Below are 144179 nucleotides of genomic sequence, written 5' to 3' on the forward strand. Positions count from 1 at the left end.
GTTTACTTTGCTCCTTGGTCCCGAGCTGTTAGTGATTAACTCAACACTCGTCCACGACGATTAGATGGCTAAGCAATTAATCTGGATTGGCCACACACAGTTTCAACATTTCTGCTACTGCTGACTATTTGAGTGGGTGTTAGCAGTCACAGAATCCACCGGGCCGCGGTCACTGATCACGTTCAAAAGTTCCTATTTGATACTGAAAAACAGTTTACGTCGTGAGTTTCATTTTCTCCTCTTTCATTTCGACTGTGATACGCCGGTTATTTTAGATTTCTTCTGTTTATACATCACTTGCTGTCGCTGTTCCAGTTAGTCCTCATGTTAATTTCCTGTTTAGCCGCATTTGTTAAAATAGATTTATGCAATGTCTGTACATCTAAGTGGCAATTCATGACCGGCCGGAGTAGCCGAGCGTTTCTAGACGCGTCAGTCTGGACCCGCGCGACCGCTGCGGTCGCAGGTTCGAATCTTGCCTCGGGCATGGATGTGTGTGATGGACTTAGGTTAGTTAGGTTTAAGTAGTTCAAAGTTCTAGGGAACTGATGACCTCAGAAAATAAGTTCCATAGTGCTCAGAGCCATTTGAACCATTTGAACGACGGTTAAAAACCGAAATCGGCTGCTAATAAAGGTTGTTACAGACAGCACAAAGATATGCATCTTTTGAAACTCATATACGCTGTTGTTTCTTCCTCGTCATTCTCCATTCGTCCACTTCATTCTTCAACATTCAGCAAGTGTTTCAGAATAATGGAAGTGTCTGCGACAACCAACATAGTGTCATGTGATAGTGCTTTCTTACCATAAACGTTCAACAACACACCATGGACTTGTGTGTCTTTGTTCCCCTTCATATGCAGAAAACTAATTTCCGCACAATGATACACTTCATTATAGTCTGGCACCATCTTCTTTTAGCTCGTTTAGCGGCGTGCTGCGATACTGCGACGCGGGAATTTAGATGTGTACGAAGCCTAGAGAAATCTCCCTTTTAACTAAGTAAAAATTAATTGTGTACCATTATTTTTCGAGGTGACAAAGAAAACTTTATGACCTCCCCTGATAGGGTACAGGCTCCCAGCAGTCTTTGGTAATATAAATACGAGGGGTTTTCCACAGATAATGCAACAATTTTTTTTCTGAAAGCAGTTTGGTTTTATTCAGTACTCCAACACAACATATTATTTACGACACTTTTGGCTACAAAAGCCTACTTTTCAACATCACTTTAACTCAATGAGGAGGCCTTTACTGGTCGACCTCGGAGCCAACGTCGTGCTGCATCAATATACTTCACATCATCCACGTACTGCTTCCCGGGGAGTGCATTCAACCGAATAGATAGAAATCGGAAGGTAAGGGCTGTAGGGTGGATGACAAAGAAAGTGCTGTACGCTCCTCTCTGGTGAGCAAACTTGTATGAGGCCGTGAGTTTCTATGGAGAAGGAGAAATGTCACTGAGCACTATGGGACTTAACATCAGAGGTCATCAGTCCCCTAGACCTTAGAACCACTTAAACCTAACTAACCTGAGCACATCACACACCTACATGCCCAAGGCAGAATTCGAACCTGCGACCGTAGCGGTCTCGCGGTTCCAGACTGTAGCGCCTAGAACCGCTCGGCCACTGCGGCCGGCTGGAGAAGGAGAAGTTCGTTTGCATTTTTGTGGCGACGAATACGATGAAGTTGTGTCTTCAATTTAGCACACCACACTTCAGAGATGATCACTGTACCATGAGGGAAGACATAAAACAGAGTCCTTCACAATGTCAGAAGACGGTCGCTATGGCTTTTCCGGCTGAGACTATAGCTTTGAATTTTTTCTTCGAAGGATAGTTGGTGTGGCGTCTCTCCATGAATTATCGTTTTGTTTTCGATTCGAAGGTGATGAACACACGCCATCGCCTGTGGTGATGTTCGACAAAGAATTGTCACCATCAGCCGCGGAAGAAGTTCCACATGAATGGTGCTTCGTTGCTCCTTATGGTCTTCTGTTAGGCAGCGAGGAACCCAGCAGGCGCATACTTTCTGCACTGAACTGCCAAAGAAACTGGAATACGCATGCGGATTCACATACAGAGATATGTAAACAGGCAGAATACGGTGCTGCGGTCGGCAATGCCTGTATAGGATGACAAATGCCTGCCGCAGTTGTTAGATCGGTTACTGTTGCTACGATGGCAGACTATCAATATTTAATTGATTTTGAACGTGGTACTATAGTCGGTGCACGAGCGACGGGACATAGCACCTCCAAGGTAGCAATGAAGTGGGGATTTTCCCGTACCACCATTTCACGCGTGTACCGTGAATATCAGGAACCCAGTAAAACATCAAATCTCCGACATCTACGCGGCCGTATAAAGATCCCGCAAGAACGGGACCAATGACGACTGAAGAGAATCGTTTGACGTGACAGAAGGGCTACCTTTCGGCAGATTGCTGCAGATTTCAATGCTGGGCCCTCAACAAGTGCAGCTTGCGAACCATTCAATGAATCATCATCAATATGGGCTTTCGGAGCGCAAAGCAGTATCCTTTGTGGCTGCACGACACAAAGCATTACGCTACGCCTGGACCCGTCAACACCGGCATTGGACTGTTGATGACTGGAAACATGTTGCCTGGTGGGAGGAGTCTCGGTTCAAATTGTATCGACTGGATGGAAGTGTACGGGTATCGAGACAAACTCATGAATCCATGGTCCCTGCATGTCAGCAGTGGAGGCTGTGTAATGGTTCGGGGCGTGTGCAGTAGGAGTGATGTGGGGCCCCTGATACATCTAGATACGACTCGGACAGGTGACACGCACGGAAGCATCTTGTCTGATCACCTGCATGCATTCATGTCCATTGTGCATTCCGACGAACTTGGGAGACTCCAGCCGAACAATTCGACGCTCCACACTTCCATAATTGCTAGAGTGGCTCTGGGAAGACTCTTCTGAGTTCAAACACTTCCGCTACCCACCAAACTCCCCAGGCTTGAACATTATGGAGCGTATCTTGGATGCCTTACATCGTGTTGTTCAGAAGAGATCTATACTCCCTCGTACTCTTACGAATTTTCGATAGCTCTGCAGGATTCTTGGAGTCAGTCCCCTGCAGTACTACTTCAGACATTAGTCGACTCCATCCCATGTCTCCCATGTCGTGTAGTGGCATTTCTGTCTGAACGCGGGGGCCCGTGCCCTATGTTAGGCAGATAGATTCTTTGGCTCTTTAGTGTACTACCCCAGCTGGTCGACGAGTGTGTCACCACTACCAACAGAGACAACCTACTGAAAAGCGTATCATTTGACTGTGATCCGTCCATCATCTGGACTGAAAGTGTCTGCACGTTCCAACATTACAGGAGTCACAGCTGTGTGCGGCCATCTGGCATGAGGGAGATGGGATAGGTTTGTGCGTCCTTGTTGCGCTGATGAAAGATCCCTCGATCGATGAATCACCGTGCTTTTGTTCAGTGCCAGATCTCTGTAGACTTTCCGCAAGTGCTTACGAGTATCTGCGATACCCTGGTTTTCTGGCAAAACAAATTTAATGACACCTCTCTTTTCGGAATTCTACCCCGGTGCAGGCTCCATTTTTAAAGCTACATATGCACTGTGTGATCAAAAGTATGCGGACACTTGGCTGACAGAGACTTACAAGTTCATCGCACCCTCCATCGGTAATGCTGGAATTCAATATGGTGTTGGCCTACCCTTAGCCTTGAAGACACTTCCACTCTCGCAGCCATACGTTCAATCAGGTGCTGGAAGGCTTCTTGGGGAATGGCAGCCCATTCTTCGCGGAGTGCTGCACTGAGGAGAGGTATCGATGTCGGTCGGTGAGGCCTGGCACGAAGTAGGCGTTCCAAAACAAATCAAATGTGCTCTATAGGATTCAGGTCCACACTCTGTGCAGGCTTGTCCACTACAGACATATTATTGTTCGTCTAAACACTCCCCCACAGGCCGTGCATTATGAACGGATGCTCGATCGGGTTGAAAGATGCAATCTGCATCCCCGATTTGTTTTTCAACAGTGGAAGCAAGAAGGTGCCTAAAACGTCAATGTAGACCTATGCTGTGATAGTGCCACGCGAAACAACAAGGGATGCAAACAAACCCCTCCATGAAAAACACGACCACACCATAACACCACAGTCTCCGAATTTTACTTTTGGCACTACACACGCAGGCAGATGACGTTCACCGGGCATTCCCCATACGCAAACTCTGCAATCAGATCGCCACATTGTGTACGGTGATTCGTCACTCCACACAAATTTTTTTCCACTGTTCAATCGTCCAATGTTTACTCTCCTTAGACCAAGCGAGTCGTCGTGTGGCATGTGGCCTATGAGGTGTCGCTCGAGCATGAAATCCAAGTTTTCTCACTTCCCCCCTAACTGTCATAATACTTCCAGTGGATCCTGATGCAGTTTCGAATTCCTGTGTAATGGTCAGGATATATATCTGCCTATTACACATTACGACCCTCTTCAACTTTCAGCGGTCACTGTCAGTCAACAGACGAGGTCGGCCTGTGCGCTTTCGTACTGTACGTGTCCCTTCACGTTTCCGCCTCACTATCACAACGGAAACAGTGAACCTAGGGATGTTTGGGAGTGTGGAAATCTCGCGTACAGACGTATGACGCAAGTAACACCCAATCACCGGACCACGTTCGAAGTCCATGAGTTCCGTGGAGCGCCCCATTCTGCTCTTTCACGATGTCTAATGACAGCTGTGGTCGCTGATATGGAGTACCTGGCAGTAGGTGGCAGCACAATGCACCTAATATGAAAAACGTATGGTTCTGGGTGTGTCCGAATACTTTTGATGACAAAAAATACACTGTGATGTCCCACAAAGAATTCCGCAATTTTTACAACCGAAAATGACCAAGAGAAAATAGTGTTGCATTATTTTTTGAACGTCTCTCGTAATAGTAGTGCTGATTTACCCTTGGATTATATCGTTGAACTGTATTAGACACATGACTCGGTACAGATATATGTAAACATGCTAGAGACCTATTATCATGTATGAAAATGAACACATATTTGAATTTCTCACCGTTTCACTTACGTCTCTACATTTATATCTCTATTTACATAAATACTCTACGAAAGCGCTCTGAAACGCAATGCTTCCGAACTTTTTATTTGAAAACTCTTAAATCTATATTTGTCATGTCTATTTATTTACAGCCGTCTGCCGCTAGTGCACTCCGAACTGTAGCATGCAACATGGCTGCGTGTAACCCAACTATATCGGTACTTGAGAAACATCATGCTGTAATAGAGTTTCGAATTCGAAGATTTCGTCAGCACATGGAGTACTCTGTCGTTTAGCGTGAGAATGCCAGACCACACATGAGCGGTACGACATTTATACAATCGAAAGTCTTTGGTTCACTTTCATCCATCATCCTCCATACTTTCCAGACTTGGTCCCATCCGATTATCATCTGTTTCCAAAACTTGAATAATATCTTCAAGAGCTTCATATTGACAGTGATGAAGCGATGGAAGCAGAGGTGGTGTTTAGCTTCGTTCGCAAAGGTAAACATTCTAAATTGGCGGTGTCAACAAACTGGTTTTTTCGTTGGGAGAAATGTGCTTGTCCCAACATGACTACGTTGAGAAATTTAAAGAACGACATTTTTCCACCAGAATGTCTACAGAATTTTTATTTTTCACACCACCGGTTTCGCGCATTGCCCATTCTGAAGTGTCTCTCTAGTATCGTATGTGGCTACATCGTCGTCAGCAATATAGAAACCGCGTGGCATGCATAATTGTGCAGAGTACAGTCGTCAGGCGTCCTCATGTTGCAATATTTCCTACGAAACACGCTGTACACACTCACTCAACGAATTGTCACATGTGCAGTTTGCGTGGGACATGATACGTTGAGAAATACATATGCAGGCACGGAGAATATAGATGTAGAATGTTAGTAACGTTTGTTTTATTTAAAAATCTTTAAGAGTTTTCGTATAAAGAAATCGGAGCCATTAATTTCCAGCACGCCGTCGTACAGTCCTCTGAACAGTACATGGTGGACAGTACATTGTACCAACATTACTGACTTCCTTCCCTGTTTCATTCGCGTACTGAGCGTGAGAAAGGTGACTTGTCTATATGCCTCCGTACTCTACTTAATCTCTCTTATACTCACTACCTCTCTGCAAGAAATTTATTGGTGGTAGCATAGAAGTCACACAGTTTTCTTCGAAATCATGTTGTCTGAATTCACTCAGTAAGGTTTCACATTCTGCCACGGATTGCCGTTTAAATTCTGCACATTTTACTGTAGAAAATTTTAATGGAGCCAAACTGTTCTTTTTCCATCCTACCTGCACGTTTCTGTATCACTTCAATGTCTGTTACCGTACTTACTTGATAAATTAACTCTGAAAAAAAAAAAAACAGTTGAATAGGCCACACTTGCATCTGGTCTGTGATTTTGTTATAGATGCATTACGTTTTGCGAGGATATTTTCAACAAATCTAACCATCTCCTTTTATCAACTGTCACTCAATCCATTTAAATCAATGCCATCCCATTTACCGTTCTACACTCAAGCTCATAAATTAAGGATCATGCTGATACATGGTGAAACAACGTTCTGGTGGGCGGTTTGCGGGTTTAAATCACCTCAGGGTATGACCATGCGGTGCATTTGACCTTCGGTCGTCGCACGGTGTAGCTGGCAGCAGTCCACATACGCAGAGGTGTGTTGGTGCATGTCAGAGTACGGTGCAGCGAGTAAGTTGGCAGACATTTTCAGACGTGCTGATGGCGACTGTGTGTTGAAAATGGCTCATCGAACATTAACTGATGACGTTATGAGCGGTAGAATACTAGGGGGCTGGAGGCTGGTCGAACACAGCAGTTCGTATCACGGCCTCTCCGTGTGTCACAAAGTGCGATCTCTAGTTATGGCTACGATTCCAGCAGACAGGAAACATGTCCAGACGCTACAGTACGGGACGTCTACAGTGTACAAAACCACAAGAAAACCGATATCTCACCATCAGCGCCTGCAGACTTCCACGGAGTACTGCAGGTAGCCTTGCTCGGGACCTTACCGCAGTCACTGGAACAGTTGTCTCCAGACACACAGTCTACAAACAACTGGAAAGACATGGTTTATTCGCCCGGAGACATGCAAGATGCGTTCCACTGACCACTGGTCACAGGAGAGCCCGTAAAGCCTGGTGTTAAGAACACAGTACATGGTCATTGAAACAGTGGTCCCAGGTTATGTTCACGGACGAGTCCAGGTGCAGTCTGAACAGTGATTCTCGCCGTGTTTTCCTCTGGCGTGAACCAGGAACCAGATACCAACCCCTTAATGTCCTTCAAAGGGACTGTTGGAGGTCGTGATTTGATGGTGTAGGGTATTTGCCACACCCCTGCATGTCTTTGACAGAGGAACTATAACAGGTCAGGTATATCGGGATGTCATTTTGCACCGGTATGTCTGCCTTTTCAGGGGTGCAGTGGGTCCCACCTTCATCCTGATGGATGATAACGCACGGCCTCACCGAGCTGCCATCGTGGCGGAGTACCTTTGAAACAGAAGATATCATGCGAATGGAGTGGCCTGCCTGTTCTCCCGACCTAAACCCCATCGAGCACGTCTGGGATGCTCTCGGTCGACGTATCGCTACACGTCTTCAAACCCCTAGGACGCTTCGGGAGCTCCGACAGGCACTGATGCAAGAATGGGAGGCTATACCCTGACAGCTGTTCGACCACCTGATCCAGAGTATGCCAACCCGTTCTGTGGCCTTTGTACGTGTGCATGGTGATCATATCCCATATTGATGTAGGGGTACATGCGCAGGAAACAGTAGCGGTTTGTGTTTCGGGCCGGTTTTCTCAACTTATCACCAATACCGTGGACTTACAGATCTGTGTCGTGTGCGTTCCCTAAGTGCCTATGCTATTAGCTCCAGTTTTGTGTAGTGCCACGTTGTGTGGCACCACATTCTGCCAATACCCTTAATTTACGAGCATGAGTGTATGAGCCTAAAGGTAATCGAAACAAGGAGAAAGAAAAAATACCCGAAGTGTTCTTATGCGAAACTGAAAAGTCACATACATTTTTTTCTATTTTTCAGTTTCTGATAGTTAGGATATATTCAGGTAACAAAGATGTGAATCGTGGCCCACGTGACGGACTGAGCATGCTTCACAGCTGCGGAGGACAGGTCGGTGTGTTTGTACCGCTCGAAGCAGTGCAGAGAACTCTGGGCAAAGCACTTTGGTCGGCGCGATCAAACTAATCGAAGAGAAAGAGCTGTGTGTTTGCTCGCGTGCCCTTCAATTACCGGACAGGTGCTTCTTTTGCGGCCCTCCCGCCTTGAATAAACATGCCGCCGGCGGAGTGCGGCTGACGTGATAAATTGTTCTCACAAGGCGTGGCCCGCCGGAAAAAGGCGCGCTAAATTAACGCCGAGACGGCGGCAGGTAACTGCCAAAGACAACACCGCGGCTGGTTCGGCCCTGCGCTTCTTGTCTGATGGCGGTCGTAATGATGGCGATAATTACCTCTCTGATGCACTACAGGCGCAGAAGGAAGCCAAACACCGCAGAAAGTTTGCTTTACAACACCACAGTTGTGGTCCGACATGAAACGTCTGTATTAATTAGGCCCTTAACACTCGTACTACATCTGTGTTGCGCAAGTCACCTCACTCTTATGGCGGAAGGTATTTTGTGAATAGACCAGTCTTCGAAGTCCACAAAATGAAATCTGCCGACACAAATTTTTGTACATTCGTTGGCGGGAGAACCATGAACAACATACTGCAAATCATGATTTGCGACTATGAGTATGAGAGTGGGGCTAGCTTCAAAATCAAATGTCCTACTCATTTTTCTCTAGGATTAACTGTTTCCGCATTCCGGAGAATGGAAAAATCGCAGGTAATTCAAAATAATTGAACCGTGAATTTAATTTCAGAATCTTTTCTTAAAGAATTTACCTTACTTCCTAGCGATTCATCAAGAACATTAACACATTGAATCACACTAGGTGAGCGTGGAAGTAGTTTCCAGGGAGTAACTGATGAAAATGAAATTACCTTTAACAAATGGGAATTTTATTCATAAAAGCCTTTTCAAAAACAGATTTAAAATTTATAAGCGGAAAAGCAATATCGAAATATCAAGTTACAATTTTATTTAGAGGCAGAAAGAACAATTTCGACAGTATGAGCTTTCGGGCTAAGAAGCTTGCCACTCCCTTTCAACACTGTAGTCACGACCGCTCACAACAACATATGAAAGACTACACTGGAGCAAATCTGCAACACACCAGATTACTTTAAACTAAAATTTTTAACAATTCAGACAAATACATTAACTATGCACCCCGTAAGAGGAATGGAAATGGTACAAACACTCACACTAATAAATTATTTGCTACTGAACGTGCAATTTGTTTTTAAAACGACTCTTACGGTGGAAGGATGGTAACTTTATAAAAATGACTAAATAATCCGTGAAATTCAGACATACACAAAATGTGCAACATGCTCTACATTACACATATACCGCCTTGAAAGGTGATAGGCTAGATAAAAACATATTTCAGGAATTCGGCCTTAACCTTATTTCCATAAATACGTTAATACCGAATCCGACAAACATGACAGAGGCAGCTATTAACGTACGGCAGACCGACAGACAGACAGACACTAACTGCCTAACAAATGCGGACGAAAGACAACCGAACAGGCTGGGGACGAGACACTGACCAAGAAAACAAGTAGAATTTAACAAGTAAATGAAACAACATATCAGCAATCACTTAACTTCTAATAAACGGCTATGTCTGGCGAAGGCCTGGCGTAGCAACCCCTAACGCTCTCCCGAACCATCCACTGCCAGCTGCTTCAACGGACGCAGCAAGGCGCGCCGATCTCCCATCTCAAGGCGTCGCAGCTCGCGCCGGCCAGACCGATGTCGTGGGTTGACTCGTGTTGCTCTCGTGTCGGCCGCGAAGCCACTACTCCTCGCTATACGGCGCGGCCCACTGGGTATGCTGACCAACTGACCGACTCGCCGAGACTGACAGACTGCCCCCAGACTCACTCCGACTAACCGACTCTGACTCACAGATTGACCCTTCTCAGACTGACTTCCCCTAGCAAGTTGTATTTTTTTCCTTTTTTGTGATTTCATTCCCCTGCCTCTTATGGGCATGGGAGGGCTGTCAGCGGCACAATCCACCACTCTTCAGCCGAGTGACAGGACAACTTCAAATGAGAATAAAATGTTACATATATAAGGCCATAAAGGAGCACTTAAAACAGAATAATGGGGGAAAGTGGAGGTAAAAAATATAGACTAACACAGAGATGTTCATGGAGGACAGTTAAATAAAAGTCACCAGAAAGTTAAAAAACACAGTTGGCGATTCTTCATAAGTCAGAGAAGATATTGAATGGACATGCACACGTTAAAAGTCGGCCACAGTAGTAAAAACACTCCCGAACAACACACTTAAAACTCACTTGGAGCACACATGACGAAGAAGAAAACTGCCAGGCGGGACCTGCCGAGGGAAAGGGCAAAGAGGATGGAAACAGAGGGGAGAGCAAGGGGCAGCAGGGGAAGCAGTGGGATGGAGAGAGGAGGGGCATCAGTGGGTACACGAAGAGGCAGGATACACAAGGGGCGGGGAGATGAAGAGGGAAAGACAGGGCAGGAGGGAGTGCAGAGACACTGAAAGGAGGCACAAGAGATGGAGGGAATAGGAGGGGGAAGCCGCTCAGGAGGGGGAAGGGGGAGGAGAGGGAGCCCTGAGGAGGAGGCAGGAAGATGGGGTTACTGTTGGTAGGAAGGATAGATGTCAGGGCGAAGCTCACCATCCAGGAGGGGTAGACGGTGGGACTTGTGTTGGGGAAGGAGATGAAGGGTGTGGAGATGGAGAGAGGGTGGGACACAATGATAAAGGTGCGGCAACTGGTTGGGGGCGGAGAGGAAGGGAGACACCAGGGGGATAGTGTGCAGATGTGTTCAAGGAGAAGGAGAAGGAGAAGGTGGGGGAAGGGGATGAGGTCATAGAGGATGTGCGTGGGGGACGGAAGGCGGATGAGGAAGGCGAGGCGGAGCGCATGGCGTTAGAGGATTTGGAGGGCTTTATAGAGCCAGGGACGGGCGGAAATCCAAGCTACGCTGGCAAAACAGAGGATGGGGCGGATCAAGGATTTGTAGGTGTGAAGGATGATGGAAGGATGCATACCCCACATCCAGCCGGACAGGAGTTTTAGGAGGCGGAGGCGGTTGTGAGCTTTATTTTGGATGGTAAGGAGATGGGGAGTCCAGGTGAGGTGGTGGTCGAGTGTGAGGCCAAGGTATTTGAGGGTAGGAGTGAAGTGGATAGGAATGCCATAAATGGTTAGGTAGAAATGATGGAGGCGGAAGGAGTGGGTGGTGCGGCCTATGATGATCGTCTGGGTCTTGGAGGGATTAACACGGACGAACCACTGGTTGCACCAAGCGGTGTATTGGTCAAGGTGGGTTTGGAGGGTACGATGGGACCGTTGAAGGGTAGGATAAAGGGCTAGGAAGGCGGTGTCATCAGCGAACTGAAGAAGATGAACAGGAGGGGGAGGTTTGGGCATATCAGCAGTGTACAGGAGATAGAGAAGAGGAGAAAGCACAGAACCTTGGGGCACGCCAGCAGAGGGATAGAAAGTACGGGAGTTGGAATTGTGGATAGTCACATAGGAGGGACGATGGGAGAGGAAGGAAGCAACGAGACAGATGAAGTTGATGGGGAGAGCATAGGTCTGGAGTTTGAAGAGGAGCCCGGGATGCCAGACAGGGTCGTAGGCATTCTGGAGATCAAGGGAAACAAAGATAGTGGAGTGACGGGAGTTAAGTTGGAGGGAAAGAAAATTGGTAAGGTTAATGAGCTGGTCGTCGCCGGAGAAGGAAGACTGGAAGCAACATTGGGTAACAGGAAGGAGGCGGTGCTGGTTAAGGTGGCGGTGAATACGGGGAGAGAGGATGGCCTCAAAGACCTTACTGAACACAAAGGTGAGGCAGATTGGACGATAGGAAGAGGTATCAGAGGGGGGTTTCTTAGGTTTAGGGAACACCAGGACATGGGAAGTCTTCCACAGGTCGGGGTAAAATCCAGTGGAGAGGAGGACATTGTACAGGGTAGCAAGGACAGACAGGAAGGTTGGAGGGGATTCCTTGAGGTGATGGTAGGTGACGCCATCATGACCAGGGGCAGTGTTGTGTTTGGAGCAGAGGACGAGTGTGATGTCACGGTGATGGGAGGTTTGATGTCTGAGGGGGGTAACCGATCCAAGTACTGGAAGCTAGGGGTGAGCGGGGGGATGGAGGTGTCAGTGCGGTGAAGGACAGTGGGGAAGAGGCACAATGGGGATTGTCAGGAATGGAGATGACCTCAGATAGGTGGTAAGCAAAATGGTTAGCCTTACTGAGGTTGTCAGGAAAGGGTCGATCGTCATGGATGATGGGGTAATGCAGGGTGGGATGGCTACCAGTAAGGCAGTGGCTGACCAGTACTTGGAGGAGTTGACAGGGAGGGTGGAGTTGAAGCATGTGCATGTCTGGCGCCATTCTCGGAGTTTCTTGGCTGTAAGGAGGTTCCAGATATGTCGCTGTAATTGCTGGTGGCGGGTGGGAGTATCCCGGTCACGAGTGCAGAGGAAGTAGCAGTAGAGCCTGTGGGATTCACACAGAAGAAGGACGGCCTGTGGAGGAAGCGTAGGGCAGTGAGGGTGGATGAGTTTGGTATGGACATGAGCCTCCACAGCGTCACTGTTGATCTTCTGAAGGAAGGAAGAAGCATGTGTGATGTCATCAGGGTGGTGAAAGGTGAGGGGGTGGCTTTCGACCTGTATGGCAATGGATTCCCGGTAGGCATCCCAATTGGCATGGTGCTAGTCATGGACAGACTTTGGAGGGGCAGCTAGGCGGATGGCTGCAGTGGCAGGATGGGTAGAGATGGTGAGAAGGACAGGGAGATGGTCACTACCGACGGGATCAAGGACATCAATGGCGATGCGACCAAGGAGGTTGGGGGAAGCGAGGATAACATCAGGGGGTGGAGTTACTTTCAGGACAGGTGTGCTGTGGGAGAGGAACAAGGTCACCATGGAGGGTGGCTAGGAACTGATGCCACCGCCAAAGGGGGGCTGGGTCACAGCTGTGGATGTTGACGTCAGCAGCTGTCACATAGATGGAGAAGGTATGGTCAACATCGGAAATGAAATCAAAGGGGAGAGGAGCTGCAGGGCGGATATAGATAGTAGCATAGGTGCTGGTGAGGGAGGGAAAAAAGAAGCTGAGGAGAAGGTGTTCGGTCGGGTCATTAAGGAGGGGTTGTGGCCAGACAGGGAGATGCCTGAGGTGGCCTATAGCGACCCCACCTCGGGCTAGGGGAAGGGGATTGTCAGTGCGGTGAAGGAGATAGAGGTAGGTGTGGACAACATGGTGGGGTTGGAGGAAGGTTTCATTAAGGATGAAGGAGTCAACCTGGTGCTGGGAGAGGGTATGCATGAAGAGGTATTTGTTTGCAGGGAGGGAGCGGATGTTGAGGTAGAGGAGATGATACTCTTGACACGCCAGGAGGGTGAGGTGGGAAGGGGAGAGACGGGCTTAAACAAGGTTGTCGAGGCGGGTGAAGGTAAAGTGGGCCTGGTTGTGGGAGTAGGTGGCGTAGGTGTTTAAGTGGAAAACAGAGCGGGAAGCAAGGGAAATCTGCTGGAGTGTGTGGGGGCGCTCGAAGGGGTGGATGTTCTGCAGGATGATGGTGAGGAACCGGATGATGTCTTCTGCTGTAGGGGGAGGGCCCCTAGCGAGCTTATCGCGCCCCTTAAATGCACCTGAAGAGGCAACCTTTCCCCTTTTCCACCAGAGGGAGACACCAATGCTGCGATTCGCACAGAGGCGCCACCACCAGAAACTGGGAGCGACTGCTTTACACTACCTGCTGCGACGCGCTCTTCAAAACAGCAATTTTTACCATGGCTCAATAATGTTTCATTGGTACAAAATTAATATTTACTATTAAATAATGTTGATGAAGAACACGTATTAAATGAACGTACCATGTTTAAGTGAAGTAGCACAGTATTAAGGGATTAGTGGTGTTCTTCAGGTGTGACGGCGAGAGTTTAGTTAAGGGGAGCAGGGGGAGGGGGAAAGTAGATGGCCGGATTGTGGCCATGCACTTTTTTTTCCTTCGTTGATCTGGAAAATGAAGAGCGAGCTCTCCCTGTTCAATCACTTCTCAAGAAGCAACTACGGGGTGTCTCACAAAGTTATATCGGCCACACCACATCTTGGTCATAAATCCTTGGTGATGCAGAGCGCAGACACGCATATGTGTGTATTTACTTTCTCCAAAGTACGTTTAAACTACATGGAAGAGAGATATGAGTTACTAATACTGTTAATGCTAGAAGTGCATACGAAGAGATTTTAAGTAAATCTCTTTGAACCACACTGTATCTGCTTCTTGTGAAGTAGTGGAGCAGAGAGAAACTGGCTCACTCTTAATTTTGCAGACCTATGAGAGAGAGGAAAGTGCGTGACCATGGTGCGTCGACCTACCTTTCCTCATGCGTTTACTCTCCACCCACCCACCAATCCCACATACCCGTACCGCCCATCAGACCCTTACAGCACAATTTATCCCTTAATAAGGTTCTACAGCATTAGCATTTCTTCTTCAGCCACTTAATATAAGAAAACGCATTTGATTTATAACATTGAAGCACTGTTTTTAATAACATGCCATTTTTAAATTTCATTCAACGTGCAAACTATTGGTTCTACAGAAAAAAATGAATAGCACATCATTTGCACAAAATTTAATGTATGGTTTTCTAGTTTTATATTGGACAACACTATCGCTAGATGTAGCTATTTTCGAGTTTTTGAATGAAAACCTAAATAAGTGGTATTACCCATTCGATCAGGATTTTTAGTACGTTTTTCTTGGCACTTCTGCCTACTACTGCGTAAAAGTTTGCGTTCACGCTATTTTTTCCCTATTTTTATTATTTTTTTTCGCTGAGTAAGACCACTCTCACTCTCTCCTTCTTTCTCCCAGTCGGGAACAGTACGCTCGAAAATCGGTTTTTGGTAAGCTTGAGGGCGAGATCAAATCTCTCTAATCATGCCTTCATGGACGTTACGTAAAATATACGTAGTAGGAAACTCCATATTGTTCGTTGTAGGCTTGTTAACTCTCGGAATGTATTATCGAATCTTCGTCAGTTTTAACACTTTCTTCCATATATTTGCACCTGGCATTCCTATATCCTGCTTGATGAATTTCCGTGAGAATCGCGTTATGTAGATACTGTTATTTCAATATGGATAGCAAACAACACGGGCGTTGCAGCAATAAGGGGTGGTGTTCCTAAATCATAATTTCCTAAGACTAGCAATTTTTTGCGTTTTTATTGTACCTTTTACATATACCAAACATTCTTAGTGATTATATTAGCATGTAACCCTATTGTGAGCACTTAACATTAATTACACATAATGAAAGTAATAATAAATAATAAGTATTAATAATAATTACAATAATAGTACTAACAATAATAATAAAAACACAGTGGACAAGAAATTAGTCACCTTCCACAAGACATCAAGCTAATACCCTGTAATTTCGCCCTTAGCCTTGATGATGGTGTCAGTTCGAGGGAGCGCACAAGTTTAGTTGGCTATACAGTATCCAGCTAATGTCAAGTACTGATGGCAGGGTCCCGCAGATAGATCAAATTGTGCGAATTTTGATGGCGCATTACCCACTGTTCCACATATTCATTTCCTATGAGTAAACATCTGGGTTGATTCTGAAAAAAGAGATATGTTTTGGATATTAAGCCTCTTCGATATGAAACTCTAAAGCAATTGAATTGCCCACGTTTTAGTCGACTTTGTACCCGTCCTCTTCAGAGGGGTTAAATCTTGTCTCTAGGTAGGTGACAAAGATGGTCACACACTGCTGCTGATAGCCGTGACCTTGAACGTGATTTTCAATGTTATTTGGAGTTTAAAATGATTTTTTTTTAAAATGGGAACCTCAGTGTTTGATTCAAGATTTAAAAAGGGCGGCATATTTTATATACAAATGGTACATTATTCAATGGCGTGGCAACGTTCAATGAAGGTCAAATAAGCAAATGTGTTTCTAGTTCTAGTAGGTATTAACTTGTAATCAAGGAGCAATACAGCAAAAATCAATGTTAGACCCAGATTGGAAAGGGCATAAGGGTTCACATACCATTACAAATAACTGTGACTTGAAAGGTAATTGTCAAGGATCATCCAAAGACTGAGTTTTGTTTCATGGAAATCCGTACTTGTGAGGCCGGGTTTGGAAACATCAAACATAAATTTGAACTTCAAGTTTCAGCAACATGTTTATCGGCTTATAAATGTTATTGTGGCATTTGCGAGACAGAACAAACATAGACATTGTATTTTTTTTACCCTTCTCCATTCTATCCCTACTACAACTAAAATATTTGCTCATTTTACCATCGCTGAGCTAGCCATCACCTCAAACAATGTATCGTGTTATATGTAAAAAAGTGTTTATTCAAAACATCTCCATCCAGAGTTATTACATATTGTGGATTAAAATGTGTGTGTGTGTGTGTGTGTGTGTGTGTGTGTGTGTGTGTCTGAGATCCCCCCAAATTGCTTCCCAAGAGGAGAACATAGATTGGAAAAATGTTGCAGTGAACACATGGTGTGTTGTGGGGTGATCACTTTGTTTTTAAAATGATTGAAAATAGTTTTATAAATGTTAATCTACGTTTCAGATCCGATGATGGCCCCTTTAGAGTGCTGAACTAGTCTTCTAGTAAACTATATTGAAGCAATTGTGGCTTTTCAGTTATTTTGGAAAAAATGTGTTTCTTCATTTCCTGCCTACCCTGCAAGGTAGATCTGTGTTGTGGTAATTTTATAGGCCCATCTTCTAGGCCTGCTTTGTAGGGAAGCCTACATGTCAGTAGCAAGAAACAGTCCCGCCCCCCCCCCCCCCACACACACACACACATTTAGATCGCCCAGTAGTATTGGCTGCTTGATCTACCTGCTTTGCGAGGCAGTCTGCACGCCAGGAGGTGAGAGAGATTCTCAGTCCCCTGATGTGTAGGTTGCCCTGCCTCACAGGTGTCATACACCATAACATAGCACCATAACTTTCATAGTCAGTCAACTGGAAAGTTTCACACCCATCTGTCTCAAGTGTCCGTTGCTAGCTCTGGTTATCTGGAGTTTTCGTTGCGCTGAAGTACATCACAGTGGAATAGATTCGCCAAGGCTACTGGCTACTTTCTCTTCTGCTTCAGTTGACAATGGTTTTCCAAATCATTCATATGCACATGAAACTTCCTACATGTTCTGACAATGTGTTCATCCCACTTTAGATAGTTATTCGGAGTTATGTGGACATTTAATACCTTTCTTTGGGCTGTCAAGCTGACAGAGCCATAGTGGTCACTTTAACCTGCTCTTGCCAGCATTAGGATTGTATGAACCGTATTTATCTGTAAGTTTCTGTTTCCACTTCCTCCAGAGTTATTTGAAACACCACCATAATCTTTGCCGTATTACTTATTTCACTGAAAGTCTACCAAAGACTGTCAAACTCCCACTAACACTGAGTCCTTTATTTTCTCCTATTCATAATCTTTTCATCTTGAATGTCTAGAGTATAAGGCAGCCTTAGATATAAATTTATTTCCATTCATTTTGTGACTGGTTTAGATCTCTATAATTATTTTGCGTCAGTCCTTCTAAGCACTATATAAAACATAGGCCTAATCACAATCATTTCATCTTGAATATGTAGAATAGAAAAAGAGATTTAGATAGCAATTTATCTCCTCTCATATTTTGATGGGGTCCGATCTGTGTGTTACTTGAATGTATGTCTTCCTAAACTATTATATAAAACATAGCAAACTTGCAGCCAAGAAAGACACCGTCAAAAACGGTAAAAGACGTAATAAAACCACGATAAATAAACGCAGATTGCTTGTTGTTTTAATTTGTGTGATTTAATTGAACATCAATAACATTTCATCGATTATTTCATGAATAACGACATCGACTGATTCTGATGTAAGCCCTTACTCTTTGAATAATATTGTATTCATTTTCCATTACACAGTTCTTACAGCTAATGTTGTATCCTACTGTCACTCCACCTCAGCCTTCATCTTATATACATGATATGTTATGGAGTACAGTTTCTATAACGATATGTTAAACAGTGTGGAACTACCTTCAACTCAATCTAAAATTATATAAAATTAGATGATTACCTGGCGTATGCGTCCTTGTATGCGTTTATTTCAATCTTCTTTAAGCACATGTCCTGCATCACCCACGCTCTGCCCATCTCCTCCAGCCCTCCATCTTTATTCGTCTCCTCCTAAACCCTCTCTCTGCATACCTCCTCTCTCCCCATCCACCCCCTCCAACCACCACTCTCAATCCATTTCTTTCTGCTCCTCCCTCTGCCCATTTCTTATTGCTCCTCCCTCTGTCTAACTGTTCCTTACGCTTCTCATCTCCTCCTCCCCTCTCAGTCCATTTTTCCATCCTCCCCTACGTCCAACTCCTCCTCCCCTATCTCTAATTCCTCCACACACACACACACACACACACAGTCACTGTCTATTTACTCCTGTCCATTTCCCTGCCTAACTCTTCTTAACCCCTCCTCTGCTGTATCTCACCCCTTTCTGCCCATCTGCTCCTCCCCCTTTTGTCCCTCTCTCTTCCGAACTCTCAGGCAATTCACTGCTCTACTCTCTCTTTGACCGTCTTCTGTCCCCTTCTCCTGTCCATTTCCTCATCCCTTCTCTCTGTTCATTCCTCTTCCTTTCCATGTCCTCCTCTCCCCTCTTTCTACCCATTTGTTCTTTAATTTAGTTTTCATTTCCCTCTCTCCTCTCTGTCCCTCTCCTCCTCCCCCCTCACTCTGCAAGTTGTCACCCCCCTCCCAGAAATCCTCCCCAGATGGTAAATGGTGTCTATAATATATGTACAAAGTTTAGCTGAAATCGATCAGGAGAAGCTTTTTAACGGTTGCTGCCCACACACGCACAAGTCATATATATCATTCACATTCAATATATTTTACACATGTTTGTACACACGTATCATCGTCGACTGTATTGAAATTCGCCCTGCAGTTTTCCTTCCATGCAGCTCTAAATTAAAATTTCTGAAGTATATTTTTGTAGGTACATTCAGTGACGTAAGTAGATACTGTCTGCGATGCGTGTCGCATGTTGAGTCTATAGTAAAGAAGTAATAAAGTAAAATGTCATGCATGTTGTGCAACTTTTTCGGTCATCTCAATATCTAGCGCCATATCTCTTTAACTGTGTGTCGTAGAATGATAATTCGTTGTTACATTCATCTGTGTATGAAAATGCTGTCGGCAAAATGTGTCTCGAATACATAATGGTGAGGAAGCAATAAATTAAAACGGCAAACGGGATGCAGTAGTTTCACTGATGGAACAGCGAAAATGCAGCCAGTGATGAACTTTGTTCCTTCCTTCATTTTGTGGAGGGTGTGAGTAAGAGAGAGTTTCGTAATGTACATTTAAATTTATTTTCTGTATTATTCATTGTCATTGTTTACAGCATATCACAGTAATATAGAAGAAGTTGAGATGATAGAGGACGCTTGTGGTTTATCAAGTCGGAAAACTACCCCAAATAGGCCTACAAAAAGCACTTAAGCTAGAGCGCACGCGCGTCGCGCGAGATTTTCAAACTGTTAGTCCTAGACAAAAAATAAACAGGACCTTTTTTTGTAGCAAATTTAATTTAGTTTAATTGTGTACTGAGACACGTTTTCGTTAGAGTGTGCGGTTTTCGAGTTATTAAATAAAAAGGTACAAAAGTGATGTTAATAGTGTTCTATCTCAGAAACCATTCGCAATATGGTATCTGTCCACAGGAAGTTTTTTGTTCAGAATCACTAATACTACCGCATCTCAAAGCTTGTGCTTTACCTCCGGACTCATCCTTTGTATACGTTCATCCATTTTTATAATACGTGTGGATATAAAATGAACTACAAGATACATCGTCATTAAAATGTATGGGTTGGTTGACATTGTACCGAGAATGTAAGTGAAGCGGAGAAGGGGAAAACTTTTGGGATTTTGTGGCGCTTTTGTGAATCTAGGATTCTAGTTTGAAATAATATTTTTCAGTGGCATCTCTGAAGTCAGCTATCTTGGAATTCTTACGAAAAGCGTGTATCGTTCACAGACTTTATTTGATGCCCTAGTGAAAAGTTAACAAATGCCACACACAGTTTCTTTCGTAATTCATTGTTAATGCATTAGGTTTACAAGAAACTGTGGATCAGCACTTCTTGACAAAATGATATCAGCAGGAGATTATATTTGGCAATCTACGAAGTGTATAAGGACTTGTACGTTTATGGATTCGCTTTCACAAGTGACATATTGGCTGTGAAATCTTCGGACAAATTATGAAATGTTGGCACCTACAGCACTTGGAAATGGCTTGCAAGCCCGAACTATTCACAAGCCCGAACTAGTCATGTTGTTCGAGTTTCAGTTGAGTCAGTATCAACCTAACTGGAAACCTTGCGATATCCTAACGTGAAAGTTCAAGGTCGGAAAAAAACAGTTACGCGCTAATACGCTAGCACAAAGAGTTCCTTAATAATGAAAGTAGTGTCGTTCCTCTTTAGTCAAATGTTATGCTTAATTAAGTTTCTCACTAGTTCCAGCGCTAAAGGAAAATCTGTGAAACAGTTGTTAAGAGAGTGTTACTTACGTTTAATTCAAGTAATTTATAAAACTAATTGTCTGGACGTTCACAGCTGGATAGGACATATCAGTAAAAAGTGGTAAACTGAGTTTAATTGAAACACATATATTGACGGCTCTTTCAATCATTTCTTCAACTTACGGATAGTGTTACATGTGCTCTGTGTTTAGAAGTGATTAGCTCCTAATAAAATATGTCCCATGCGTTTCTGAAATGTATAACAAGAGAAGGAAGTTACCGCATGTAGTAGTAGTATTTTATCCTACGTCCATCTCTCCAGGAATATTCCGCTTTTCAGTTTATGACTCACAGAAGCAAGCGCATGAGAGCCAAGTGCTCGTTTGCCATTCACGGCTCAGATTCTGGACTTCAGCCTGCAACGGTCAAAATGAAAGGGTACGCAAGGCCGCTGGTACCAAGTCGTCTTTCATCGCGCACAGGAAAAATCTCGCAGTACGCTCGTAATTTTTTTAATAATTAGTTTACACCTCAGTTCTTTGTAGAACTTCGGCCATCCGCAAAACGGTAGTTTTCTCGTTCTTAGACCTTCATTACCTATTGTAATGAGTTCCTTATGTAAAGTATACTTTTCTGGAACACTGAGTAAAAATTATTAACTGAGCAAGCACTGTGTCAGCACTGCCAAATAGGGCTGTGAGAAAGAGTAGAGCACGCCTGTTAGTCCGTATTAGGAAATGTAGTACGTGATATCTGAACCGTGCTCGGTTCGTGTTCATGCCTTTTATTGTTTGTCGTTTTCTATTACGGTACTGCCGCCTCGTTTCTTATACCATTTACTGGCGTCACTAACGTCCTGCCCTACTTGCCCGTGAGTGGCAGCAGCAGCGCGTATCGATAGTGCATTGGCGTACCATCTCTGGAGCGACCGATAGTATTTCCGGGTCCTCGTGTGTCTGGTAGTCAGTTGGAGACGTACCAGGAGGGCAGTCGGGAAGTAGGAGCAGTACAGTCGGGTACGGAGCCCCAGTGAGGTCCGCACAGCCAGTACCAGCGGGGACGACCGTTGGTTGGTCGTTCGGTCGGTCCTCTCATCGACGACGAGTATTTGGGTCGGTTCCTACCTGTGCAAGGATATCGATTGTGTTCCCTCTGCATGGTTGGGTCTGAGCCAGTGTCTCCGGGACGTCGTCCGTCCGGAGGAAATCAGTTCAGTTGGAGATGGACCAGGAGTGCAGTCGGGGGCGGAGCATTGAGTCGGCAGAGTCAGTCGGAAGGTAGACAGTGCCAACGCGCCGGGACTGTGGTCGAAGCGGATGGAATGCCATTGGTCGGTCGATCGACTGGTCGTCGCATGGCGACATGGGGTCTGCTGAGCACTGACACCAGTATCAGTCGGGGAAGAGTTGGCACCCAGCAACAGTCGGGTCCGTATGGTGTTAGTATTCGCCCGGCCCGTTGTCGGCGAAGGTGGGCTGCCGTTGGTCGTTTGCTCGGCCGGTCGTCTCAGTCGACGACGTCTTGGATCCTCAGGACGAACACCATTTTCCGAGTTGGGATGTGGCTGGACCTTGTAGGTTCGTTTGAACTGAGCGGCAACGCAGTCTCCACAGCGCGAAGCCAGGCCGAGGATTTTGGCGGCTGGCACGCGCCGTTCCATACGGAGGTGCTAGCTGTACGAGCGACTTTTTGCTTTCTTCCGAAGCAGGATGTTCACGTTGAGTATTTAGTTACCTGTTCTTAAAACTCGAATGTTCGTTATTTGTGGGTTGTTGTCTTCTCAGCCCATGACGCGTGTGATTACAATTTGTGTGTTTTCTGGCCTAGAATCTGTAGCCTCCGGTAGCGACTTGACAGTTGTGACTTGTGTTTTCGGATTCTTTTAAAGGCGACTTGAGTCATGTTTGATGCCTTGATCTTGGTGAGACCCAGTTTGATATTATTGGTATCTCGGTTTACTCTTCATCGGCAGATATTTTCCATTACCTGTACAGTTGGGTTTGACGTTGGAAATCGGTCAGATTGTCGGTCGATCGTGAACCGTCCCTTGGTTGTGTTGCCTTCCGATTAAGAGCTTGTCGCTCGGGCTGCTTGTCTCACCTAAGCGTGCGTTAGCGTTACTTCCGAGGCCGACCCGTGGAACCTTCCGAGCGCCGCTCCTTCTGTTTTACATAGTGATTTCCTTTTATTTTTTTAGTACTGTGTGTGCCGTTTCAGCCGAGCTTTAGCTTATTTAAATTGCAAGGCGGTTATTTTAGGCCTTGAGCCGTAAAATTGTTTTCTGCATGGTGTGTGTGGCTATCAGCCGACTTTTAATCTCTCTTAGATTAGAAATTCCAAATCTTGGTCTTGCCCTCATGTCATAATATTGTTATTCCTTGGTATGAAGCTTTCAGCCGAGTCTGCAGTAAATGTTTAAGCTAAGGCCCTCAGACTGTTAAATTGAAAGCTCTTCTTCCTAGGCTTTAAGCCGTTAAATTTTTGGTCGATATGCGGCATTCAGCCGAGTTTTAGCCTATTTATAATTAACATTGAAAATCTTAGTTTTGGCCTTAAGCCGAAACACTATTCTTGCTTAATTTGTGGCCTTCAACCGAGTTCTGTGGGAGAGATTTAGGCTAAGGCCTTCAGCCTATTTTTATTAAAGTAAACAAAAAAATTTTTTTTAAGAACTGAATCTTCCAGAAGAACTCCTGTACCTCAATTCCTTACATAGGCCTTGCACCCTGGGTTTTCGTATGTGGCCTTCAGCCGATTTAAATCAAATCAAAGGAGGTCTTTCGTTTAAACCTTAAGAGTTTTTAATTCTTGATTATGTTATTGTGTGTTTTAACAAATAAAATTTATATGTTGAGTGCAACTGACAACTTATTTTGGCCCCTTTCCACAAATATAACCTCATCCACTCTGTCTTGCTAGTCCAGGGACTTCAATATCTATTCTACAATCTTCAAGTCAAGCCGATAACGTTACTAATGTTTTATAGGTACCACACGCCCAAATGGAAACTGGTAAAACTATAGTGAGAGAGGGTATAAGATCCCAGTCTACCGTTAACTGATTTAGGCTTAGTGTCGATTCCCTAAATTACTTAATGCAAATAAAGGGACGGTTGCTTTGAGAAGCACACACCCGATTTCTTTCACCATTTTCTATTAGTGCGAGCATGTACTTCACCTGTGAAGATCTTGCCGTCGACAGAGCGTTAAATCCCTATTTTCCTCTTCCTTTAAAAAGGAAACACTAATCTGCCATGCGCCAGTATAACTATATACAGGGTGACTGGAAAAGGGCTTTACACTACCGGAAATTGAAACGAACGAAACGGCACAATTTACTCTCCTTCACACCCTTACCTGTAATAGAGTAACTCTAGAGGTTTTTTTAGCGTTCCGTATCTCAGTCGGTAAAAACGGAATCGTTGTAGGATCACTTTGTCGTCATTCTCTCTGCCCGACTGTTAAAAACATATCAATATGCAGTTTGTGTCAGACACTAAGAACTACAGTCCTTTGGCGGTGTACCAAACTGAAGCTTCTAAGTCAACGTACTCAAATGATACGGCCATTTACGTCACATACATTGATATTCACAAAGTCATTCATCAAAATCTATAAGACACTTCTGCTCTCCCAGATTCATTAAAGTTGGCAAGAAGCCATGTTTTGCCGTATAAATAAAGAGAAAAAACGCAGAAACTGTGAATTTGTAATTCTATCACACGGTTTTCTTTCTCTCATTTGTTATCCGGTTGTGTCACTGTCCATCCGCCCGTCTGCTAAGACCTTTTTCTCTCGGGAACTGGAACAAGTATCAAGATTAAATTTATGTCACAGAGTAATGTTTACAGTCACTTGGATGCCTAATAAATATAAGCTTGTAGATCAATGCAGTCAGAAGATGCTGCCATTTATTTCTAATATTCTGATGCAAACTCACTTACCGAAACCTATAGGGCACTTCCCGTTCACCTGGCATTATAAAATTTGAGAAAAAAACAAGGTTTCGCGGTAAAAGGAAGGGAAAAGGTCTGAATTATATCGCACAAAAACTACTATTTTTGCCATCTGTTGCCTGACTATCGATGCTTCTATTATCATCCCATTTTCTTAGGAACTTGTAGACGTCTCAAGCTGCCATTTATGATACATGTAATGTTCACGTTCCCTTGGCGGTGTACAAAATTGAAGCTTCTAAGTTAATGCAATAAAAAGATATATGGCTACGTGTGTCATATATTTTCATACCAACAACTCACACATTGAAACCTAAAGGGTACATCTCATTGAATTGAATCATGAAATCGGACAAGAAGCAAGAGGTTACAGTCAAAATAAAGGAAAAATCGGAAAATTATTAATTTGTAATTACACCGTGCGGGAAAGTATTTCTTTTGTCAGTTGCTATCCGACTTCAAGCAACAACAGATATTATAGAGTTACGGTTAAAACGGGAAAGGTCTTTCTGAGATTTTATGTCATGTATTTACAATTATTTCTATTACTGTTACCTTATGAATAAGTAATTTCAAATTTTGCTGTGAGTATGTTCTATAACACCTAATCTAACTTCAATGACGTACTCTTTCGTATCTATTGTTCAATCTATACGTCAAAGAAGTAATGGCGGAAACAAAGGAAAGATTCAAGAGTAGGATTAAAATTCAAGGTGACGGGATATCGGTGAAAACATTCGCTGAGGACATTTCTGTCCTCTGTGAAACTGAAAAAGAATTACAGGATCTGTTGAAAGGAACAGTCCAATCAGTAAAGAATATGGATTGACAGTAAGTCGAAGAAGACGAAAGTAATGAGAAGTGGCAGAAATGAAAAGAGCGAGAAACTTAATATCAGAAGTGATAATGACGAAGTAGATGAAGCTACGGATTTCTGCTACCTAGGAGCAAAATAACACTTGATCGGCGGAGCAAGGAGGACATAAAAGTCACAGTAGCACTGGCAAAAAGAGCATTCCTGGCCTAGAGAAGTCTGAGAATGTGAGTTCATGAGATCGGTGTTGTATGGTAGTGAAACTTGGACTGTGAGAAAACGGGGAGAGAAGAGGATCGAAGTATTTGTGATGGGATGCTACCGAGGAATTTTGAAAATGGATTCGACTGGTTAGGTAAGTAATGAGGAGTTTTGTCCTCAGTATAGGCGAGAAAAGGAATATATGGAAAACACTGACAAGAAGAAGGGACAGTATGACAGGAATTTGTTAAGACGACACGAAATGAAGTTTTACAAATTTGTGGTAAGTTCCTGTGGGACCAAACTAATGAGGTCTTCGGTCCCTAGGGTTAAACACTACTTAATCTACCTTAAACTAACTTACGCTAACACACACACCCATACCCGAGGGAAGACTCCAACCTCCGACGGGGGAAGCCTCGCGAACCGTGTCAAGGAGCCTCAAACCGCACGACTACCCCACGAGATAAATAACAACTTAGGAGGTAGGTTAAATTGCAAATCTGAGATGAAAATTTTGGCAAAGGGAGGAACTCTTGGCGGTACGCATCGAACCATAGACAGTAGGTACTGCAGACTCAAACAGAAAAACCTCAGTGAATGGATCGAACAGTCTCTGGGCTAAGGTGAAGCTGCCAGGTCTGTATTATGTAAAAGTATGTTTAATGACCAGATACGTTTGTTTCAGATCCTTCAATTATCATCAATATTAGTATATTTCTCATTTTTTAAATGTTGTTAATATTGATTTCATACTGTTCATCGTTTCTATAAGCCGTATAAACGAATTTTAAAATTTTCTTTTAGTCTCATATCATTTACATTGTGGGGATCAGTAACGATTTTGTGTTGTTAATCATAACGACTGTTTTGCATTGTTTATTTTTTTAGCGTTGTAATACCGCGGAAGAGAATAAATTTTGTTGAAACTGCTTATTTTTATCAACACCTGCACACTCTCAGATCCATGCTCCTTATCATTTCTGTGTTAGTGTTTTTGGTCATCTCGACAGAATGAAATAAAAAAAAATATGTATATTAAATTTATTGTGGCCTTCGTTTTTAGTTATTTTTGTATGACTGGGCATCATTATCTATTGGTAAAGAAAGTCTTATTCCAGACTAAATAGTTGCTTTGAAATTTTTACTAACATTTTTAATTAGCACTAATCAGCCAAGCTGTAAGTGGACGACGTGAACTCGTCCTGCGTAGTTTCGTGAAGACCACTATCTCTCTAACGAACCGGAGCCTGCTGCTATCTATATTACTCACCACTGAGCATAAATTATCATCATATTTCATATCCTCATGAATTTTTGTGGTGATAGAAATCATCCATACACTGACTTTTTTTTCTTTTTTTGCCAACTCGCTTGAAGGACCATAAGTGATTCAGTTTGGGCCGGCCGTGGTGGCTGAGCCGTTCTAGGCGCTACAGTCTGGTACCGCGCGACCGCTACGGTCGCAGGTTCGAATCCTGCCTCGGGGATGGATGTGTGCGATGTCCTTAGGTTAGTTAGGTTTAAGTTGTTCTAAGTTCTAGGGGACTGATGACTTCAGAAGTTAAGTCCCATAGTGCTCAGAGCCATTTGAACAATTTTTTTTATTCAGTTTGTGAGGACATCGAACTTAACAGTTTCCTGCACATTTCATTCGCACTCTCTCTCTGAGGGTTACCCCCGTAAGAATTCATTTACCAAAATACAATTGAGGGTGCAATATCTTTCTTTTGAAAGTTATTGAACCCTCGTAAAACTTCACCAATTTAGATCATGGTGACGTCCACATTTACTAGACACGCTTATCGTTGGGCAGGAAACGGACATGAACTGGGTACGACACGGGACAGGAAACCAATGGCACACATATAACAATGGGAGACAGGCGCAGCGGTGCTGGGACAGAAGAAAAGCAAAGAAAGAAACGAGTCGCTGGTGAACGAACGTCACACTGCCGGATGGGGATTCCCCCCCTATCCCAGCCTTCTTCTTGTGTCTCTTCTTTACGGGTTGCCCACTGAAGCGAGCCGACACTCATCTGTCTCTCCAAACAAAACCGGGCACTCGGATAGGTATTGTTCCGGCGTCTCCCTGCAACGCTAGTCTCACGTGATGACCTGATGTTGAGATTCAGCTTTCCGTTCGCGTCCTTCTAGGGACAATACAATGCAGCGAAATTCGCGTTAACTCTTGGTTGACAATAACTGCTTGACTGGTCTGATAAATCATTCAACGCCTGGTTTAGTAGCCCAGACGCCACAGCATCAGCTTAGATATGTTAAATTATGCCATTAAACTTGCAACGTGGACGGGTCAGAACATTGCTTGTCTATTAACAAATGATGCAGTTAGGGAATCGTCAGGTAAGCAGATGTGTGAGTCCACGGTTACTTGATTCGCTAATTGATCATTTATTCATAGACAAGGATCCCGTCCATGTTTCAGGTTTAATGCCAGATATCTAACGTGATGATGTGGCATCTAGACGACGAAATTGGTCGTTAAATAAATTTTTTTATAAGAGCAGCGTAGCGTTTATTATTCAATATGTTTACTTATGACTGTGATTGTCACTCATACAAGATAGCATGCTGAAATCTTTAACAATAACGCACAGTTTATTTTAGACCATATTCTTCATTTAGAAGTTTCCGGTTAGGTTTTCAGTTTGTGATAATTTTGGCAACACCCCAGTCTTTCTGGTGGCGATAAAGAACTAATAATAAAAAGTTAACACTTACAAAGTGAGTATAGAAATATATTTTTGCTCAGAACTTTCTCTGCGCTTATTTTTAAACAAAAATGTATTAATTTTCACATGTTACCGTTGGCGAAAAATAGCTTTCTATGCATAACTTTCTATACAAGGAAATGTGGAGATGTTCGAACTGGAATCTCAGGTACTGTAGTGAGAAACGACTGCTGAAAATCGAATCTGAAAGAATTGATCGAACATAAAGCTGGAAAAATAATTGGGGGTGCCCTGCAACGTGAGAAGAAGCCCCAGAAAGGATCTTCTTTAGTAAAAGCTAGGATACTATTTACAGTTTCAACTTTTGCAGTCCTGTCTTCCTCAGTTGCGTGTAATATCCATTTCATTCAGTGTCTTTCGAGATAATAAGCTTATGAGTGTCTTGGAGTGGAAATGTCTAATTAAGAGATATAGGACAAACGAGACTGAAGATGGATTTAAAGTTACATTGAAAGCATAAAACCAAATGGAATGTGGAGACTAATTTGGAGGCCACGAACATCCATAATACGTTCCCAAAATGATTGGAAAGAGAGTAGCCAGATTTGTTCAACTACCTTTGTAAGGAAAAGACAACTGCTCCGTAGAACAGAAGAGAAATGATTCAGATAATCATAGAAAAACAAGTAATTCACAATAAGGAGATGTAAGAAATATCTTAGTAGATATTTTAAGTTTCATTGCAGACGTAGCAAACACATACCTCGTGGAAAGAAACACGTGACTCCGAACTGTCATTAACGTAATTTTTATCGTTTTCGAAACAGTTTTAAATAGGTTAAATTTAAGGGCTAAACTTTACAAAAAATCTCGTACCTAATATCTCATCAATTCAGTCTCTTATATAGAACTTACCTTGGTAAGTTTTATGGTTAGGTTATATTCTCCTAACCGAACGCCACAATATGAAATTACACCACTGTTATTAGCGAAGCTGCTAAAATTCTACTGAAAGGAAATTAGCATAATTTCGTTACATTGCGCATTCTTTTTTAGGATTTAAGTAATTTCAAGAATAAATAGCTACGGAAATTGCACAGTAGCAAGTCGATTCTTCGACAATAACGCGCCTGGGAATAAAAGATGTCAGAAAAATACGAAAGTATAAATCTGAATAGCCACGTTAACGAGCAGTATACACCGTGGGCTATAGATAGCAGTGCTGTCGTTCTACATGCCAAATGTCCCCACATAGACTGCATCACGTCTGTGTGGTTGCCTCACATTCGCTGACTAAAACTAATACACCTCCTGACAACAGTTAATTGACCGCGCATTTGCTCAAATTACTTCTAAATGCTACCAGAGCGAAAAACAGTTTGGAGGAGCTAATGGAACTTCACTAGGCACGTAATTACTACCGTCCAGCATTTATAAAGTAATTAGCAAAGCAACTGCGGCGACGTATGGTGCTTATCGACTCTCCACGAAAGTCCAATTGAAATTTCAAATAAGAGTATTAAGCGAGTTATTACCCAGGTAAAAATGTAAAGAGAATACATCAGCATCTGATCTGCACAAATCAGAATTCAGAATTGATAATGACACAACATTAAACTTCTGCGCTTACTAACTTACGCCACGACTCCAAGCTCGTAAAGTACATCCCGTTCTGTAGGCATGAATTCAGTAACGTGACAGTATTATCAGCATCAATATTCATTCAAGTTGTTATCGAATAAATGTAATGACTAGAAGTAAGTAAAAGAAAGATGTGAACGTATTACAACGATCAGCAAGAACAGAATTGAAGAGCATGTTAAGGCTTAACGTCTCTGTGACATAGGTGCTAGAGATAAGTCGCTAGCTGAGTTGCACAGTGAACAGAACTAGTTGTTAGCTAGGTAATGTCATCACAGCATTCAATTAAAGTAATTTGCTATAACAGAGGAAGTCCTAAATCACGAAATCTTGCAAGAAATTGTGTTTCGATCTTCTAGTATAAACAGTCGTATCTTAACCGCTCAGTCGTATCGCATTACGCTAAACGATACACCTCCTTTGTAGCTGTAGTGAGGGAATATCAGTGCACATACATACGTTATACTGATATTTTCAGTCTTGTAACACACAGGCCGGTATTGTAGACGTATATGAAAATAACTCGTACATAACTGTAGAAGAGACTAGCTGAGATAATCGACATTGCATGGGTCTTTATTTATTCCATACTTCAATCAGCCCATTTCCTCCTACGCCGGCCGGTGTGGCCGTGCGGTTCTAGGCGCTTCAGTCTGGAACCGCGTAACCGCTACGGTCGCAGGTTCGAATCCTGCCTCGGGCATGGATATGTGTGATATCCTTAGGTTAGTTAGGTTTAAGTAGTTCTATGTTCTACAGGACTGATGACCACAGATGTTAAGTTCCATAGTGCTCAGAGCCATTTGAACCATTTTTCTCCTCCTACCTGCTATCTGTCCTCCCCTTCTCTGTTAATCACCCGTTGTCATCCACACCCCCACACTTATGGGAAGTTGATATTCTAACCCCAACATAAGTAACACATGTACCAGCTTTGGATGAAATTGATCCAGGTGCTTAGAAGAAGAAGTATAAGACACACACATCAAAAAAGCCTTACATCGCCTCGGTTCCGAGAATTCCGGAACCTGTACATAAAACTGGAATAGACATCAACATAAACATTATTTTCGCCCTTTTCTTTGCTCCTGAAAACCACACATTGCATATTGTACCACCATACAGGGAGACCTTCAGAGGTAGTGGTCCAGATTTCTGTACACACCGGTACCCCTAATACCCAGTAGCACGTCCTCTTGCATTGTTGCATGCCTGTATACGTCGTGGCATACTGTCCACAATTTCATCAAGGCAGTGTTGGTCCAGATTGTCCCACTCCTCAACGGCGATTCGGCGTAGATCCCATAGAGTGGTTGGTGGTTCACATCGTCCATAAACAGTCATTTCCAATCTATCCCAGGAAAATACGATAGGGTTATGCCTGGAGAACATGCTGGCCTTTCTAGTCGAGCGATTTCGTTATCCTGAAGGAAGTCATTCACAAGATGTGCAAGATGGGTGCGCGAATTGTTGTCCATGAAGACGAATGCCTCGCCAATATGCTACCGATATGGTTGCACTATCGGTCGGAGGATGGCATTCACATATCGTACAGCCGTTGTGACACCTTCTATGACCACCAGCAGCCTACGTCGCCCCCCCCCCCTTAATGCCACCCCAAAATAACAGGGAACCTCCAACTTGCGGCACTCCCTGGGCAGTGTGTCAAAGTCGTTCAGACTCCAAACACGTCTCTGACGTTTGGTTGAAGGCGTATGCGACACTCATCGGTGAAGAGAACGTGATGCTATCTTGAGCCGTCCATTGGGCTTATATTTGGGCCCATCTGACCGCGATGCATGGTGTCGTGGTTGCAATGATGGACCTCGCCATGGACGACGGGACTGAAGTTGCGCATCATGCAGCCTATTGCGCACAGTTTGAGTCGTAACACGACGTCCCGTAGCTACACGAAAAGCGTTATTCAACACGATGGCGTTGCTGTCAGGTTTCCTCCAAGCCATAGTCGTAGGTAGCAGTCATCCACTGCCTTTGGGTGGCCTGAGCGAGGCATGTCACGACAGTTCCTGTTTCTCTGTATCTCCTCCATGTCCGAACAACATCGGTTTGGTTCACTCCGAGACGCCTGGACACTTCCCTCGTTGAGAGCCCTTCCTGGCACAAAGTAACAATGTGGACGCGATCGAACCGCGGCATTGACCATGTAGGCATGGTTGAACTACAAACAACACGAGACGTGTACTTCCTTCCTGGTGGAATGGGTGGAATGACTGGAACTTGTCGGCGGTCGGACCCCCTCCGTCTAATAGGCACTGCTCTTGCATGGTTGATTACACCTTTGGGCTGGTTTAGTGACATCTCTGAAAGTCTATGGGACCTTGTCTGTGATACAATCTCCACAGTCAACGTATATCTTCAGGAGTTTTATGAACTGGGGTGATGAATTTTTTTTTTTTAAATGTGTGTATGTGTGAGACACATACTGCACACACACATGGCTGATACTTTTCTGTTTTGCACCATACGACGCCAGTGGAGATGTTAAATTTATCTGTGGTATTCAGCGGTGTGGTTTGATCTAAGGTACTGAAACACTTCGATAAAATTAGCGGTTCTATGCAGTGCTCACTCTTGCGATCTGGTCGACACACTGAAGAGCATTTCACGCTTTTGAAAGTATTTCAAGTGAATAAAATACAGAAGTAAATACCAGCAGGTCGTTTTCGGACATTTTTACTTCACCCCTTTCATCCACAGAGTTACCCATACTGGTAGTGGGGAATCCTACTATGTCACTTCCACAGTATGTTTATAGAAATAATAAGTCACGTACTTCACAAATTTGGTGGAGACTGCCCCCCATGTTCCTTTCCTGAGGTATGCTTGAATGTCTCCCCCACCTCCCCCTTTTCATTCTCAACACTACGGGAGGAAGTGTGATTCTGAACTTCACTGCCCTTCCTTCAAGACGGTAACTAGACAGGAAATCACAGATTCTTTAATTACTTGAACTCCCCTGTATAAAACAGATTCAAACTTCCTATTACTTTACAAATGGTTCGATGTTTTAAATATTTGACTTTGAGCACACAGGCAAGAAAAAGGTTTGAAATTGCTTAAAGAGTGTCGTAAGTCGCTAAGTGCTCTCAAAATGCTTTCATTATCAAAATGTGGATGAGTGTAGTCTCGGTAATTATTCTCTGGATAGCTTGCACACCATTCTAATATGCCCTTGTTTCCATGGATTAGTTTTTATTCCGTCGTATCTCCTAAACTATGTGCCTTGCAGTGATATAAAACTGCAGGTACATCGAGCTTTATATGTGGATACTATGTGCGAAATACGCTGCAAGTCGCCATCATTCTGAAATACTGGAAGGAGATAACTAGCTATTTGCTCGTGGTGCTTTCACTCCCACCCGACCCCTTTGAGAGGCACGTGATGCTTACATAGGAGTACATAGTGCTCTTTGGCACATACCAAGCGATATGTGTACCAAGTGTGGCTGAAATCGATCAGGTACTTTAGAGGATGTCCAACATGCATACATACACATTGTCTGATAATACAACCATACAGAGTTTCTAATGCGTCAATGTGCAGAATCTACTCTACATTCAAAAAGCCTGTTGACTTACTGTTGTCATATTCAGACAGCCCTACGAAAAATAAATCTAAATGAAACTTTCAGCCAGACTCTCTAGGCATATCATTTATTAAAGACATGAACAAAAATTCTTACCGAGTGATATCTCTTTGCTCGAGTTGCTCCATCACTTGGTATGTTAGCTAGCCTTACATTTTCGATGCTTCACAGCAGCTGAGAGGAATTCCCAACCCTAACCCTTATGTGAGCTTCTATTTTTATTTGTGCTCCCGTGTGTCCAACATTACAAAAGATCCACTTTACAATAATACAGAAAAACACAAAGGCAACATTTCAAAAAAGAAAATGGCTCTGAGCACTATGGGACTTAACTTCTGAGGTCATGAGTCCCCTAGAACTTAGAACTACTTAAACCTAACTAACCTAAGGACAGCACACACATCCATGCCCGAGGCAGGACTCGAACCTGCGACCGTAGCGGTCGCGCGGTTCCAGACTGTAGCGCCTAGAACCTCTCGGCCACTCCGACCGGCGCAATATTTCAAGTTCAATAATAAAGGATCGTAGCTTGTACAGGTATGTAGCGTTATACGATTTATAAACGCAACCATCGAAAAGTGGATGTTATGGTGTGAGACCACATAGTCTCCTCTTTTGAAAACCGTGCAAACCAGTGATTCCTGTCCCTATTCAACAATTAGTCCTAACTCAGTTATCATAGGTCTTCAGTCCACCCTCCGAAAACACAGTCACAGAATGCTCCACTGATAACTGTCTGTCCTCGTCATTCAGCGTGGTTTCCATCCCTACCTTTTAGCATTTAGTCCTAATCCACCTCACATACGGAAACCACAGAAATGACCTACCCTTGCTCGTCCTATACCCAGACCTTGAAGAACTCTGCAACCAAGTAAGACATTTCTCCCTCCTGTTCGCACCTCTCTATTATATTTTTAGAAATGAATTTCAGCCATTGGACTGTAAATTACTTTTCATTCATTTCACACAATCGTGATTTCAGCCTTAAAGTCATTCTCGCGTTGAAGTTGAAAGGTCAGTAAATGTCCAACATGCCCAAATGATATGACATCGTCAAAATAATACGAACATTAGTTTGAAAGGCTGGATATGTGTTAATTAGTCTATAAGATGCCTTTTAGGCTTGTCAGGCATTTTGCGACATTTCATATTGCACTTGAGAATGGGTATAAAGTCGAAATAACGACTGTTTGAAATGAATCAATATTAATTTACATTCAAATGGCGGAAATTTCTTTAAAAGGTTCGAAGTTACTTTGTTCCCCCGCGAATGAAAATCAGCTACTATATATTTCCACACAGCTACATCCCTCGTGTTCCATAATTTCTAACTGTCCTTCTTACGTAGCAAAATACAGTTTTCAGCCGACTAGACGCTGCCCCAAAGACAATTCCTATCCCCTTTGTTGCGCCAGCTGCAGTTCTCTGAGACGGCCAGGGTGGCCGAGCGGTTCTAGGCGCTAAAGTCTGGAGCCGCGTGACCGCTACGGTCGCAGGTTCGAATCCTGCCTCGGGCATGGATGTGTGTGATGTCCTTAGGTTAGTTAGATTTAAGTAGTTATAAGTTCTAGGGGACTGATGACCTCAGAATTCAAGTCCCATAGTGCTCAGAGCCATTTAAACCATTTGCAGTTCTCTGACGGAACTACTTTCCTTCCCGTTCTGTCTGTTCATTCCACAGATCTCTCCACATCCACATCAACGATTTACTCTTTTGTTTGATTATCTTATCACAAATACAACAACCGTACAAAAATTATTAATAAGAACACCTCCTCCCAACGAAATGACATAGTAAAATTACAGTCCCCTTAAACTACCTATGAGCAATACTATAAAGAAAATCGCTTAGGGTCCCCACCTAATAAATTTTTAAACGAAAGCATGCTGCGGACCATATTTATTAATAGGCAACACATGATGAGTAAATGTCATTTTATCATGTGCACGTATAAGACCCCATCAAAACTTAACCATATATGGCGTTGATAACCGCTCCTTCAAAGCATTAACATTCGATCACGCCTCTCTTCCTGCGTCTTTTTTTTTTTTTCGTTTAGGCACTTCCTATGCCTCCTTAAACGCACTCGACTGTGCTATCAGCCCAGAATATCGATTCCTAAGAGTTCGTTATAACAGAACACTCTCCCCCATTCTCAGAGTTCTTTAAGATATTTGACGCAACATCCTTTTCAACACTATACTCCTCCTAAAGCCCCAATCACAGTTCAAGATGGCTCCATCATAATTATTCCCATACAACACAGAGAATAGACATTAGGTGACACTTCACTTCCTTTTCATACATCTGTCTGTAAACTGTTTCCCCTCCTTGTCTGAAGCGCAGTGTCCACGGTGAAGCCAAGTCACTACAAATAGTGCAGATGTAAAGAGGAAATTAAAAAAATTAAAAAAAGAGGTATTTGAGGAAGTAGTTTTTGACAATTTAATTTTGTGACGTATACGACTGTGGAACGTTGGTTTGATACTACTTCTCTTGCTGTCAACACTAACGATAGCCTATGCAAGGCACTGAAGTGAGAACTCTTTACATTTTTTGCTGTCTAATTTTTACCTTTTTATTAACATTGCCACTTCCTTGACAAAGATGACATTTAATCTGTGTTTGTATCTCAATCTAGGTGCGTAACATCTTTGTCACGTTGTTCACGAGTATTGTTCCCTCTTTGACTACTGATGATAGCATTGCCAGCCAAAAACCAGTAAACCAAAATATTAATAGTTTGGAACGTGCATAATATTGTGCTTACATTTGCAGTTATGGGGCTGGTCCATGAAGAAGCGATGGACGAGTCAGTTAACAAGGACAAATCTCTTTCGTGGCATCGTTTACATCCGCTGATGAAGTTACAAAACGTTGCTAGAACCAGTAACTGTGGTACCAACGATCAAAGTTATTCCCGTGTCGTTCTCTCATCTCGAAGGTGAAATATGTTTCCGACTAATACCCGAAAGGATGTGAAGACCAGAAACAGTGCCACTTGTTTTCAAGCACGATTTTCGGCGATGTGACGGGATTGTAGGGTGCACTCATAGATGTATATACAATTTCAGAAAGTCTTTGTAAGTTCGAAAAACAAATAAAGCAAGCATGGTATCTCTGAGACGATAAATGATCAGTACTAGTATTTATAACAACTAAAGGTATACAACATTCTCATTAAAATTACTCCTTTCTCCCATATATCGTATGACCTTCATAGAGAAATTAATTACACTTTTCTAAGACATACCCACATCATAATTTCAACCTGGTTCCTAGTTTGCCACATAGTATTAACATGCAAACTACAGTCTTCTTCAGGTGCCTGAGTGCCTAAACTCTGGTGTTGATCGTCAAAGAAGTTACGTAGTTCAACAGACTGTTCATTTCTGCAAGTTGCTAGAGTGAAGAAGCAGTTTCCAGGGCTACCACATGTCTTAGGTGAGTTCCGTCGCAGGTTACGCTTCAAACATTTTACGCAGGAATGAGTCCCATTTTGAAATGAAAGACACGTAATGAAGAGTGAATTTCTAAAATCAACCTAACACACAGATCTCTCATACTTTCGGGACATTAACTGTGGCTCTTAGTTTCAGCATGTCTGGATGATGATGATGATGCTGATTTCGCGTTATATACCAATGGTGACTTAAGCCATTTATCCGCTGTGGACGATGTGTGTATGTTAATGATCGTGCCAGGAACCTGCAGTATCCTGAAAAGGTAATATCACGTTATGCTTTTAAGGGAGAAATATTGTCTAGTAGGTTTCCAGGGACAGTGAACCACTAGTAACGTTTTATGGACAATTTGTTTTCGTTTTGTCGTAATATAAGGTTCGTCTGAACAACTATATCGGAAACATAAAAAATAATGCTGTTTAAGCCTTCAATAATAAAACTGTGGTGTTCAAAAGTATACGCGAAGCAGCCAAACAACGGCGGTCGTTTACAGGTCAATGAACGTAACGTAGTCACTGATTATCGGAAAATAGGCTAAAAATCAAATTAGTCCCAGGCAATATTACAGCGACCGACCGGACGTAACACGTAACCGTAACCGCCTGCTTGGTAATGGCCACTGGAATCAAAACAGTGCACAGAGGGAATACTGATGCAGTTAAAATTACAAGGGGTTGCAAACGTGAGGACCGTTAAATCTGTATCCAACAATTTTATCATATATTGACTTTGCAGTCAACGAGTGAAACAGAGAAGTTAACTGTTTTGGAGGCACATATCACTGTCGCTTCAGCATAGAATAGTTTTTGTTTTGTCTGGAAGCTACAGGTTGTATTACTCGAATTGAGAATCTAGGTTCTGAAACTCGGTGCACTATCTACGTCAGGCAGTCACCTGATTTGTATACAGTACGATTCAGTTTTCTCTTACAGTTACGCTTCTTCAGCATGGCTTGCCTCCGACCAGACAGCAGTAACCTCGGACGATAGAGCGAGATACGTTGATCTTTTGAACAACAGAGGCAGAAGAAATATAGGGAATATGATACTCTCTTTTCCGAGACTTTTTAACACGATCTGGCAAGTCCATCTGAGGCACGAAACCACGGAGAATTATCTCCAACGAAGATATAACAATGGTACACACCAAATATATTCGGAACAGATGCTTCAAAAACATTCGTCATGCAACATGCCAGGGGGAACACAGCTCCCCGAGAGAAATTATTTCTACCATCAACTCCAAAAATAGAAACATGTGGACACTTTTAAATACAGCTACGAACCAGCATTCAATAAACAAATAAGGAATACAGGAATAGGTTAATTTATGGGTAAAATAGAAGTAGCCAGTATGCAGTTCTAAAATTCTGTCCACTCGCAACAAGAACTATGAGATCATGGATAATCTGGTGGATGATAGGGAAACCGCCTTAATCCGGAGGGCGTGATCATCACTCTAGGGATTTAAGAAACACCTAGTGTTGGAGATACTGGTTGAGTATTCGCATGCAGTGAGACCATAGCATGAAATTAAAGCTTCACGTTCCCTGTAGTTGCTCATAATTTAACAACAGAGAAGAAAGGAAAATTGATATTGAGCAGCATTTTTTTCTCGGAGTGTGTTGAGGTGCAGTCTTCTGCTGAAACGTTAACGGTGGTTCAAGAACGTAGTCCACATCTCTCAGCAATACTGAGATGACACAAAAAAGATACATAGTGAAATCTAACACTACTGGCTCATGTCGATTTCTCACTTTATCTCTCAAAGGGATATCGTTACGGAACGACAAATTATCGAAGGCGATTGAGTCACCTCATTACAAGCTATACGCTATAATTCTGAATACTATTAAGTGGGGAATCTTTACGCTTCCCAGACAGCACACTGTTTGACTAAGAACGATTTGACGCTATATGACTACATTTATGAAATCCTCAGGAAACTGGAGAGTAAGCTGCGAGGGCAATTCGGAAAATAACGTCGAATAGGTAGCGAAATGAAGCTTTCCACTGGTATGTTGTGCAGTGTCTCTAAATAGGCCTACCTATCGAACTATGTAGCTCTTTTGAGTACTGAGCACGCAGTGAGCATGTAAAGAAGCCTAGAACAGTAGTGTCTCCCGCCAAGTATGGGTGCCATTTGCGAGGTTTCGCCTGATTTCGTGCAACCTGACATAACGTACCTGTCATGCGTTTCTTTCTTCATGCCAACTCTCGGCCATACACGGCAGGGGCAATGAGGATGGGCCTGCAGTGCTTTCGATAGGAAGTGTTTGATCACCCTCGATACAGACCGCCCTTGGCTCCCTCTGGTGTTCGTCTCTGCTCACATTAACCGCTGGCTATGAAAATATCATTTTGGCACAGACAGACCAGCTTAGAGAAGTGGTGGAAAGCACAGGTGGCTGCATTCTATAACGAGGGAAAGTTGATACAATGTTATGACAAATGTCTAAGTCGGAACGGTGACTATGTAGAGAAGTAGCAGGAAGGTGTAGGAAACTACTGAAAATGTAACATTTTCGAATTTCACTGTGGTTTCCATTTCGAGACCGATAGAACCTTCGTTTCTGAATAGTACTCGTACTTTACAATATGTGAATTGAAGCTACAGCCGTTAGTATTTAACTTTTTCCATTATACACTGGAGCGCCAAAGAAACTGATATAGTCATGCGTATTCAAATACAGAGATTTGCTAACAGGCAGAATACGCCTATATAAGATAAAGTGTCTGGCGCAGTTGTTAGATCGGTTACTGCTGCTACAATGGCAGGTTATCAAGATTTCAATGAGTTTGAACGTGGTGTTATAGCCGCCGCACGAGCGCTGGGACACAGCATGTCTGAGGTATCGATGAAGAGAGGATTTTCCCGTACGACCATTTCACGAATGTACGGTACCATGAATATTAGGAATCCGGTAAAACCTCAAATCTCCGACATCGCTGAGGCCAGAGAAAGATCCTGCAAGGACGGGGCCAATGACGACTGATGAAAATCGTTCAATGTGACAGAAGCGCAAACCCTTCCACACACTGTTGCAGATTTCAATGCTGAGCCATCAACAAGTGTCAGCGAGCGAACAGTTCAACGAAACATCATCTACATGGTCTTTCAAAGCCGAAGGCCCACTTGTGTACCCGTGATGACTGTACGACAAATAGCTTTACGCCTCACCTGGACTCGTCAACACCGACACTGGACTGTTGATGACTGAAAACGTGTTGCTTGTCAGACGAGTGTCGTTTCAAATTCCGTCGAGCGGATGGACGTGTACGGGTATGAAGAAAACCTCACGAATCAATAGGGCCTGCATGTCAGCAGCGAACATCAAGCTGGTGGAGGGTCTGTAGTGGTGTGGAGCGTGTGCAGTTGGAGTGACATGGGACCGTAGATACGTGTAGATATGACTCTGACATTTGACACGTACATAAACTTTCTGTCTGATCGTCTGCATCCATTTATGTCCATTAACCACTCCGAAGGACTTGGGCAATATCCGCAGACAATGCGGCACCCCACACGTCCAAGATTGCTAGAGATGGCTCCAGGAAAATTCTTTTGAGTTAAAACCCTTCCGCTGGCCACCAAATTCCCCAGACATGAAGATTATTGATCATATTTGGGATGCCTTGCAACGTGCTGTTCAGAAGAGATCTCCACCCCTCGTACTCTTATGGATCTATGGACAGCCCTGCAGGATTCATGGTGTCAGTTCCCTCCAGCACTACTTCAGACACTAGTCGAGTCCATGCCACGTCGTGTTGCTGCCCTTCTGCGTGCTCACGGGGCCCTACACAACATTAGACAGGTGTACCAGTTTCTTTGGCTCTACAGTGTGTAGTCACAGCATCCGAAAATCGTGAAGCTGGTGTCGGCATGACAGGTTTACACCTGAGGTATGTAGGAAATCGTGGTGACATACTGCAGTGTAAATCGAATGTTGTAAAGTGTCATTTTTTTTCCTTCGAACATCACTTCTGGGACCGCATACGTCAAATGGAAGAAATGCGATAGAGCACTTGCCCGCGAAAGGCAAAGGTCCGGAGTTCGAGTCTCGGTCCGGCACATAGTTTTAATCTGCCACGAAGTTTCATATCAGCGCACACTCCGCTGCAGAGTGCAAATTTCGTTCTAGGAACATTCTTTTTTAGATGTTGGCTTTCATGCAGAAGAGAGTACCTGGGCTAGCTGTTACAAGTTGTTCAATAATTTTTGAACAAGATGGCTTTACAACTACTTAAATGAGAAATACCTTACAGTGTAGTATCATTATTACATGAGGGCTGATTAACTGACTAACAAAGATAGTGATTTTTTCCAAAGATGTTTTTAGTCGTTTTTATTGTTTACATGATCTTTTTAAAGTACTTCCCTCCTACTTGAATGCACTTTTTATAGCGTCTCTCCCAGTTCTAGAACGCTTGGTGCAGGCAATTCTTTGTCAGGTGCTTGAGAATCGTCTCACCTTCCTTGAACATCGCTTCAGAGTTCACAAATCGGAAGCCCCAAACATTTGCCTTTAGTGGTGGTAATACAAACATATCACACGGTGCAAGATCGGGGCTGTGAGGTGTCTACGGTAGTCAGGTAATGCTGAAATGAGCGTGAAACTGCATGACGTGAAGCCGCGCATTGTCATGATGAAGGCTCGTCCCAGTCCAAGAAAGTTCTGGTTGTTTCCTTGCAACGTCCTTCCTCGGTTTAGCCAATAATGACGTGCTGCAAGCTGCTGTAACACTAGTGTGAGCGAATCGCATGCCACGAAGTCAGGAGAAAATGATCATAATCACTTTTCCAGCACATGGAAAATACTTTGCCTTTTTGCGTGTTGGAGAACCTGGTGATTTCCACACTGTGCTGGCTCGCTCTCCTTCGGGATCGTAGTACTGCTGCCATGTCTCCTCATCGGTGATAACCGATTCCAGAAACCTATCCCCTCAATCAACAAAGAGATGCGGGGCCTCCCGGCTTGTCTCCATTCACACAGCCTTTTGTTCGGGAATCAAGAGACGTGGCAGCCAACGGGCACAAAGACGGATCACATGAAGACACAAGTCATTTGGAGATGATCATGTACGATCTTGAAGATACAGGAGTGTGACATTCTCAACTGTTACTAGGTTAGGATATATTTTTCACCGATCCTCACGAATAATCGCAATATCATTGTTGATTTCAGTCACAGCAAAGGCCGAAACACCAGGCCAAACTTGCTTAACACAGACAAGTTGGCCTTCTTTGAAGTAGTTGAACCACCTAAACACCGTTGCAAAATTAGGTAGCGCATTTCCACGGTACACTTGCTGCACTTTTTACAAGTTTCCAGTGGCTGAATAGATTAAGCGAAGACAGAATTTTATTGTGTCTCACTTCTGCTCTCGCGTCACCTCCTTTGTCTGAGCGTCTACAAAATAGAGCATTACTATCAACCTACCCTGCTGTCGCCGAGGTAAAATATATATAAAAAAGAGCTTCTTACAAGTTTTCAAACGTAGGAATTATGCAGCCATTCGGTTTCAAATAACTGTTTGGTACAATTGACCTAGGATTCAACATCTGCTAAGGATGTCTTCATCAGAATAAATTTTGAGAAATCGAAAAATTACTTTCCGAGAATGCAAAGGTCAGAATTTAGTGCAGCTATCCTCAAGTCAAAACTAGGATAAAATACGTCCCATCCTTGTTACGTATGCCGGAACGTGTTTTACTTTATTTCCGACTTGAGCACAGCTGCTCTAAATTCTGACCACCGCTTTCTCGCAATGTAAGTTTACGATTTCTCAAAATTAATTCTTATGAAGACACCCAAGTAGGTGTCGAAACCCAGGTAAATTGTACCAAACAGTTATTTGCAACCGGTTGGGTGCATAATTCCTGTGTTTGATAATTGTATATGGCTGCTGAGAAACCACAATGTTTGAAAATGCTTCTTTCAAATATTCGTGGTACGGATAAGTAATTATCATGGAAGTTACAGGGAAAACTCAGACTCATTCATTGTTGACCAACCCTCGTATGTTCACCACATGCTATTTTCCTTACGCTCAACTATAAGCAATGTCACAGACCTGCATTAATTTATGGACATACATGTTACAACTGTGTAACCCACAGTGGGGCATACAATTTCAGGAAGTCAGGTAAGTTGTTACACGTACTGTAACCTCCACAATGAGATTTTCACTGTGCAGTGGAATGTGCGCTGATGTGAAACCTCCTGGCAAATTAAGACTGTGTGCCGGACGGTGATTTTAAGTCTGGACCTTTGCCGACAGGCTACTGTTTCGCATTCTTTATGGTTGCTTTTCTGTCAAGTCTGTTTTGTTTTTACAAATTACTGGTAATCTCACATTACTTCCTTTGCTGCTTTGCTATAATACGTTTTCTTTGGCACTGTGCACTTGATTCTGTTCTTTTCGCCGTTTTTCATGTTGAATTTGCAACGAATATACATAATAAAAAATTACACGTGATACTCGGCAGGTTGTTACGCCATAACAACAAACCCCAACGAAATTGCATGAAATCGTCTTACACATTGCTATTTCACACTAGGTTACAATATGGTTTTCAAAAATGGTTCAAATGGCTCTGAGCCCTATGGGACTTAACATCTGTGGTCATCAGTCCCCTAGAAATTTGTTTCAAATGGCTCTGAGCACTATGCGACTTAACTTCTGAGGTCATCAGTCGCCTAGAACTTAGAACTAATTAAACCTAACTAACCTAAGGACATCACACACATCCATGCCCGAGGCAGGATTCGAACCTGCGACCGTAGCGGTCGCTCAGTACCAGACTGTAGCGCCTAGAACCGCACGGCATCTCCGGCCGGCTAGTCACCTAGAACTTAGAACTACTTAAGCCTAACTAACCTAAGGACATCACACACATCCATGCCCGAGGCAAGATTCTAACCTGCGACCTTAGCAGTCGCGCGGTTCCGGAGTGAGCGCCTAGAACCGCTCGGCCACCGCGGCTGGCAATAAGGTTTTCAATCGTAGAGAAATTTTTACATTTTATCACTTACCTTGAGATTTCCAGCTTTAACACTGATACACAGAGAGTCTGAGTTGTTGCTAGAGAAAGATTCCGGAAAGAAACAAATAGCCGGAGAAACAACGTTTTCACTCCCAGTCTCGCCAAAACTGACAGCCCGCCCTCCAGGAACCGACAGGAGGACAGTACTACGAGGAGCTGCCGTCTACTGGAACGGAAATGCGTTGCTGCCAAGCGTTAATTCAAAATTCTAATGTGTCAAGTTGCACCTTGTAGTAACGAACGCCGGACTCCGCTGCTTGGACGGTAGCGACTCTCAAGCCGATGGTGCCCAGTAGACAACCAGCGCGGGGCAGCGGTGCCTTGCGACGGACACCTTGGTTTTGCAGGACGCCACGTGAGACCGAGAACACTTGGCCCATTTCACTCAGTAATGGCGAGGTTTGCACCCCTGGCGGCGGTGAGGAACGCACGTGGTGCGGACGGGACGTGCGCAATATTCACACTGAATTGGCGTTATCAGAGAGAGTCGGGGCGGTCGTGCTACGATTGTATCAGGATACGTCGCCTTCATCAGACGGAGATATAGATGCTGTTGATTCCTTGTAAGTCGTAAATGTTGAGCAGCGAAGAAGATATTAGGTACATCCGTGCCGGTTGCAAAAAAAAAAAAGGAACTACGGTACATTCGACTTTATGAAAGAACTAAACATATATCCCGAACATTTTCCTCACTTTTTACAGAATGCCTCAGAAGTTCTTCTGTGTTGTGATAGACATAACGAAGAACATCAACCAGAGAAAAACAACGAAAACGGAATGTCTTGATCATAATTTTTATTTTACGCTATAAGCTGACATATTTGGTTCCAGTGACAACAATCGTAGCTGATCCCTCTCTCTGCGACGTATAAGGCAAGGCCAAGAGCAACGATATTTTACATGATTTTCTTTCTGTGTGTAACGATGGAGTCTGGATTAAGAGTACGTGATATAAAATCTATACTATATAATAAATAACAGATCAGAAACTACTCAAACCAGTATTTTAAGAAAAGAGCAATGTGGATATAAGAAAGGGAGCTTGTGCTATGATAATGTCTTCATCATTAGACGAATAACAGAACAAAGAAGGCAAAAGAATTTAGAAACACATCTTTTGTTATAGGTTTTGTAAGGATAAATCGAATAAAATCATGCCAGGTACTAGTAAATGTTCAAATGTGCGTGAATTTCTAAGGGACGAGACTGCTGAGGTCATCGGTCCCTAGACTTACACACTACTTAAACTAACATACCTTAAGAACAACACACACACATGCCGGAGGGAGGAATCGAAGCTCCGGCGATAGGGGCCGCTCAATCCGTTACATGGCGCCTTAAGCCGTGCGGCTACTAGTAAATGAGGACCTTAATGTTATTAAGGAGACTGTAAAGAAACCTTAATTTTATCATAGACGTGGAAACCAAAAGAAATGAACGGATTTTAGCAAATATAGGATATAGAGAAGGGTGTAGCCTGTCACCCAATCTTCGTCATGTTCGTATTGACGAAATTTTAAAGAAACAGTAACTACTAGCAGTTCCAGGAACTAAATTCTCAGACATTGTGTTCAAACAGTCTTTTATTCAAAGACCATCAAATAATGATTCATTTAAATGAGACACGGTTAGAGAAATCCAACGCATGAACATTTGTTCAGGAAATGCCGTCATAGCACTATAAGATGGCGTATGTAGGCCGAAAACAGTTCTTATTGTATCATAAAAATATAATTGAGTCAAAAATAAAAAAAAAATCCTTAGAATAAGTCAATCACCATCTCCGCAAACGGAACGTTGTTTTCCCCACAGTGATGTATGTGGGACAATTCAAAGAACTTTATTTTTCAAATTTAGGAGAAACGAAAATAAAATTTTGTAAGGGAATGGCTTTACCAACATTATAATTGAGGAATGTAAAAGCCGAGTCTAAACAAACTCTGCAAGGTACAGTAGGAGAAATGTCAATTTTAGGGAGTGTTAAAGGACGTACAAGATAATAAGATAGCAAACGAAGATATGAGCCATGTATCGGTACATAATAAAATATATAATAACAGGTAGAATTGGATCGAAAACTTACAAGGAACGGAAAATACCGGACTTCCAAAGGCGGCGTTGGACTACATGCAGAGGAGAAGAAGCGGCAAGGTACGCTGGATACGAATATTGAGCTTTAATGGAGAAGAATGACCAATCCATGAAGTGAAGAAGGAACGGAAAATAAAGCATACTTGCTTCAGTATCTCAGCCTATGGGTGAGTTAAGAATATCAGGTATGCTACAAAATTAAGAGCCTATAAGCCCACTATAATTTTTTTAAAAACGTCGTTCCAGTATTTAAAACCGTTCATTAAATAAACTGGATGTTAAAGTGTAAGGATTTAACCTGTCTAGACTCTCCTCTTGCCATAATTTTTCAACGGGGATAAAAACATATGGAATGCGATCAGGAATGTGAAACTCCTCAGAACTAGAGAAATTAAATTTCCTTTCAAGCCAAGCCGTTGGTACTACCTTCATGACCTGCATTTCTCCATGTGGAAAGTCCGGTACAGTCTCCGAACGGACGAAGTCGAGATGCAGCTAGAGAGACGTTAAATACAATAGCGGAGAATATGTGTTCCCATTCAGAATCACGGAGGCTCTAAATAAAGGGCAACCTTTCACGAAGAAAGATTTAGTGACTGGAAATGAAAGGACCGAACACGGAAAATTAGAAAATTTATCTGGATTCAAGTACGTAATGCTGTCGGAGCATCGAAGTAATCCCATGACGTCGAAAAACTTCCGAACTTATATAATAGTACAGGAATTCTATCAGGTTCACAAAGAAGACTGTTGTGGTGCGTTCATACTCTCTTGTAAGCAGTAGTGAGCCTGGAGTCATGTAACTGAATACTTCGTTGTGAAAGAAGTTCGAGATTTAGAGTAATTTCAAAAGGTGAATAGTAACTGCAATGGTCCACAACGTTTTGTGCTGTGATGGTTGCCGTGTTTCTGTGTGAATGTTCCAACTCCTGGAAAATTCTCTCTCTCCCACAATATAGCGTGAATAAAAGATGCGCGGTGTATCGATCGACTTGGATGGCCTGTCCAACGTAAGTGACGTGTAACGTTTTATGCTTGTGTGCAAAATGTGTCACGTTAAGCGCGGTTGTTATGGAAGAGCGGGTGAAACGGATGTTTTTTTTTCCCTTTTTCTTCCTTTTCTCCTCGCTCGCCGCCTGTTGAAGGCCCCATGTTCAGGCGGCGTTTCTTGATAAAGAGACGGACCTTCCGGCGACACGCCCGGGCGCTAAGCCGCCATCCATTACACCGGCGTCGTCGTCGTCGTCGTCGGTGGTGGTGTCGTGAGCGCAGCCGTCGGTGTCGAAACGCCTGTCAGGGCGACGCGCGGTCTGCGCTAATGAGCTGCCTCGAGCGGGCGAGTCGCCTTGCGTCCACCCCCTCAGCCCCGACCCCTTACCCCTGCGTACCGACGCCGCCTGCTTGTTACGTATCCAGTGGCAGCCGGGCGGCGTTAAAGTGGACGCCTTAATGCCGGCGACCCGCAGTACGCCGCGTCATTAGGGGTGGCCTCCGTGCCGGGCGCACGCAGCGCCGGCGAATTAAAACGTAATAACCGCTGCTGCGGGACCGGGCAGTTGCAACGCGACGCATATCCGATTGCGGCCCGGGCGGTAGCTGTAAAGCGTAGCGAGAGCGCACGACACGACTACCCTTTCGACCAGCCGGCATATGAGGTAACGACCGGCGACTCATAACGCGCAAAACGTTACTGCTGCCACACTGGCTTCTGCTGCAACGACGGCACGCTGTAAACTCTTTCCATTACTGACAGAGCTGTAGTTCTCCCTTAAAAGTATCTTTCTGCCAGTAAAGTCAACGAAAAAATGTTTTTAATCTGCAACGTTGTAACGTACCCCGGGTTCCTTCAGGTGTGAATTTCGTCACCCTTTATTTCGCACTGTTGTAAAATTTAGAGAAAAGAATTATTTCACTGCATTTTTCGAATAAATAGGCCGTCCAGAAAGTACAGAAGTATTTGTTCATATTTATTTTGACCTACTGAAGAAATATCGGAGACTGCTTGCAAGCAATAAAGTTCTTCCAATGAATAAAATTTTAATTAATTTTTATAATAAATCGATACAAAATTACGGATGTAATTTAGCTCATCGCGTAGATAAACAAAGTTATGTCTTTTCATATATGACAAGATTAAAAAAAATGAAAATGAGTGATAAGTCATAAACATATATTTGCAAATAGATAATTAAAATGTTCGCCCAGGCAACACTGCAGATGTGGTATTGTCCAGAGGTCTCGGCGCCGCACCAAAATCGGCAAATAACATTGATGCCACAGACGTTAGCAGTGTCTGGTGCATGATAGGCTCCCTTGATGACCTCGCCTCACGTCTCAGCATTGTAGCTCTCTCGTACTAAGGTCAAAATACAGCGGAGCTCTTAAGAGCCCCGCCCCGTTTTTTGACCTCTGCTTCAGCATTCATTATCATCTATTAGGAAAGTGTCAGTCGAAGTCTTAGTGGAACAACGAATTCTGTTAATGTTGACTCCAGTACTTCAAGCGAACAGTTGTGTTCGTATCCTTCAAGTGATGCTTTCATAGTCAAACAACAGTTGCAAATATTCTACGCTCTCCTGTGGCAAAAGAACTGTCCCAAGTTAAGTAAATCTTTTTATTCATTCATGTAATAAAACGAACTAACATTTCATCTGTTGTAGTTAAAAATGAACCATCTCCCAGAGCACTCAAAGAAGCCATAATTATGGCGGGATGATTGCAGTTTGGTATGGTCACAACAAGACATCTCCTAACAAAAGTATATAGCTAAATAATTTTCTTGACATTGTAGGACACTAATGACGCCTACTATAAAGAGATGAAACACGTTTGGTTAAAAAGTACCTAAATATTCAATTGCAGAAAATGGAAATGTTGTTATCTACATGATAAACATAATACAAGTGTATGTTTTGTAAACGTGATATTGCAAAGCCAGTGTGATCGTTAAACTTTTTTGTAACCGACTGCTAGCGGCGATTACATGTTTAGGACGTTCTTAACATGTAGCTGTATATATTTATTATATTGTTACACGGTTTCGGTTTTCAGTCATCCCTATCATATAAAAATCGCACCTTGTTTACGCGTCATATCCAATTTTGACATTGCAACATTAGTAATACAGCTTTGTATCTTATCAGAACCGATAAATGAAGTATCTAACAGTAAACCCATGACGAAGAAATAGTGGGATTTTGCTGCATCTGACGAGAAAGAAGAGTTAAGAAGTGATTGTCTTCACGATGATTACTTCCCGTGTGCTGACAATGTAGTACGTCACTTCCTGGCAGACTAATGCCGTGTGTCGGACCGAGACTCGAACTCCGGACCTTTGCCTTTCACGGGCAAGTGCCCTACCAACTGACCTACCCGCCTCACAGATTTACTTCTGCCAGTATCTCGTCTCCTACCTTCCAAACTTTACAGAAGCTCTCCTGCAAAACTTGCAGAACTAGCACTCCTGAAAGAAAGGATGTTGCGGAGACATGGCTTCCCCACAGCCTAGGGGATGTTTCCAGAATGAGATTTTCACTCTGCAGCGGAGTGTGCGCTGATATGAAACTTCCTGGCAGATTAAAACGACTCACGCCCCGTCCTCACAGATTTACTTCTGCCAGTATCTCGAGCTTCTGTAAAGTTTGGAAGGAAGGAGACGAGAGTTTGAGTCTCGGTCCGGCACACAGTTTTAATCTGCCAGGAAGTTTCATATCAGTGCACACTCCGCTGCAGAGTGAAAATCTCATTCTGGAATGTAGTTCGTCTTCAATAAAGGTGGTCAATTGGTCACTGTGCAGCGTGACTATCAATACGTAACGATACATTCGGCCACAAGAAACAGTTAACTTGTTAGAAACTGTCTCAGGACGTAGGATCCCCACGTAGTGGTGCTGTAATTGGTAGACATTAAAGACTGGGGCAGTTGCCAAGAAGACATCACTAAATTATGATCCAAATGAACTGTAATAAATGTAACTCATGGTGTAAACAAGCAGCTCATGTCTTAGGACTGTTATGCTGAACATAAAGTCTTGGCATAGTAAAAGCAAAAGAAGGACTTTATATTCACATTTAGTGAATACTGGTGCCTTTGAGGATACGTGAGGCCAAATGTATTCCAATCCGTTGTAGTGCGGTGGCTCACCGTCCTTCTATTGAGATTTAATATTGAAACACAGTTCTAGGTTGCTGAAAGCACTTTATTGGCACAAAGACAGCTTGATTCACCTGGGTATGTACATCAAGTTATCTCCAGCAATGAGGGTCATCAGTCATAGCAGCGCAGACTAAGGCCATTCTCAGATGTATAAACCTGGCATCGGACTTCACATAGTGTAAACACGACCTTGATATTCACAATTTTTGAGCGTGTCCTTACTCTGTGCTGCTATGACTGATGACCTTCATTGCACGGTATAGCCTGATGGTGACCTGCCCGGATGAAACGCGTCGTTTTTGAACCTATCAAATTAATTATTGTCTATGGCGATAGAGTTCGATACCAGCAGTAATTGGTCAAAATGAAAATTCATAAATTATCTGTTAGTATCTGGATGACGAGCAGCTCAGAGAAGATCAATTACTGGGTTTTATAACACCTCTTTAGTCGGTAACTATTGAAATGGGTTTATATTTGTGTAGAGAATGGTTTACGTCTTCGTAAATACAGTAGCTGGCGAAAGTAAGTAATTACTTACTCTGTCTCACAAGATAACTTTATGCGATTGGTCAGGTAAACTTCGCCTTTCTCGTGTCTGTCTTAAGTCGTTCGTCCTTTCCAGACAGTATAAGCCAGTGCAGTAGCACCGTACCGCTGACGAGTACAGCTTCAGTTTTTGCTCTGAACGTAAATACTGTCACATACATTCATAAATATTTGTGGAATTACTATAAATGTATTACGTATATTCGTTGGTAATCAGTAATAAAAATATGAAAGATAAAACACTTAATCGTTACAAAGAAGTTCTGAAGTTTTGGTGAGTAAAAGCTGGATCACTTGAAGATTAGGATAGGGCAGAGTGGAGTCAGGAAAGGAATGTAAGATTTCGATAGCAGGGTGACCTTCGATTGAAGTTGTTTTTGATTGAGGCAAAATATGTAATTTGATGTCGTGGTTTTCAGCTTGAGGAGCCATTTGACTTAAGTTCTCGTCTGAAATCGTTTCGTCTTCGTGAGGACATTAACAATGACAAGTGGATTCTACACTTTTTATTGCCCATGGTTGGTTTGGTATTGTTCATTAGCGGGCCTCAAATCGTTGCCATCCAAGTTTGCTACCACATCAACGCAGCAGACACCGTAAGATTCTTACTTCAGTTTCTACAAGTCGGACGACTGCATAAATCCGAATTTTCCAAATGATTCGTTACAATTTGAAAAATATAAATGTATTTTAAATACGTTGATGCAGCAATCAGCATCTCTCTGCTGCTTCTATTTTTTTGGCTTTTGCAATTGAACTTTCTCACTATAGTCGAGCAATGACCTTCTTACACACTTCCTTCCATTACCAATTGAACGATTCATTGATCCTTCAGGAATGCTGTATCAACTGAACCCTTCTTTTAGCTAGGTTGTAATTAAACTACGTTTCCTCATAATTCGATACATTATTGGCTTATTAATTATACGAACTACCCATTTAAGGTTCAATAACACAACATTTCAAAACATTATGTTTCTTTCTCTTCACCACTATTTATTGTCCACGTTTCACTTCCATACAAGAGTCTCCTCGATGGAATCCTATACTTTATCGCAGGTTCTCAGGGAATGATATCATATGGTGTCGTTGGCGTTTTGTGTATCAGACTGGGTCTTTCAGTCCTGTGATTCTATTAGTGTCATTCGAGAAGAGTTGACTGTGTGCTCCCACCAGGTTTGAAACAACGTCTTCTCTGCCATCAATACATGGAGAAACAAGACACTTTGTTACAAAAAGATCCAAAGTAAATAATAATCTAAATGAGAACAATATGCTAGACTGGCTGTAGTCGGATGGATTACAATGTCTTTTACATTAATATACAACTCCGGATCTACGACATTTCCGAATCGGGGCAAAAACTTGATCGTGGTGCTCCCCCTCCCCCTAGAGCGTTTGAATTAAGACGTCAAAAATTAAAAAAAAGAAGTAGAGTTTTCAAAAATATGATCATTTTGTAGCTCACATCTTTCTAAAGATATATGAAACTTATAAGTTCTAGGAAATACAAGACACATTATTTGGTATTAAGTGTGCCAAATTGCAATGCCGCGCCTCTTCACACAGCATTCTTCTGTCGCATGTCACTGTATTCCGCTCTGTGGATTTCAAACGTGTATATTCTGAAATGAAAGCCATCAAACTTGTATACAGGACAGGGGTATTAACATCCCGTTGGTGCCTCTCCTGCTCCCATTCAGCTGGTTTGATATCTTAGCCCCCTTGAAGAAAGTCACGATTAATACTGGGTGGGATTATTTGTGACCGGGAGAATAAGAACGCTTCAGAAAATCTGCACTCTTTATTGCCTGTAATGTAATAATTTTCTCTTTTGTGTGACATACTCGTAAAATTAAATATAGGAAACACAAAACCGGTAAAGATAAGAGACAAGCGAGACAGTACACATTTCTTCAATCCTTGTTACCCAGCATTTTTTTCTCTCTAATCTTAGTATAGCTTTACAGGTCATGCTTTACTTTCTGCAAAAGAATCTTTATCTCATTAAAATTCGTCAAACGTTTCGCTGCATCAAAAATCAAAATGTCCTTCTCTAATACTAAAAAAAGCTGTTATATGAACAGTACCGCGGACTGGTGTGGCTTCTCGACTTGATTACGTCTCTTTGGTCACTGTCTGCTAGGAAAAACGAAATAGGCCTTCCTAATATTGCAGAAATTGTAACACACGCCAAACAAGTGATACTGTTTTGGCACAAATGGCCATTTCCAGCTACCTCATTTACATATATAGCACGACAGAAAATAATTCACGAAGTACTAATATCAAACACCTATTAGGCCTATTACAAGCAAAAAGAAAATTCTTCCAAGTTTCACTCATGTGCTCTAGTTTCTCGAACATGAGATCGAAATGTAATAGTTGCAGTACGAAATTTTTATATAAATTTGGAATCATCATATTATTCCACGTAATTTTTGTGATATCCCCGTTTCTTCTCCTTCCTCGTTCTAACAAACAATCTTGTCATCACTAATTCCGTAACTATTCCTGCCATTGTCAAAACTTATTCTCCGGTTAACTTCACTAACCCAGCCAGAACCACCGGTTTTGCTATCCCGCGTTTATTCCCCAATTAGGCGTTATTACGTACTCGTACAATGCGTTTTCCGCACTAATTCGAGAACAGAACTTAAGCGGTTGCTATCCTACGAGTGTACAACTGGCCCTTAGTAGTGTAGCTATCTGGTAAAAGTTTTCTGTCAAAATTTCATTTTCTTGAATACACCGAGAAGATAATATGGAATCTTTCTTACCTGTTATTCCTGTTAGTCGTTTATTTTAACACTGATAGTCTAAATCTATCGATAATGGTGAGGTCCCACACTCCGAGGAGCGTAGGGGACGATGTGGGACACCCGCACCGCCGACTAGGCAAGGTCCTAGCGGAGGTGGTTTACCATTGCATTCCTCCTACCGTAATGGGGATTAATGATGATGAAGAAGACGACACAGCAAAACCCAGTCATCTCGAAGCAGTGAAAATCCCTGTCCTCGCCTGGAATCGAACCCGGGACCCCGTGCAAGAGAAGCGAGAACGCTACCGCAAGACCACCAGCTGCGGTCCTGCATCTATGGATTTCGTTTATAATTATGGTAATACTTATCATTCGCACAGACAATCAATCAAATAACACAAACAGCGATTGGCCGGCCGGAGTGGCCTTGAGGTTCTAAGCGCTAGTCTGGAGCCGAGCGACCGCTACGGTCGCAGGTTCGAATCCTGCCTCGCGCATGGGTGTGTGTGATTACTTTAGGTTAGTTAGGTTTAAGTAGTTCTAAGTTCTAGGGGGCTGATGACCTCAGAAGTAAAGTCCTATAGTGCTCAGAGCCATTTGAACCAAACAGCGATTGCATTCACCCCTTCGGGTTTGTTCGGCTCAACTCGTGTAGCCCCCCCCCCCCCCTCTCTTGTGGACGCGAACCTTTTATTTATAGTTGTGACGGGGATTCCCTGGCAGGGACATCACATACACTATGCCCGCATTCAAAAATCAACTTATGATTTGTTCAGAAATCAACTTAGAATTTGTTCAAGGATGTTCAAACACCAACAGCAATGCGTTTCAAAATCATATGATTAATCGATAGACCAATATGCGCTGGATGCTAGGCGCTTGTGAAACAAGTTTCTCTTCTTCAAGAATATGAATTTGGCGCTCCCTGTGATTGCGCCCGGGCCAGGTATCCCGTTCCCCCCACCCCTCACCAAGATCCTGTCTTGAGAATATAGAAACAACCAAAGCTGCAAGATTATATTTTTATTCAATTAATGACCAATATCGTGTTACCAGAACCCATTATCAAATCATCCAGACAGATTTTCCGAAGTAGGATATAAACCAAGTCATGGTAGTACCTATACAAACAACAGAGTAAATTATAACCATTATATGTGTAGATACATATATATATAACATGCTGTAAACCAGCACATGTACAGTGGAAATACTTGGATTACAGCGTTTCTTGGTCTCCAGTTCCACACAATACAATAAAACTTACAGCCACATACGAAAATCAGAGGAATCCCAGATGAACGTGAGCCACAGTATATGGTCTACAAGCTGTGAAACATGGCGTTGCCGAGATTTCGTACACGTACAATTTATTTTTTATTTATAAGGCCTCATTGTCTACAACGTTTGAAGCAGTATGATTGGGGACTTGACTGAAGAGCTTGTTTAGTTCATGAACATGGAAGAGAGCGGTGTAGAGTTGGCCATAACCAGGGTATGGCCTTGACATTTGTTTACGGTCATGGGGTAACATAGGATCACCAGTAACTCTACGCTTTCTAAGCGAGGGAGTAAATTTTTAGGAATAACTGGCATTCGGGGTATACAAACCTGCTCACCTGCACCACTTCGCGTGAGAATCTCCGGTTTTAAGCGGTTACTTTAGAAAGAAGAATCTTAAGGCTCTGCGAATAGTGGACTCAGGAACAAGATGATGCATGACGCTCTCCATCAGAATTCTGTCCAGTCACAATTTTGGATGAAGTTTCAAAGAGGAAGTTATAGCTTGATGTTCTTATGGCGCACCAAGTCTCGTCCCATTGGATTCTTGAATCCGCATGGTCCTTAGTCTTTTAACAGTTGTGGTGTATTCAGGAACACTTGTCCCTTTTCTAGGCATTTTTATTCATAAACATAACAAAACCCATGTGGGCAGAGGGGAGGGGGTGCTGACTGTGGTAAAAATGACCCACTCTCCATCCAGTACAAATTAACGCAAACTTCTTTACTAAATCAAGAAAACAAGGAGATATATGTACTATAAATTTACGATTATTTGAAAATGTGACACGAATGGGAGAAATATAAATGATATAATGCTGTCTGCATGAGTTGTTTAAAAAAAAAGTGGCCAAAATTTGGAAACACATACAGAACGCTAAACATGTAAAAAGGCAATGGATCCCTGAACACAACAGAAGATTAAAAACTGAGCACTCTGCACTTGACTGAAACTGGAAAAGGACCTGCCCTGGGACGGTAGATTGTAGATTAAATAATGGGTGTGTATCGAGGTAGATAGGAGAGGAGGTGGTGCTGAAGGCTGAGGACTGATAAGAGGTGGCTCTGGGAGCAAGGAGAGAGGGATGAGTGATATTGGGATCTATAGACTGGAAAAGAAAAGGAGTGAGGGTAGCAGGGAAGAGGAAAAAAAGAAAAAAGAGAAGGTGTAGTAGGGGGAGAGAAGGAGGGAGCCCTTTGAGTGTGGACAGGGTACGGTGGATTCAGATTTGATAGGATCGGTATATATCGGGGCAGAGTTCATGGTCCACGAGAGGAGGTTGAGATATCTTTGGGAGAGGGTATGAAGCAAGCGCAGGAGAAGGGTTGGTGGGATGTGAAGATAGATACAGTGTAGATTGGAAAGGATAGGGGAAACAACAGAATTTACGGATTTGCAATTGTTTTGCTATAGGGAGAGAAGATGGGTGTGGTCCAGGGGTTGATCATCAGCGGAGGAGAGACGAAGCCACACTAGATAACAGTAAGCAGACACTTTTAGTGCAGATGGCAGACGATGTGTCGGGAGATGATGGACTCAAAGACCTTGCTAAATACTGAGGTAAGGCAGATGGGTCGGTGTGAGGAAGCGTCAGTGGGAAAAATGAGTTGAGGAAAAATGGGATTTTGGAGACTTTCTACGAGTAGGAATAGTAGCTTGTGGAGAGGCAGCGGTATACACGGTTGCAAGGTTGATGAGAAAGGAATCGGGCATCCGTTAAGGTGGCAGTAGGTAATATAGTCATGACCTTGTAACGTATTGCGTTTTCTGTGATGTACTTGTTTCAAGTTATGTGCTTTGATTGGGATGATTAATCCCCTTTATAGTGTATTGTTGTAGTACTGGAAGCTGGGAAACATGGAGAGTAGGGAATAGGGAGGAGCAAAATTGATAATCCACAGGGAGAGCGAATATGCCTGAGAGATAGCATGCAACGTGATTTGCTTTGTTGAGGTCATTAAATAATGGGAGGTTGTCGTGGAGCATTGGTTAGTCAGGGAGAGGATGGGTGCTAGTAAGTCAGTGGAATTCTTCCCACTACTTGGAAGAATTAAAGGGGAATGTTGTTTGGGATGATTTAGGACGCCAACGTCGCTTCAAACGCGAACGTCTGACATCACTGCCTTCTCTAGTTCCGCCTATTGAGGAAGAATTCCTCCGCAAACATTCGGACACCTGATTGAAAGTTCCCCAGCAGAGTCCAGGCCGTCATAAAGGAAAAGGGTTGGAACATCCGTGTTAATGTCTACTGATGAGTACAAAGAAAAATTAAGGTCAAAGGATACCAATGATAAGATTTGCTGATGACATTGCAATCCTCGGTGAACGTGAAAATGATATACAGCAAATGTTGAACAGGATGAACTATCTATTGCGTACATTACGTTCACTGAGAATTAATCGAATAAAGAAGATAATAATGAGAAGTAACAGAAATGAAAATACTCAGAAACTTAACACGAAAAGTGATGATCACGTAGTAGTCGAAGGACAGGAATTCTGCTACCTTGGGAGCAAAATAACTCATGCCGGACGAAGCCAGGAAGACACACAAAGCAGTCTAGCACTGGCAAAAAGGACATTTATAGGCAAGGGAAGTTTACTACTATCAAGAAGTCGGCTTAGTTAGAGGGAAAACGTTTTGAGAATGTACATTTGGAGCAGAGCATTGAATGGCAGTGAATCATAGACTGTAGGAAAACCGGAATGGAAGGTAATCGAAGCATCTGTGATGTGGTGCTACGGAAGAATTTTGAAAACTAGGTGAACAGATTAGAGAAGGGATGAGGAGGTTCTCAAAACCGGTGGAGAAAGAAACATACGGAAAATCCTTACAAGAGGATGATACGACATGTGTGAAGACGTCAGAAAATAACTCCCATTGTACCAGAAGGAACTGTAGAAGCTAAAAATTGTAGACGAAGACCGAGGTTGGGATGCATAGAAAAAATAATTCAGGACGTAGTTAGCAAGTGCAAGGGGATGACGCAGGGAGGAAATCATGGAGGGGCCGCATTCGGCAAGTCACAAGACTGATGATTCAGAAATTAATATTAATAATAAGTGTCCGTAGGCTCCGTAGCTGACTGTCAGACTGTTGCCAGAAGGAGGACCGAGGTTCGATTCCTGGCATTGCCAAAGATTTGTCCATGGAGGGAGGACTGGTAGGAGGTATTCTCTTTCTCTGCCTCTTGATACCAAATAATGAACTACTTCAACGAAAAGTTGCAAGACGACCGGAAGAGCTGTGTGCTGAGTACATGCCCCTCCACCCATCCCCTTCCCCGTCTACATGACGCCGCACGACAGAAGATGACAACTGTGGTCGGTCGACATATCTTGGGCCATCGAGATCTGAACGAGAATCTCGGTAATACGTATCGGTAACTTCAGACTATGTATTTATGCCCCCCCCCCCCCCCCCCGGTCAACCCACCTCCTCACTGAGCGCAAGATTACTGTAGAGACGACAATTTCAATACAGTTAAACGTTCACAAGGATGTAGATAATGGAGAGATGAACAGTGGAGCACATGGTAGACAACTGTGGAGAAATCACTGAGACAGGTCATTCGGCTGAGGATAGCAATAGCTATGTTGCAGAAGAACCAGTGTGGGAAATGACAGCTGCTAACTTGTGAATGGAAATACTTGGATATCGTTGCGTGAAACATCTGTTGATACGTGATGTTTAACTCCCATAGAGTGACCTGTTACAATGGAGATGTTTACTTCATATTGTCTCTGCAATGCTTTTCTGTACTTCGAAAGTAGTATTACAGAGACATCTTATCAAAATCAAATCTTTAGAGTCTTCGTGGTTCTGTTGTAGCTATGCAACCGCTTTTTTAAAAAGCAACTCTCAACATTGGTGGAAGGAAACCATTCCTCACAACATTCTCTCGGGCTTCCAGCCGAGTGAAGTGGACAAAAACCCACAAGTTTCCGTACAAATACTCCACTGTCATTGTCTAGTGGTGACTATTGTGTGGTTTGCTGCTCTTATGCTCCTACAGCCGTGCTGCCGCCTTTGACGTCATTGATGACCGGCGCCATCTACGTCAACATCGCTACTCTGCAAATCACACTTAAGTGATTGCCACAGGGTTCATCGAACAAAGGTCAGACTATTTCTTACGAGTAGACGTTGGATAAACGAACAAATAAATCTCTCTGTGCGAGCTCTGATATGTCTCGTTCTATTCCGTGGTCCTTTCCCGTACGTAGGTGGCAGTCAACAAATTTTTTTCACATTCAGAGGAAAGAATTGGTTGTGAAATTTCGTGAAAAGGTCTCTCCGGAACGAAAAACGACGTCGTTTTAATGTTCGCCACCCCATCTCACGGATCTTATCCGTGACAGCTTTTTCCCTTTCCGCAGTAATGCAAAATGTGGTGCTCACCTCTGAACTTTCTCGATAACATCCATCGCTCATCTCTGGTAACGATACCATATAGCGCAGTTACACTCCATAAGAGGGCCGACAAGCATGGCGTACGCAGTTTCCTTAGTAGATTTGTTGGATCTTCTAAGTGTTAAACAGAAAAAACTCAGTCATGGTTTGCCTTACCGACACCATCATCTGTGTGATAAGTCCAGTTTAAGATCTTCGCAGTTGTAATCACTAGGTATTTAGTTCAACTGTCAGGATTTAGATATATGTGATTTACCTTGTAGCCGAAATTTAATGGTTTCTCTCTAATACTCGTATGGATGACCTCACATTCTGGATTGTTTTGCTTGAACAGCCACTTTTCGCAACATTCAGATCTATTGCCTATTCTCAATTGGTTTGTGTCTTGCAATGGTTTCAGTAGACGGTATACAACAGTCTGATCTGCAAGCAATCTAAGAGGGTTGCTCAGATTGTGTCCTAAACCGTTCATAAAGTTTAGGAATATCATTGGGATAGTAGTAACGATTCCTTGGCTATTGCCAGGTTAATTGCTTGATGACTTTCCGTCAGTTACTACAAACTGAGTCCTTTCTGACAGGAAATCACGAATCTAGTAGCACGAGTGCGACGATATTCCGGAGGTACGTTATTTGCTTAGAAACCACTTTTGAGGAACATTGTCAAAAGTCTTCTGGAAAATTATAAACATAAAATCAAATTCCGATGTCTTAATGACAGCACTCATTACTTACTGTGAATAAAGAGCCCGTTGTGTTATATAAGAATGATATTTTCTAGTTCCTTGCTGACTATGTGTTAGTAGAGTGTACGCTTTGATATTATACGTAATGTTCGAACACGGTATATGTTCCAAAACCCTCCTGCAACTAGACGGCACGGATATGCGTGCATAAGTCAGGGGATTACTTCTGTTTATTTTCTTTTGTGTTGGTGTGACTTGTGCAACGTTCTAGTCTTTAGATACAAATATTTCGTCGAGCGAGTGGTTGTATGTGACTGCTAAGTGTACGGAAATGTTTTTGTTGCGCCCCTGCCGCGGCCGCTTCATCCTTGAGATGGCCACATCCCAAGCAGGCCCGCGTCTTTATTGAGGGTGATGTCAGAAATTTTTATTTCAGTCTTTTGCTTTATTAAGTTATCCTAGAAGCACTTGGTCCGTTTGCTGACAGGTATGTTTTCGAACACAAACCGGTGTCTACTTTCCACATCGTTTCCTGCTACCGCGTATTTCTCGTAATATTATTGGCAGATACACCACTGTAACCTATCCGTTTTCCGCCTAAAGTGACGGTACGGTGGTCGCAGATAGCGTGAGAGACATTACTACTGGACAGATCAAGCGTTGCTGCACTGACACAGGCAGGTAGGTCCGGCCACTTGTCTGCGGTAGAGGATTCATTAGCGCCAGGAGGGGGCGCTGTTTGTTCGCCGCTCATCAGAAGCCTGGATAAACCCACTGCCGCGCCGCGGCGCCCAGGGATCGATGGCAGGCGAGCGGCGCCTCTGTACACACCAGTCCGGCATCACCTGTGCCCCTACATCACAGGGGTCGCGCCCCGTCGCTTCGCAGGGAGCTGCTGGTTACAGTGGGCAAGAAGGGGCGACTGCTAACGTGCGGATCTGTTATTAGCTAGCTGGCGGTTTAGTGAAGAGGGTAGTTACGTCCTGTATCTACCTCTTTGTCCAACGTAAACCCTTCATGAAATGGTCATTAAGGTTCCAAGTGATGCTGAAACTAAAGACACGATTTGAAACATGTTTGTACAGGTGAAAAGTATCGAGGTGACGTAAGTAACTATCTTTGGCCTCCAAGCCGCAAAGGGTGGTTAAATTCCCCCGAGCTTTTAGGCAAGTCCATTGTCAAGCAAAATTCCTCGAGCTTTCGCCCAGGTACTCAACGCCCTTTGTCAAGTGTTTCCGATGACATCGTCATGGTATATCCCTTCTGGCGATCATGATTTCACTGATGTTTGATATGGTCCCAGGTAGCTGTTCCTGAGTGGCTGTAGCCAAAAAGTTGTCTTTCATGCTTCAGTGAACTAGGGAAAGTAACTGTGTGTGTGCAAGTCTATGAGCGAGCACACAGTCTTACCCAGTTCGTTACTCAGGGAGTCACTTCGTACTGTATCCAGATTCTTTCCCTTTATAACCCCTCATAGAGAATTGACCACACCATTCATGCCCGTGTAAAAACAGGCTTCTAGCAATTCTTCTAGTCAGCATTAGCGATCAGTCGTTAAATTCCGATGAGCTTCTGGCCAACTTCTCCTCGGTCATTGTGAAGTGCTGACGACGACATCGATCATATAGTACAGGTCTCAAGTTTGTTCTGGTGAATGGATTGAGCCAAACCAAAACATATACACTATGTGATCAAAAGTATCCGTACACCCCCAAAATATACGTTTTGCATATTAGGTGAACTGTACTATCACCTACTGCCAGGTACTCCATATCAGCGACCTCAGTAGTCATTAGACATCTTGAGAGAGCAGAATGGGGCGCTCCACGGAACTCCCGGACTTCGAACATGGTCAAGTGATCCGGTGTCAGATGTGTCATACGTCTATACACCAGATTTCCACACTCCTAAACATCCCTAGTCTGGTACCGAGCGCTGCGGCTTTCGAATCCGCTCCAGACAGCATGGACCTTGATTACCACTAATGGTCTCTGCAGCAGAAGCGCGCTCTCCTGGTCCTAGTATAATGTGGAGCACGTGGTCCCAGCGGCCAGTATCGACGTACCCTATCGTGTATTTTTGCGCCTACCTCTCACTCACAGAGGCAGTCTGATATTCGAGTATCTCTATATCTCGCTTTTAGACATCGTGTTTACTTTTCTTATTTCCGTGTACGAGTAGACGTTGTTGTTTTAGTGAGGTTTTCGCTTGTGACCCCGTTGCTTCTTGCTCGTTGTTGTTCTTCGTGTTTTGCACGGTCGTCTGTCATCGTGTGTGTCCATCCTTTCCTGTTGGTCCGTCTTGTTTGTTCGCGGGCCACTCCCGTTCGGTCCCGCCACGCTTTCGTTCGCGGCAAACCCGCGACCGGAACGTTTGCGGTTACAACACCTAGGTCCACTGTTTCCGATGTCATAGTGAAGTGGAAACGTAAAGGCACATGCACAGCACAGAAGCGTACAAACATCGTCTGTTGACTGACAGAGACCGACGACAGTTGAAGACGGTCGTAATGTGTAACAGGCAGACATCGATCCACACCATCAGACAGGAATTCCAAACTGCAAGTACTATGACAGTTAGGTGCGGGGGGGGGGGGGGGGCGCGGTGAGAAAACTTGGATTTCATGGTCGAGCGGCTGCTCATAAGCCACCCATCACGCCAGTAAATGCCAAACGACGCACCGCTTGATGTAAGGAGTGTAAACATTGGACCATTGAACAGTGGAAAACGTTGTGTCAAGTGACGAATCACAGTATAGAATGTGGCGATTCGATCGCAGGGTGTAGGTGTGGCCAATGACCGGTGAACGTCATCTGCCAGCGCCTGCAGTGCCAACAGTAAAATTCGGAGGCGGTGGTGTTATGGTGTGGTCGTGCTTTTTATGGAGGGGGCTTGCACCCCTTTTCGTTTTGCTTTGCACTAAAACAGCACAGGCCTATATTGACGTTTTAAGCACCTTCTTCCTTCCCACTGTTGAGGAGAAATTCGGGGATGGCGACTTCATCTTTCAAAACGATCGAGCACCTGTTCATAATCCACGGCCTGTGGCGGAGTGGTTACACGACAGTAACATGCTTTTAATGGACTGGCCTGCACAGAGTCCTGACCTGAATCCTGTAGAACACCTTTGGGATATTTTGGAACGCTGTCTTCGTGTCAGGCCTCACCGACCGACATCGATACCTCTCCTCAGTGCAGCACTCTGTGATGAATGGGTTGCCATTCCCCAAGAAAGCTTCCAGCTCCTGAACGTGGTTTTCTCTCTGCAGCGAAGTGTGCGCAGACATGAAACTCCCTGGCAAATTAAAACTGTGTGCCGGACCAAGACTTGAAATCGGAACATTTGCATTTCGCGGGCAACTGCTCCACCAACTGAGCTAACGAAGCACAACTCATGCCCCGTCCTCACAGCTATACTTTTGCCAGTATCTCATCTGCTACCTTGCAAACTTCACAGAAGCTCTCCTGCGACTTTGCAGAATTAGCACTCCTGGAAGAAAGGATATTGCCGAGACATGGCTCAGCCACAGCCTGTGGGATGTTGCCAGAAAGAGATTTTCACTCTCCAGCGGGGTGTGCGCAGATATGAGACTTCCTGGCAGATTAAAACTGTGTGCCTGACCGTGACTCGGTACCTTTGCTTTCACGGGCGAGTGATCCATCAACTAAGCTACCCAAGAATGTCTCACGCCCGTTCTCACAGCTTTACTTCTGCCAGTATCTCGTCTCCTACCTCCCAAAATTCTCAGAACCACTCCTGCGAACCTTGCAGAACTAGCAGTCCTGAATGAAACGATAATGCGGAGACAGGGCTTAGCCACAGCCTGAGGGATGTTGCCAGAATGAGTTGTTCACTCTGCAGGCAAAAGTCCCGAGTTCGAGTCTCGGTGCGGCACACAGTTTTAATTTGCCAGTAAGTTTCATAATGGTGCACACTCCGCTGCAGAGTGAAAACCTAATTCTGGAAACATCCCCCAGGCTGTGGCTAAGCCATGTCTCCGTAATAACCTTTATTCCAGCAGCGCTAGTTCTGCAAGGTTCGCAGGAGAGCTTCTGTGAAGTTTGGAAGGTAGGAGACGAGATGCAGAAGTAAAGCTGTGAGGACGGGCGTGAGTCGTACTTGGGTATCTCAGTTCTTGGAGCACTTACCGCGAAAAGGAAAGATGCAGAGATCGGGTCTCGGTCCGGCACACAATTTTAAATTTGCATGGTACTTTCTTCTAGCTCAATTTCTGAGACTCGCAGTATCACGACGTTTAAGCGACAATGGAGGACGTGGAGTGTAAATACTGAATTTGATACTGACTTTGAAACCACGTGAGAGTATAGCTATACAAGGACGACACGCTGTTCGCCGGGATAATCAGCTACAAGCTACATTGGCCGAGGGCAACTCGACGACAAAGTTGTGGAAATGTAACAATTTGACCCCCTCAGAAAACGAGAAACTATATTAAAGCTCGTCCACACGTCCGGAGCTCGTGGTCGTGCGGTAGCGTTCTCGCTTCCCGCGCCCGGGTTCCCGGGTTCGATTCCCGGCGGGGTCAGGGATTTTCTCTGCCTCGTGATGACTGGGTGTTGCGTGATGTCCTTAGGTTAGTTAGGTTTAAGTAGTTCTAGGTTCTAGGGGACTGATGAAAATAGATGTTAAGTCCCATAGTGCTCAGAGCCGTTTGAACCGTCCACACTACATCACCCATCATCCGTGAATCTTGTTAGTTAGGTTCCTGCTCAAAGAATTTATTGCTGCAAGCACGAGAAAATTTATAAATCACAATTGAGCAGCAAGTAGTATAAAAAATCAGTTTGATTCAATGACGATGGGTGAAGTATGAAGTTGGCAAATTATAATTAAGTGACTTTCCCTAATAGTGGAATTTGTGTGCATCATGTTATTCTTTGTAGCTGACTAGTGAAACTCTTTTATTCAGGTGCCGAAGATTGTTTTCAGGCTCAATTCTATATCGACACTGTGCTATGTGTCCAGAGCCACCCGGATTTCTGTTTCTGGAGGTTTCCGTAAGTCTCAAAAGGAAAATGCCGGGAACGGTCATTTGAAAAGGATGCAGTCGATTTCCTTGCCTATACTTGCCGATTTAGAACTCGAGTTCCATATTTAACTATCTCCTCGTCTACTAGATATTCTTCTTTTGTTACCTTCGTCAGGGAATATTGGTCCCGTAAAAGTAGACTTTCATTGTTGGTCTTTCGAAATGGACTGATGTATGTGGCGTATCGGCTGAACCTCGAGGAATGTGTGCCGCACTATTTGTTCAACGTAATCGAGGAAATGATGGCCCCTATGAAGAGACTGTATTTCAGTTTGTAGAATTTCTGGTATCAATTAAAATTGACTAGCCAGTATTTGCTACAAAGGCAATTTTTGAGTAAAGAATAAAATAATTACGTATCACGTTTAGCACTGACAGTAGAAAACACACACTACGAAGTTCGCTTCCGAAGGAAAGGGATACAAAAGTGAAGGACGCATACGATCGAGAAATGGTGGGTATCGTTGAAGTTGCTTCCAGTACACTTCCCCAATAAACATTGTTTTAATTAGAACTGCTAAATATTTGAAAAGACTTTTTGTTTGAAAACTATAGTGTTTACAGCAATACGATGTTCCCACTTCTGAAATTCTGTGTGCTAAACGGTGAACAGCACTATTTAAATCTGCAGATTCTGTGTGCTAAACGGTGAACAGCACTATTTAAATCTGCAGATTCTGTGTGCTAAACGGTGAACAGCACTATTTAAATCTGCAGATTCTGTGGTGCCCGGCTGCTGATCTCATGTGTCAGTCATGAGGCTGAAATGTCTTAATTTCTGTTGGGAATGCAGGGGCGGCGTAGATTGTCTTCAATCAGAAAGATTCCCAATAATTAATAATGAAATGATATTTATTAAATATAAATAAATACTCAATTTAAACAATGCCTCTTATTGTGCAATGTCTAGCAGAGTTAGACGTTTTACATTATTACAAGCCCTCTAAAATATTAAAATCCTGCCTCCGAGTAATTCCAGAACTGGCTTACGATACCTTCGGAGTCTTACGGAGCCGAAGTCTCGGAGACGACGACAAGCACTGCAGCTTGTAGACTCGGCGGTAACTGGAGACTGTACACGACTGGGCGCACTGAAGAGAACTGACAGCCGTGGTTCAGTGCTCCGCTATTTGAGGAATCGACCTGTGGCTATCCACACACATGATGCCCGTGGCTGTCAGCTGCTGTCCCTGGAGGACCTCACTGTTGTTCGTACTGCCAACCCATACATCTGCTGCGTTACCAGTGTTTCGAGAGCGGCGTATAGATTGAGGTGTGGTACTCTCTGGAGTCGCGAGTGCCGTCGCAACAATTTCTCTTTCTATTTTCATTTGGACTCGGGTTATATGGTAGCAGAATGCGATGTGTATAGGGGGAATGAAACTACGCAATGAATGTCCCCTTCTGAACGCCTTTCCAGTGGCCGAACGTGAACCTTGTGAAACTGCAAATACAAAATATCCAGGATGTCATTTACGATGTACAGAGGAGGGAAAACTTTGCACAGGGTATACATCGATAGGGGTAGCGTCTTTGATTCATAATCAAAACGTCTTCGATCGCGGGTTCAATCCCCGCCACTGCCTAAATTTTGATAAATAATCAGCATTGGCGGCCGAAGACTTCCGGCATAAGAAGTCAGCCTCATTCTGCCAACGGCCTTGTCAAAAAGGGCGGAGGAGCGGATAGAGGTACAGGGTACTCTCTTGTCCTAGGGATGGGAAATTGCCCCTAAAGGCGGAAGAATCAGCAATGATCAACGACATGACGATGCAGAAGGCAATGGAAACCACTGCATTAAAGACACGTAACGTGTATCCACAGGACATGTGGCCTGTATTTGAAGAAGTGTCATGATGATCTCTCCATTGGCAAAAGATTCCGGAATAGTCCCCCATTCGGATCTCCGGAAGGGGACTGCCAAGGGGGAGGTTACCATGAGAAAAAGATTGCATAATCAACGGAAGGATAACGTTCTACGAGTCGGGGCGTGGAATGTCAGAAGTTTGAACGTGGTTGGGAAACTAGAAAATCTGAAAAGGGAAATGCAAAGGCTCAATCTAGATATAGTACGGGTCAGTGAAATGAAGTGGAAGGAAGACAAGGATTTCTGGTCAGATGAGTATCGGGTAATATCAACAGTAGCAGAAAATGGTATAACAGGTGTAGGATTCGTTATGAATAGGAAGGTAAGACAGAGGGTGTGTTACTGTGAACAGTTCAGTGACCGGGTTGTTCTAATCAGAATCGACAGCAGACCAACACCGACAACGATAGTTCAGGTATACATGCCGATGTCGCAGGATGAAGATGAACAGATAGAGAAAGTGTACGAGGATATTGAAAGGGTAATGCAGTATGTAAAGGGGGACGAAAATCTAATAGTCATGGGCGACTGGAATGCAGTTGTAAGGGAAGGAGTAGAAGAAAACGTTACAGGAGAATATGGGCTTGGGACAAGGAATGAATGAGGAGAAAGACTAATTGAGTTCTGTAACAAGTTTCAGCTAGTAATAGCGAATACCCTGTTCAAGAATCACAAGAGGAGGAGGTATACTTGGAAAAGGCCGGGAGATAAGGGAAGATTTCAATTAGAGTATATCATGGTCAGACAGAGATTCCGAAATCAGATACTGGATTGTAAGGCGTACCCAGGAGCAGATATAGACTCAAATCACAATATAGTAGTGATGAAGAGTAGGCTCAAGTTCAAGACATTAGTCAGGAAGAATCAATACGCAAAGAAGTGGGATACGGAAGTACTAAGGAATGATGAGATACGTTTGAAGTTCTCTAACGCTATAGATACGGCAATAAGGAATAGCGCAGTAGGCAGTACAGTTGAAGAGGAATGGACATCTCTAAAAAGGGCCATCACAGAAGTTGGGAAGGAAAACATAGGTACAAAGAAGGTAGCTGCGAAGAAACCATGGGTAACAGAAGAAATACTTCAGTTGATTGATGAAAGGAGGAAGTACAAACATGTTTCGGGAAAATCAGGAATACAGAAATACAAGTCGCTGAGGAATGAAATAAATAGGAAGTGCAGGGAAGCTAAGATGAAATGGCTGCAGGAAAAATGTGACGACATCGAAAAATAAATGATTGTCGGAAGGACAGACTCAGCATGCAGGAAAGTCAAAACAACCTTTGGTGACATTAAAAGCAACGGTGGTAACATTAAGAGTGCAACGGGAATTCCACTGTTAAATGAAGACGAGACAGCAGATAGGTGGAAAGAATACATTGAAAGCCTCTATGAAGGTGAAGATTTGTCTGATTTGATAGAAGAAGAAACAGGAGTCGATTTTGAAGAGATAGGGAATCCAGTATTAGAATCGGAATTTAAAAGAGCTTTGGAGGACTTACGGTCAAATAAGGCAGAAGGGATGGATAACATTCCATCAGAATTTCTAAAATCATTGGGGGAAGTGGCAACAAAACGGCTATTCACGTTGGTGTGTAGAATATATGAGTCTGGCGATATACCATCTGACTTTCGGAAAAGCATCATCCACACAATTCCGAAGACGACAAGAGCTGACAAGTGCGGGAATTATCGCACAATCAGCTTAACAGCTCATGCATCGAAGCTGCTTACAAGAATTATATTCAGAAGAATGGAAAAGAAAATTGAGAATGCGCTAGGTGACGATCAGTTTGGCTTTAGCAAAAGTAAAGGGACGAGAGAGGCAATTTTGATGTTACGGCTAATGATGGAAGCAAGGCTAAAGAAAAATCAAGACACTTTCATAGGATTTGTCGACCTGGAAAAAGCGTTCGACAATATAAAATGGTGCAAGCTGTTCGAGATTCTGAAAAAAGTAGGGGTAAGCTATAGGGAGAGACGTATCATATACAATATGTACAACAGCCAAGAGGGAATAATAAGAGTGGACGATCAAGAACGAAGTGCTCGTATTAAGAAGGGTGTAAGACAAGGCTGCAGCCTTTCGCCCCTACTCTTCAATCTGTACATCGAGGAAGCAATGATGGAAAAAAAAGGAAGGTTCAGGAGTGGAATTAAAATACAAGGTGAAAGGATATCAATGATACGATTCGCTGATGACATTGCTATCCTGAGTGAAAGTGAAGAAGAATTAAATGATCTGCTGAGCGGAATGAACAGTGTAATGTGTACACAGTATGGTTTGAGAGTAAATCGGAGAAAGACGAAGGTAATGAGAAGTAGTAGAAATGAGAACAGCGAGAAACTTAACATCACGATTGATGGTCACGAAGTCAATGAAGTTAAGGAATTCTGCTACCTAGGCAGTAAAATAACCAATGACGGACGGAGCAAGGAGGACATCAAAAGCAGACTCGCTATGGCAAAAAAGGCATTTCTGGCCAAGAGAAGTCTACTAATATCAAATACCGGCCTTAATTTGAGGAAGAAATTTCTGAGGATGTACGTGTGGAGTACAGCATTGTATGGTAGTGAAACATGGACTGTGGGAAAACCAGAACAGAAGATAATCGAAGCATTTGAGATGTGGTGCTATAGAGGAATGTTGAAAATTAGGTGCACTGATAAAGTAAGGAATGAGGAGGTTCTACGCAGAATCGGAGAGGAAAGGAATATGTGGAAAACACTGAAAAGGAGAAGGGACAGGATGATAGGACATCTGCTAAGACATGAGGGAATGACTTCCATGGTACTAGAGGAGCTGTAGAGGGCAAAAACTATAGGGGAATACAGAGATTGGAATACGTCAAGCAAATAATTGAGGACGTAGGTTCCAAGTGCTACTCTGAGATGAAGAGGTTAGCACAGGAAAGGAATTCTTGGCGGGCCGCATCAAACCAGTCAGTAGACTGATGACAAAGAAAAAAAATACATCGATTGCATCGAATTAACTTGCGAGTGCTGTTGCTATAAAGTTTTTTTTAATGATCTTATCGTGGGATGATGCGACCCTCAGCAATAGTCAAGCAACAGTGGAAGTCAGAGTGAATGGTAGTTCAGGGCAATAACTGCGGTCGGTCCAATGCATGTCCTTCCAGCAGGTCTATACGGGTGAATCTACCCGAAGCCGAGAACGAATTAGCCATTGTCAGATGATACAAGGGTTGTTGCTCTAGAGTATGATTCTACCAGTACGAGGTGCCTGAGGCGTTAACATTTCATTATGTAATGTTTTTAAAAATTGTCTGACGTTCTTGCAAAGGAGAAGGTTTTTCACGGCCCCTTACCACTCATCATAGGCAGAATGATCAACTTCCAGTGTCTGTGATTTTTGCTTTTGTGAATGTCACTTACTTTCTACCTCGTGAAACATTTGAACGTAGAGTAAATGCTTAGAATATAAAACATGTAATCATACAACAAACACATCGTAAGAGTTTATCGGTACTTCTATTTGTTACAGTGGTTGTTATGGTTGTTCAGTTGCAAGAAGAACTTAGTATGTTGTATCTGTTTGTTACCATGATATCCTATTCTGTTTGTGATTGCTTTATTTGCGCCACTAGGTCTCATTGGCTGCCCGACGTACAAAATTTTATTGGATCGTTTCCACCCGTAGGTTAAAGATACTATTTCCTTAGTTTCGTGTTTTTTCGTTTTCTCGTAACTTCCATCCTGGTGGCTTTTAGAGGCTCAAATGGCTCTGAGCACTATGGGACTTAACATCTGAGGTCATCAGTCCCCTAGAACTTAGAACTACTTAAACCTAACTAACCTAAGGATATCACACACATCCATGTCCGAGGCAGGATTCGAACCTGCGCACCATAGCGGTCACGTGGTTCCCGACTGAAGAGCCTAGAACCGCTCGGTCACACCGGCCGGCTGGCTTATAGTCCCTACCTGCGGTTCCATAGGGCCCATAGTCACCCTCATCATTCGACCTCCACCGTGACCATTATCGTTTCCATGTAAGACCAGCATCATTATTAAACAATGGCATCACTCACATTATCATCAGTACCTATATTTTAACTGTAATATAAAGTCGACAATAAAGATTTAAAAATCATCAGTCTTTACCACCAATGTGTGTTTATCAAGGAAAATATACATTTGTTTTCATCCGGTCTTATGTAAAAGCTGAATATTCTCCACCAATGTGTTTTTAAAATAATCACAACTGATTGTCATTTATCTTCACGTATTTTAAAAATTATTTTTCAAATATTGTAACTTTTGGCTGAAAATAGGTTTTTTATCCGATCACAAACCGCCCTATTTCTGGGAACTGAGATAACAATAAAGGGGAACAATGAGGAATTATAACGTAAGCTACTGCTTTTAGCTGAAGCACTTTCCGCTGCGGTAATTTTTATGATGTAGTGGCCAGCACCGAATTTTGCACTTCACAGTACCAGCAGACCTCATGTAGGGTCGTCTGAGGTATCACAAAGAGTGTATTAAAATAAAAGCAGCAGATGCCAAACTCGTACACAACCGTTTTCCTCATTTTTTTAAAAAAATTATTCAGCCAGTTTTATTGTTTATTAATCGATATTACGTTATGAAATCTTAAGGCAATTCCGATAGAAAAAGGCTTGAACACTAAATACTGGATGTATGATAAAATTCATTAAATAAAAGCGTAGTCGTGAAAGCAAACAAGTGAACTATTTCTGTTCCGCAGGTATGTAGCACCAGATGTCTACACCCTGATCACGGAATTCCCGAAAATTACTGGACGGTGGAAACTGCGCCTAACAGCTTCCCAGATGTGTTGCATTTGGTTCGGGTCAGGTGAATTTCATGGCCATCAAGGAGAGTTCACTATCATACTCTTCAGACCACAGCAGCACGGTTCTGGTCTTCTGACGAAGCCAGGTAACCTGATGGAAGAAGTCAAGTAAAACTATAAGCACAATGGGATGCTTTTAGTCCGTTGTAATGTTTACGTAGTCCGCAGTTGTTTCGTGCCTCCGACTGCTACCAGAAGTCCATTCGAAGCGGAGGTAAATTTCCCCTATACCATAATACTGTCCCTGCCGGCCTGCGTGTGTGGCACGATGCATGATTTCGAGCAGCCGCTCGCCTACACGACGGCGTAAAGAGACGCGACCATCGGTATAGTCTATCAGTAAACACGATGTTTCCGACGAGGTGACACGCTTCCATTCATTCACGATCCAATCTCGATGCTCCCGGGTTCCGTGCAGTCGTAATTGACGATGACGAGGAGTTAACATGGAAATACCCAGAGGTCGTCTGCTACAAAGCTCCATATTCAATAGAGGGAGCTCAGCGGTGTGCGCCGAAACACCTGTGACCTCACCAGCATTGTTCTATGTCGTATGATCTGCCACAGATCGCTGCCTAGCCTGCTTTACAGAGACGGCACGCCTCCGAACTCCATATTTTGTGATGAGCCTTGGACTTCTACCACCACATCTCCTATTCGTGCTTTCACGGTCCTGCCCTCTTCTGACTGCCTTATCCAAACTTCTTGAAAAAGTAATGTATTGTAGAGTAGCTTCACACCTTTGTAAAAATAAAGTTTTATCAAAACGTCAGTTTGATTTCCAGAAGGGTTTTTCAACGGAAAATGTTATATGTACTTTCACTAATGAAATATTAAATGCTCTGAGTAACCGGAAGTCACCCGTTGGGATTTTTTGTGATCTATCAAAGGCTTTTGATTGTGTAATTCATGGAATACTTCTAGATAAATTCAAGTACTGTGGTATGAATGGGACAGTGCTCAAAAGGTTTGAATCATACCTAATTAGTAGCGTGCAGAAAGTTGAAATAAGAAGTTCACATAATATGCAAAAAAACTGGTAATTTCTCAAACTGGTGGACAATCAAGAATAGGGTGCCACAAGGTTCAGTCCTGGGTCCTCTGCTGTTCTTAATATATATTAATGACTTGCCATTCTATATTCACGAAGATTCAAAGCTGGTACTTTTTGCCGATGATACAAGTATAGCTATCACACCCAACAGACAAGAATTAACTGGTGAAATTGTAAACGATGTTTTTCAGAAAATCATTAAGTGGTTCTCTGCAAATGGGCTCTCATTAAACTTTGACAAAGCACACTATATGTAGTTCCACACAGGAAATGGAATGACACCATTAATAAATATAGACTTCGATCTGAAATCGTTAGCTAAGGTAGAATATTCAAAATTTCTAGGTGTATGCATTGATGAGGGGTTGAACTGGAAAAAACACACTGAGGATCTGCTGAAAAGTTTGAGTTCAGCTACTTATGCTATTAGCCTCATTGCAAATTTTTTTGGCGTTAAACATCTCAGTAAATTAGTTTACCATGTCTATTTTCATTCTCTGCTTTCGTATCGCATCATATTCTGGTGTAACTCATCATTGAGTAAAAGAGTGTACATTGCATAAAAGCGTGTAATCAGAATAATTGCTGGGGCTCATCCAAGATCATCCTGCAGACATTTATTTACAGAGATAGAGATCTTCACTGTAGCCTCACAATATATATATTCGCTTATGAAATTTGTTATTAAAAATTCGAATTAATTGAAAAGTAATAGTAGTGTACATGGCTACAACACTAGGAGAAAGGATGGTCCTCACTACTCAAAGTTAAATCTAACTTTGGCTCAGAAGGGGGTAAATTATGCTGCGACAAAAGTCTTTGGTCACTTACCTAATAGCATCAAAAGTCTGACAGATAGCCATATAGCATTTAAAAGGAAATTAAAAGAATATCTTAATGGCAACTCCTTCTACTCATTAGATGAATTTTTGGATATAGTAAATGGGTAATTTCCCAATCCCCCCACAAAAAAATCTTGTCATGTAATATTTTGTGTAATGTAATATCTCGTACAGACATCTTTTATTAACCTGACACGTTCCACATCATTACGAAGTGTCGTATTCATGATCTATGGAACAAGTACTAATCTAATCTAATCTGCCATAGAGCTCACCACAGTACCGCGTGATCCGCTGCGCACCTTCGAAATTCCTAGGCGCTAATCGGAGTTTCCTCAAAGCCGCTGATGTCAGTGAATTACCATATCGACCCTAGAATGACTCCTCAGTTTCTTCTCAGGTGTGCTGAAGACCCATCGCCGCAGGCAACTTTCACTTCTTCACTGCGCCTAAGAAGTGAAGGTAATGTTCATTTTATTTCGTAGGAGAACGATTTTAGAGCCACAGAGGTCTCCGACAATACTATTCAAAACATTTTTACGCCAGACGTAAATTGGGGTCGGTACCAGGGATGTGGATTCGTTGTGCCTGACGGTCCCTCTGACCTGATCGAGCATACTAAATAGTTTCTTTGGGTGATTCTGAATTGCTGTCTCTAACGTACCCATCTCGGAATCGTGTTGTATGTTTGTGATTCTCGAGTATCTTCTCCTCTCCAAATGTACCTTAATTATTTATTTTGATTTATTATTTGTTGGGAGAGGTTTAACTCGTTAAGCACCACCACACAGTAGTACCAATCAGTATCATTCATACTGCCGTGCTCCTGTATAGTGCGAGCTTAGCAGAGACTTTAATCTCGCTACCCAGGAACACAAGAACACGTTTCTTTGCCATCGCGAGCCATTTTATTCGTAGTTCTTCCACATGTTTGTGGAAGAACGAAAGTTACAGCTTTACAGCCAAGCATCAAACAGCAGGTTTCCATGAAATGTTTCTGCTCTGTGGTCGTAACGCGTCACGTAATGAAGGCCTCTAGCTGAAGTAGACAGCAGTTGTTTCCCAGTGTTCAGTTAGGATTTTTTTCTGCACCATTACTAGTAACATCTAGTTGTCGTTAGAGATGAAAAATGTTTGTCTCTTGTTTCCATCCGGGACTGAAAAAGCAACATACTATCGACAAATTGGGAGATTTGTACATCTGGAGTGCTGGGAATGTCGATGAAGTGCATAGAGAATAAAACAGGGGGCAACACTGATGCATGGAGTAGGCCGGTATTTGGAGGTTTGACCTCTCACCGGAAAACATGTGCTGTGGAGGAAGCTGGCGGTTAGTTAGGTGTTCCAGTCAAATGGCTCTGAGCACTATGGGACTTAACTTCTAAGGTCATCAGTCCCCTAGAACTTAGAACTACTTAAACCTAACTAACCTAAGGACATCACACACATCCATGCCCGAGGCAGGATTCGAACCTGCGACCGTAGCGGTCACGCGGTTCCAGACTGTAGCGCCTTTAACCGCTTGGCCACCCCGGCCGGCTGGCAAAGACATTAATTATGAATACACATATAGGTGTTCCAGTCCAGTGTGCTCGTAGTCAGCTGTATTTTGCTGAGTATGTTCTCCTGCCAAACCTTATCACAGGCTGGTTCAATGTCCTGGAAAAAGGTGGCTGTTGACTTCCCTGCTGAAGTTCTTGGTGCCATGTCAAATTAGTCGCAGCTATTGGAGCTCTGCAAAGGTCTGTTCCCCATTCGACTCCTCTCTGCTTACAAAGCTTCCTTACTGCGTCGTGACGTTTCCACAAGGCCACCATACGGCATTCATTCTCGTTACGTAGAATGCAAACGGTATCTGTGACACGAGGAAGTACCACTGACGAGAAACGGCGACGTTTTCGAAAAGGAAAACTATCGACTACATTTATCCTGCAACAAGCAAAATAGGAAAAACGAGCGTTCAGCATCTAATACATTTTAGGCTTTCCGTACTTTACAGAAACATTTGATAACATACGTAAATAAATTTCGGACTTGTGTAGAGAAATAATCAATGTCCCAGATTATAAATGACAATCATAAAAGCATATGCAGTGAATCTAACATCACAATAAAACAAAAAAAGCAAAAGCTACTCAGATTTTAGTGAGTAGGTAATAACTACCATTATTTCATAGGTGTCATAATACTGTAGGTGAAAAGTTTATGGTAAAACGTAATAGACGTTGTCTTTCATGCGTTCTTTCTTCATGAAAGGTTCCGCAGCTTTAATGTATTTCACTTCAGGATACATGTTATTTTATTTCTGGTCATTGTCCATTCTAAACCATCATATTATATTTTCCATTGAGGCATTTTCACAAATGTATTACCAGTGCAACATACATCTTAACAACGTATCCTTTAGAATAGTCCAAAAGATTTCATTAGTTTCAGTCTGTATGTTATTTTACCTATGCTATTGGTCAATAACAAACCTATAGCTCACTACATATTAAGTAAACTCTACACTGAACGAATATACATAAAACATACCAGATATGTCAAACAGAAAAATACAAACTAAAAAATAAAGAAAGAGATGAAAAAATCCTGTCTATGATAATGAGCACGTAATAATAAATTTCATTTTATATCTCTTCAAACCATGGACCTTGCCGTTGGTGGGGAGGCTTGCGTGCATCAGCGATACAGATAGCAGTACAGTAGGTGCAACCACGACCGAGGGGAATCAGTTGACAGGCCAGACAAACGTGTGGTTTCTGAAGAGGGTCAGAAGCATTTTCAGTAGTTGCATGGGCAACAGTCTGGGTGATTGACGGACCTGGCCTTGTAACATTAACCAAAACGGCCTTGCTGTGCTGGTACTGCGAACGGCTGAAAGCATGCGGAAAATACTACAGTGATCCCGAGGGCATGCAGCTTTAATGAATGGTTAAATGATGATGGCACCCTTTTGGCTAAAATATTCCGGAGGTAAAATAGTCCCCCATTCGGATCTCCGGGCGGGACAGCTCGGGACGAGGTCGTTATCAGGAGAAAGAAAGCTGGTTTTCTACGAATCGGAGCGTGGATGTCAGATCCCTTAATCGGGCAGGTAGGTTATAAAATCTGAGAAGGGGATGGATAGGTCGAAGTAAAAGACAGTGGGAATTAGTGAAGTTCGGTGGCAGGAGGAACTTCTGGACAGGTGAATATAGGGTTATAAATACAAAATCAAATAAGGGTAATGCATGAGAAGATTTAATAATGAAAACAGAAAAAAAGAACAGGAACGCGGATAAGCTACTACCAACAGCATAGTGAGCGCATTATTGTAGCCAAGATCAATAAGAAGCCCTTGCCTACCACAGTTGTACAAGTTTATGTGACAACCATCTCCGGAGATGATGAATAAATTGAAGAAAACGTATGATGCGGTAAAAGAAATTACTCAGATAGTTAATGGAGACGAATATTTAATAATCATGGAGGACTGGAATACGATAGTACGGAAAGGAAAATAAGAAAGTTTAATAGGTGAATATTGATTGGGGATAAGAAACGAAAGAGGAAGCCGACTGGTAGAATTTACCACCGAGCATAACTTAATCATAGCTAACACTTGGTTTAAGAATCATAGAAGAAGACTGTATACTTGGAAGAGGCATGGAGACAGTGGAACGTTTAAGACGGGTTATATAATGGTAAGACAGATTTACGAACCGGGTTTTACATTGTAAGGTATTTCCAGGGGCAGACGTGCACACTGACCACAATTTATTGCTTACGAACTAGAGACTGAAACTGAAGTAACTGCAAAAAGTTAGGTATTTAAGGAGATGGGATATGGATAAATTGAAAGAACCAGAGGTTGTAGCGGGTTTCAGAGAGAACATTAGGGAAAGATTGGAAAAAATAAGGGAAAGAAATACAGTAGAAGAAGAATGGGAGTATCTGAGAGATTAAATGGAGAAGGCAGCAGAGGATCAAGTTGGTAAAAAGACGAAGGCTAGTAGAAATCCTTGAGTAACAGAAGAGTTACTTAATTTAACAGAAGGGATATTGAATTTAATTGATGTAAGAAGAAAATATAAAAATTCAATAAATGAAGCAAGCGAAAAGGAACACAAACGTCTCAAAAATAAGACCGACGTGAAATGTAAAATGGCTAAGCAGGAATGGCTAGAAAACAAATGTAAGGTTGTAGAAGCATATATCACTAGAACTAAGATAGGTACTGACTACAATAAAATTTAATAAACCTTGGGAGTAAAGAGAACCACCTGTATGAATATCAAGAGCTCAGATGGAAAACCCATCCTAGACAAACAAGGGAAAGCAGAAAGGTGGAAAGAGCATATAGAGAATTTACACAAAGATGGTGTATTTGAGGGTGATGTTATAGAAATGGAAGACGACGTAGTTGAAGATGAAATGGGAGATATGATAATGCGTGAAGAACTTGACAGAGCAGTGAAAGACCTAAGTCGAAACAAGGCACCGGTTGTAGACAACATTCCATGAAGAATACTGATAGCCTTGGGAGAGCAAGCCATGACAAATCTCACCCATCTGGTGAGTAAGACGTATGAGACGGGCTAAATACACTGACTTCATAATGATTACAATTATTCCAGTCCCAAGGAAAGCAGGTGCTGACACATGCAAACATTATCGAACTATCAGTTTAATAAGTCACAGTTGCAAAATACTAACACGAATTATTTACAGACGAATGGAAAAACTGGTAGAAGCTGACCTCAGGTAGATCAGTTTGGATTCCACAGAAATTTTGGAACGCTCGAGGCAATACTGACCCTACGACTTATTTTAGAAGATAGATTAAGGAAAGGCAAATTTACGTTTATAGCGTTTGTAGACTTAGAGAAAATTTCTGACAATGTTGACTGGAGTACACTCTTTCAAATTCTAAATGTGGCAGGAGTGAAATACCGGGCGCGGAAGGCTATTTACAATTTGTACAGAAACCAGATGGTAGTTACTTGTATAAGAGTCGAGGGGCACGAAAGGGAAGCATTGGTTGGGAAGGGAATGAGACAGGGTTGTAGCTTATCCCCAATGTCACTCAATCTGCATAGTGACCAACCAGTAAAGGAAACAAAAGAAAAGTTGGAGTAGGAATTAAAATCCATGGAGAAGAAATAAATAGTTTGAGGTGTCAGAGACAGCAAAGGACCGGTAAGAGGAGTTGAATGGAATGGATAGTGTCTTCAAAGAAGGACAAAAGATGAACAACAACAAAAGCAAAACGAGGATAATGGACTGTAGTCTATTTAAGTCAGGTGATGCTGAGGGAATCAGTTTAGGAATTGAGACAAAGTAGTAGATGAATTTTGTTATTTGGGAATCAATATAACTGATGATGGTCGAAGTAGAGAGGATATAAAATGTAGAATGGCTATGGCAAGGAAAGCGTTTCTGAAGAAGAGAAATTTGTTAACATCGAATGTAGAATTAAGTGTCAGGATATGTTTCCTGAAAGTATTCGTATGGAGTGTAGCAATGTATGGCAGTGAAACGTAGACGATAAATAATTTAGAGAAGAAGAAACTTTCGAAATGTGGTGATACGGATGAATTTTGAATATTAGATGGGTGATTACGTATTAATGGGAAGGCACTGAATAGAATTGGAGTGAAAATGAATTTTTGGCACAACTAGAAGAAGAGATCGTTTGGTAGGACACATTCTGAGGCTTCAAGGTATCACCGATTTAGTATTACGGGGAAGCGTGGAGGGTAAAAATCGTAGAGGGAGACCAACGGATGAATACACTAAGCACATTACCGGCCGGTGTGGCCGAGCGGTTCTAGGCGCTTGAGTCTGGAACCGCACAACCGCTACGGTCGCAGGTTCGAATCTTGCCTCGGGCACGGATGTGTGTGATGTCCTTAGGTTAGTTAGGTTTAAGTAGTTCTAAGTTCTAGGGGACTGATGACCTGAGATGTTAAGTCCCATAGTGCTCAGAGCCACTTGAACCATTTGAACCACTAAGCACATAAAGAAAGATGTAGGTTGCAGTAGAGATTAAGAGGCTTGCACAGGATGGAGTAGCATGGAGAGCTGCATCAAACTAGTCTCTGGACTGAAGACCACAACAACAACCATTGGTTTAAATACAGTGTGTCTTTTTTTTTTCAAACTGAAATGACAACTGTATATGAAACATTTTCAAAAATATCTCCACTAACCATGCACTCTTTCTCAACTGTTACCTGATATTTCTTCAGGGTTGATTGTTAGTCTGATTAGTAGGAACACCAAAAATTTTAGGTGACAGTATAGACAAAAAAAATACTACACGCAACTTATGTTTAGTATTGCTTGGTTAAGAAAATACAATTCATTGCGTAGACAAATTTTCATTGCGGATGTTGGTACACCTGTTGCTAAGGATTTACTTACCGACCGATACTTTTTTTTAAGTACGAGTTGTTATACTGTGCTTCAGTTCAGATAATTTAATTTTGCAGCTGCGTTATAATTGTGATTTTGTTCTAGTGTATGGTTGAAACATGCTGCACGTATTTAGAAATGCTGATTATGCAGATTTAGCGACTGCGTACAGTATTGCTTGTGTACGATTTATTAACCCCATTGCATGAGTCAGGAGCGTTTCCCGATCTTTTGCCAACCTACATAAGATTGTAGCAAATCCCAGCTATTATATTCATATGAATGCGCAAGTAAACGGAGGACGGATAATGCAAAAGACATTTTTCAATTGGCAGAACATACTTTAAGCAGGACATGCAGAATTTCTAGAGGTATCGGTCTTTCACATATTGGTATAAGGAGAACGTTATGTATATATCGCTTCAATCCTGATCATTTGAAGCGGATTCAATACATTCGAGAAGCAAATGAATCTAATACGATTGTAACTGTGTTACAAACCGCAAGTAACCTGAGCAATACTGTTTATTGATGACGCCGGATTCACTTGTCACGATAGTAACAATAGCTGAAAGTCACAGCGATGATCCGATAGTAACAATAGCTGAAAATCACAGCGATGGTCCCATGAATATCAACTTGCCTTGCCTTTGTCGAGAGACATTTCCTAGAGCTGTTCTCTGAGAAATTGTGGTGTGGTATGGTAGAAAATCACTTGACGATTCCTGTTGTGTTACCGCTTCTTGATGCAGCGTCCCATTAACTACGTTTTATAAAAACAAGCATCCATAGTTATTGGAAGAGGTTCGTGTTGGTAACAAGTATGAATACGTTCTCCCAGTACGACGTCGACCCTGCACGTTATAGTTGTAAGGTTATATGATCAAAATCTAAAATTCCTCGGAAGAAGAGTCGACAGAAACGGTCACGTTCCTTGATCGCTGAGGTCTCTGATCATTACTTCTTCATATTTTTGACTGTGATGATGGATGAATGGAGGAATCTACAAAATAAATAAATAAAATAAAAAGTGAACGCAGAAAATGAATGTCTCATCCGAATTATGAGATGTGCTGCCCTTATAAAAAAGGACAGGATGATTACGGAAGATCTAGGTGTTATCAAGAGAGCTCTAGAAGTTGGAGGTGGAATTTATGAGAACTAACCGAGACCTTAATCATAACACATTCTCTGAGTATTTGAGTTACCTAAAAACAACTGACTCTTTGCTTGGACACATGCTGCATAGACTTTTTTCCGAGTTATCCTTTCCAACACTTCTCAAAAAATTACTGAAAGACCCCGTACATATCGTACTCGAAAGTATATTAGTTATGAGACTTACATTAGCACTATTATTGTTTCACTCGTTCTCGGTCCTGCCTGCGCGCAACATAGCGGATTCCAGTGCAACCCTTTGGAGGGATGACCGCAACAAGATGCGCCCACGCTGCCTAACCGCCAAGCCATTGCCGGGAGCCGGGCTTAGGTCCCTTCTATTTTCGCTCGCCACGTTGGCATTTCCAGCTCGCTTCTCTGGCGGGCAAGATAAAGCTTTTAGAGTGCGCCACTCGTGCTGCGGCGTTGGTCGCGCTGTGTATCTTCGTAATTAGTTTCTTCCTCTCTCGTTAATGGATCTACTAATTGAACTCCCATGTAGGCCATCTCTTTAACGAACATTATTCTTCCTGCTAGATTCTCGTAGTTCGCTGCTAATTCCTTTCCACTTCTTCTTTTCCCTGCTCTGCTTCGTTGATTGCCCCCAGTAACCTGAAAACCGTGTACGTCATTTATATCTTCGTATTGGCTTGTGGACTAAAAATGCGTCAATGCCCACGAAAGCTTATCTGAAGGGTTCTTCATGTCATGGAATGCTTTTCACATAAAAACACAGTACATCATTCTCTCGCTTAGTAAGTCTTTGAAGAAAAGTGAAATATTGTAATATTTATGTGTACTGAACGAAGTGAAATGGTCTTTAGCGGGCCTGAGTAATATGAAATAAAACAAAAAAAAAATCACTCGAACAAACACTTTTCAGGGAAAAGAGCAGGTAAGTGTCCTGTGATAGAAAGACAACCAAGCTACATTCTCTTGTGTTTGAATGGCTGAAAAAATATTACCATTTTTAATGTTGTACATTATTATTGCAACCATAGGCAATTCTCAGTTATCTCACACGTTGTCAGTCATGTACCAACCCATAGATAAACTTCACTGCTGACTGATCACTGAACATAGTGTCTTGCTACTTTCCTCTGGTATTGTGTAGGAGATCTGGGGTAAACAGAGAGATTTGTAACATATTTATGCAAATAATCAATTCTGACGAAACATTTCACCAAGAGGAAGAATATTTCTCCTTAAAACTACCTGAATACGACAAAGGAAGTAGTTCGAATCCACCTATATTTTGTACTGGAGCACCTACGTCAGAGTTTCTTGTGTGGTAGCTGTCATGGCTCCTATGTTTCTATCTGCCCGGTTCAGGACACGAGGGTGAAGCCATTGTCCTTTGGGGACTGAGTTTTAAAACGAGAGTTCCGCGCGTCTTCCAGGTTTAAAAAATCTTTCAGGTAATACTTTATTTCCTGACAGACCCTCTCCACAATGACAGGCGGTTATTTCACTTTTGAATTTTTTTAAATTTCGGATATTGCAGTGCCATATTTTGCACTGCAGAAAACTTACACGGTTTATTCCTCAGAACAGTAGACTAGATTGATTCTTTTCCTGTATGCCAAGACCTTAGTGATAAACAGTCCGCCTCCGGTAGCTGAATGGTCAGCGTGATGGATTGTCAATTCTCTAGGCCCGGGTTCGAATCCCGGCAGGGTCGTGGAATTTTCTCCGCCCAGGGATTGAGTGTTGTCTTGTCCTCATCATCATCCTATCATCCTCATCGACTGCAGGTCGCCGAAGTGGCGTCAAATTGAAAGACCGGCACACGGCGAACTGTCTGCCCGGCGGGGGTCCCTAGCCATACGATTAAATAAATAAAATAAGTGGTAAATAAACATGTGAATAAACTACTTGCGTTCCTGTTTCACACCACTAATAGATAGTACTTTCGATGGAAAATCCAACAGCACTTCACACTTATTTCGAAATGAAAAGTGACTTATCTGGCTTTCCTTGTACTCTTCGGATACTAGCAGATTATGTTTCAAAGTATAAATTTATTATGGAAGAGAAGGATATGAAACGACTTCTTTCTAATTATAACCATTATAACCATATATATATATATATATATATATATATATATATATATATATATATATATATATATATATATATAACGAAAAACAGTGTCACAAACAGTATAAAATGTGCCGAAACTGAAGGATGAAAATGAAACAGACAGTGGAGAATGATAAACTGAATATTTTTAGATAAAGACGTTAAAGCGTTTCCAGCATACAAGACAAGAAATCTCACAGACCTCAGGTGTTGTTTTATGAACTACGTTTTAACGTGTAGATGGGTGGGGGTGGTTATATAAACGGCCTTAAACAATAGTGATAAACGGTAAAAAAGAAATCCTCAACAACAAATGGAAAAGGAGGGAAGTTTTTACGATTTACAAGTCTTATTTCAGTACTTTATTTAAAATCAATGTAATAGATTTGTAATACATTTTTCATAATAGATACAAAGCGTTTACAAGTCTTATTCCAGTACTATATTTAAAATCAATGTAATAGATTTGTAATACATTTTTCATAATAGATACAAAGCGTTCTGGAGAAAATAACTGAACCATGAACATGTAGATGTCCAATAAAATGTTTTCGAGTTTCCAGACGTGTCATGTGATCTTACTATAGGCACTGCCTCTTAAAGACATCAGTAGCGCTGTCTTGATAACGATTGTGTTATTGTCTGGAATATATTCACGGTAGAGTTCCTGTCACAGAACGCTGGTCATGGATGTTTATGATGAAACGTTTGCACAGGTGAGAAGTCGTACAGTGGACAGCAGTGTGGTATTCCACCCACATATTAACGTCCGTGAGCGTCTGAACAAAAGATACCCTCCTTTTGAACAGGAAAGGGAGGACACCTTCTCCATCCAGCTTTCAGTCCTCTGTGTTCTTCCTTATGTGGGTCTCGTTACTGTGTGACATTCAACGAAGAACTGAAAGGAACAGCTAAAAATCTAATTCCACAAGAGACTACACTGATACCTGGGAGAGTATTGAAAAATTAACCCACCAGCAGTCCATGTTTAGGACAGTTGCTATGGCTATATGATGCTGCTGTAAGGTGTAAGTTGTTTAAATCAGTAAAACACTAATTGTTAATTTCCTACTTTCAGTTCATTATCTTAAATGACTGAGTTTATCACACATATAATTTCGAGCCCAAAGGTTTCGAACTACGTGTGTACATCAACATACAAAACCACTGTATGTCTTGTATTAGCATTTGGCCAAAGGGGATTGTGCCAGGTCTGGGTGGCACGAGAATGTATTAATTACGTGCTACAAAAAGAAATCCTGGCTGATACAGTTAGGATCAAGTTGCCAATTCGACATTTTTTGACGAACGTGCGTATATAGTGACTCCCAGAGTGATCTTTCATGTTCCTAGTTCCTCAAATTGTATGGACAAGGCTTTGCTAGGTTATTCCCCGGTAGCCGATGCCGCTGTCGTGCGTTGGTCTTCGGTAAGTGGTTGGCTCTATCCCTAAAAGTGCAAAAAATTTCACCAGCAATATCTGGTCGGAAATCAAACCTGTGCGTCATTACATGCAACGTCTGGTTAAGCGTCCGTTGGCTGGGTGTGGTTATCTTCGTGCCATTGAAGAATGGTAGGCTATGTACCTGAACGAAATTAATCCTCACATATATCTCTCAGCAATATCAACACAAAATTAAGGGATCGTAGGGCACCAGAAAAGTTGTATTGAAAAACAAAAATATGATTTCAGAATACATATACGTTCTTTTGCAACGCGTAGTTTTTTTACACTTATAATACCTATTCCTTAAGCGGCTCAAGTGGCCGACTCGAATGTCGTGCACGGAAGCATAAGTCATGTGAATAAATAAGAAAAAAAAAACAGCAACTCAGATTTAGTTTATCGTTCCAAGGAATGATCAGTCACACGTAAAGATGCCGTTCATAACTATAAATGGGACTAGTAACAGTACCTGGAATCTCCATACCAGTTCGAGCCAAGCCTCTGTTCTGCTAGAGAGTCAGATAAGAAGAAACAGGCTGGTTTGGAATCGTGTCTTCTGGTAAGATAAAGGGCATTGTTACGTGAATGAAATGAGATTGTCACTTGTCACTCGCCCAACGTGATAACAGATCTTAATAACATGTCATGTTAAGTTATAACAATACTTTCAGATTACTGAAGGGAAAGAGAGCTGAATAATAGTTCAATTGCGCTAATGTCTTGCGAAGTGAGGTGGCGAAATAATCTTCATGTTATACAACAACTCCCACAACGTAGAGGCTAAACAATATTTACGTGTTGCCTGGTAGACCGTGTGACGGTACAGAAGCTCATTGTGTCAATGAATTCAGTTGCATGGGCAGCTTAAGAATTCACCAAAAGTCTATGATGATGTCGAAAGCATCTGAGCAGAGATACAAGTGGGAAAGTGGTGCTTCAGATTGCTTTGTCTGTTCTACGTAGGAAGTGGCTGACAGTGATTCAGTTCAAAGGAAAACAATGGGTATTTTAAGTCATTATGTCCCTCGAAAGAGTTGAATAGCTTCTGACGCTTGACCTGTGGAGATGAGTAGGGAAGATTCGGCGATGCCAGCGCATCCGTATTTTGACTGTTAGACGCCCCTGTCACAGTGTTCAGGGATGGTGTCAGTTACATATCAACCAGTGTGTGTTGTGTTTCTTGTTCAGAGGTACATCAACACATTAGGTTAGTAATCTGGCTTAACCCTTTGTTGCCTGACGGTACTTAAAAGTACCAGTAAGTTTTGACTCTCATTATTTTCTCGTGGTGCAGTTTCGTGATCTGAGAGCCTGTCGGTACGTAACAGTAACTCTGCTCTACTGTTTCATAGATGTTATTGTGCAATACATAGACCTCTCTGGCGGTCAGAGCTTGTCAGAGTTTTTCGCGCGCTGCTGTGAAAACAGAAGATTGTATGTGCTTGTTTCTATGGTGTTGCCTGAATTTGTGCGCAATTTATTGAAACTTCCGTTGAGTTTCCCATTGCACGTACTTATCTTCTTTGTTTTTTTATAATAGTTTGAAGCATTACGTTACATGTGAATGAGATAAAGTGGAAAATATAAGGCGGACTTATTAATACCGTCAGGTTGTGTGAACACTTTATTGTAGCAACAATGCGTTACCTCTCACTAGTTGTTCTGTCCACTTTTTCTCACATAGAAATCGGTAAATACATTTGCCTGTGGAGCAATTAGAACAAACAGGAAAGGTTTGCCAGGCAATTTACCTAAAGAAAAATGTCTAAATCAAATCACAGAGAGTCATCTTTAGACCTAACAGTATTTAAATGGATGGAAAATAATGTAGTGTATTTTGCGTCAAACGTCCATGGCACTGAACAGAGCGTAGTGACAAGAAAACAGAAAGATGGAACTAGTATGACTATACCATGTCCAGTTATTGTATGTGATTACAATAAAAACATGGGTGGTGTGGATCATGCAGACAGATTACGTTCAACTTATGGTCTTGACAAGCGATCAAAGAAATGGTGGCACCGTCTCTTCTGGGGAGCAATAGAAATTGCTTTTGTCAATGCTTACGTCATTTTCAGTGATCTGCATGGGACACTGCCACTGCTGGAATTCAGGCGTGCTGTGGCACTAGGGCTAATGAATGAACAGCAAGTGCCAAATCTCAAAAAGAGAAACTCTGGTAAAGATGAAATAACTCTCCCAAATTGAAGGAAGGATAACTTTTCTGTTCCGAAGGATGTACGTCTTGGCAACAGAGGAAACCATTTTGTAGTGTTCAGTTGTAAAAGAGGACGATGCGAAATGTGTGCGAAAAATAAAATTCAGCCGAGACCACATTCACAATGTAGTACATGTAAAGTGTATTTGTGCTGCAATGAGAAAAAGAACTTTTTCCTACAATTTCATGAGGTATCACTAAATATGTGATATGTATATCAAAATGTCAAAAATGTATAGCTAAGTTACTATGTGTTGTGAAGTTGCTCTAGAATAAATCTACGTGAAATTTAAAAAAAATTCAGAAATATCATATTTCTGTTAATTAATTTTCTAATGTAAAAATATTTAATATTTATGTGGAATAAAGTACAACTTATAAAAATTGGAGCATTTTTCTGCGCATGTTGTGATTCTGTCCATGGAGTCTGACGGTACTTCTGAGTACCAGGAGAGAAAAAAGTTGTGAAAAATAAAATAAAATTTTACAAAAAATCCTACCGTCATTTGAGGCCACAATAGCATAAATTCTGCAAAGAAAATGTTAAAAAGTAAATTTTTTCTTATGTCAGGAAACAAAGGGTTAAGTTTTGTAAAGCATGTACATTGAAGAGCCAGAGAAACTGGTACACCAGCCTAATAACGTGTAGGGACCCCGCGAGCACGCAGACGCACTGCAACACGACGTGTCATGGAATCGACTAATGTCTGAAGTAGTGCTCGATGGAATTGACACCATGAATTCTGCAGAGCTTCCATAAATCTGTAAGAGGGTGAAGGGGTGAAGATCTCTTTTGAACAGCACGTTGCAAGGCAACCCAAATACGCTCAATAATGTTCAAGTCTGGGAAGTTTGGTGGCTAGTGGAAATGTTTAAAGTCAAAAAAGTGTTCCTGGAGCCACTCTGTATCAATTCTGGACGTGCCGAGTGTCTCATTGTCCTGCTGGAACCGTCCAAGTCCGTCGGAATGCACAGTGGACATGAATGGATGCAGATGATCTGACAGGATGCTTATACACATGTCACCTATCAGAGCCGTATCAGAGGTCCCATATCACGCCAACTCCACATGCCCCACACCATTATAGATCCTCCACCACCTTGAATAGTCCCCTGTTGATACGCATGGTCCATGAATTCATACGGTTGTCTCCATACCCGTACACGTCCATTCGCACGATACAATTTGAAACGAGACTCGTCCGACCTGGCTACATGTTTCAAGTCATCAACAGTCCAATGTCGGTGTTGACGGGCCCATTCGAGGCGTCAAGCTTTGTGTGGTGCAGTCACCAAGGGTACACGAGTGTGCCTTGGGCTCCGAAAGCCTATATTGATGTTGATACGTTGAATGGTTCGCACGCTGACACTTGCTGATGGCCCAGCATTGAAATCTGCAGCAATTTTAGGAAGGGTTGCACTTCTCTCACGTTGAATTCAATTTAGTTATTTGCTGACATTCACCAAAATTTTCGCCTTTATTGTACGCAACTGTCAAACAGATAGATTTCCTTGTTTCAATTTAGCAAAATACGAAGAAGCGATCGTGAATTGTCATCAAATAAATCACTTGTAACTCTGCTGTTCGCCATTAGTTAGAAGGGTAATGAAGAATCTGTCATTCAAAATCTTCTTTGTGTCGGATTCTATATCACATGGTAAAGAAATTGTACATATACTTAGTGAGGCAGAGGAGGTACGTAGATTCAGTCTGAGGGTGATTTCTGGGTGGAAACTCTGTCTACTAACTGTAATCCTGATTTTACAAATTTTAATATCCCGTATGTATCTTTCATTATGAGATTTCACTGCCACGCATATCCTTCCGACTCAATGTCTAGAGCGAGATTGCGTGGACAGTGTGTGAGACGAAGGTCGCCGCTGACGTACTTGAAATACGTGGACAGCACGGAGATGATGTTTGCCGACACACTACATGTAGCGTGTTTATGAAGTCAGATAGGGTCCCGCTATATAAGGTTATGAGCTGCCGCTACCGTCCGCTTTACAACAGTCTTTCCGGCAAATTTAACATACGTTTATGGATAAAGAAGACATATCTAGAGCGGCGACAAACATACTCAACGGTTTCGCAATCGTCCCACGAAGTTGTGGTAGTCGCAAAGATGAGTAAAACTTCCCCTGACGAATACTGGTTCGAAAACTGGGCGCTGAGGTGATCTGCTTTCAAAGCATGTCGCTTGCTGGTACGGTTCATAGGCCCTTTATTTAAAATATGTAGATTTATTGACATGTAAATAACTATTAATATCTTTTGACGCTGTTATCACGAAGAACTTTCATGTAGCCGTGTAATGTAAGGTTACAAGCGATAGATTACACACGCATGCCTTCTGACACGTAGACGATAACAGTATTAAGTATGCACAAAATTGCAGGTGACTCAAGTGTATGCTTGCCGTAAAATGACCCTTCGCTTTGTGGTTAACGGCAGCGTGTGGAACTTATGCAGCAAGAAGAGTAGATTACATATTCTGTTTCGGCATGAATGACGACATTAGTTTATCTTGTAACGGAACAAAGACGGTATTTTCGCTTGTTTTAAAATGTGATAAGTCTTCCGCATTAACTGTCAAGGCATTACAGGTGCACCACACGGTAAATTCAAAGTGGCTACTGCAGCCCTACTGTGCGTAGTGTTTATTAGTTAACGTCGGAAATTATGGGAAACTGGTCAATACCGACGTTACCCGATTTGTGCCGATTTATTTCACTACAATCAGAACTGAGACTTCGTCTTGAGAACGACCTGTACATTTTTGCGTGAAATCTAAATGCCCTGAAGAGATAAAAGAGTTAATTTGATTATGTCGTAGGTACTAGTAAAATATTTGTTTCGAATTTTTTATCCGCATAGGACTCAATATGAGGTACTTAGGTCACAAAGAACCAAATTTTGGTGAAGACGTGAGTGCTGTTCTGCCTTGCATTGTATTGTGATGACTTCCTTAATGTCTGACACTTGCGTTTACTGATGCATCCACAAATTTCTTGGCCATCTTATGTAGCACTGAAAGGGCAGATTCCAAAACTTTAGTATTGTCTTGCAAACGAATAAACACACCAGTAGCAGTTTTCTCCTTCATGCCACGACTGTCAATTTTACAGCGGCAATATGGCTGTCGTAACACACACGCAAATTGTACGTCACGATGACAGAAATGTAGTCACTGGAACATGCCTGTGAGGGCACGTAACAGTGGGGTATTTAAAAGGAAAGTGGTATATATATATCCCAATGTTACCTCCTGGACGATGCCGAGTCCGACTAGCTACGGATTAAAAAATAGACGCAGATATTCAAGTTGCTCCACGTTCTCTAGTATGGCCTCATGCATCTATATCCGCCTTAGAAAACGCAGCCTTAAAGTCTCGTCCAGTAGCGTTCTTCCATTAACACCTGTCAGCATGTCGTAGTGTAGTCAATAGCATGGCGTATCTAGACTGTGAGGTCCTGGCTTCGATTTCTGGTAGCGTCGCAATTTATCCGCTTTGGGACTTTGTGTTGTGTCAGCCACATCATCATTTCATCATCATCGAGGCTCAGGTCGCCGAGGTAACGCCATGTCATAAGACTTGTTCTGCGCAGCCAAACTACCCCAGACAGGATCTCCTGGAAAATAATGACGCCAGAATGCAACATGCTCCTACGTAGCACAAAGAGGTGAATATTTCTACAAAGAGTTAAGGATGTAAAAGAAGGGAGCTAGGTTCTCGAATTATCTGGCAACTCCAGACATATTTGTATCAAATCATACTGAAAAATTCCTCGTTTTCACTAATTTGTATTAGTACCCATGCCATCTGATATAAAATCAAGCGATAGTCCCGCCAGGAACAAATCCACACCCAGGAATTTTACCCCCACGAAACGTTTTATAGGTATTACACGTCTGTTCTTCAGCCGTATGATATTGTACGTTGGTTACTATAGATGGCGAATCTTCTGAATCTTGGGCACAGTATTAGGGACTTTAGCCTATAAATTGCTAGAGGTAGGTGGGCCAACACCTTGCATCTATCTGAGGGAGCTCACGGCTGGGGAGGTAGGGTTAACCCGTAAAAGAGCACGAATATGTCAAGAGGTTTTGATTCAAATATCTTTGAAGTTGTCAGATAAGTCGAAAATCTAGTTCCCTTCTTTTACTTAACTAACTCAGCCCAGGGCCTATTTTCCGTTTTTGTGCTATGGTAAGAGCATATTTAATTCTGGTTCCCAAATCTTACTGTACCATAGATCACCGTAGCTTGACAATGACGTGCGCACATATTTTTGTTGACTCGGGCGACGACTGATCCGGTATACGTTTCTTATTGAATTTCGAAACATGTTACATGACACTAGTTGTCGTTCGAAAATTTCTTCCGATATTGTGTTGTGTTTCCTTTCTGATTTATAACCGATTATTAATGTTCTGATGAATCAGCTCCTGGTCGTAAATACAGTCGGATTGGGTTGGATTGGATTGTTTGGGGGAAGAGACCAAACAGCGAGGTCATCGGATTAGGGAAGGTCAGGGAAGGAAGTCAGCCGTGCCCTTTCACAGGAACCATCCCGGAATTATCCTGGAGCGATTTAGGGAAATCACGGAAAACCCAAATCAGGATGGCCGGACGCGGGATTGAACCGTCGTCCTCCCGAATGCGAGTCCAGTGTCAAATACAGTCAGAACAATTAATTGTACTAAGGAACAGGTTGCCGTTTAACAAACAGGGGTCTTGTGGTTAGATTTAGATGTTAACCGGGTCACTACCTTGACTGTAATTGCATTAGTTATAATCTAAACAACCTGTTGTACTAAGCTCTGCGTTGCTGTCTTTGAAAGACTGGGTCATTACTGATGTATTTTTAATTGGATCTTGTGGTTCTGCCGCGTGAGTTCTCCTGTAATAAGTGTTCATAAGTAATGTTTTAAATTGTTCCTTCCGAGCGGTCTTCATAACTGACAATCAGTTTAACTTTTAAAATATTAACAGCCAACTGTCACCAGGACTTTAGTCAGAATAAAATTGTTAAAATGGACGGGTTGGGATCCAGTCGCACCTTGTTTGCCGATTGAAATTAAGAGGTTGCTTTCTTTGAAGTAAGCCTTATCGTTGTCATAATTGTTTCCTAATCTGTTTAACCTTTAGAAACAGGTGCGCATCTTAGCCTTTTGACATACAGCTTTCAAATTAAAAGTTACGTCAGCTGTTTGAGTAATTGAAACAATCTTGTCATAAATAGTGCTTATATAGTTTTCATGCCTTGCAGAAGGGCATTTAATAAGAGAAACTGTGTCCAACGCGGTAGTAAACACCCCCGTTTCACCCGATAACGGGCGGGCTGCAGATCCGGTCGTCTTGTAATTATTATCATGTTGTCTGTTGTTTTGATTTCTCTTACAAAAGCTTATTGATTTCATAAATTTGTTTATTTTGTAATAAAATCAAAGTTTATGATTATATATTCTTAAATAAACAGGTTGTGTGAAAACAAAGTTATACTGGTCAGTCTGCCTTCCACGTTTTCCTTAATTCCAGTAATTACCACATCTCAGCCAGTAATTATATGTATCTGTCTATTTTCTTACAAAATCTTATGCCATCCAAGAAACCCTGTAACATACAAGTGGTGCACGTGAAGAAACTCACAAAAAGATTTTTATGTTTCCTGCATGTAAAATACAAATGCAGCTAGATTTTTTAAAGCGTATTTTCAGTTTTATCATAAGAACTCATGAACCCAATTTTTTTGTTTATTTCAAGCACTGTAAACAGTTTCCGCACATTCTGTTCACCTGAGAATGATTTCTACGTGCTACATTTTCCTCGACTTTAAACCATCGAATCTCGACAACGGATAAACATTACTGGTTATAAGAACTATATATTGATTTATCCATTTATCTTCTTCAGTGCATAGTCTTAATCGATTGGAAACATTTTTAAAGTATAGAAGTGGCCTCTATGGTGTGAAAAGAAGGTTCAGACAGTTACACCATGTCCTACTGCTCAGTTGATGGGTGAGTCAATATACGCGTCTGATGACTTATGCTGAATAGCATTAGTGTTAAATACTGTTGTTGTAACAAAAATGTTTAGATTGTATACTCAATGTTCTATTTCATATCGAGTAAAGGCGTTATAACTAGCAGTCGTCAGCACAGTCTAACGTATAACCTACAGTCAAGACACTCACTGCAGTGAAAATTGTTACCGTGTGACAGAACAAAGCTAGCGCCCCTAGCGGGGAGGGAGCAGACGTAAGATTAACGTTTGTTTTTAATTACTTTTCTTCTTTGTTAACGGAACAATTGTTATATTTTTGCGTTGGATTCATTAATAAATTATTGAGATACGTGATTTATCACGAAATAAATGTAAAAACAGTCGAATCTCGCAGATTTAGCGTCATAAGGTAGAACTTATTCACGAAGAAATACTTTCGAATACGTGAGTAATACTGGCTTACACTGCTGAAATGAAAAGAATGTAAGCTCATATTTTTGTTGTTCTCTGTTACAATTCTGATAGTCACACTTCTCGACACTTAGCAATTTTTGTGGAGTCCAATGACGTGCACATTATAACACTTCACTCTACTTTCAGATGCAAGAACATTTTTGTAAATATAACTATTTTATCTTGAAGATTCTTTTCATTTGTGCCTCAGGTGTTGCAACGGTATTAGAAATGGTTTCTTATTTCTTGGGTAAAAGTTTTATTACGTCTGTGTGGTTTTCCCTTCAGCTAAAGTTGTGGTCGACTACATAACGTAGTTATTGCATTTCATACTATTTCCCTGCATTCCCTATTCCAGATTCGCTAATTTCACTAGTAGTGTAGTGAACTAAACTTCACATTGTTCAGTAGGTATACGAAGTTTTTCTGCAAAAGCTCAGATCTTCTGCTGTTTACCAACTTTTTGATCCTGAAAGAAAATGACATTTTTCATTAAATATGTATAGGCTACAAGAGAATCGTAAAAAAGTGTTCGGTAATTTAGGATCCATACCTTCCAGGTTCCTTAGGAACCTATAGAAACCCAAATGTGATGTCAGTTTTTAGTTATTGTCGATTTTTATGTCACTACATACGCTCTCTGCAGTATCCGGGACTTGGAACACTTCCGCAAGAAACACACGAACAAGTAGTTCATCTTCTGTATTTAAGAACACAATGAGTTCATTACGAAAGGTCCTCGTTGACCATCACAAACAGGTAACCCACTTTGTAACTAGTTCCTAACAGGAAAATGAGTTCACAACTAAACGCATGTACTTGGAATCCAAGTATTGGTTGAGGAAGCAACACAATGAAAGCTTCCACAGTAGTTTGACTATCAAATGTTTAAGTCCTCGCTCTCCTCGAGGGACACATATTGGAATAGATTATCACCTAAGTTACGATCTGTACGGGTTCATAGTTTCTACCGTCTTGCCAAATGAGTCTGGCAGAATACCAACAGGCTGTGAGAACGTTGTCGAGGCCCCTTGGCGGCGAAGGCGTCGTGTGGTTGAGGCGGCGCTGGGTCCTGGGCAGACTTCATCCCTCAGCAGACTGCGCCGTAACTGCCGTGATCGGCGCAGGTATCGTCCTAAATACTCGTACGGCGGAAGTACACTTCCTCATGATTGGTTGCACATGACAATGGCGGATGCAGCAAAAGGTTCGTGGCAGGAGCGAAGCCTTGTGTGCTTAGGTCCAGTGTACGCCAAGTCACACTGCGCTGCAAATGGTGGAACTGGAAAGTCGTGCAGTCGCAGGGGCTGATATCGCAACCAACCAGACACCGATGTGTTGCAGTGTGGCGTCGGCGCCTGACGGCTGTTGCGACACTCCACTCTATGTTACAAAGCAATAAAAACGAAGCTATTCACAATCATGCGGTATCGTATTCAGAAGTGTTGCCTGCTAGCCTCTTGGATGCCTGCTGTTGCAGATTACATCAAAAATGATCGGGAGTATCTGACTGTATGTGTTAGATCATGGGCTGGTTATTGTTGCCCTCTTTCCGTGGGAAGTCGGGCGGAAGAAGATCCTGGCGGCGTGTGTAATTGTCTTTGACTTAAATCAGACTAATGCATGAAAACAACTGTTGAAATTTTCTGTGATAATGGAGAGCTATGTTGGAAATGGACCTTGCTTAAGCTTCATACTAAGAACTTCTGTGTTAGTATATGACTTCTGATGTGAAGATATAGCCTACAGCGGTAAATGTGAATGTCGATGTGTTTCTCAACCAGGAATAATGATATGTTGGAATATGATGAAGATATGTACGAATTCTTTTCTTCAATTGGCAGATTGCCGCCCGGGGTTGCCGAGCGGCTCTAGGCGCTTCAGTACGGAACAGTGCAACTGCTACGGTCGCAGGTTCGAATCCTGCCTCGGGCATGGATGTGTGTGATGTCATTAGGTTAGTTAGGTTTGAGTAGTTCTACGTTCTAGGGGACTGATGACCTCCGATGATAAGTCCCATAGTGCTCAGAGCCATTTGAGCCATTCACGTGACAGATTGATTTGAGGACCGAATTTCATTGATGAATTATGGAAGGTCATTGCACATTAAAGTGAGACGTCGATCGATATACTGAGAGTTTCCAGCAGAGATATTAGGCAATTGTTGCAATTTGGAAAAATCCAAAGAGTTTTATGAATTTTTTATACATACAAAACTAAATCTTCCTTCCTCTCAACTACCAAAGTTGCAGAAAGTTAATTAGAACAATTCTTTGAGTTAATGGAAATTTTCGTTGCGGTAAGCCACTGCAAAAGAAGTCGGTGAAGGTCAAGATTTGGTACTTTCTACATATGACCGAAAGTTTTCAGTACAATAGGACATACTGGTATTGTAACCGGTTTAAAAACGGTGCGACACCGCACCTTCCAGAAAAATATATTTTAAGCACGTATTTGCACATAAAATTCGCATGGTAAACATTCAAGTGATGCCATAAGCAGACCATTAATTTCAGCCCATTTTAGCCAGATTAGCACTAGGCTGCACATGCGCTGCTGCAAAGCTCTCAAACGAAAACTTTTTGATGGCCCCATATGTACTTCTCTCACTAAGGACTCCCTATGTAGTAAAATCCCACTTTTATATTTTCTGCTATCACTGTTACTGTTAGCAATAGCAGTAATAGTATCAGCGATGGTATTATCGCTATTAGCTCTCAGAAGGTACCTTTAGTCCGGATCTTTCTTATCATGTTTATTCGACTTTACCATTCTATGATTGTATCTCATATTAAAACCATTATCATTCTTTTAGTGCTAGTGATGTTATAAGTCTTACTGATCACACTACATAGTTAAAGTGCTCGTGGGTGAAGTTGACTGAACTTCAAAAACCGCTTGCCAACACTCACTGCTTTCTGCGTCTGGTGCTACTCATGCTTCCCCTTTTGTGCACTCTAGTGACTGTGATACAGTAGCCGCTGTGGTTGTTGAGACATGAGGAAACGATTGAAATTAATTTTAGGTGGTCGCAAGACACTTTTGCCTCTTTCGCATCAGTTCACTTTTGTGAGGTAAAACATTCGTGATAGTTCTGTAACGTTATTGAGCGTTTACGAGTATTCTCCAATGCGAATGAATGTTTGCGAATATTCTAGTATAATCTGTAATGTGCTAGAATTCAAGATGGGAGGGGCAGTTATTGGTTTGACTGCACTCTGACACAATGACCGTAACTGATGAGTTGTGTGATATAGTAAAGGGAGAGAGACAACTGATAATAAAATTGTACCTATCTATAGAGAGGAAATACATACACAATGTACTGTTTCATATTGCTATGATTGCAAGCTCCTGTTGCTATTTTTAACATACACTCCTGGAAATTGAAATAAGAACACCGTGAATTCATTGTCCCAGGAAGGGGAAACTTTATTGACACATTCCTGGGGTCAGATACATCACATGATCACACTGACAGAACCACCGGCACATAGACACAGGCAACAGAGCATGCACAATGTCGGCACTAGTACAGTGTATATCCACCTTCCGCAGCAATGCAGGCTACTATCCTCCCATGGAGACGATCGTAGAGATGCTGGATGTAGTCCTGTGGAACGGCTTGCCATGCCATTTCCACCTGGCGCCTCAGTTGGACCAACGTTCGTGCTGGACGTGCAGACCGCGTGAGACGACGCTTCATCCAGTCCCAAACATGCTCAATGGGGGACAGATCCGGAGATCTTGCTGGCCAGGGTAGTTGACTTACACCTTCTAGAGCACGTTGGGTGGCACGGGATACATGCGGACGTGCATTGTCCTGTTGGAACAGCAAGTTCCCTTGCCGGTCTACGAATGGTAGAACGATGGGTTCGATGACGGTTTGGATGTACCGTGCACTATTCAGTGTCCCCTCGACGATCACCAGTGGTGTACGGCCAGTGTAGGAGATCGCTCCCCACACCATGATGCCGGGTGTTGGCCCTGTGTGCCTCGGTCGTATGCAGTCCTGATTGTGGCGCTCACCTGCACGGCGCCAAACACGCATACGACCATCATTGGCACCAAGGCAGAAGCGACTCTCATCGCTGAAGACGACACGTCTCCATTCGTCCCTCCATTCACGCCTGTCGCGACACCACTGGAGGCGGGCTGCACGATGTTGGGGCGTGAGCGGAAGACGGCCTAACGGTGTGCGGGACCGGTTGCGAATGGTCCTCGCCGATACCCCAGGAGCAACAGTGTCCCTAATTTGCTGGGAAGTGGCGGTGCGGTCCCCTACGGCACTGCGTAGGATCCTACGGTCTTGGCGTGCATCCGTGCGTCGCTGCGGTCCGGTCCCAGGTCGACGGGCACGTGCACCTTCCGCCGACCACTGGCGACAACATCGATGTACTGTGGAGACCTCACGCCCCACGTGTTGAGCAATTCGGCGGTACGTCCACCCGGCCTCCCGCATGCCCACTATACGCCCTCGCTCAAAGTCCGTCAACTGCACATACGGTTCACGTCCACGCTGTCGTGGCATGCTACCAGTGTTAAAGACTGCGATGGAGCTTCGTATGCCACGGCAAACTGGCTGACACTGACGGCGGCGGTGCACAAATGCTGCGCAGCTAGCGCCATTCGACGGGCACCGCGGTTCGTGGTGTGTCCGCTGTGCCGTGCGTGTGATCATTGCTTGTACAGCCCTCTCGCAGTGTCCGGAGCAAGTATGGTGGGTCTGACACACCGGTGTCAATGTGTTCTTTTTTCCATTTCCAGGAGTGTAATTGCAAATAAAATCGAAGTTTTTTAAACTCTGTCTTATAGTGATACAAGTTTTTGCTGAGTCTCTTGTTTGTGTAAAACAGGTACGAAAAAAAAGCGATAGTCAAACACAGAAATTGTGTGCACAGCACCACTGTTTAAGATGGGAAAGGTTAGCTTTGGTGCAATATTTCTGAGCGCACAAGTTACACCCAGGCGTGGGCCTGTTGACAGTAAGTTACGTTACAAGCAGTTGTGAAGTAGAATGGAGGCCACAGGGCTGTAGATCGCTGAAAGAGTAAACACAGCGGTTTGCATGGCGCAAGTTACAGGCAGAAGGAGCCCACTGGCCCAACCCAGATGTTACGAGTACATGACTCGGAGTGGCGCCTTAGCAAAACAGAAGCACACAGCCACATATAAATAGGCGCAGGTTCACTAACAAGGTATTCAAGCATGGAGGTAAGAACAGAGGGAGACGCCGTGACGTCACAGCTGTGAAGCTATGTGAAGCCGAGGGTAGCCATGTCAATCCGACCAAAACATTGCTGCTGTAAGCTTGTGTGCATAGGCTTGTCGCTCGCTTTTGGAAGGATTTTGCGCTATTATGGTGATCTGTGTGGTGTTCGGATGTACGAATCGTTCTGAAGCGAAATCGAAGGGAATAACATTTCATGTGTAAGTTGTCTCGTTAAGTGTGATTTTACAACTTCATTGTGAATGAACGTGTGCTACATCGGTACTTGTACTACAGCGTGTTTTTCTCCTGTATGATTTTAGATTTCCTAAAAATGAAAGTCGGAAAGCTCTGTGGGAGAATGCCGTTAGGAGGAAGAATTGGCGTGCGTCTAAATGGAGCACTATATGTTCTCAGCATTTCCGAGAAGAGGACATAAACCGAACTTCCCTTTCAACAGTAAGGCTCCGAGAAAATGCTGTACCATCAGTTTTCCCTACACACCAAAAACATTTGCAAAAGGTATGTTAATTCAAAGAATTAAATTCTTAGTTTTCAAGTTCACATTTCAGTATAATACGTACGTATCGTCGATAGTCGAAGCGTTGAGTAACTCACTTTGTCTTCATCATGTACCAAATTAAAAGCTAACACTACATTAACTGGCGTAAAGTATAGGCCCAAACAGGACACTGTGTAGATTTGCCATTCTATATACCGTATTTCAGTAAATATTGGTGGTAATGAACAGTGTTTCCCAGTAGTGTAACGTAACTGAAATGTCCCAGTACGTATTACAAACAAGATGTATTTATGGGGCTTTGGAGGGAGGCTATAGCTAACTTAGTTTTCAGTTTCTATTATTTAGTTTGTGATTCACGTTTCTTACTGAATTAACAAAATTGTATCGTTTACATTGAAGGCTAGCTATTCGTAATATTACATTGAAAACTATTTTTAATCAGAAGAAATGCGGAATTTCGCCTTTACGAGATTTTATTTTAAACAAAAACTTTGAAACAACCAATCTGATGACGTTACATGCGTATATGGTGCAATTAGCGACTGTAATACACGCAGCGATGTAGCACACTGGCAATGTTTTGGTCAGAGTGTCATGGCAGCGAGCCACGCCCCCATGGCTTCAAAACGTAGTACGGCTGGGATACGTAGCGCCATCTCATGTATTCAAGTGTGACAGATCTCCTGGACGCCTGGATGTGTCACACCACCGACTACATACAGCAGCAGATGGGGCGCCTGTATTCCAGTCCACGGGAGTCGCTGGTTCTACCTTCCGAGGCCAACGCAGGGTCCGCAGCCAGCCAGCCACAGGCCACACCACGGTTCGCTACCGTGGACAGTCTTTTTGGCTTCCAACACATGCCAGAGGCATGCCGAGGTGAGGGGCCGCAGATTCGGATGCCAGATCACGGGCGCTTGTTGCCGCCGTGACGACGAGGAAGCAAGCCAGGGTCCGCCTTGCAGCTCCCAGCGGGCGACGCTGAGGCGGCCGGGACGAAGACCGCTGAGTCGACTGCCGACGCATACTGACGTCATCACCACTCCGCGGCCGTACAAAGCCGACACACCAAAGTGCACTGCACAGGTCGCTGAGGCAGCCATTCTGCATTAAGGGGCTCCGGAACGCCCTATACTTGCAGTGTTAAAATAACGCTCATAAATTACATCTTTCCTCACAAAATATTTGAGGTAGGAAGTTGAACTTTTTACAGATTATTTACTGGAACATGGGCTACAACTTAACACAGGGATTTTACAAAATTATAGTTCAGTAATTAAAGATGATTTTTTTTCAATTGTAATGAAAATTCACAACATTTTTTTGCAATTTTTTATTTATATAATCAAAAATATACAGTTTTTTGGAAAAAGGCTGTGTTAAATTATGCAGAAGGTACTGTGTAACATCTACTGAAAGTTTGAAACAAATATGTTTGGAAGATCCTTAGAAAACATGTAATTAGTATGAGAAAATAAAAGTTTTGGGAAACGAGCGACAAAGATTGGATTAACTTTTTAGTGCATTCCAGGTCCATAGGATGGATTATCTTCATCCTCTGCAAACTCCTCCTCCAGCTTCCTCTTGTTCCTGCTCCTGTCTACTCTTGCTTGTATTTCTAGACTCTTTACAGCCCTGTCTGCAGCCCGAAGGCGTTCCTTGTCTAAAGCAAGCATCGCTCGTACCATGTTAGAATCTATCTTCATTCCCATATTTCTAAATACCTTGCACCTTACAATGTTGCCATCATTGAAAGTCGCAACAGCATCATACACACCAAAGTGAAGTGTTTCTATTCAAACAAATACAGTCTTGGGGATTCTCGACCATATAACATTATTTACACTTTCATTGGGGTTTTGAGTTTTTCCGTGAATACACTTTTTCAACAGTTCAGGTGCTGCTAAGTCTCTGAAAATAGGTTTTTATCACCTCCATTATTGCATGAGGCAGACTATGCTTATGAGTGTACACTTCACCAGTTAGCAATCCTTTGTTATATTTACACCAACTGTCTTCTTCTTTGGGACACAAGCTATGTTGGGGATTTTCATCGGTTGAAGAAGTATGAAAAAAAAAGAGCCCAAACAGCCTTCTTCATTTCGTCGACACTTTGTGTATTTTGCCTAATAGCCTTTACTTTTACTCATTATTATACTTCAACACAACAGAGACTCAAGAAACAGAATTAATTACGAATATTTTCGAGATAACGACAGAGTAAATAAACATGAAACAATCGACAATCACACCAGCCATATATATTGAACCATCACAGGTTAGCCACAACACATACTTTATCTCACATCACTAAAATGTACCTGATCAACACGGACGTTAATAATAACACCATTTGACAGCAGTTTAACAGCGCCACAGTGGGTCACGCCCATGTAGAACACATTTCAAAAAAAAATTAAAAATAGTTGTAGTCTTCGGAATTGAGTAAATTATATATCTATTAAAAGGTAATAGTCTGCAGCTTCAGAAAACGCAGAAAAGTAAAAATTGAACTTTTCATGATTTTGAGCCTTTCCGGAGCCCCTTAAGCAGTTTCACTAACAGTGAAGTGGTCTCCTCAGCATTGTGAAACCCGGTGACGCAGACCGAGAGGAACGGGGACAATGTAGCTGGAAATAATAAATCACTAGGGAAACTCAGACGAGTTTTAATGCAGCACAACCTGACAGTTTCCATCCTCATCCAACATTCAAAAATGGTTCAAATGGCTCTGATCACTATGCGACTTAACTTCTTAGGTCATCAGTCGCCTAGAACTTATAACTAATTAAACCTAACTAACCTAAGGACATCACACACATCTATGCCCGAGGCAGGATTCGAACCTGCGACCGTAGCGGTCGCTCGGCTCCAGACTGCAGCGCCTAGAACAGCACGGCCACTCCGGCTGGCCATCCAACATTCCTCCACAGGTGTGAAGAGCAGTGTATGCAAAGGCAATAGAAAGAGAAACTCCACCAAAGACGCACAATTGGACGGAAAATGTAAGTACCATGTGATGCACAGCCATTAATCACGAAAAAGTATTTCAAAAATAAGCAGACAACTCTACAGATGAAAAGCTGTCAAAATGTTGAAAATGCATGAAATAAGCAGACCTGTAAAAATCCGTTCTCAGAAGTTATTTAATTCCAAGTGATCAATCGAAAAAAATTAAATGAAATGGACATGTTACAATTTTTAGGCATAAAATAAGAAAACTAACAATGAACTCTGAATGATATTTTACAGAAATAAAGTGACACCCACAGATGACAACAAGGTGCAGAAACGTGCCTGGCTAAATAAGAAGAAAGATAAATTGCTTTTTGCATAAGGTGGAGTGTAAAAGATCCGAAAATCAAAGTATTGTTGCAAGAGTGAACAATTTTACCAACAGCAGAGCACAGAGAAAGAAACAAATAAGCGAATATGGAATACGATACAAGAGGAAACAGACATCTTTAAATCAATTATACAATTACAGACCAAGAGAAAAGTGTAAACCCCTGAATAGACTTCCTAGCTTCCCTCAGTGTTCCCGCTACACATATGCATAAAGGCTTCTAAATAACAGTGAAGAGGGGGAAATATTAAACGAAAAGAAAAAGACAAATCTGTATTTGTAGGTCCAGTTCTACTCATTTCTACTAACCTGCATTTCATGTATGAAAGGTTTGATTTCCGTTATGATTAGCCTACAGTATAACTATCAGCACATCATACCGGAAAATATTCCAGTGACGAGTGAACTTAAAAAATCCTGATTCTCGCAATAATTATATGTAGAGTATTTCGTGTTTGACAACCACAAAATTTGCACTCGAAAGCGAAACACCAAATTGAGATTGTAATCATATCAATTAACCCATTACTGGCCAAAACTCTATCGGATCATTTTTTGCAAACTTTTATAGATAAATACGTTACATTGAGTGATTAATTGAATAAAAAGTTGTTCTGAAAGTTTTCAGTTTATTAGAACAAAAACTACAGACCGTCCCATTTTTGGGAGATTGGCCAAATGCGCTATCCAAATTCACAGTCTTATTCTACATGCATAATATTATAAGAAAGAACACAAACAATAAATAAAGAATTATTTAATATTATTGAATGTCTATTCAGTATGAAATGAAGCAAAACACTTGTCGTGTACACCAACATTGCACCTATTACAATTTTTTTTCTTGCAGTAAGCACATCTCTTTTGTGTTTCACTCTCGTCTGTGTTTTACTTGACACAATGAAATGATTTCCTGGATCTAGTTGTACATCTGTGCTCACCCGTCCTCCCATCAATTTGCTTCCTTGTGGTCCTCTGCGTTTTGGTACTGATCCTGTTTTCTTTGATAGGTAAAACATCACTATTCTCTGTCGGACATGCAAAAGTGAGAGCTTCTCTCTAAAGTACCGTCTACATCTTGTACAACAGACTCATTGTTCAATACATTTTTGTCAATGTCTTCTTCACCTGTTATTACATCTGCATTGGGTGGAATAATCGACAATTCTACGTCATCATCTTCATCGTCACTCTCTTGAGGGTTCGCTAGTTCGGCTAGAATTTCTTCAAGTGTAAGTCCACGCGGCATGTTTTTATCCTGTTGGAATCTGAAAATTCGAATAGAACATGAAAAAAAGCAGATATAAAGAACGTAAAATGCAATTCTTTTCTGTATAATACGTGTATACAAGAATAGGGCACATCAACAAAAATGATAGTGTAACATGCCATTGTCCCATTATTGGGACGCATAAAATATATCGATATTGCACTTACTTGAAAAAATCTGAGGTATACTTAATCTTACATGGACATCCATATGTTCATAACAAACACGCCCAGACAACTAAATCACAGCTCATTGTCGTCCAGGAACTACCAGTAGACATATGCTGCCAAGTGCGAGAACAAAAAATCGGCAAGTTTATAATTTTCCTGACGTGAAGTACTTAGAAAAAAGTTATTTATTTTACACACTACTTAACCTAAATTATTCTAAGGACAAACACACACACCCATGCCCGAGGGAGGACTCGAACCTCCGCCGGGACCACTTTCCAGTTCATATAATAAATGGAAGAAAAGACCAAACTAAGGAGTATCGTCTCAGCTAGAAGAAAAGTGAACTATGAAATTCATAGTGTTCTAAAAACAGGATGATTATTTCTAATTGTTTACCTAATTCAAAAAACCAAAAAGGAAATGTCAGACATATTTGGTACACAGACAGAAAAAAAAGCAACACCAAAAAGAGTCGTGGGTCATAAATGAATGTTGGTAGGAGTGTTTCTACGCCTAAAAAATGTCTGTTCAACTTTGCCACCAGTGCCATAAGAGTGGCGCTCGTAACGTCACTATGAGGATAGAAATCAGGTTTGCCTTAAATTCAAGCTGCAAAGATTGTGAGCATTGATTATCCTTGATACTCTACGTGGTAAGTTAACGTTACTCAACAATGCCTTTAAGGCGACAAAGACACTTATTATCGACACCTCACTGACTCTGAACGCGACCGGGATACTAGAAGTTGGCTGCTCCTTCTACGATCCTGCAGAAAGACTTGGCAGGAATGTAGCCAGTCTAATGACTGCTGGCAGCAGTGGTTACAAGAATGTAAGGTCACAAGAAGAGCGGACTTCGGACGGCCACGTGGCGCTACCGAGAGGGAAGAGCACTGTGTTTGGCGCGTGGCTCTGGCGCATCGTAACGGAATGTGCAGCAGCAGTTTACCAGCAGTTGGCACCACAGTGACACAACGAACTGTTACAAAGCGGCTACTTGAAGGAGAGCTCCGACGCAGACGTTCTGTAGCGTGCACTAGAGTCCTGCATGACCGAGTAAGCGAGCACAAAATACGAGATGGGGCGAGCACACCCTAACTGGATAGGCTGCCCGCACTAGTTCTTGTGACCGAGCATAGAAGCCGTGACCGAATACGTAGCACGCAACTTCAAACACATTGCACGTGTCATTATCCGTGTGAGACTGCAGCCAGTACGGGCTTCTCATTTGTGGTGTGTGTGTCTCTCTCTCTGCAATCATGCAGTGCGTGGAAACCAGTGCAGTAAGACGTAAGATTGAAATCAATGTTTACACGTTCAAGACACGGGAAGGTCTAAAAAGCCAAGTACGGAGCATATTTTTGGTGGTTGTAGACGAAAAGAGTGCGTCTACTGGATACGTATCGTGCATAAACTGCTCCACATTATTGTGTTTTCAATCGGAAACCACTCTTTTAAAGAAACACAGTTGCAAGAAACCTCACAAAGATACAGATCCTTCAGGAATACCGGCAGTAATAAAAAGTAGTATTACAGCAAAGTGTGTTGCAATGCGTGCTAAAGATATGAGACCTTTTAATGGTGTTTGCGGTGAAGGTTTCAGAGAACTAGGCCAAGAATTAATACATCTAGGTGCGCATTATGGAAAAGTTAACGTGGCAGATGTCATGACACATCCCTCTACTATAAGCAGACATGTCAAAGAACAAGCTGATGCAATACGAAACAGTATAATGCCTTCTGTTATTGCGGAAGTTATTAATAAAACATGTGCTGCGATAGTTGATATATGGACTGATTCGCATAATCAGGTGCTCTATTCGACGCTTACATCTCATTACATTAACACAGATTCGTCTCTTCTGATCAATGTTTTATTTACAACAAAATTCCCGGACGTTAGGAAGACGGGAGTAAATATTATATTAGAAAGTGCTCTATGAATCTAGCTGTGTAACGTACCCGTTGTTGGAAACGTTATTTTTGTATTAAAAGAAAGAGAGAGAGAGAGACAGAAATAGAGATAGAGAGAGAGAGAGAGAGAGGCGTTGGATTTGTACAGTACAGAGCAGCGAGCCGTGGCGAGGCGACGTGAGACGTCAGCGGTGACCGGTCATGCTCGGTTATCCGCGTGTCCGGAATCCGGACATCAGACATGGCGCGAATACGTGACCGAGCCGAGTCGTGTGGGGTCGGACACGGGCGGCTCGGTCCCCCTGTCAACAGGCGAGCAGTGACCGATCAAACATGGAGCGTTGCAGCACTCTAGCGTGCACTCCATTGACCCCAAAGTATCTTCACTTGCGACTTCAGTGGTGCTCGTTGGAGGGCAGGGTGGAGGTCTGCTGCGTTCTGTGATGAAAGGTGGTTGTGACTCTGTGCCACCGATGGCCGTCTGTTGTTTAGGAGGAGGCTAGTTGAGTGCCTGCAGCCAACCTGTCTGCATGCCACACACACTCGACCTCCACCTGGTGTTATAGTCTGGGGTGCGATTTCGTATCATAAACTGGCATCCGGCAATCCAGAGGTACTTTCCAACAGGACAATGCTCGCTCGCGCACTGCTGGTGTAAGCTGACGTGCTCTACAGAGTGTCTAAATGTTTCCTCGGCTTGCTTGATCACCTGATCAGTCTCCAATAGAGTACATATGTGACATAATGGGAAGACAACTCCAGTGTCCTCCACAAACGGCATTAACCATCCCTGAGTTGGTCGACCGAGTGCAACAGGCTTGTAACTCGAACCCACAAACTGTCATCCGGGCCTTTACAACTGAAAGCATGCACGTTTGCGTGTTTACATTCAACATTCATGTACCAGCATCTCATTTTCGCAACAGCTTATGTGGCGCTTACATTAACCTTTGATCTTGCAATATTAATGATTTAAATGCCGGGTGATCAAAAAGTCAGTATAAATTTGAAAACTGAATAAATCACGAAATAATGTAGATGGAGAGGTACAAATTGACACACATGCTTGGAATGACATGGTGTTTTATTAGAACCGAAAAAATACAAAAGTTCAAAAATGTCCGACAGATGGTGCTTCATATGATCAGAATAGCAATAATTAGCGTAACAAAGCAAGACAAAGCAAAGATGATGTTCTGTACAGGAAATGCTCAATATGTCCACCATCATTCTTCAACAATAGCTGTAGTCGAGGAATAATGTTGTGAACAGCACTGTAAAGTAGTGTCCAGAGTTATGGTGAGGCATTGGCGTCGGATGTTGTCTTTCAGCATCCCTAGAGATGTCTGTCGATCACGATACACTTGCGACTTCAGGTAACCCCAAAGCCAATAATCGCACGGACTGAGGTCTGGTGACCTGGGAGGCCAAACATGACGAAAGTGGCGTCTGAGCACACGATCATCACCAAACGACGCCCGGAAAAGATCTTTCACGCGTCCAGAAATATGCGGTGGAGCGTCATCCTGCATAAACATCGTATGTTCCAGCAGGTGTTTGTCAGCTAGGCTGGGGATGATACGATTCTGTAACATATCGGCGTACCTCTCACCCGTCACGGTAGTGGTTACAAAACCAGAATCAAGCATTTCCTCGAAGAAAGAAGTCCCGATAACGGTAGATGTGGTAAATCCAACCCATACAGTGACTTTCTCATCGTGCAATGGAGTTTCCACGACAGTTCTAGGATTTTCGGTAGCCCAAATTCTGCAGTTGTGGGCGTTGACAGACCCTCGGAGCGTGAAATGAGCTTCGTCAGTGCACAACACGTTACTCAACCAATCGTCATCTTATGCCATCTTTTGAAACGCCCACAACGCAAATGTCCTCCGCTTCACTAAATCTCCAGGTAAGCGTTTATGATGCCGAAGGATTTTGTACGGATAGCATCGGAGGGTACGCCTAAGTGCCAACCAAACAGTAGTGTACGGAATGCCGGTGCGACGTGCGACTGCGCGAGTGCTCACTTCCCCGTGCATAGACGAACCCGCTACAGTCTCCATTTCCTCCTGAACTGTCTCAGCAGCATTACGCCTTGTGCTCGGTCGGCCACTACGGGGTCTATCATCTAAAAAACCCGTGGCTTCGAACTTCGAAATCATTCTCGCCACAGCTGCATTTGTCAACTGACCTTTACCCGTTCGAATCCCCTTCCTATGGCGATAGGATCGTAACGCTGAACTAACACATTCCCCATTCTGATAATACAGCCTCACTAAAAGCGCCTTTTCAGGCAACGTCAACATGCTGCGACTGCTGATGCATCTGATTCTCTCTCTCATTATAGCTCCTTTTATACACGTTTGATGTCCAGCGCGTCTGTAGGACATTTTGTGAACTTTGTGTTTTTCGGTTCTAATAAAACCCCATGTCATTCCAAGCATGTGTGTCAATTTTTACCTCTCTATCTACATTATTCCGTGGTTTATTAAGTTTTCAAATTTATACTGACTTTTTGATCACGCGATATATTACTTATGCAAATGATTTCCGGAACTCCATTACTTTACATTACCAACTTTTGGTTGTTGCGATTTTTTTCGCCAGTTTAACAAGTAATGTTTGCGAAACGTAACAATGTCCATAGAAAACGCACTTCGGCATTTTCTATGATGCTGTAACGGCTTGTGCGTCGCCTCTTGCTGCCCTTAAACGTTCCTCAAACAGGGCTGGCATTGTGCCTCCTTCCTCCGCGAGAGTGTTGTAACAGCAGCCGTTTGCACTCTGCTCACTCTGCTGTTCCTTCTTTCCCCGTCCGTCTCTCCCCGTCGCTTAGCCGGCTACGGGTGAGGCGCGCATCTGCCGTGGCAGCTGTCGCCCGCGGGAGAACGATGACCCTCTGTGCGACCTATTTCGACCTCAATCGATTGCTGCTCTTCCGAAGACTGATGTTCCCGCTGTCTCTCTCGCCCGCGAACGGAATGCGACAACAGGCGGCTGGGCTGGGCTGCCGTATGGGGTCTCTCGTTCTGTCCGCGTCTGCAATATATCAAGTCAGCTACACGGCTCGGTCCGGAGCAGGCAGCGCCCCGGCGCCTGCCGTCGCCCCACGCGACGCAACTGCACCGTAAACGTTTCCTGCCTGACCTCGGGATGAACGTGGCAGGGCTAGCGTCTGGCTTCCCGTCGTTCTATTTGGGGACGGAAAACGGCGTCAATTGTAGAACAAAGGCAACGGCTAATTAAGGCACAAATTCAGATTTCATCAAAACGATTACACATCCAATAATGGTTTTAAACACTCCCATCCCCGGCTATTTTCAGTACGGCACCTGAAGATGAGCGTATAAGAACCGAAACCGGTCGTGTTCTAAATATAAGAACCTTACATCTGTAGCGGTATTTTCAACATCCGGTATAATTCTCAGTTGCGGATGTCCCTCAGACAGGATTGTTTGGACTTAAGCAACTATTTTAAATGAACTGAGCTGTCTGAATAACTGTATTATTCCGAACTTCATTGATAATTTTTCCAATACTCATCAGGGATTTTGACGGGTATTAAAAGAGACTGTTTCATCCCTCACTCTTGTCTTAAGTGAAAACTTTTTTTCTGTGGCTTATTCATACTTTTGGACATTTTAATACATTTGATTGCCTTTTTGCTGGATACAGAACTAACATTGCCATTGTTTTTCAAGGCCCGAGAAACCGTTAAAACTTATGTACACAGTTTCCAACCCCTCCCACCCTGTAATCACTGACACAGATTATTTTTTTAAATTCTGTCTCTGATTTTCAGGACACAGACTTCTTCCTTCCAGTAGCACACTGTGCAAACAGGGCGGAAAGTTCAGAAATGTTGATTGAGCAAAATAATTGCTACTTAGCTCGTAATAAACTTCTTCGTTGATTCTCGACGTTCACATCTTTTGGCCTCCTTTTTCGCTTTCCTGTAAAACACTGACAGAATATTTGGATTTGCAGGAGATGATGGGTTTTGACCTTCTTCTATCAATTCTAATCAAAACGATGAACACTTTTCAGTTTTTAATTTGTTGACATATTCTTGAAATCATTTCACAAACTTTAAATAACACTTTTTCTTTCTGGTTCACAATTATAAAAAGATACGTTTGAGAATCGTCTTTTAGAAATAACGAGCAACACTCGCTCAAATTTAATCACATGCGCTGATACACAACTCCTCTCGACAACCTAATCCCCATCAACTAACTTACTTTAACCACCGATAGTCCATAGATTGTTAAATACAAAAATAACAACATATTTGTGAAAGTTATTAAATTTCTCAATGCTTACATATCTCTCTGACATTTGCATTCATGAAAATAAGCAAGGCAATTTTTTAAAAGAAATATTTACAAAATTTATGGCAGCTGAAAAAGGGTATCGCGAAACACGTTAGGTGTCTGAATGTCCGTGGGACCATTGCAGCACATTCTAGTAGCCCATTCTACTTCAAAAGCCAAAATTAGAGAGGGTGATGTTGTTGGACGGTGGGATCCCAGCTATGTAGATATTATAACTGACCACAAAGGTGTTGTACAGGGTTCCCGAGGAAGTTTGACCAGACTTGTCCATTTCAGAAACGTTACAGTCCACAAATCATTGCCACATCGATGCTACTTTATTACAAGGTACACTCTCGTTTTGATGAAAACAATCATCGTCTCAGAAGTGTTCCACTACTGTGTGCAGTACGCAGTGCAGCAAAATGTATGAATATTCCTCCGCATTTAGTATCTTCTTATAAGTGAAGGAGACCACACTGTCGGCCGGAGTGGCCGAGCGGTTCTAGGCGCTACAGTCTGGCACCGCGCGACCGCTACGGTCGCAGGTTCTAATCCTGCCTCGGGCATGGATGTGTTTGATGTTCTTAGGTTAGTTAGGTTTAAGTAGTTCTCAGTTCTATGGGACTGATGTCGCATAGTGCTCAGAGCCATTTGAACCATTCTGAGACCACACACAGACCACGGAAAACATCCACATGCCGTAACGACATTTCCTCCGTTACAAATTAAATTGCTTTTCACTTGCATATCTGGAGACAGTCCGAAGTCACAGCATGTTTGTAAATGTAAACACTCTCCTCATTTTGTTAGGGTAAAACACTGCCTCTGTTCTGTGAATTTGTTTACACACGGACTAACTAAATGTCTCTGGAAGACTGGAACAAGCTGCCGTTGGTGGGAAGGCTTGCGTGCCTCAGCGATACATACAACCGTACCGTAGGTGCAACCACAACGGAGGGATATCTGTTGAGAGGGCAGAAAAACGTGTGGTTCCTGAAGAGGGGTACAGCCTTTTCAGTAATTGAAGGGGCAACAGTCTGGATGACTGACTGGTCTGGCTTTGTAACGTTAACCAAAGCGGCCTTTCTGTGCAGGTACTTCGAACGGCTGAAAGTAAGGGGAAACTACAGCCGTAATTTTTCTCGAGGACATGCAGCTTTACTATATTGTCAAATGATTATGGCATCCTCCTGGGTAAAATATTCCCGAGGTAAAACTGTCCCCCATTCGGATCTCCGGGCAGGGACTACTCAGGAGGATGTCTATACAAAGCAAGAGTAGGTTTAATAATGAATAAAGAGATAGGAGCGCGGGTCAGCTACTACGAACAGCATAGTGAATGCATTATTGTAGCTAAGATATACGAAGCCCACGCCTACCACAGTAGTTGTCGTAGGTTGTGTTCCAAAATGAACAGCATAGAAAGAGAAGTGATGACACTTTCTGCAGGATCGGACCATCATTTTGCAGGACAATTCTCAGGCAAGTACGGTGCAAGCTGTTACTGATTTGTTTGACTGAGGGGCTGCTATGTGCTATACCACCTACTACACTCCCTTGACTTGAGCCCTCGTGAGTTCAACTCGATTTCGAAACTGAAGGAAACACGTCACGGCATTCGCTTCAGAACTGCTACAAATTCGTTGGCCAATACACAGCGCCGCTCGATCTGTCAATGGTACTGCTAATGGTATCCTACGACTTCGACAACGCTGGCAACGGGTTATACACAGTGGTGACTACTCTGAAGGTCAGTAAAACTTTGAAACATGTATCTACTTTGTACGAGCTGTAAATAAATAGTTGACACTATTAAAGTTCCAATCCTCGCATAAAGGTAAGACAGAGGTTTAGGAACCAGATTTTAAATTGTAAGACATTTCCAGGGGAAGATGTGGACTCTGACCACAATCTATTGGTTGTCGACTGAAGAATAAAAGTAAAGAAACTGAAAAAAGTGAGAATTTAAGAAGATGGGACGTGGATAAGCTGAAAGAATGAGAGGTTGCAGAGAGTTTCAGGGAGAGCATTATGGAACGATTGACAGGAACAGGGGAAACAAATACAGTAGAGGATGAATAGGCAGCTTTGAGAGATGAAACAGTGAAGGCAGCATAAGATCAAGTAGATAAAAAGACGAGAGGTAGCAGAAATCCTTGTGTAACAGAAGAGATACTGAATTTAACTGATAAAGGGCAAAATATAAAAATGCAGTAAATGAAGCAGGCAAAAACGGATACCAACGTCACAAAAATGAGATCTTCAGGAAGTGAAAAGTGGCTAAGAAGGAATGGCTAGAGGACAAATGTAAGGATCTAGAGGCATATATTACTAGGGGTAAGATAAATACTGCCTACAGGAAAATTATAGAGACCTTTGGAGAAAAGAGCACCACTTGTATGAATATCAAACGCTCAGATGGAAAACCAGTTCTAAGCAAGGAAGGGAAGGCAGAAAGATGGAAGATGTATATAGAGAGACTGTACAAGGGCGATGTGCTGGAGGGCAATATTAGGGAAATGGAAGAGGACGTAGATGAAGATGAAATGGGAGGTAGGATACTGCGTGAAGAATTTGACAGAGCACTGAAAGACCTAAGTGTAAACAAGGCCCCGGGTGTAGATAACGTTCAATAAGAACTACTGATAGACTAGCGAGAGCCAGCCCTGACAAAACTCTACGGCCTGGTGAGCAGACTTCAAGAACAATATAATAATTCCAATCCCAAAGAAAACAGCTGTTGACAGGTGTGAAAATTACCGACCTATCAGCTTCATAAGTCACGGCTGCAAAATATTAACACGAATTCTTTACAGACGAATGGAAAAAGCCGACCTTGGGGAAGATCAGTTCGGATTCCGTAGAAATGTTGGAACTCGTGACCCTACGACTTATCTCAGTAGATAGGTTAAGGATAGGCAAACGTACGTGCCTATCATTTGTAGACTTAGAAAAAACTTTTGACAGTGTTGACTGAAATACTCTTTTTCAAATTCTTAAGGTGGCTGAGTTCAAAAAAATGGCTCTGAGCACTATGGAACTTCTGAGGCCATCAGTCCCCTAGAACTTAGAACTACTTAAACCTTAACTAACCTAAGGACATCACACACATCCATGCCCGAGGCAGGATTCGGACCTGCGACCGTAGCGGTCGAGCGGTTCCAGACTGTGGCGCCTAGAACCGCTCGGCCACTCCGCCCGGCTTCCGGGTTCAAACACAGGAAGTAAAAGGCTATCTACAATTTGTACAAAAACTAGATAGCTGTTACAAGAGTTGAGGGACATGAAAGGGAAACAGTGGTCGGGAAGGGAATGAGACAGTGTTGTAGCCTATCCCCGATGTTATTCACTCTGTATATTTAGCAAGCAGTAAAGGAAACAAAAGAAAAATTTACAGTAGGAATTAAAAACTATGGAGAAGAAATAAAGGCTTTGAACTTTGCCGATGACATTGTAATTCTGTCAGAGAGAGCAAAGGACCTGGAAGAGCAGCTGAACGGAATGGACAGTGTCTTGAAAGGAGGATGTAAGATGAACATCAGCAAAAGCAAACCGAGGATAATGTGATGTATTGGAATTAAATCAAGTGTTTCTGAGGGATTTACATTAGGAAATGAGACGCTTAAAATAGTAAAGAAATTTTGCTATATGGGGAGCAAAGTAACTGATGATGGTCGAAGTAGAAACGATATGAAATGTAGACTGGCAAAGGCAAGAAAAGCGTTTCTGAAGAAGAGAAATTTGTTTACATCGAGTATAAATTTAAGTGTCAGGATGTGTTTTAGGAAGTACACTCCTGGAAATGGAAAAAAGTACACATTGACACCGGTGTGTCAGACCCACCATACTTGCTCCGGACACTGCGAGATGGCTGTACAAGCAATGATCACACGCACGGCACAGCGGACACACCAGGAACCGCGGTGTTGGCCGTCGAATGGCGCTAGCTGCGCAGCATTTGTGCACTGCCGCCGTCAGTGTCAGCCAGTTTGCCGTGGCATACGGAGCTCCATCGCAGTCTTTAACACTGGTAGCATGCCGCGACAGCGTGGACGTGAACCGTATGTGCAGTTGACGGACTTTGAGCGAGGGCGTATAGTGGGCATGCGGGAGGCCGAGTGGACGTACCGCCGAATTGCTCAACACGTGGGGCGTGAGGTCTCCACAGTACATCGATGTTGTCGCCAGTGGTCGGCGGAAGGTGCACGTGCCCGTCGACCTGGGACCGGACCGCAGCGACGCACGGATGCACGCCAAGACCGTAGGATCCTACCCAGTGCCGTAGGGGACCGCACCGCCACTTCCCAGCAAATTAGGGACACTGTTGCTCCTGGGGTATCGGCGAGGACCATTCGCAACCGTCTCCACGAAGCTGGGCTACGGTCCCGCACACCGTTATGCTGTCTTCCGCTCACGCCCCAACATCGTGCAGCCCGCCTTTAGTGGTGTCGCGACAGGCGTGAATGGAGGGACGAATGGAGACGTCTCGCCTTCAGCGATGCGAGTCGCTTCTGCCTTGGTGCCAATGATGGTCGTATGCGTGTTTGGCGCCGTGCAGGTGAGCGCCACAATCAGGACTGCATACGACCGAGGCACACAGGGCCAACACCCGGCATCATGGTGTGGGGAGCGATCTCCTACACTGGCCGTACACCACTGGTGATCGTCGAGGGGACACTGAATAGTGCACGGTACATCCAAACCGTCATCGAACCCATCGTTCTACCATTCCTAGACCGGCAAGGGAACTTGCTGTTCCAACAGGACAATGCACGTCCGCATGTATCCCGTGCCACCCAACGTGCTCTAGAAGGTGTAAGTCAACTACCCTGGCCTGCAAGATCTCCGGATCTGTCCCCCATTGAGCATGTTTGGGACTGGATGAAGCGTCGTCTCACGCGGTCTGCACGTCCAGCACGAACGCTGGTCCAACTGAGGCGCCAGGTGGAAATGGAATGGCAAGCCGTTCCACAGGACTACATCCAGCATCTCTACGATCGTCTCCATGGGAGAATAACAGCCTGCATTGCTGCGAAAGGTGGATGTACACTGTACTAGTGCCGACATTGTGCATGCTCTGTTGCCTGTGTCTATGTGCCTGTGGTTCTGTCAGTGTGATCATGTGATGTATCTGACCCCAGGAATGTGTCAATAAAGTTTCCCCTTCCTGGGACAATGAATTCACGGTGTTCTTATTTCACTTTCCAGGAGTGTATGTGTATGGTGATGTAGCTATATGTGGATGTGAAACATTTACGATAAATATTCAGACAAAAAGCGAATAGAACCTTTCGAAATGTGGTGCTACAGAAGAATGCTGAAGATTAGATGGGTAGGTCACGTAACTAATGATGAGGTATTGAATAGAAATGGGGAGAAGAGAAACTTGTGACAGAACTTGACTACAAGAAGGGATTGGTTGGTCGGACATGTTCTGTGGCATCAAGGGATCACCAATTCAGTATTGGGGAGCAGCCTGGAGGTTAAAAATCGTAGAGGGAGACCAAGAGATGAATAAACTAAGCTGATTCAGAAGGATGTAGATGGCAGTAGGTACATGGACATGAAGAAGCTTGCACGGGATATATTGGCATGGAGAGCTGCATCAAACCAGTCTCTGGAATGAAGACCACAACAGCAACAACAACGTTCTAGTGGCATTCACTACTCCAAAACCATGCCATCCAATAGCCAAAGAGTGTAGCATGACTCACAACTCCAAATCACTCGTTTCCAGTCATCCAGTGTCCAGTGAGATCGCTCTTTACACACCATCATACGTTGCTTGACACTGAGTAGAGAGATGTGTGGCTTACGAGGAGATCTTCGCCCATTGTACCCACTGAACTCCCCACGCATAATCATTGACCTGCGTTGTCTTGGTTTTTCTGTGCTTATTCCTTTGCGTTCCCACATCATAATGTTGTTGTTGTTGTTGTTGTGGTCTTCAGTCCTGAGACTGGTTTGATGCAGCTCTCCATGCTACTCTATCATGTGCAAGCATCTTCATCTCCCAGTACCTGCTGCAACCTACATCCTTCTGAATCTGTTTAGTGTATTCATCTCTTGGTCTCCCTCTAAGATTTTTACCCTCCACGCTGCCCTCCAATACTAAATTGGTGATCCCTCGATGTCTCAGGACAAGTCCTACCAACCGATCCCTTCTTCTAGTCAAGTTGTGCCACAAGCTCCTCTTCCCCCCAATTCTATTCAATACCTCCTCATTAGTTATGTGATCAACCCATCTAATCTTCAGCATTCTTCTGTAGCACCACATTTCGAAAGCTTCTATTCCCTTCTTGTCTAAGCTATTTATCGTCCACTTTTCACTTCCATACATGGCCACACTCCATACAAATACTTTAAGAAACGACTTCCTGACACTTAAATCAATACTCGATGTTAACAAATTTCTCTTCTTAAGAAACGCTTTACTTGCCGTTGCCAGTCTGCACTTTATATCCTCTCTACTTCGACCATCATCAGTTATTTTGCTCCCCAAATAGCAAAACTCCTTTACTACTTTAAGTGTCTCGTTTCCTAATCTAATTCCCTCAGCATCACCCGACTTAATTCGGCTACATTCCAATATCCTCGTTTTGCTTTTGTTGATGTTCATCTTATACTCTCCTTTCAAGACACTGTCCATTCCGTTCAACTGCTCTTCCAAGTCCTTTGCTGTATCTGACAGAATTACAATGTCATCGGCGAACCTCAAAATTTTTATTTCTTCTCCATGGATTTTAATACCTATTCCGAACTTTTCTTTTGTTTCCTTTATTGCTTGCTCAATATACAGGTTGAATAACATCGGGGATAGACTACAACCCTGTCTCACTCCCTTCTCAACCACTGCTTCCTTTTCATACCCCTCCACTCTTATAACTGCCATCTGCTTTCTGTACAAATTGTAAATAGCCTTTCGCTCTCTGTATTTTATCCCCGCCATCTTCAGAATTTGAAAGAGAGTATTCCAATCAACATTGTCAAAAGCTTTCTCTAAGTCTACAAATGCTAGAAACGTAGGTTTGCCTTTCCTTAATCTTTTTTATAAGGTAAGTCGTAGGGTCAGTATTGCCTCACGTGTTCCAACATTTCTACGGAATCCAAACTGATGTTCCCCGAGGTCGGCTTCTATCAGTTTTCATAATAACATGATGAATTGTCGTCCCGGGCAGCTTGAGACAGATTGAAATGTCCTCAGTGGTTTTGGTACTTAGGTGGCTTCAGATGACTGGTCCACGATCGTAGTCACTGAACTCTCCTCACGGAACCATGCTGGTGTTACTGCTTCTGCGCTGACAACTGAGTGCTGCGCATCTTTTACACTCGCGGATGCGCTTCTCGTGGCATCTAGTGGTCATTACATAGGCGTGTCCGAACACTTTGTTCAGATATTGTATCAGCTTTTTTCTGGTAGCGTCTTATTAAACAGATAATTTTAAGTTTGTAGTGACTTATTAGTTTTTTAATATTTAAGGTGAGGTTATAATCATTTTCTGAAGGTTTTTCCGAGGCTTGTTTCTGCGTGGAGCATATTTAGAATATCCCAGAATGATGAGGTTCAGATCTCAGTTATCTTTCCACTGAGATATTTGCCACGGTTACTCCCATTGTCCTTATGTCTCGTATCTTCAACTGTGGTGAAAGTCAGAATATTGAAGTTGTATAAATAGAGGGTACGCTTCTTTGCTCCTGTATTGTTGCAAGGCCTTCTACGACTTCATTGCGATCGGCTTTATTTTCTTCTTAGGCTTTCATTATTTATTCCATCGCGCCATAAATACACTTTTTATCATGTTCCCACTTTGAAAACTGTAATATCTCCGGACCACTGCCAGAGTCGCTTGGAATTAGTTTCATTCCTCTGTTTCGGTTCCACAAATATTTGCTACTTATGTGTGGCTATTTATGTAGAACAAACACAACTCTGTTGTGGTAATGAAAATGTTTTCGCTATCTGCAACGCGAGACAATAATATCTGCAACGAACATCGTCATACATGAGATGTAGCAGCCGCAATATGGTCAACCATCAACTGCTTAATGGAACGACGACAAAACCTGGACTCCAACCCAGATATCCCGCTTATCTCGAGCGTTCGCCTTGCCATTTGGCTATTGGAACACGACAGCCAGACCCAAACTTCCATATGTCGTCAACCAAGTGTTACAACCTGTATTCGTACTTGCATTATGTATATTTCGTAGAGGGAGTCTCTTTTTTTTACCCGAAAGTTGGCTACCCGTCGTCGGCGGATAAATACGAAAATGCAGGTCCTGTATTATTGCGAATTACGATACTACGTTCTTTCGGACACCGGGCAAGCGAGTTTCAAGAAAAAATAGTGTCTCGTCGTGTATGGGAATATACCAGTACATAATGAATGTACGGGTACAAATGTAGACACGTGGTTGACGACATATTGAAGTTTGGGTCACGCTGTGAGTCTTGTTCGGGTAGTCAAATGGTAAAACGACCGCCCGCGACAAGCGCGAAACCCAAGTTCGATTCCCGACCCGCACAAATCTTTATTGTAGTCATTCCATTATCAGCTGATGGTTGTCCATATTCACAACTGCGAATACATTTCATGTATTTCATAACGGCTGTGGGGGTAGCAGTGCCTGTATCTTCGGACATTCATGCATGTCTGAAGGAACATTGCATTGCAATTAGAAATAACAGAGACACTGCAATGACATATCACAAGTCCGTCATATGTTTTCTATCCATCAGTATATAAAATCTGGTCATTAATTTTTACAGCAATTTATTACATCACTAGCCGGCCGGAGTGGCCGAGCGGTTAAAGGCGCTACAGTCTGGAACCGCACGACCGCTACGGTCGCAGGTTCGAATCCTGCCTCGGGCATGGATGTGTGTGATGTCCTTAGGTTAGTTAGGTTTAATTAGTTCTAAGTTCAAGGCGACTGATGACCTCAGAAGTTAAGTCGCATAGTGCTCAGAGCCATTTGAACCAGCCATATTACATCACTAAATTATTACCCTTAGTAACAAATGTGTTCCTTTGCTTTCTTTTAGGTTTCCTCTTCTTGCTAAACACTTAGCTTCAACCAGACATATTTAATTATTACCAATCTTTGAAACAAAAGCTATGTAGCCAGTAGATCTGTATGGATTAGAAGAGGCATTTCCTTGGCTTCTGTGAGAAGAGCGTTGGTAGTGACCCCATCGCTCCTAGGTACTGCTTAATTACCCGAAATTGAAGTTGGTTTAGATATTGTAGCACATATTGTGAATCATTTCCAAACTAAAACAACCGTAGCTCATTACAGATCGTATTAGTCGGTACTGTAAGGTAAGATTGTTGGTGACCATGTGGTTGTGCTCTTCATCATGTACGACTTAAGGCTTGTAATATAATCAAAGGCTTTTTGTGTTTTCACAACAATATGATTATCGTGTTTTCTCCATGATAGTCTGAAGTTTGGTATTTTTGCGTAAACTAAATCACAGAGGGTTTGGACGTTTCCCTTCCCTGTGGGATTGTATAGTATTGTAGCTTTTGTTATCCTGTTATTAGACATGCGTTGGACGCGGTCTCTCTAGTTCATGTGGTATTTTACCTCGCTTTTATTAGGTCATTTTTTGTTTGTCTTATGTTCGGTAGAAGTTATTACTGTTGACTTTAAACTAATTTCTCGATGAGCTAGAGTGTTTAAATTTCAGTACACTTCAAAGTAGATTACAATGCAATATTAACTGACTTTATTATCTGGCACGTGGTGCCGAGGACTTTTCCTGTTACAGTAAGGAATGGCTCGCAGGAAGAACGATTGCCAGTAACTCTCCACGCGAGCTCGAATCTCTCTAGTTTCCACCTTCACAGACTTTTGCGAGATTATGCAGGAAGAAGCAAAAAAATGGTTCGAATGGCCCTGAGCACTATGGGACTCAACTTCTGACGTCATCAGTCCCCTAGAACTTAGAACTACTTAAACCTAACAAACCTAAGGACATCACACACATCCATGCCCGAGGCAGGATTCGAACCTGCGACCGTAGCGGTCGCGCGGTTCCAGACTGTAGCACCTAGAACCACTCGGCCACTTCGGCCGGCCAGGAAGAAGCAATACATTGGCAGAGTCAGGTGAAGGTAAACTTCAATAGGCCTGAAGTTTACGATGTGTATGTGTTGCAATCTCATCAGAATGTTTCAAGTTGATGGAAAAATTTCACACTAAGAAGACTAATAGAAAGGAAACAATTGTTTGAATAAAAATGATTTTTAATACTCCTCGTTTTTTAAGGAAGGCTAAAAACTGACAAGTAATTTGTTCTATTCCCATAAATATTCCAAAATCTCATACAGATAGTTCTGAAAAATTGCGATTGTGAATTTTTGGTAGCCATGAAAACATTTGTACGACTTAAAGTGCGGTGCATGCAGTACAAAACTGACGCTTGAACAGTCCATCTGCTTACCGGGACACTGCTTACTAATTGGTGCATGACTAGTTCACCTCCTTACTATTGTTGTTGCTTGCCTCACTCCGCCCCCACGTGTTTTGTTTTAAATCTTACAAGTATAAATATTCACAATCGCAAGCCTTCAGGACTATATGAGTGAGGTTAGAAAGCTGTATGGAGCTGGGAGGAACTAGTCTATACGTTTAGTTTGGTTTAAAAATGTGCCATATTAAAAATTTAGTTGCATTTAAATCATATTTTGATTTATAGTTGTAATGGGCTGTATATTTAGTTCTTGTCTGATTCTTCTTTTACAGGTCAGCAATAAATAAAAAAGAGGAAGAATTTCGAGACTGATGATTCGATTTGTCGTAGTTGATATAATGTTAAGATCTAACATTCGCCTCTATACTGCAGCATAAGCAATGTTAAATTAATATCTCTTTTTGTACGTTATGTTTTAATGTACGTTGTGTGGTGCGTGGTTCCACGTGACTGTCTAAATCCGACCAATCTTAGTTCTAAATCAGGGCCGGCCAAACGCTCTACAGTCTGCAGACGGGCGGAAGTGCTGCACATGTGCGCACGTATGCGACAGCGAGTAACAGCGACATCTGTTATTAGACATGTGTCCTAAATGAACGGCGGCGGCTCCACTTCCCTGTTTATGTGGTACAAGCAAGAGCGCAACATACCCAGTCTCGTTTACCCCTGGTAACCGTAACCTAAACAGAGAAGTGCTAAGAAATGGCAGGTACTGTGAAAGAGAAAAGGAAGGGAGATCTATGTTCTCAGTCGTTTAAAAATGACTGGGAACTGCTATTCTTTTTTGTAGCCGTTGCTGAAAACTCACAGTGTTTGCTATGCCGCCGAATAATAGGCGGCCAGCGTAAGTTTTCAATTGAAATACACTACAATACATATCACAAAGACCAGTGTTGTGTACTCAACAATGAAGAACGGTAAGCAAAATTGAATGTCCTTAAGAAAATGGATGAGACACATCAACTCGATTATCATTTCTCATGACCAGTGATAAACGTGTTTGGATTTATTCCTTTCATAATTGAAAATTATTGTTTACTAACTGTGCATTATTGCCTCATTCTACTGCATGTTACATTATTATCAGGAAAGTTGGTCATTAAACCGGTTGTTCCAATGTATACTTACATTTAGGTATTTTTTTAATGATTGAAGGGCTACGCTCAGCTGAAGTCGATAAAACGTAACATTCATCTAATTGTCGATTATTATGCAGATTTCAGACGGAACTGATGAGAGATATAGCAGTAATGGTATTGAAGTAACAGGTGATCATAGAGAGGTCTGCAGTTATCATTCTGTTCAGAAGTCAGTGAGACAGAAATTATGTGGGTGTAACTGAGGGCACCGAGAATTAGTTATAAAAAACCTTGCATTAGTTTAATGTTATTTGAAATCATGAATAAGGTTCGTTCGAAGTCGCTAAGTGCTCTCTTTCTTAACTACTAGATCAAAAACATTACGCATATTTACGTGCCGTCAGTCAACCTGCCTTAATAAAAACCCACGGTTGTTAACTGTATTACTTGTCTCACAGGGTTAAACTGTTAACATAAAAGTAGACGTCGCAATGAGTAGACTGTGACAGTATTTTAAATGTTTAATACGCGAAATACCTTCCCATGGTTGGCTTGCAAGCTGTGGAAAGAGCACTAGAATGCGCCGGTACAGAGTATGCCAGCAAGTGGATAACTTGACATCTGTGCGTAGAAACATGCACTACATGAACGCTGACGGCTGCGGCGTGCACGCTGTGACCCGGAAGTTGCACATGTGCAGGACCACCGCACGCGTGCAGAATTTCTGGCCGGCCCTATTCTAAATCATCTGGCTTCGGCAAATTGAAAATTAGACCATAGTTATTTAAACCCTCTTACTTGTTCAATTATTTGTACATCTGTGACAATATTGGCTCTTATGGGGTCCAGCCCTTAATATGCCATCATTCTTGTATTATTAGTCGATGTTCTCATTTGGCATTTATTGGCAGAACGACTCAGCGTAACATCTGTAATTTGACTCTTTTCTTGAGAGTTTGCTACTATGAGCAAACAGCGTCACGAAATGGAAATTATCGCTTCTCAGTATGTTGTTTAGTATAATCAACCATTTATAAAAGGTATCGTTGATACAAGCATTGAAAACCCTCGGGGACCATGAGCAGCCGGTCGAACTCCATGATTAATATCGGCAGATTCTGTACCAGTCCTTACAATAGATATACTTGTTTTATTAATTTTGTGCAGTGACTGATTTGTCGTAATCAAATATGTAGGAACTCCCACATCCTTTAATTATTCCCACAGCACTTACGGCTTCACCCTGTCAAAAGCCCTTTCATAATCAATAAAATCATAATAAGTAGACGACCTAAATTCTCTTATTTTCTCGGTTACTTGTACCAAAATCAAAAGAGAATCAGAACATGTCCTATAGGAGGTTTTTTCATGGCATAATTTTGTTACAAGAATTTCATACTCTGTTTCAGCAGCGCACACAGTGAAATATTATTTTAACTTGACACATTGAAACGTCCCCTTAGAAAAATTTAAAAATGACAGTGCTGGAATACCTCTTACGTTATTTGATTTTCAAACAGCTGAGCAAAACTGAACGTGCTCAGACATTTCTCTCTTTACTTATCTGATCATCAATAAACTAACACACAATAGTTTTAGCGCAACGCAATCTGACTTTCAATAATCCCTACAAAGGAATGGCCCTGACTATCAATAACCTATACCTATCATGAATCACTTACCTCACAAAAATCTTAGTTACTCGAACTACTGCAATACAGAAAGCGCCAATACTGACAGCTAAATAAAAGATTCTAACTACGGAAGGCACTAACTACTGATAGGCATAATCAGCAAATGAAAGATTTTGAGAGAGAACAATGTATTTACCTTGATAATGTACAAATGGTTCAAATGGCTCTGAGCACTATGGGACTCAACTGCTGAGGTCATCAGTCCCCTAGAACTTAGAACTAGTTAAACCTAACTAACCTAAGGACATCACAAACATCCATGCCCGAGGCAGGATTCGAACCTGCGACCGTAGCGGTCTTGCGGTTCCAGACTGCAGCGCCTTTAACCGCACGGCCACATCGGCCGGCGATAATGTACAAAAGTCATCATATATATATATATATATATATATATATATATATATATATATATATATATATATATATATATATATATCAGTTAATGATATCGAGTGTTACAAATTTACTCTTTCTGATGGACACACGTCCAGATCGTCCGCTCTCAAAATTCTGCCATCTCCCTCCCCACATCTACCACTGCTGGCGGCTCACCTCCAACTGCGCAACGCTATGCGCTGTTCGCACCCAACTTCCCGGCACTACAGTAGCGAATATTCCAACAATGCCAACCAGCCACAGACTGCACACAGCACAGCCAGCGATTTTCATACAGAGCGCTACGTGGCGTTACTACCAACATAAAATCCTAAACAGCCTCCTTACAACATCTGTGCTTAACAAACTTTTGTTAGAATCTCATCGTCTTCGAACAGCAAAGCGTTAGAGACAGGTCGAGTTATGTTTGGAGGGTGGGAGACAAGAATCGCACAGCTGGCGACCGTGACAGGACAAAGACTGCACTTGATTGTCGATTCAGGTCACGAAACTACTTGACTGCTGCGCTAAAGCGCGCTCAAAGCTTAGTAACACCGCAACTTATTGTTGAGTGCGGAAATATTGACTCAGTTTTTGTTGCAACTCACAGTGTGGTTGCAACGAAGCAAAGTTTTTTTCATATCAGTCTCTCTGACAGGGTTGGAACGTTTAATCCAGAAACAGATGAGATCACAGTACTGCACGATTGGCTGAAAATGCCCTACCAAGTTCTGCTCTACGTTCGGACGAAGCTGGGTAGCCAGCTACATGTAAGCGGGTCGAGAGATGCTCAGCTACGGGGAGGCCACCGCGATGGCCTTCATCCCTCTCGACAGGAAATCACCGGAAATCCCACGTCGGCGCGGATGTGCGCTCTTCTGTCCCTGAATAGCATGCCGGCGAGCCCGCTCGGCACTCTCGTGCGGCATATATCTCCCCCGCAGCGGGGAGTCGCGTTCGATCGCGCACGCGAGGGTGGAGTCCTGTCGCCGCACGTATGCTAATAATTCACCTTTCGGCCGGCGAGCCACCAATCACGGTTAATGGTGACTCCGCGGCAGAGCGAGCGACGGCGGACCGCCTCTGTAGCGTGCTGCTCTCTGCGCCTACCCGCGCGACTGCCGCGCCGCGACAAAATTAGCAAACAAGCGTGATGCACGGCTCTGCCGCGCCGATTTATTGCGCTCCGCCGAGCGTCGTTCTTTGATGGTATTGGCTGCCAGAGCGGAATGAGTGCAGTAATTGATACATTGCTGCTACTGGATCGCCGACCATAGAGCTGTACCAGTCTTTCGCCTCTTCGGTTTTAATGCTGCAGTTTTCTGGTTAACTACTGATCCTGTGGGGTGAAACTAAGTCACAAGCTACTCTATGTCCCAATTTTCGTCAAAAGGTTCTGTGTTATGTGTTGTGGCCACTCGAAACTACTTTCTTCTGGCCGTAATTATCGGTTCTTTGATTGCTCTAGGAGAAGGTTCATAACACTAGAACACATGAAATACCCTGACGGAATAGAAAAATTATAACACCAAGAAAGAGTTGCGCGACACAAATGAAAGTTGGTAGTTCCTACCTACAATGAAAAATGATAGCAGGCCGGGGTGGCTGAGCAGTTCTAGGCGCTACAGTCTGGAACCGCGCTACCGCTACAGTCGCAGGTTTGAATCCTGCCTCGGTCATGGATGTATGTGATGCCCTTAGGTTGGTTAGGTTTAAGTAGTTCTAAGTTCTAGGGGAGTGATGACCTCAGAACTTAAGTCCCATAGTGCTCAGAGCCATTTGAACTATTTTTTTCAAAAATGATGTCTATTTCAGTTTCGCACTAGTCGTATATAAAAGTGGATAGGAGAATGGAAATCAGGTTTGCTTCAAATAACTGTCGTGAATGTTAGTTACCTTTGAGATATTAATCATGAATGTCTTTATGGCGATAAACATGTTATTGGCACCAAAGTGACAAAACGATGTGTTAGAAATTGGTTACTTCAAGAACTGAACGAAGCGAATATAAGCGTAAGGAGAGCAATAAGAGAATCGTTCAATGACTTTAAACGCAAAACTTGAAACATCCCCTTAGAAAAATTATAAATGACTGTGCTGTAAACCCCTTACGTTATTTGATTTTCAAACAGCTGAGCAAAACTGAACGTACTCAGACATTTCTCTCTTTACTTATTCTGATCAACAGTAAACTGACACACAGTATATTTTTTAGCGCAACGCAATCTGACTTACAATAATCCCTACAAAAGAATGGCCCTGCCTAACAATAACCTATACCTTTCATGAACCACTAACTTCACAAAAATCGTCGTTACTCGAACTATTGCAATACAGCGTGCGCCAGTACTGCCAGCTAAGTAAAAGATTCTAACTACTGAAGGCACTAACTACTGATAGGCATAGTTAGCAAATGAAAGATTTTGATAGAGAACATTCAATGTATTTACCTTAAGAATGTTCAAAAGTCATCATATATATATATATATATATATATATATATATATATATATATATATATATATATATATATATATATATATATACGAGGGCTGTTCAGAAAGTAAGCTCCGATTGATCGCGAAATGGAAACGACTATGATAATTCGATAAAGCTTTGCACAGATGTGTTGGGCAGTGTCTCTAGTATGACCCTAGATAGCATCACGTCACTCCTCTCATTTCTGAGCTCACAGTGATCGCGTAAAGTTGTCTAGAGAATAGTGTCTCCCGCCAAGTACGAGGACCTGGTGAGAAATTTCGCCTGAAGCTATACAGCCAACATTACATAACTGTCGTGCAGTTTCTTCTACAAGGCAATATTCTCAGTCGCATTCTGAAGGGGCAATGAAGATGCTCCTGCATCGTTTTCAATTGGAAATGTTTGACTACCCACAATACAGCCCGTAATTGACTCCCCCTGCGTTTCATTTCTGCTCACATGAACCGCTGGCTATGAATACAACATTTTGGCACAGAAAACGAGCTGTAGGCCAGCGTAGAGAATTGGCAGAAAGCATTGGCGGCTGTCTTTTATGATGAGGGTATTGGAAAGTTGGTACAACGCTACGACAAATGTGTTAGTCAGAACGGCAACTACGTAGAGAAGTAGCTGGATGGTGTAGCTAACTGTTAAAAATAAAACATTTCTAATTTTCACTGTGGTTCCCATTTCGCGATCAATCGGAGCTTACTTTCTGAACAGTTCATGATATCCAATATTACAAATTTAGTCTTTCTAATGGACACACGTACAGATCGTCCGCTCTCAAAATTCTGCCATCTCTATCCCCACATCCACCACTGCTGGCGGCTCACCTCCAACTGCGCAACGCTATGCGCTGTTCACATCCAACTGCCCAACACTACAATAGCAAACATTCCAACCACGGCAACCAGCCACAGATTGCACACAGCACAATCAGTGATTTTCATACAGAGCGCTACGTGGCGTTACCAACATAAAAACCTAAAGAGCCTACTTACAAACTTTAAGAGGTTTTGGTGGTACTTAAAATCAGTAAGTTGGTCAAAATCATCCATTAAGTCGCTCAGCGACCATACTAGCAGCGATACTGAAGACGACAGAGAGGAGGCCGAAATAATGAGTTCGTTATCCTGTTGGAACACACCTCTGGAGTGCTGTTCATAAATGGCAGCACAACAGAAAGAATCACCAGACTGACGTACATATGTGCAGTCAGGGTGCTTGGGACAACGAGAGTGTTCCTGCTGTCATCATAAATGTTACTGCAGACCATAAATCCAGCTGTAGCTCCAGTGTGTCTAGCATGCAGACAGGGTGGTTGCAGGCCTTCAAGTAGCCTCCATCTAACCAATGCACAGCCATCGCTGGCACCAGGCAGACTTATCTTTCATCAGTAAACACAACCGACCTACACCCTGCCCTCCGAATGAGCTCTCGCTTAAAGTCCGGTTGGTTTGGGCGACTGGAACGTACGCTACAGGCTGTCTGTGTCAGAGCTATCTACATCTACATTTATATCATACTCCACAAGCCTAACTGAGCCTCCAACCCTGTTCCACTCAGGAGTAGCTCGTGGGAAGAATGACTGTCGGTAAGACTATGCATTGGCTCTAATTTCTCGAAGTTTTTCCTCATGGACATCACGCGAGACGTTTGCACGGGGAAGTAACATGTTGGTCGACGCTTCCCGGAAAGTGCTCTTTCGAAATGAAAATAGTAAATCTCTCCGTGATGCACAACGACTCTCTTGTAACGTCTGCCAGTGGAGTTTGTTGAGCATCTCCGTAACCTTCTCGTACCGATTAAACGATACCGTGACGAAACTTGCTGCTCTTCATCGGATCTTCTCTCACTTCCTTAAGATTATTCCTATCAACCTGAGTTTGGTATCTGCTTTTCCCACTTTTTTTTTTTTTTTTTTTTGTGGCCATTCCATTTAAGGACGCTTCGGATAGTTACTCCTAGATATATTACGGCAGATACTGTTTCCAGCGATTGGTCTCCAACAGCGTAGATTTCTTTTCCTATGTATGCTCTGTATGTTACATCTACTTACACTCAGGGTCAGTTGCCAGAGTCTGCACCATTCATCAATTCTCTGAAGATCATTCTGCAAATCGTTACTATCTTTTGCGTTGCTACTTTGTTATAGACATCCGCATCATCTGCGAACAGCCTTAACACCCGATGCTTCCCACTATATCATTGATACAGAGTGTTACAAAAAGGTACGGCCAAGCTTTCAGGAAACTTTCCTCACACACAAATAAAGATAAGATGTTATGTGGACATGTGTCCGGAAACGACTAATTTCCATGTTAGAGCTCATTTTAGTTTCGTCAGTATGTACTCCAACGTGATCAAATTGTAAATTTTCACAGTCAACATGTGTGGGCTGACGAGAATCCGCACGCAATTGTGCAATCACGTCATCAACACAGATTTTCTGTGAACGTTTGGGCAGGCATTGTTGGTGATGTCTTGATTGGGCCCCACGTTCTTCCACCTACGCTCAATGGAGCACGTTATCATGATTTCATATGGGATACTCTACCTGTGCTGCTAGAACATGTGCCTTTACAAGTACGACACAAGATGTGGTTCATGCACGATGGAGCTCCTGCACGTTTCAGTCGAAGTTTTCGTACGCTTCTCAACAACAGATTCGGTGACCAATGGATTGGTAGAGGCGGACCAATTCCATGGCCTCCACGCTCTCCTGACCTCAACCCTCTTGACTTTCATTTATGGAGGCATTTGAAAGCTCTTGTCTACGCAACCCCGGTACCAAATGTAGAGACTCTTCGTGCTCGTATTGTGGACGGCTGTGATACAATACGCCGTTCTCCAGGGCTGCATCAGCGCTTCAGGGATTGTATGCGACGTAGGGTGGATGCATGTATCCTCGCTAACCGAGGACATTTGGAACATTTCCTGTAAAGTGTTTGAAGTCACGCTGGTACGTTCTGTTGCTGTGTGTTTCCATTCCATGATTAATGTGATTTGAAGAGAAGTAACAAAATGAGCTCTAACATGGAAAGTAAGTGTTTCTGGACACATGTCCATACAACATATTTTCTTTCTTTGTGTGTGAGGAATGTTTCCGGAAAGTTTGGCCGTACCTTTTTGTAACACCCTGCATATACATTATGTGATGAAAGGTATCTGGACACCCCCAAAAACGTACGTTTTTCATATTAGGCACATTGAACTGCCACCTACTGCCAGGTACTCCATATAAGCTACCTCATTAGCCATTAGACATCCTGAGAGAGCAGAATGGGGTGCTCCGCGGAACTCAAGGATTTCGAACGTGGTCAGTTGATTGGTGTCACTTGTGTCACACGTCTGTACACGAGATTTACACACTCCTAAATACCCCTATGACCAGTGTTTCCGATGTTATAGTAAAGTGGAAACCTAAAAGGACACGTACAGCACAAAAGCGTACAGGCTGACCTCGTCTGTTGATTGACAGAGATCGTCGACAGTTGAAGGGGGTCGTAATATGTAACAGGTAGACATCTATCCAGACCATCAAACAGGAATTCCAAACTGCATCAGGATCTACTGCAAGTACTGTGACACTTAGGGGGGGAGGTGAGAAAACTTGGATTTCATGCTCGAGCGGCTGCTCATAAGCCACGCAACACGCCGGTAAATGACAAACGACGCCTCGCATGGTGTAAGGAGCGTATACATTGGACGACTGAACAGCGTAAAAACGTTGTGTGGAGTGACGAATCACGGTACAGAATTTGGAGAGCCGATGGCAGGGTGTGGGTATGGAGAATGCCTGGTGAACGTCTTCTGTTCATAATGGACGGCCTGTGGCGGAGTGGTTACACGACAATAACACCCCTGTAATGGACTGGCCTGCACAGAGTCCTGACCTTAATCCTATAAACGCCTCTGAGATGTTTTGGAACGCCGATTTCGTTCCAGGCCTCACCGACCGACATCGATACCTCTCCTCAGTGCAACACTCCATAAAGAACGGGCTGCCATTCCCCAAGAAACCATCCAGCACCTGATTGAATGTATGTCTGCGAGATTGGAGGCTGTCATCAAGACTTAGTGTGGGCCAACACCATATTGAATTCCAGTATTATCGATGTAGGGCGCCACGTACTTGTAAATCATTTTCAGCCAGGTGCCCAGAAACTTTTTATCACATAGTGTATTTCAAGCGGTATCGGCTCTGTGACACTTCCTCTGGGTACACCGGAAATTACCTTTACGTCTGTCGATTTTGTTCCGTTAAGAGTGACATATTGAGTTCCGTCTGCAAGAAAGATTCGAATCCAATCGCACATCTGCTCCGATACTCGATAAACGGTAAGCAGGACTTTGTCAAATGCCTTCCTGAAATCAAGGAACACGAATCTACCTGAGCACCCTTGTCTATGGCGCAATGGATCTCATGGAGAAACAGAGCGAGCTGAGTTTCCCAGGCTCTCTATTTGCGGAATACATTTTGATTTTTATAGGGGAGATTTTCCTTCTCCAAGAATGTCATAATTGTTGGGCATAGAACATGTTCCATAATTCTACAACAGATTGACGTCAATGATATAGGTCTATAGCTGTGTGCATCTGTCCTACGGCCCTCGTTAACAACAGGAATGACCTGCACTGTCTTCCAGTCGCTACGTATGTTGCTCAAGCGATCTATGATAAATTACTGCTAGAAGGGGAGCAAGTTCTTTCGCATAATCTTTGTGGAATCTTACAGATATCTCATCTGATCCTGATGTCTTTCCACTACTAAGCGACTGTTGTTGTTTTTCTATTCCGCGATCGGTTATCTCTATATCTGCCTTTTGACGTTGGTAGCACGGTTGAGGGGAGGGACTGTGTTATAATCTTCCGCGTTGAAACAATTTTGGAACCCAATTTTAAAGCATGTTGTAACCCAACATGCTTTACAGAATGTCGACATGTTGCCTTGGCATGCTCCATCACCAAATGGTTCAAATGACTCTGAGCACTATGGGACTTAACTTCTGAGGTCATTAGTCCCCTAGAACTTAGACCTACTTAAGCCTAACTAACCTATGGACATTACACACATCCATGCCTGAGGCAGGATTCGAACCTGCAACCGTAACGGTTCGCGGTTCCAGACTGTAGCGCCTAGAGCCGCTCGGCCACCCCAGTCGGCGCTCCATCACCAGATCTACGGAGCACGTATGGGGCATCTGGGACGACATCTCCAACTTCATCCACAAACTGCGTTAACAGTCCCTGTATTGACAGACCAAGTGAAGAGGTATGGAAATCCATACCACAGACTGACATACGGTACCTGTACAACACAGTGCATGCAGGGTTGCATGCTTGCATTCAACATTCTGGCTGTTACACAGGCTATCAGGGTACCAGTATTTCTCATTTGTTATGACGTATTTTGTTCTTACATTAACCTGTGATTTAATCGCATAAATTTGTTACCTAGACGAGTGTATTTTCGAAATACATTTATTATTTTTGTTTTTGTGATTTTTTTTCCACCAGCGATTAATGAATGAAAAATTTATTTAACTTTGATAGATTTCATTGCCACAGTATTGTTGTACTATCAACAACTGTCATTGACTAACAAAGCATCACTTCTTGTTATATTAATGAAGTGTTCTCTTGAGGTACAACCTTACTAAAGTACAAGTTCATCAGGAACTTTAACAACTCGTCGGTCCTACACTGGGATGCTGACTCTTTCAGATTAGGTCAAGAACTGGGAGCAGAGCTCATCCAAGCTCGCCTCTATATTGACATCTGGTGTGAGGGCACTGCTGTGCTAACAGGAGAGGCGTGGTCTTCAAGAACTCCTCCCATACGTCCTTGCGGACTGCAGCGATATCTCGCTAAAGTGTGCGGTATCGATATATGGTGTCGACTTTGACAATATCACATTATAACCATAAAACCATTTTTTTATGAATTTGATCTGTAATACGACGGTAAGTTTTATGTTACTGAAGAAGGTAATGAAGTAGAAAAATATGAGGTAAGCTAGAAAAGAGTTATACACTATAGACAGTGTATGGAAGGCGAACGAATAGAAAAGTAGTTACAGAAATAATGCAGAATTAGAAAGCGCGGAGAGGTTAGGGGTGGGGAGCGGGGGAGAACAGAGGAAAACTGAGGCTTGCTGTTGTGTAGTAGATAGTAAGCTACAGCAATATGGTGTTCATGAAAAAATCTGTTTTACTGTTATATAATCCCTGACAAAGAAAAGTGAAGGATCTAGAAGGGGAGAAGGAAACGAAATGTAACTTCATCGGTTAAGAGGTCAAGTAACTTACTACTCTCATTACGAAATCGAGTCAAATTCAGAAGGAACTTGGCAGTAAGAGCTCACTTTTTCAGTGTGACACCCTGTCTGGCCTAGATGCAAGCACTGAGGCGTTTATCCTGTCTACCGGCGGTTAGGTGCCGCACATTGTTGTAACAGGTCCTTCATATCGTAGATACTGCCACTGGGACGGAGTTGACGTTCTAGCTGGTCAAAACCTTCTATCGGGTACAAATCTAACGATCATACTGATCGGGAAAGTTAGAGCAGTGGTTAGCAAATTGGACTCGTGTTCGGGAGGGAGACAGTTCAGATTCGCAACAGGTCAACCTATTCAGGTATCCCGTGATTTCCGTAAGTCGGGGTAGTTCCTTTGAAAGGGCACTGCCGATAGCCTACCCCATCTTACTTTAATCCGAGCCTGTCTTCCATGTCTAATGATCTCAATGTCGACTGGATGTTGCTGGCCACGGGAGGAACTCAAAGTCAAGGATACAGGTTACACAGTCACGTGACATGTGTGGACTAGCATTGTTTTGCTGCAAAACAGCACAGTGATGCCATGGAATGAGAGTTAACACATGAGGATGCAACACGTACAGTACTGCTGTCAGTGGCCTCTGAATCATTAACTGCTATCACATGGAATCATATCTCACGGCTCACCACAAGACGCACGAAAAGCACTGCTGTCCTCTAGGAAAGACATTGCCTCTCCAATACATTGTTGCGATGTTAGTCTGCGACTACTGGTACGGGAAGACACAGAACATACACTGAAGAGCCAAAGAAACTGGTACACCTGAATAATATGGTGTAGAGTGGAGCCCCCTCAACCACCCATAAGAGCCACAATACGACGTGGCACGGACTCGATTAATGTATGAAGTAGTGAAGTAGTGCTGGAGGGAACTGACACCATGAATCCTGCTGGGCTGCCCATAGACCCATAAGAGTACTGGCCGGGGGGGGGGGGGGAGATTTCATGGAGATTTCTTATCTTATGAAGAGCACGTTGCAAGGTTGCAAGGCATCTCAGTCATGTTCAGTAATGTTCATGTCGGGGAGTGTTCATGTAGCAATTATGGACGTGTGGGTTGTCGCATTGTCCTGCTGGAATTGCCCGAGTCCGTGGAAATGCACAATGGAAATGAAATTGACGCAGGCGATCAGACAGTATGCTTACGTACTTGTCACCTGTCAGAGTCTTATCTAGAGGTATCAGACGTCCCATATCACTTCAACTGAACACGCCCCACACCATTACAGGGCCTCCGTCAGCTTGATAGTCTCGGGTGCTGACACGCAGGGTCCATGGATTCATGACGTTGTCTCCATACCCGTACACGTCCGTCACCTGGATGCAATTTTAATCGAGTCTCGTCCGACCGGGCAGCATGTTTCCAGTCATCTACAGTCCAATGTCGGTGTTGACGGGCCACAAGGGGGCGTAAAGCACTGGGTCGTGCAATCATCAAGGGTACACGAGTGGGGCTTCGGGTCCGAAAGCCCATATCGATGATGGTTCATTGAATGGTTCGCACGGTGACACTTGCTGGTGGCTCAGCATTGAAATCTGCAGCAATTTGCGGAAGGGTTGCACTTCCGTCGCATTGAACGATCCCTTCAGTCGTCGTTCGTCCCGTTCATGCAGGATCTTTTTCGAGTCGCAACGATATCGGAGATTTGATGTTTTAGCGTATCCCTGATATTAACGGTACTCTCCTGAAATGTTCGTACCGGGAAAATCCCCCTCTATCGCTACCTCGGAGACGCTGTGTCCCATCGCTCTTGCGCCGACTACAACACGACGTTAAAGCTCTCTTAAATCTTGATAACCTGCCATTGTAGCAGCAGTAACCGATCTAACAACTGCGCAAGACACTTATTCTTATAGAGGCGTTGCTGACTGCAGAGCCGTCTTCTGCCTGGGAAAGTAGTGTTAACTCGTAAAAAAGCGCGGATGTGTGAAGATGTTTTGGAAAATAATTGGAAGTTTGTGGTAAGGTCTTATGGGACCGAAATGCTGTGGTCATGGCTCTCTAAGCCTAAACACCACTTAACCTAACTTAAACTACCTTACGTTAATGACAGCACGCAAACCCATGCCCGAGGGTGGATTCGAACCTCCGACTGCGGGGGTGGGGGGGGGGGGTGGGTGAGAGGGTGGGGGTTGTGGGAGCCGCACGAACTGTGACAAGGCGCGACGCGGCTAGCCCGAGCGGCGAAGATGTTTTAAGTGTCTTTGAAGCTGCCGGATAATTCGAAAAGCTAGTTTCCTTCGTTTACATCCCTAACTCTGCCCAGGTCTTATGATAGGAACGTTTTCCTTTCTGATTCTCAACACACTCCACCATAATTTTGAAATTAGACCACCGTAGCTCGGCAACCTATGCAGATTTTTGTTGAGCGGGCGACGACTCATCCGATACAGGTTTCTTCTATTCTCCTTCTAACCTTGTGGCTTATATCGGGGTAAACTTCCAAAACAACAGGACAACAACTAAGTATATGTATTTGCCTACCTTCTTACAAAATTTGAGGCTATTCTCACAATTGTGAAACGTAGAAAAGGCGAGCGTAATGGCACTCGAGAAAAGAGTACTTTTGCACGTAAAATTATAATGAAGCTAGATTTTTGAAAGCTTTTCAAATTTACTGTAAGAAAGCATCTTTTTATTTATCCGATTCATTGTAAACCGCTTCCGTGCATTCAGGTTAGAGTGATTTTTCAGTGCTATATTTAGGTCGGCTTTAAACTATCGCAGCTGCGAGGGGTATCCGAGCAGTCTAGGGCGGCTTGTCACGGTTCGCGTGGCTCCCGCAAACGGAGGTTCGAGTCCTCCTTCGGGCATTGGTGTGTCTGCTGTCTTTAGCGTAAGTTAGTTTAAGTTAGAGTAAGTAGTGTGTAAGCCTAGGGACCGATGACCTCAGCAGTTTGGTGCCATAGGAACTTTCCACAAATTTTCTAAACCATCATGTCTTGACAACGGTCAGAGATTATTGGCTAAAAAAATTCCTTTTCACTTTATTTATTTTACCTTCGAGCAAAATTTCAACCGATTTGTCCAAGCTAAAGTATAGAAGTAGAGCCCTTTAAATACCTTCCAGAACAACGTGTTTTTTGCACTTTAAATATGGGCGCACGTAAAAAACCCTCACAAAATCGTGGTTATTCACTGTACTGATTATATTACGTTTAAGCCTACGTTGGGACACGCATTTCTAAATCATTTTCTTTGTGTGGGGTATCACAGTCGTATATCTGCTGAAAGACATTTCGAATTATTCTACTTCGGCCGTTTCGACAGATATTCACTTTATTACAGCTTATCCGATTGGTCAATTACGATCTTACAAGCCATTTTCAAGCGAAGACATCACACCGATACGTACTGCGCGTGAAAGTATCCTGTTAGGCTGAAATTCACTAATCGTACACATTCATAAATGTGAACACTAGTCAAAAAGCCTAGGCGGAAAACTTTGACAGGTGTTTTCACAGTTTGCTCTTAGCCAAGTACCCGTTTGGACTCCATTTGTTTTATCCGTTTCACTCAATTCCCAGAAGCATTTTTACTTTTTTTGATAGCAGCTGCGGAATCTCTGAAATGGTGATAAGAATTCATTACTGATCACTGTCATGAATGTCACTGTGGTCAACTTACAGATGTTCAAAGTCTTTCCTAACTTGTGTTGTCCACATGGAGTAAGTTGTAGAAAATTAGCCACTTGTTTGTTATTGCTGTTGCACTCTACCTGTTAGTCGACTTCCTTCTATAGTGTCTGGTCCTGTACATACCTTCTTTATAAATTTTCTCTGAATCTTCCTATCCCTTAGTTCCAGTTTTTAAACAATCTTATCGCATTCTGAAGCATACAGTACCGTAGGTGTCACAACGCAGTTGTAGAGTTGTACGGAGCGAGCTGGCGCAGTGGTTAGCACACTGGACTCCCACTCGGGAGGACGATGGTTGAAACCCGTGTCCGGTCATCCCGATTTAGGTTTTCCGTGATTTCCCTAAATCGCTTGAGGCAAATGCCGGGATGATTCCTTTGAAAGGGCACCGTCAACTTCCTTCCCCATCCATCCCTAATCCAATGGGACCGATGACTTCGCTGTTTGGTCCCCTGCCGCGAATCAACCAGCGGGGTAGATCTCATTGCGGTGTTGTACACAAACTGTTTTTATAGAGAAACGTCTCCCGTGCGGAATTCAGATTATCTCTCTGGGTCAGCCATTACTATCTTAGAATAACTATCAACAGCATCAAAACGAACTCTGATCTGAATTTTGAATCAGGCTACTCGATTATGGAAAGCTCTGCTCAAATTTGCTCCCATTTACTCGACCAAACTGTAAGTTTATGATCATACTATTCTTCAAATTTTTATATACCTACAGATATCATGTTTCAACAGGACACACATTCGCTCACAGCGGACGTCATATGGCGGCATGGTATCTTATGAAACCGTAATGAAAATTCATGGTTTTTTAAAGTTTGAGTCGGTCTCAACAGATGAGTTTATCTTACGGGTTAAATGGAGATTACTGTACGAATCTTGGAGTCCAAGGCAGATAAAGCGAAAATACTTCTTTTCGTGAGGTTTGTAGAGGCAGATTGCACAGTTTAGGGGAAAAAGCTTACATTTATTACTGCCCAATTCCTCCCTGGATACGGAAGCTACACGCTAAAACCAGAATAAACGAGTCATTGGAATGCGATGATCATTCATACGAATTATCATGTTACATAATGAAATTCAGCTCGTCAGTGGCAGAATTGTGTAGTTAGACGCGTGACGGGAAATAATGGGTGTGACGATTTGCAAATTAACAAAGCGGCATTAAGTCATTGACTTGTAAAATGATCATGTTTGCCGGATGCATTCAATAAACGGCAGATAAAGCTATCTCTGCGGCAGAGAACTGACATTGCTCATTTAGTGGACCATGCGAGCTGTTATTAAATGTGCGATGCATTTGTGACACACAAAAGCCGTGGTTGGTTCTATGTATCTATTCTCAAATGTTGTAGGATAAACGTCATTTACAGCCAAGTAGTTGTGAAAGATAGTACGTGAGTATATTAGAGACATTAAAAACTGCAGTTCTGGATGCAAATGTTTTCGCAGATGAATGATAAATGTTTGGTATAAGTCGAACCACGGAGTTTCCGAAGTTGGTGGAAAGTTGTGGGACTCCAGACACGTAGCTGGCACCAAGTTGACAATACGGAATATAGAAATTAAATGGTAAGAGGACATTGGCGACTCCAAGGTAAATAGCTGTAAGTACGAACCATATATCATCTTATAATATTGTGTAACACTCCCAGTAACCTTAACAACATCAGGTATTTATCGTGCACTGATCAACGTTCTGAAAGCAGGAAACACCAATGTCCAACTATTTCCGTCACTAAAATTCTAGTAAGCTGTCCAAATCGCGTGGCGTTCGTTTTTTTAGCTTTGACGAATGATTGTAGGCCGTTCCTGGCATTTTCTCTGGGTGTCAAACGAAATAATAGCGTCGGTATGTGAGGTGTAAATATTTCTTAATATTTCACTCACTGCTGACAAAATATTAGCGCTGTAAACGCGATTCCGGTATTGCCACCGAACACTGAGCCAAGAAGTATATAACTCACAACCAGTTAAAAAATTCGTGGAACTTCACACAGATTTACGAATATTGCGAAGTGTTACATTAATCACGTCTGATCACACAACACGTTTCGAATCGTCCACGTTTAAACGCTAATTTATCTTCAAGAAATATACTCGGGAACTAATGGAAGAGGCTAGCATGGATATACAGGGTGAAAAATATTTAAACCGACAAACTCTGGGAGGTTGTAGGGGACATCAAAACAAAAACTTTTCACTAATGTCATTTTTTCCTATGACTATTATTGAAACCAGTAGAGGAAGATTTCTCTGGCGGCAAATTACGAGGGTTATCCACAAAGTACATTACGTTTTGGAATTAAAAATAAATAAAGTATTGGAATTTTTTAAATTATACACAGGTGAAAGCCACACTTAAATACTACTTTTCTACATAGTTGCCATTTAAATTAAGGCACTTATCGTAGCGATGGACGAGCTTGGAAATTACTTCGTCGTAAAATTCAGCCACCTGTGCCTTCAACCACGTGGCGACTGTCTTTTGGGACAGAAAAGGTGTGATTTTTGTGGATTTCCTGTGCCTTAATTTAAATGGCAACTATGTAGAAAAGTAGTATTTAAGTGTGGCTTTCATCTGTATGAAATATAAAAAATTCCAATACTTCATTTATTTTTAATTCCAAAACGTAATGTACTTTGTGGATAGCACTCGTAATTAAACCACCAAACACTTTTCCATTTTTTTATGACCAAGAGACAACATATTAACACAACCCAATTTCAATTACAGTAGATTTTCAAAAATGCCTTCATTGACACGCAAACAAAAGTTACACCGTCGGATCATGTTCTGACTGACACGGGCAAAATTCTAGGACTATTCTGAATTGTTCCTGCTACTGCTACTATCCGGGCAACCAGATCCTCTTCTGATGCAACAGAAGTTGCGTAGACAAGGTTGCGGATCACTCCCCACACAAAAAAGTCCAGAGGGGACATATCTGGGGATCTAGCAGGCCATGATACAGGAGCACCTCTGCTAATCCACGTTTATGGGAACTGTCGGTGCAGGAATCGACGCACACGACGACTGAAATGTGCCGGCGCTCCGTCATGTTGGAACCAGATGCGTTGTCTTGTAGGTAGCGGGACGTCTTCCATCAATTCTGGCAACGTTCTGGCGAGAAAATTGTAATAGTGCCTGCAATTTAATGGTCTAGGTAGCAGATACGGCCCAATTAAACACCGACCCACACATTAACGAAGAACCGCACTTGATGAGCGCTAGTAACTGTGGCACGTGGGTTATCCTCACTCCAAACATGCGAATTGGGCATGTTGAAGACTCCATCACGCCCGAACGTTGCTTCATCGGTAAACAATACACAGGATCGAAATATAGGATGCATTTCACACTGTTCCAGGTACCACTGCGAAAACTGTACTCTGGGGGAATAATCAACTGGTTCCATGTTGTGGACACGCTGTAAGTGAAATGGACGTAACAACTGCTCTCGAAGGACTGTTCTTACATTCGTCTAATTCGTTCCCACGTTACGTGCAATTGCACGAGTGCTGATTGAAGGATCCCGCTCCACGTGCTGGAAGACAGCTTCCTCAAATTGCAGCGTTCTTACCATGCGATGGCGTCCCTGTCCAGGTAATCTGCTAAATGACCCGGTCTCACGCAGACGTTGGTACACAGCAGCAAAGGTCGTATGATGCAGGGTACGGCGATTAGGATGTTGTTATCGATAAACCCGCTGTGCAGCTCGTCCGTTGTGGTGCGCTACGTAGCACGCACCGACCATATCATTGTACCCACTCCAGGTGTATCAGTCCATTAGTAAACAGAGACAATGCGCTTCTACACTGGTGGACAGCAGTTGCCTACAACTGAAGGGCATAATACTCCCTCTAACAACTGAAGAGCGTAATACGGCCTCCACCGGTTTAAATAATCCTCATAGGAAAAAATGACATTAGGGAAAAGTATTTGTTTTGATGTCTCCTACAACCTCCCAGAGTTTGTCGGTTTAAATACTTTTCACCCTGTAGATTGGAAGGGACCATCCACCGGTTTAAATAATCCTCATAGGAAAAAATGACATTAGGGAAAAATATTTGTTTTGATGTCTCCTACAACCCCCCAGAGTTTGTCGGTTTAAACACTTTTCACCCTGTATATTGGAAGGGACCATCAAGAGGGTAGATTGAAATAACGCGAAACAAATATGTACACAGAAATACCATAAACGTTAGGCTATCACAAGAGCTGTGACGGTAATTTTCGCTGAGTCGTACACGGGCCAAGCGGCAGGGCACATGATATGAGATGGATAGAGGTGTGCACAGCGCAGGATTCTAAAGGCACTGACAACTCACTTAAAGCCCATTTGTGGAGATGTCCTCTGAATCATTTATAAATACGCCGCGTCTCTGTATGACGAGGTATCAAGCATCATCCGAGAGGTGGATACAAGCATGTCACATTTGTGAAGCCCCGTGAATGCCAATGTGGTGCAGATCCATAGTTCTGAAAAAAAAAAAAGAAAAAGTAAGTGCGATCAGCTATGACGTCTGGTGTAAATCCTTATGTCACAGAGAACTCAGTTTTGTTAAATGTGTAAACAGAAAATGGTGTGTGCTCAATACACATGGTGACAATTATTGAATTATATCAAAAGAAACGTAAATTATTTGCAATCTACGCGTGCACACACTTCAGTCAACACGTAAACGTCACTACACATATTCGGATTTAGGTTATGACATGTTCGATATTACCGCCACCCTTGGCAATAATGTGGCGCAGACGAATTGCGAAATTCTACATGACCCGCTGAAGTTTCGGATCATCGATGGTTTGATTAATTCCTGAATGGCCTGTTTCAACTCAGAAAAGGTTTGGGGTTTAATCCTGTACACCTTGTCTTTAATGTAGCCCCATTAAAAGGAGTCGCATACGTTTAGATCCGGAGGAAAGGGCGGCCAATCGAGGCCCCTGCCAGTGGCCTTTGCGTACCCCAGAGCGAAAATGCGGTCGCCAAAGTTCTCCTCCAGAACATCAAATACTCTTCTGCTTCGATGGGGTCTTACATGAACCACATCTTTTCGAAATCAGGGTCACTTAGGATAATAGGGATGAAATCATCTTCCCAAGCCTTCACGTAGTCGCAGTCCCATCAAGAAATTTCGCACTGATTATTCCGTGACTGGACACTGCACACCACACAGTCACCAGTTGAATGTGTAGAGGCTTCTCGATCGCGAAATACGGATTCTCAGTCCCCCAAATGCGCCAATTTTTCTTGTTGAAGAATCCATCGAGATGAAAGTGGGCTTCGCAGCTAAACCAAATCATACTGCGCACACTAATTCCCATCGTGCCCCGTGGCCAACCGCGCAGTTTGAACGTCCTAACGCAACCGTTCAAAATTTATAGAGATTTTATATCATATAGTTCAATATTGTCATCCCGTATATTATAGCTTCTGTACGAGAATTGATAGTTATTTATTTTCTCTTTACATTAACAGTTGGCAAATTAAACAAATGCTGTATTGGCTTGGGGAATTATCTGATTCTTTTGAAATCTGAAACTTCAAAGACAGTTAATTATATCAAGAAATAATCTTCGAGTATTCTTGGTGTCACCTTTCGGCAACTTGGTCGGATTCAGTTTCGAGAGAAAGAAGGTTTCGCTAAGGATGTACACACCGGCAGTAAAGACTGCACTGTATGATCAAGCTTTAAGGAAACTGAATCCATAATTGGACCACTGAGGGTGAAAGTCTCGCAAGACCGAAAGAAATATCAAGTGAGCACAGAAGATGTAGAGGACTCCAATACTGTTGTGTTCTCGATGGCCTCTAACTTATGTCTCGTAGGTAAGGATAAGAATTTTCCATGTACAGTAGGCCAACAACATTAAGATAAAGACCTTCCAATGATTCTCTTACATCTACCGAATGGAAATACCTGTGCCAATATAAGGTAAAAGATAAATGACAGGGGAGCTAAACGTAGCACAGAGTTACGTTCAAAGACCAAAAAGTTTCTTGATATACATGGAAATTTCGAAACTAAATATGAATAATGTGCTACAAATATTCAAATTCAAGATGGTAGAGGCGATAGACGTGGAACAACTTACCATATCAAAAGGAATAATGGGTAACATAGTTTGTGCCACAGATGAGGAAAGCACTTCAGAACTGCAAAGTGAATGTATATTCAGTTTCAAGTATGTAGTTATTGTTAAAGCGAAAATTTATTATGACAGAATGATCAAATATGTAAGGAAGTTTCTTTGTGAGTCATCAGTCTTTTGACTAGTTTGATGCAAACTTCACGAATCGTCTCCTGTGCCAACGTTTTCATCTCAGAGTAGCACTTACAACCTACGTCTTCGGTTATTTTGCTGCATAAATTCCAATCTCTCTCTACCTCCACTGCTTTTACCCTCTACTACTCTCTCTATTGCCATGGACTTATTCTCGATGTCCTAACCGATATCGTATCATCCAGTCCCTTCTCTTTGTCAGTGGTTTGCACTTGCTCTTTTCCTCGCCAATTTTGCGGAGAACCTCCTTATACCTCTCCTCATCAGCCCACCAAATTTTCAACATTTTTCTGTAGAACGACATCTCAAAGTCGTCGATTCTCTTGTGTTCCGTTTACCCACAGTTCCGACTCATTATCAAATAATGCTGTGCTCCAAACGTTATTTTCAGAAATGGTTCTTCATCGACATAAGATCTACGTTCGATACTAGCAGAATTCTCTTGCCAAAGAATGCCGTTTTTGCAAGTCCTAGTCTGCTTTTTATATCCTTCTTGCTCCATCCAACACGGATTATTTTCCTGCCTAGGTGGCAGAATTCCTTAACTTTGTCTACTTTGTGATCCCCCAATCCTGACGTTTAGTTTCTAGCTGTCCTCATTTCTGCTACTTCTCGTTACTTTCGTCTTTCTTTATTTTACTCTGTCAGTATCTTGTTCACATTAGACTGTTCATTCCATTCACCAGATCCCGTAATTCTTCTTCACATCCACTAAGGATAGCAGCGTCATCAGCGAATATTATCATTGATATCATTTCACCGTGAATTTTAATCTCACTCTTGATCCTTTCTTTCGTTTCCCTCATCTCTTGACCCTTTCTTTCGTTTCCCTCATTGCATCTTCGTTGTATAGATTGAACACTATGGGCGAAAGACTACACCCCTGCCTTACACCTTGTCAATCCGAGCGCTTCGTTCTTGGTTTTCCACACTTATTGTTCCCTCTTTGTTCTTGTAGGTATTATATATTACCTGTCTTTCCGACTTACCCTTATTTGTTTCACTGTAAACCGACCGATCCTCAGTCTTCTTTTCTATTTTCATATATATTGTTTTTGCCAGCAGCTTGGATGCATGAGCTGTTAATCCGATTGTGAGATAATTCTCCACTTCTCGGCTCTTGCTATCTTCGGGATTGACTTTCTTTCGAAAGTGTGGTGGTATATCGCCAGTCTCATACATTCTACACACAAGATGAATAGTCGTTTGGTTGCCACTTCCCCCAATAATTTTAGAAATTCTGAAGTACTGTTATTTGTTCCTTCTACCTTATGTGATCTCGAATCGTCCGAAGCTCTATTAAATTTTGATTATGATACTGTATCCCCCGTTTCTTCCTTGTCGATTCCTATTTCTTCTTCTATAACATCGGGGAAGTATAACACTGTAAATTATTAGGACTCAAAATAGAAGGAAATCTTTCTTGTACT

This window comes from Schistocerca cancellata, chromosome 7 (genome assembly GCF_023864275.1).
Source record: "Schistocerca cancellata isolate TAMUIC-IGC-003103 chromosome 7, iqSchCanc2.1, whole genome shotgun sequence".
NCBI classification, from domain to species: Eukaryota; Metazoa; Arthropoda; class Insecta; order Orthoptera; family Acrididae; genus Schistocerca; species Schistocerca cancellata.